This window comes from Ictidomys tridecemlineatus, chromosome 5 (genome assembly GCF_052094955.1).
Source record: "Ictidomys tridecemlineatus isolate mIctTri1 chromosome 5, mIctTri1.hap1, whole genome shotgun sequence".
Classification (NCBI taxonomy): domain Eukaryota; kingdom Metazoa; phylum Chordata; class Mammalia; order Rodentia; family Sciuridae; genus Ictidomys; species Ictidomys tridecemlineatus.
Window position 1 is genome coordinate 47,979,177 of NC_135481.1, and position 144,179 is coordinate 48,123,355.

General features: G+C 36.1%; 8 protein-coding genes and 2 non-coding genes across 16 annotated transcripts; 4 read left to right on the forward strand and 6 right to left on the reverse strand.

Moving 5' to 3' along the window:
• Positions 1-200: 200 nt before the first annotated feature.
• On the reverse strand, positions 201-10,148 carry Parp2 (poly(ADP-ribose) polymerase 2). Its single transcript, XM_005341401.5, has 16 exons — positions 9,999-10,148; positions 8,764-8,913; positions 8,388-8,458; positions 7,741-7,791; positions 6,110-6,206; positions 5,602-5,677; positions 4,859-4,961; positions 3,832-3,994; positions 3,284-3,422; positions 2,289-2,352; positions 2,074-2,208; positions 1,687-1,814; positions 1,433-1,532; positions 961-1,059; positions 590-714; positions 201-474 (listed from the first exon to the last, which is right to left on the reverse strand). The coding sequence occupies exons 1-16, from the start codon at positions 10,036-10,038 to the stop codon at positions 315-317; spliced, it is 1,701 nt and encodes a 566-aa protein (XP_005341458.2). The 5' UTR covers positions 10,039-10,148; the 3' UTR covers positions 201-314.
• Positions 10,149-14,078: 3,930 nt separating this feature from the next.
• Positions 14,079-43,308, forward strand: LOC110597155 (E3 ubiquitin-protein ligase CCNB1IP1). 3 transcript variants are annotated; one of them, XM_078049910.1, is made up of 7 exons: positions 14,079-14,154; positions 18,064-18,221; positions 20,931-21,008; positions 22,035-22,135; positions 36,968-37,292; positions 39,813-40,146; positions 42,260-43,308. In XM_078049910.1, the coding sequence occupies exons 4-7, from the start codon at positions 22,113-22,115 to the stop codon at positions 42,460-42,462; spliced, it is 885 nt and encodes a 294-aa protein (XP_077906036.1). In that variant the 5' UTR covers positions 14,079-14,154; positions 18,064-18,221; positions 20,931-21,008; positions 22,035-22,112; the 3' UTR covers positions 42,463-43,308. The 3 variants fall into 3 exon arrangements, with proteins under 3 accessions (XP_077906036.1, XP_077906037.1, XP_077906035.1); XM_078049911.1 differs by having other exon boundaries at positions 18,064-18,217; XM_078049909.1 differs by lacking the exons at positions 14,079-14,154; positions 18,064-18,221; positions 20,931-21,008; positions 22,035-22,135 and adding an exon at positions 30,377-35,620.
• Positions 21,174-21,250, forward strand: LOC120887085 (small nucleolar RNA SNORD126). Its single transcript, XR_005730253.1, has one exon. It is a non-coding gene; the product is annotated as a small nucleolar RNA SNORD126 (small nucleolar RNA).
• LOC120887074 (small nucleolar RNA SNORA79) lies at positions 23,299-23,446 on the forward strand. Its single transcript, XR_005730242.1, has one exon. It is a non-coding gene; the product is annotated as a small nucleolar RNA SNORA79 (small nucleolar RNA).
• A 1,824-nt stretch (positions 43,309-45,132) lies between the features above and the next one.
• On the forward strand, positions 45,133-66,133 carry Ttc5 (tetratricopeptide repeat domain 5). 4 transcript variants are annotated; one of them, XM_005341400.5, is made up of 10 exons: positions 45,133-45,247; positions 48,167-48,299; positions 50,133-50,344; positions 50,733-50,883; positions 51,858-51,949; positions 53,468-53,524; positions 54,034-54,180; positions 54,351-54,565; positions 58,391-58,535; positions 60,367-66,133. In XM_005341400.5, the coding sequence occupies exons 1-10, from the start codon at positions 45,197-45,199 to the stop codon at positions 60,484-60,486; spliced, it is 1,323 nt and encodes a 440-aa protein (XP_005341457.3). In that variant the 5' UTR covers positions 45,133-45,196; the 3' UTR covers positions 60,487-66,133. The 4 variants fall into 4 exon arrangements, with proteins under 4 accessions (XP_005341457.3, XP_077906032.1, XP_077906033.1 ...); XM_078049906.1 differs by lacking the exon at positions 54,034-54,180; XM_078049907.1 differs by lacking the exon at positions 48,167-48,299 and having other exon boundaries at positions 45,173-45,247.
• A 27,112-nt stretch (positions 66,134-93,245) lies between these two features.
• LOC101959982 (olfactory receptor 11H4) lies at positions 93,246-97,957 on the reverse strand. Of its 2 annotated transcripts, XM_021720877.2 has the most exons (2): positions 97,933-97,957; positions 93,246-94,177 (listed from the first exon to the last, which is right to left on the reverse strand). In XM_021720877.2, exons 1-2 carry the CDS (start codon positions 97,955-97,957, stop codon positions 93,246-93,248), a joined length of 957 nt encoding a protein of 318 aa, XP_021576552.2. The 2 variants fall into 2 exon arrangements, with proteins under 2 accessions (XP_021576552.2, XP_005341456.2); XM_005341399.3 differs by lacking the exon at positions 97,933-97,957 and having other exon boundaries at positions 93,246-94,220.
• Positions 97,958-101,856: 3,899 nt separating this feature from the next.
• LOC101959688 (olfactory receptor 11H7) lies at positions 101,857-102,801 on the reverse strand. The gene has a single exon (XM_005341398.3). The coding sequence runs from the start codon at positions 102,799-102,801 to the stop codon at positions 101,857-101,859; it is 945 nt and encodes a 314-aa protein (XP_005341455.2).
• A 5,242-nt stretch (positions 102,802-108,043) lies between these two features.
• Positions 108,044-109,645, reverse strand: LOC101968989 (olfactory receptor 11H6). The gene is made up of 2 exons (XM_078049036.1): positions 109,598-109,645; positions 108,044-109,027 (listed from the first exon to the last, which is right to left on the reverse strand). Exons 1-2 carry the CDS (start codon positions 109,643-109,645, stop codon positions 108,044-108,046), a joined length of 1,032 nt encoding a protein of 343 aa, XP_077905162.1.
• A 13,670-nt stretch (positions 109,646-123,315) lies between these two features.
• On the reverse strand, positions 123,316-124,242 carry LOC101959408 (olfactory receptor 11H4). Its single transcript, XM_005341397.2, has one exon. The coding sequence runs from the start codon at positions 124,240-124,242 to the stop codon at positions 123,316-123,318; it is 927 nt and encodes a 308-aa protein (XP_005341454.2).
• An 11,588-nt stretch (positions 124,243-135,830) lies between these two features.
• LOC101968705 (olfactory receptor 11G2) lies at positions 135,831-136,778 on the reverse strand. Its single transcript, XM_013365738.3, has one exon. It carries the CDS (start codon positions 136,764-136,766, stop codon positions 135,831-135,833), a length of 936 nt encoding a protein of 311 aa, XP_013221192.2. The 5' UTR covers positions 136,767-136,778.
• Positions 136,779-144,179: the final 7,401 nt, after the last annotated feature.

The following is a 144,179-nucleotide window of genomic DNA, read 5'->3' on the forward strand; positions in this document are numbered from 1 at the left end:
AATTCAATAGAGAAAAGCATCTGCTCCCATTAGTGTCCTTCAGGGTACATGAGCTGTTACACTGTGAAGTAACAAGAACCTGAGTAATCTGCAACTAGCTGTGGGAGACACAGAGCAATGGGTATTTTCTACCCTGGAAATAAAGATATACTAATATCAGGATAAGTGCTTAGAGAAGTCAAGTCCACAGAAGCCAGCAGTGGATTTATGCTCATTTTATTACACAAAATATTAAAAAGTTCAAAAGTACAATGTCACTTATTGTCTTGCCTAAAGGTTATTTATATCTTCTCTGGTTTACCTAATATCACCATTCACCATAGCTGCAGGAAATTAAATTGAACCTTTAAAAGGTATCGCATACGAACCTGGTTGGGGTTATAGACAATAAACTCATTGTAATTGAGGGTATAACCCTCTGGATTCACAATTCCTGTATCGCTTGGTGGTCCTAAGGGCACTGTACTCCCATTCCTGCCAAATGGAAGAAAATGTCAACATCAGCCTTGGTTCAGAAATTGGAATGCAGAAAATAGAGTCTTATTTGTTTATAAGAAGTCTTCTAGCCCTCTTGGCTTTGAATACTTACAGGGTGACAAAGTGGGCAGGACTGGGAGCCATCTTGCCCAGCCCTTTTGTGCTGTGTTTGTCCTGAAGTAATCCCTCTGCCTCAGGATTGGCTTCTAGTAGCTCATTACACTGACCTAGAGCTACCTGCAAAGCAAAAGATCTCTGAATGCCTACATTCTACTAAGAATTAGGTGGCTCTTAAGCCAACCAGATAATCCCATTTGTATTTTCTTCCTTTACTCTAGTAAAGGAATCTAATGCAATGAAAATTTCAGGTGGTTCTTCTCAAGTCATCCCAGGTAAGTATCTTTGTTCTTGGGTCAAACTTGTCACTAGAAAAACACAGGAATTAATAACAAACTAGACATCACAGATTTGTTCCTGCCTTACCTCTGATAAAAGTAGCAGTCCTGTGTTCTTTAGGCGAGAGGCAAAGCAGTAATTGGCACTCTTGGAAGACATGTCAGCAAAGTAGATTCCTTTTCCAAACTGAAATACATAAACAAAACCAAGGTCAGCTGCTTATTAACTCATTACATTAGAAGGATGGCTCATACCACTGACTGTTTTCCATTCTCTTAAACACAATACAGACCCTTCTCTATTACCCTTCACAATTCTGTTACAGAGAGGATAGAAAGATTTGTAAATCTCTATTTTATGGAGAACAGGAAATCTATTTTTTGAAGTTTAAAGAAATAGGGATAAAGTAAGAGATAACAGGATTATCAGTGAGCTTTGGTTTAATTCTTGGGAAGAAGTACCACCTAAACCCAATCTAGAAAAACAAACAAAAAAGGACTACTGTATCCTAGTATGCTTTTCCCCTTACGTTCCATTCCAGAGTTTAATTTCTACTTACCATGTAACCTGTGATGGGAGCCTCAGGTGGGGCAATTCGAAGCCCATGGCTCAGAATTCCTACCCAGTTACTTAGCCTGGAACCATGCCATAGCAGCATCCTAAGAAAAAGCCATTATTATATTCTGGAGCTCTTCTGTAAACATAGGTCATAAATGTAAAAAAAAGCCAAGAGCTGCCTCTGCCACCCCTTGAAGTTCCTTAATTGTTATTTCAGAAAAGGAAATGTCTTCTGAAGCCCAAAGCTGGACTCACCTGTTATGAAGGTCCTCTCTGAAGGCTTCTCTTTCACCTTCCTTCTCTACTTCAAAAACATCCAGCAAGGTCATGGTATAGTCATTGTGTGTGGGAGCATGGGTAGACTGTAGGTATTGGGAAATCACCTGTGGAAAAGTGGGAAATATGGCTGCTGTGGACTCTTGAAGAGACCGGGCTGAACTGAAGAACTGGTGGTGGCTTCTGGTATAACTTGGCAGAACGTTTTGCTCCTAAATGGTCTATAAGGCAGTTAGAAAGAGCTCTAACTTCACAAATTCCTTGTAAAGAGAAATCCTGCCTTCTTTGACAGTTTGCTTTTTATCAGAAGTAGAGAATAATAGATGAAGCAAGGCTGGTCTTTGCAAATAAAACCATTTTTCTTACTTTGAACTCATAACTTTCATGGTCTAGAGGGTGCAAGGCACAGTGCAGGTTTCTGTAGTGTTGGTCTAATGGGTGTTCTGGGCTTTGCAGTTCTGTCTTCACCAGTTTAATGGCAATTTCAATGTCTCTCAAAGCCTAAGAAGAAAAGATATAGAATCAATGCAAGGAAACCTGGAATAAGAGATTTAATATTTCCCAATCCATATATACCTCACCTCTAGCAGCTGTATTTTGTCTGACAGTTCCTTCTCTGTCTGGATTAATGGAGGAGTGCGGAGTCTAAGGACAAAGATACAATCAATAATGAGCTATCTTATTTGTGGCTAAAAGGAACATGACTGAAAATAGCAGGCTAAAAATCAATCCTTTACAAAACAGATCTTAGGAACTGGGATTTCCCACTTGAAAGAGACCTATAAAGAGGTCCAGATATATAAAGAGATATTAAATATATACTCTGAGTAGAACAAAGGAAACTACATAGATTTTCACATTTGCGACTGCAGTTGAATTTCTTTTTTATGGGATCCTTTTAAAAATAAGCTCTGGTCCGGCACAATGATATAGGCTTATAACTCCAGTGACTTAGGATGCTGAGGCAACGTCAGTTTCAGCAATTTAGTGAGACCCTTTCTCAAAGTAAAAAAAACAAAACAAACAAACAAACAAAAAACCCCCAAAAAACACAAAAGATAAACATGTATTTTATGTATCTAGTATCATTTGAGTCACAGAAATGTTAGTGTAGTTATAGTCACCTTAAAGAAAAGGGGTGATATGTCTTGATAGTGTTTTACTTGGTTGGATAATAGCTAAACCCATTCTCTCTTGAGTTGGTAACTTCTGCTTGGTCAGAGATTATGGTTGTAGTCAGGCCAGGAGATTCCATCCCATATATTTTTTTTTACTTTTATTTTATTTATTTATTTTTTAATTTTTTTATTTGTTTTAATTAGTTACACATGACAGTACAATGACCTTGACATATCATACATTTGAATCAGATGGGATATAACTTCTCATTATTCTGGGTGTACAGGTTGCAGAATCATAAAACTGATTAAATATGTGATCTATAAATCATTTTGGCACTATTTAAGATGATAATTTCCTTAGGAATAAAAGATTAAAGGATTATAGCTACTGCTGATTTGATTCAGGGAGTATGGATAGGGAGAAGAATGAAGTAAATGAATAGCACAGTCCTTACCCAAAGTCATGTGGGATCCTGGTATAGAATTCATTACATGCTTCCAGGAGAGCTCGTCCGCACCGGCCAGCCCGAATACAATCCTCAATCTTTTTGAGAGACTGGTAACCTGCCTTGATTTGTGCTACTGTCAGCTTCCCTGTAGGCCCAATCACAGACAAGACTCTGAATTAGGTCTCATTCTGTAAACAATACTTACATCCGTGCCCAGCAAAGGTTCTCACCTTTCAACTTTGAAAATAGTTCCTCCCCTCACCTCACAACCTTTTATCTCAAATTTTGTTTTCTCCATTCAATACTATCAGCAAGCTTTAAATCATCATAGTAATGAAATATTCCATTAAAGAAGCTAGGATGGGGCTGGTGTTGTAGCTCAGTGGTAGAGTGCTTGCCTCGTATGCGTGAGGCCCTGGGTTCAGTCCCGAGCACCACATAAAAAATAAACAAATAAAAATAAAGATATTGTGTCCATCTACAACAAAAACAACAACAACAAAAGGAGCTAAGATGTATGAAGAGTGAATGTATGACAGAATGTGAAATCCTACCAAGCGGGGCTTTCTTTGTATCATACTTCATTTCAATCATCATCTCTTCCATGGTCTGGACATTACAGATTAACTTTACCAGCTCCTGTACACGAAGATCTAGCTGTGACTTTGGCTTCAAGGGGGCTTTAATAGATTCCTCTTGTTTTGTTTCATTTTCATCCTACAGAAAAACAAACAAAATCCACAAAATTTGAAAGGCTCTATTGTAAGACCCTGAAAGAAGTGTTCTACAGAGTGATCTTCAATCGGTCTCTGCTTGAACACAGGAACATTCCATTCTTAACCCAACTGGAATACCCACTGTAGTTAGTTACCTGCTAACTACCATAGCCTCCCACAGTTAATAAGGCCTTCTTGGTGGTCATTAAGCATATAAAGATATTACTATATATTAAATCTTCTGATTCCCTCCCCCGCCCCGCCCCCCATTTGAACCCAAGGCCTCATGCCTGCTAGGTAAGCACTCTATCACTGAATATGTCCAACCCTTTTTTGAGATAGGATCGTGGTAACCTGCTCAGGCTGGTCTCAACTATCCCAACCTTCTGCCTCAGCATCCAGAGGAGCTGGTATTATATGTGTGTGTGCCACAAGGCCTGGCTTTCTAAAATTTCTGTTTTTCATATATGTGATAGTTTTCAGTTTTTCTACTGCATCTCAGTTTGTGAATTTCTTTACAGTGGTACAGAACTAAAAATGAAGACAATTTTAAATGTAGTTCTTTCAGTTTGGTTATATATTATTACTTTCTTGGTCCATAACATTAGAATTCTGGACACAGGGCTTCAGATTTTTAAATAATTTTAGTAAATAATAGAGCAAAGATTTTAAAAGGCACATTCTAGCCTCAGTCTTTCTGCCCCTTTGAGATTATAGAGACAAGTGACAGTTACCCCTGAGGTGGGAAACAGTAATGACTCACGATATTCTGGCCTGATTGGTCTTGGACTTATATAAATCTTCCTATTAGACTTTACCCTGAGTAAGAGGAGACAGCTTTCCCCCCAAAGTAGTCAGCACTTACCTGAGTACTGGTGGAATAGTCCATCTGTAGCATATCATATTTTCCAGGCACCTTCTCAAACTTCTCACGATCCTCCCAATTATTTTTGGTTTTGTCAAGGAATCTGTAGAGTGCAAGGTAGTAAGAAGACCTTACAAATAAAAGTTTAGGAATGGATTTACAACTACTTCCTTAGGCAAAAGTCTCCAAAAATTTATTAACCCTCTCCCTCAGCTCCTTTATATCTCAGCTTTCCAAAAATATGAATCAAAGAGAAAAAAAAAACTCTGAAACAAAGGACTTAAATAAAATGAAACAAAATAAGTGGTGGTAGGGGTGAGGAGAGAATCCCTAGGCATCCCAAAGGTCCCCAAACACCACAGAAACTATGAGATTTAAAGTAAAAGATATCTATTCAATACCAATGAAACATATTCCCAGAGAATCCTAAAAGTTCTACTTTCATATGATAGGGAAAGTTCTCAAAATTCTCGCTTGATTTTCCCCACCCAAATGATGATCTCTACTTTCCCCAAATTACTTTTGTTTATTGTCAATTTAATATATTAGATTCTTCTAGTTTTAGTTAATTTCAAGGCTCTACATTAATTTAGTCACTAAGAATGCAATTTAGTCTTCTAATCACAGATTGTTAAAGTGGGAAAAATTCACATTCAGGCCAAATCACATTCATTATAAAATTTTTTTGAAGAAGAAGATCAATCTAAGAAGGGTATTTTTTGTACTCATTTTCTACTACTCACTTTTTCTGAAAGATTTCCTTGGCCTTATGGAGGTTGCTTGAACAAGCCACCAAACTGTGCTGCCCAGTTTTCCCAACTGCAAAGTAAATGGCACATATAATAATATGTTTTGTTCTGTACTTCAAGAAGAGTTTCCTAACAATAACAAACAAGTTATCAGTCTTCTCTGTTTATTATCTGGCAAATGAGCAGGAAAAGAAGAGAAAGATGAAAGCACTAGGGAACTAATTGTGTTGACACAAGTTACCTGCTAACTACCAGAGCCTATGAGCAGTACTAGCTGTCTAATCACAGGAGAGTTTTCAGCCTCACAGAATGCTTATTCTATCCAAAGGGAACTTCCTCATAAAGATGCCAGCCATTATCCAACTTCAAGAAGCCTAATTTGATTCCTAAGCCTCTTCGAAACTTCAGACCCTCTACTTTTCCAATTTAAACCCAGCTACTCACTATATGGCCTCTGGCTTTCTGAATGACAATGCATAAAATCTATAATAAAGGTCATTACCTCGGCCCCATCTCATCCAAACACTGAAGTTTCTCTGGGCATCATCTTCTAACAACTGAATAAGATAGTACTTGTTGTTGTTGAACTGAAGATTGGTCTATGATGAGTGAGAGAATAGAGAACATAAAAAAAGAAAGTTTTTCAAATGTAAGTCACATTAACCAATGATTCTTGGTCACAGGTGCTAGTAATTTCCATAAAGAAAAGGACAGCATGGGGCAAAAAATTAGATTCCTATAAGAATAAGGGTATAAAGGAAGAATAAGGTTTATATATTAAACTTTGGATTTTCAGCAATTAAAGTGGGGGCCTGGAAGCTTCCTAAAACCCTCCACCTAACCTCAATATCTTACATTATTGGCTGCTCCTGCTTCAGTTGACCTATGAACAGTACTGTGTTTTCCAAATCCTAATCCATTCCTTATAATTATTTCCCAAATGAAAACATTTTCTTTTCTTTTTTCCTTTTTTTTTGGTATTGGGGATTGAACTTAGGAAAACTTAACCACTGAGCTATAACCCCAGTCCTTTCTACTTTTTATTTTGAGACAAGGTCTCACTAAGTTGCTCAGGGCCTCAATAAGTTGCTAAGACTTGTCTCAAACTTCCGATTCTCCTGCATCACCCTCCTAAGTCTCTGGGATTACAAATGTGCACCACTGTACCTAGCCCAAATGAAAACAATTTTGATGCTCCATAGGTGTACAATCACTATGCTTGTTTGTTTAGATTACTTCTTACTCTGATAGTTCTTAGAGCTTTGGTTTGTCAGGGGCAGAAATTTGGCAGTGAACCTCAGAGTAGGACAATGTTGCAAGGGGACAAAGGATATCCACTGTCACATCTGTCTTATTCCTAACCTGATTTGCCTTGGAGACATTTAAAGAGGATATGAGTAGTATCTAAAAAGAGGTATTTGTAAGTTAGCAGTACAGTACTCGAAGACTGAACCCTGGTTATCAAACACTGCCCTTTCCTATCTCTACCTCCTGCCTGTTGACATAAAATCTTGAGAGCAGAAAGGGATATTAAGATATTTTCTGTTTGTTCATAATACTCAACATGGAAGAAACAGTAACAAAGGAATACTAGTCAGCTGCTAAAAATTAATGTTGAATCAATAAATTCAAACATGAAGTGGTAACTAGGAAATATAGTAACCAAGCAAATATATCATCTATTCAAAACCACAAAAATGAGTAAATAGAAAAGTTTATACATCTTCAATATAGGCCAAAGTGTATATACCACAAGGAAAATCAAAAGGCAAATGACAAACTTGGAAAACATGAGCAATTTATATTACAAATAAAAAACTATTCTCCACATATGTACAAGTATTCCCTAAAGCCAGTTAAAAAACAATATGAAACAAAAACCCAACCAACAACTCAGTAGATAACACACGAGAAAATATGAAGAGTTTATAGGTTCAATAAAAGATCTAAAGTTTGCAAAACAATCTCATAGAGGACTTCACTCTCTGGCAGAGTGTGTTAGGGCTGAGTACTCAGGAATCTAACCACAAGTAGCTAAAAGAAGGGACTTCAGAATTAAAGATCTGGGTATTGGGATGCTATCATTAATAATTATCAAGAAGAAATTCCCATAAATAGAATGGATGCTCTTACTTGATTTAGCATGACATCATAGACATCATTTCCTTCACAATACACATGAGCCTAGAGAGATGAAAAAAAAAATGACATTGGTATATTCTCAGCTCTGAGATCCAAAGTGAGGCTCTAAATTTTCTTATGCCTCAAGGCTCATTCCCCAGTACTATCACCATCTATCTTTCAGGCAAAGAAATGCAAATGCATTTTCTATACATTGCCTGCCATTTCTATAATGAAAACATGCTGTCTTTTTCTAATTACAGAAACACAACAGATTACAACTCAAAAGAAATGGCTCCAAAAGCAGCCTTTCTTCTATATTTTTCAAATCCTTTTCTATTCAACATTCACCCATGCCATTCCAGGGAAGTGTCTCATTAGACCAAGACAGTTTGCCTTTAATAATCATAGCATTTCCTGATTCCAAGAGAATAAAGTATAGAAGGGTGATGGTGACCCAAAAGGTAACCATGAGAACATCTTAAACATTAATCCCAAAGCTTACTACTCCTCTCATCCTTGGAGAAAATAAATCATTAGTGAAATTTTAGAGATAGTTTCTAAAAATGAATATTGGCAACATCCCAAACAGGAATCCTAATAACAAAAGAACATTGCTTTCAGACAAATTATGGAATGACCGTTCCACAGTCTCTCACCTTTCCCACCTTGGCTGTACACTCTGGGTCCACAGGGGCTTTCCCCTTTAACAACAAGGCTTTCACGGTTTCTAAGGAAAGAGAAACATGTACTACCATTACTTATATGGGAATCAAAAGTAGCTGTCATAATTAGAAATTAATTATAACTAATTTGCCATTTACAAGTAATCCTGGTCTTCTGTCTAGGTCTCAATCTACCTCAAATACAAGAAAATGAAGAATCAACAAAGTAGATCAATAATGTGGTATGCTCAAAGGATAGAGAAATCAATTATACCGTCAAGGAAGGAAGAAATGAATTGAAAGAACAACATATTACCCTCGCCCCTCCCACAGACTATCTAGCTGGCCCATGTCCTCCTTGGCCCACTACCTTGCCTGTCTTCTGTCCTGTTCTTAGCTTCTTCTCCAGCTGCATGATCCTTTTTCACTCCTTTTCTCTCACATGTTCGAGCTTTCTTGACAAGAGGAGAGTCTTCTGTTGTTGAGTTGCCATTGTTAACTTTCTTGGTTTCATTTGATGCTAAAAAAGTCAAGGGCAAGAACAATGAGAAAATAAGGAGGAATGAATACACAGTGAATTTGATCCTTTGTTGGAAAAAGTTAAAAAAAAAAAACTAATATGATTTGGGCCAGCTGTAGTAGTGTCTGCCTATAATCCCACTGATTCCAGGCAGGAGGATCAAAAGTTTCAGGCCAGCCTCAACACTTAGTGAAATGCTCAACAACTTGTGACACTGTCTCAAAATAAAAAATAAAGGCCTGGGACTGTGGCTCAGCGGTAGTGCACTTGCTTGGCATGTGTGGGGCACTGGGTTCCAATCTCAGCACCATGTATAAATAAATAAAATAAAGATCTATCAGCAACTAAGAAAAAAATAAATAAAAAGGACTGGGAATGTAGCTCAGAGGTAAAGTGCTCCTGGGTTCAAACCCCAGTACCAAGAAAAGAATTTTTGTAAGAGATGGTTTGGAAACTTACAAAGAAACAATAACAACTGCTACACCATCATTCTTAAAAAGGTCTTATCTTTGCTAAATTGCTATTGTAACCAAATAACATAAAAAAAAAGTGGAATCACAGGGCTCTTCTAAATTCATTGCTGGAGGCATGAGTGTCCAAGCTTGCTTTAATCTTATGCCCTAAAGCACTTCCCTGAAAATACCTACTCTTAAACCAGAAAATAGTATCTAATTTATAGAAAGGACCATTTAGAGAACATACTACACATACTTGGAGTTTCACTCTGAAAACTGTGACACTTCTTACCATAATAAATATCGAATCAAGATTTAATTGAAGCACTTATCCTTACTTAGTGATTCATGAAATAATGCTGCACCTCACAATTGTATGGCATTCGGTTTTAACAGTACTGGCACTACGTTAGCTGTTAGGTCCGCAAGCTTTTTGGACTTAAGAGCTGTAATATGAAAACAACAATTTAAAAAGGTTAGTACTAAAACTAGTTTTGGGAGTCAATTGCTGGTCAAGGGGAAGAGGAGTAGTGAAGAATCAGGGCAACACGTTCCCTTTCCAACTGCGGGGACTCAAGCATTCCACGCCCTAGGACAAAGCACCCGCGACCCAGACAACGCGCTCCGAACCTCGCCGTCGGCGGCCGCTAGTACCCCGTCGCCGCGCCATGGAGGTTAGACACTGATGTCATCAGCCAGCTTCCAGGAATCGCAGGGTCTCTGACACAGTTCCGCCCCACGCAGCGCGCCGGCGCCGAGACGACCAGGCGCGCGCGGGAAGACACTCTCTGCTATATTTGCATATCGCTGTGTGTTGTGGGTAGTTACCATGACCGAGAAATGGCTGTACAGATGGGAGCCTTATAAACTCTGCTTGTGCGGAGTCCCTTTCATAGGGCGGAGGGAAGCTCATCAGTGGGGCTACGAACTGAGTGCGTTGCGTCACTCTACCCCATGTCCCTTGGGAAGGTCTGAGACTAGGGCCAAATAGCGGCCCTAACAGGGCCCTCCCTGAACCGCGGGGAGGTGAGTTCCCAGAGAACGGGGCTCCGCGCGAGGGCAGACTGGGCAGGAGATGCCGAGGACCTCACCCTCGGGGTGGGGCCCGGCGGATGCCTCCTTAGCCGGAGCTTGGAACAGACTCACGGCCAGCCAAGTGAGTTCAATGGCTGAGGTGAGGTACCCCCGCAAACGGGGACCTCATAACCTAATTCAGACTACTCTCCCCCGTCCTCTTTTCTTTTAAAGGGGGGGGGGGGGGAAAACATGTGTTGGTAACTTTTTGGTCACGGGTTCCCAAACGGAATAAAAGGTGTGTCTGCATGGTTTTCCAGGCTTCATCTGAGTCAAACACAAGTGGGGAGCCAGGGCGTTAGGTATTATGCTAAAATGGTCCCCAGTAAGAAGAAATGAGAACTTCATATATATAAGCATACACACATACATACAGGAATGCTAGATAAAATTTTAGCAAGTCAAATTCAACAGTATATTAAAATGATGTAACTCAAGTGCATTTTACACCAGGACAAAAAGATGGTTCACATTGAGGCAGTTCATTCTTTCAACAAATATTTATTGGATACCTTGGTGGATTCTTGGGATAAAAAAGCCTTGCCAAAAGAGACATAGTTCATGTCTTCATAGAACTTGTAGTTGATACCGATATTAATCAAGTAATTGCACAAGCAAATGTGAAAGTATAACTGCAACATGTACAGTACTAAGGGAAATACTAATGGGGAGCAGACTGGGGAACTCGTCACTAAGGAAACGACATGAGTTGAATAGTACGAAAAGAATCATTGAGGGAGGAGGGAAGAGTTCCATGGCTAGAGAAATGAGAACCACGGAAAAAAGTGGTTCTCATTTAGTAAGACTCTGGAGTGAAACTGGAGAGGAAGTCAGTGCCCACAGCAAGCCAGGCTTTCCCTATCAAAGTCAGAAAGTTGTGCCTTGGTTTTTTTTTTGTGTGTGTGTGTATGTGTGTGTGTGTGTGTGTGTGTGTATTAACAAATGGACTAAATGCTAATATTCAAAAATAAAACAAAACATGAAAACTCTTAAACAGAAAATGGACATATCTTTTAAACCTGGAGATCGGTAATAGCTTCTTAAGACATAAGTCATTGAATATAAGACAAAATATTGGCGAATTTGATTATTGATATTAAGAATTATTGATATTGTTGGGCATGGTGGCAAGCTCCTGTAAACTCAACGATTTGGGAGCTTGAGGCAGGAGGATAACATAACCAGCCTCAGCAATTTATTGAGGCCCTTACAATTTAGCAAGACCCTGTCTCAAAAAAAAAAAAAAAAAAGATTTGGGAATGTAGCTCAGTGGTAAAGCACCCCTGGGCTCAATCCCAAATATTAAAAATAAACAAACAAACAAATAAATAAAACCTAGACATTTGATTATATTAATAATTTTTTGGGGCTGGGGTTGTGGCTCAGCAGTATAACACTCACCTCACATGTGCGAGGCCCTGGGTTGGATCCTCAGCACCACATAAAAATAGGTAAATAAAATAAAGATAATAAGTAAATAAAGTTATAGTTGTGTTCAACTACAACTAAAAAATAAATTTTAAAAAAGAATTTTTGCTCATCAAAAGATGTAAATTTTGTTCTGGGTCAGTGGTGCACACCTATAATCCTAGCTACTTAGGAGGCTGTGGCAGGAAGAGCCCAAATTTGCTGCCAGATTGGGCAATTTAGTAAGACTCTGCCTCAAAATAAAATTTGAAAAGGTCTTGTTGCTAAGTGGTAGGTGCTTGCTCAGCTTGGGCGAGGCCTTGGGCTAAATCCCCATTGTGTGTGGTGTTGGGGAGAACTTAAAGTTTAGGAAGAAAAAAATTCTGATTATTTGTATGTGGTGTTATTATGATTATTTAGAAAAATCCAGAAGAGACTACAGGGTAGTTTCAATATGAAAGCTTAATAGGAAACTTAATATGAAAGCTTAGCAAGGCTGATAAAAAATAACATGTAAAAATAAACTGTATATTTATAAAAGAACTTGAAGCAACTAGAAACAAAATTTCAAAAAAGCTACCATTTATGGCAACATCAAAGCATATCAAATACTTGAAAATAAATCTGAAAAAATTTAGTTACTCAATATATATACTGGATTGGGTTGGTTAACTTGATTCCATAGCAGGTCAAAAGCACCTGACAATTATGATCCAAATAAAGTAGAGAACATATAAAAGGCAATAATTTAAAAATATGAAAAATGTAATAAATATTGATAATAGCTAGTAGAATTTTCTTTGTGTAGTAGACCCTGAGCTTTAACATTCATAATCTCATTTAATGTGCATAATGAAAATAGAATATGTTTAGTCCTTAATATGATATGAGCTTTACATATATATTTTTTACAATTATGCCTGTGAGGCAGGTTGCTCTCTCCATTTTACAGCTGAGGAAATCAAACTGATATGAATAATTTCCTTAAACTCTGTAGCTATGTTACCTTTTCTGTAAATAGTTGTAACAAAAGTGTTTACATTCTTTGATTATTCTGGAGATTAAATAAAGTAACAAATATGAAGTGCTTATTACCATTTCCAGTTTAAAGTAAACATTTGATAAATGTAATAATTTTGACTCTCTGAATTACAATTAAATGTATAAATTATGAATCAACAAACTAGCATTTGATGCTGAATATTGGAATATTTGGAACATTCAAACTGAAGTGGATTGAAATGGATAGTAATTTCTAGTAAGACTGGTTAGGATGAAATTATTAAAAAGGAGGAATTACTATGAGTTAGAGTTGTATCTTTTCCTTTTATAATTCAATATAAAATATTAATCTTCATACTTCTAATATACACACATATTTATATATATTCTGTAGTATTTTTTAAGAATTATGATGAAAGTTGTGCTTTGAGTCCTCTAATTATGGCTTAAGAGGCAGTCCTAATAGAAGAAGGACATACAGTTTAACTGGAGGGGACTGTGAACAGTCAAAACAACCTCTTAATCAATTATGACCTTAGGGATTTATAACTCATACACCCATCGCATACACACATCGCCCTCTGATTGTTTATAGTCTACTTGGGGAGATAAATCTAAGGAGAAATTATGTAATAACAATAATAATAGCTAACATTGTTGAGTCCCTTGCAGCAAGCATTGTACTGGGTACACTATATGAGTTATTTAACATAATCCTCAAAATGGTCCTGGAAGGAAGATGTCATTCTCTTTTTATAGTTGAGGAAACTGAAGCTTAGATGTGTGCAAGTAAATGACCAAAGCTTGGATTCAAAATCAGCTAAGTTTAAAGCCACCCATCTTTTGCACTGAGGCTGTTAGCTTAAAGGTAAACCTGCAAATAACTTTTAACTGGATTGATGAAGACTGTTTATACTGGGACCTGTTATCTTGTGTAAATTAACCATGATGAGATTGCAAAGGATAGGAAGTTATAAAGGTATTATAGTTAGGATCTATTATAGTTAGAATACAATGGGCCCATCTAAATAAGAAGATGTATGAATAGCTCAAAACAGCCTCTTTTGCTTGTGCTAAGTGCATTAATCCAGAAGGACACAGGGTTTAAGAAGTTCAATTTAAAAACAGGTGCAGGAAGCATCAGTGGTCTATAGAGACAAGTGGGTGAAGGAGGGGTTGCATCTTGTCAGTACCTTTTAAGGTAAAGGAGGAGGGAATCCTCCTTGAACTCATTAGCCAATCAGGTTCGGAGGCCACTTCACAAGCCCACTTCCTGTCTCTCCCTCTCCGTTTTGGTGGGCTGGTGAGTATGCACTGAATTTTGCTCTCTAGTTGTTTTGGATTTCTCTTTATTTGAGCCATATAACCAGGTGGCAGGCCTTTATTCCAAGCCAGCACTAGAGTGTGGGAGAGTTGCAAGGCGATTCATTTCGTCTGTAGGGAGGTTGGGGGAAGGCAGTGAAAGGCTCTCCCTGGCTTGTTTCCACGTGGGCCTCTGCAGTACTGGGCTTTCCTGCCTTCCTCAAGACCTGGTGACTCAGAAACAATAGATTCTATTTCATGTGCAAAGTGCATGTATTCTTTGAAAATGTCTACCTTCATTTTGCTTGCAGGGAAGATACTGTTATTATCCCAATGCTGTTTTGTTTTATAGTTCCCTGGGTGAGGGGAGATTTTTGAGAGGTGTTAAGCTCAGTACATTTTAATTCTCTGGTGAATATCTGTAGGGCCCATGCTCTTAACTGGGTCCATGGGCATTTCTGTGGACAGTGACTTTACCCTGATCTTTGCTCAGAGCATTTCTGCTTTCTTGATGAGACCAGGCAGCAAACTCTTAAGGCAGATGATATTAGTGAGCCTAGTGAGCTCCTAGGACACATACTGTGCTGTGCTCCCAAAAGTTTAAGGTATGTTGAAAAAGGGACCCCAGTTTAGTGCAAACCTATATTCAAATTCTAGTGCCACAGTTTACTGGTCCAGTGACCTTGGAAGAGCCATGGAGCCCTCTGGGCTCACCTTGGGAAGATCAAATAAAAATATGTAAAAGCCAGGACCTAGTTGGTGCACAATAAATATTAAGCATCTTCTAGAAGTAAACAATATATATTTACAATAAATATTTTGAATATCTTTTTTCTTGTAAAAAGTTTTGTCTAGTGACCTTGAGTGTAACTTCACCATATTCCTATTTTTCTCTGATACATATATTAGTTTGTATATAAAATATGTGTTGGTTATTCTTATAGGTAGAAAATGAGAAAAAGACATTCTAAACTAGCTAATTGAATATAACAATAGGTGTTTATAGTCCTTCCATAAGCCTAATAATTCTTAAGCCTTGTTGTTAATTTTAGTTTTGGAATAGGTATAACAATAGGATCAAATATGTACCATGGAAAGTCTCTTATTTTTGTCCTAAGCCACCCATTTCCCTTCCTCAGTAACAGTATTAACAGTTACTTGTGCATTCTTCTTAAGATATATTATGTACATATAAGTAAATTTGTGTACTTACCTTTCCCTTCTCCTGTACATATACCATGTATCTTTTTCTACTTAATAACTGTATATGTATAAAGAGCATCCACATCCTTTATAATTGTCACATAATTATTCTCTTAACCTCATGTTCCCACTTTCCTCATCTGTCTGTTCCCTAAAACATACCAAATATTTTTTTTAGCCTTTATTGGTGGACATTTAAGCTTATGATCTTGATATTCCCACCAAATGAATTAGCTTGTATATATGTCATTTGTCACTGTGACACTTTGGATTTTGCTATATAGTTCTTCTTTAAAAGGACTCTAGATATTTAGCAGGCTTCCTGTTATGTATATTTAATTTGTATACATAGTGTTGATTAGAATCCAATTAACATCCAAAATATCTTGACTAGCAGTAAAGGATTTTCTGCCAGAGGCAAAATAATGTTTATGGTCTTTATATGAATATATCTGTCTACTTTGGCATGGGTAGGGGATGGTTTATCTTGTTCTGAGCACATATTTAATATTGGAAAGAAATGACAGGCATGACCTAGAAAAACCATGTGCTCCTTGTTTTCACAAGGGCAGAAGGAGCATGCTTTTAGTGTTTGCTGAGAAAATGTGTGCTGGATAGCTTCCTGAAATTATGGTGTTGATTAAGCTCATATTTTAGCATTAGGTTAGGAAGAGCTGAATGTTTTTTAGAATGTAAGCCTACAAAATAAGACCTTTGAAAATTTCTCTAAAGTTGTTTATTTTAAATCTTAAAAAACTTACTGTGTCTTGTGAGACATCTGGTTTTTTCAGCTAAGAGGTTTTGCTAGTTGGGAAAAAATAGATTCTCCCTAATGGACGCTTCTTTTTGCTCTTAAGAAGGAACTTTACATAGAACACTTTGGGGTCTCGATTATTGAGTAGGGAAGGAGAGGAATAAGAAAGCAAGCTTGTGCCTTTTTTTTCATAGAAGACAGTATCTTGGAGTTAATAGTGTCCTATGAGTGACCTTTCTGGCTTCAGAGTTATTTTGAAAAATGTGAAGTCTGTACACAGACTATCTGCATTTCTAGTCACTAGCTTGTTGTGCTTCAGCAAATTAATAGAAACAATATATTAAACACTTAATTCCATCCCAGCTTCTCTGTTAAGTATATTTATTATCTTACTTAATCTTTAAAGAAGTTCTAAGTGGTAGGTGGTATTTGTTTTCATTTTACAGAGGGAGCAGTTATAATTGAGGTTTAGAGAACTTGCCCAAGGTCACAGCAAATACCTGTTAGAACCAAGATTCAAATCCATATCTGTCTATCTTCAGAATCTGTTATCGGAGCATAAATTAGTACAGCCATTATGGAAAACTGGATGAAAGTTTCTTGAAAAATTATATGATCTACCAATGCCACTTCTGGGTGTTTGTCCACAGGAAATAATATCAGTATGTGGTAGAGGTGTCTTTATTCAAATATTTATTGCAACTTGATTAACAAAGGCCAAGATATAAAATCAACCTAAGTTTCCATTAACAGATAAAGAAAATGTGGTAAACTCAGTGGAATACTTACTACTCAGTCTCAAAACAGAAGGAGGAAATTCTGTGATTGGTGATAACATGGATGACCCTGGAGGACATTTTGCTAAGTGAAATAAGCTAACCATGGAAAGACAGTACTGCGTGATCTACCTTATTTGTGGAATCTTAAGAGAGCTGAACTTGTAGAAGAGGAGAGTAGAATGGTGGCAGCCAGTTACTGGGAGTAGGGAGGGATGGATTTGGGAAGATATGATCAAAGAGTACAAAGTTTTGGTTAGTGGGTAAGACTAGATTATGGAGATGTACAGGATAGCCTGGTGACTACAGTCAAGGATATATTTTGTAAATTTGGAAAGTGTTCTTAACACATATACACACATATGATAAGGGAAGTGATAGATATCTTATGTATACTTATATCAAAACATCATATTGTACACCATGAGTATATATAATTTTGTCAATAAAAATTATTGACCAAAAATTGAGGAAAGGATAAAATCCTCCCCCATCTTAACATTAAGTTTCCTGCCATTGATTTCCTTTGTGTTTTTTGTTGTTGTTGTTGTTTGTTTATTTATTTATTTATTTATTTTGCCAATGGAGATCCAACCTAGGGCCTCTCATATACTAGACAGGCATTCTATCACCTAGCTACATCCCCAGCCCTGCCATTTAGAATCTAAAGATTGCTTGTGTACCTCTACAATAGAGATGACACAGTATACTTGGAAAATGAGGTAATTATGGAAAGTGATTTGTAAATTGTAAGATGGGCAAAATTATGAAATAGATGAAGTAGCAAATTAATAGAGTAGGGAAGGTCTTATTCTTATTGCCTCTTGCATCCTGACTTTAAGTTGTTCTTTACTGCTGTCTTGACCAAAGTTCTCAGACACTATATTTTAATTTTATTTATTTTATCAGCCTTGTGACTGGGATTGAGTAAAATAGTGGGATAAACTTGGGATGAGCTGTTTCTGACTTCACTGATTTTATTTCATATATGCTTGGAGTGGATTTTTCTTACACTTAGAGATTAAAACAATATGTATTCTGGAGCCAAAACAGCTGGCAGTGAGCAGGAAATAAAAAACCTGGAGTCTTTCTGATAGCAGTGCCTTATGGAACTATCTCTAAAGAAAACTGCCATATGATCAGTTAGAATTTATTTCCTGTTTTCCTTTTATTTCAGGTTGAAGATGAAATCTACTGAAGAGGTCTTTAGTACCTTGTGTGCCATCCCAGAAGTGGCCCCTGAAAGCCTTCGTAATATGTATATATTCCCTAAAAATCAAGCGAGCTTGGATTTGGACATTCCTAATAGAAAAGGTTAAAGGCTGATTGAGGCAGGTACTTGACTTTTGACCAAGATATGCTGCCTTAATTCCAATCTCTGCACTATACATGTATCTTTTCTTTAAAAAGACCAAAGGTTGTTAGAGTTACTATTGATTTAGGTTCTTAGTGAGGACTGAGTGAATTGGAGTGGAAATGAGCAAAATTGGGTGGTAATACAATTTTAATATGGAGCAGCTATTGTAAAGCATATGTGACACTTTGGTTTTACTGAAGGTCATTACCCTTTTATAATGTTTTTCCTCTCAAGGTCTGGTTTTGTTTCTTTTTTTTTGTAATACTCTTCTCTTTGCGAGTGCTTGCCCTGCTAATGGGTCTGGTTTCTCTGTCTACATGTGGCTTTAGGTCACTCTCTGAAGTTGGGTTTAGGGTGACCTGGGCCAGAATCACGGTTTTGGGGACAGACAGTGCTGGTGGTTCTGCTTTTACATGTGCCCATTTATTGGCAGATGCATTGCCCTTTGTAAAACAAACAAAAAATGTATCATCCTTGGATTTAATATTATCAGTTTGTAGTTTGTATCAAGCTTTTATTAAGCACTTGTTTATACATTTAAAATATACTTGTTTTGGTCATGAAAGCAGTACTTTGAAGCACTTACTGCCCACAATCAACAAAATGAGTGGGTCATTGTTTATTTATGGAGTATTTATAAAATACTTATAATACTTATAAAATATTTTATAAAATAAACATTTATAAAATATTCATATTTACAAAATATTTATATTATATTAATATTTATAAAATATTTTATAAAATAAAATATAATACTTATAATACTTATAAAATATTTTATAATTTATAAAATACCTATTAAGAATTATTCAAGTACAGGATAAGGAAGAAGTAAAAATAACCCTTCAATTATATCTTTCTGAGGTACTTAAAACCACCTCATTTATTTCATTTATCTCCTAAGCCACTGAACCAGCAGGTCATTCTCATTAAATTTTTTTTTTTTTTTTTGGTATTGGGGATTGAGCCCAGGGATGTTCTACCACTGAGCTACATCCTCAGTTCTTTTTCATTTTTTATTTTGAGACAGGGTCTCCCTAAGTTTCTGAGACTAGCCCCAAACTTGTGATGCTCTTCAGCCTCCTGAGTATCGGGATTATAGAAGTGTGCTACCACTCCCAGTAAACTAAAGGAAGTCAGCCCTTCTTTTCTTTTTCTTGTAGTGCTGAAGTGCTAGGAATGAACCCAGGGTCTCAGTGCCAGCTCTCTATTATTGAGCTGTATCCCCAGTTATCACCCTCACTAAATTCTAAAGGAAACCATCCTCTTTAGCTCTGTTTCTTATTTCATGTAGGAATTACATTGAAGAGTGTGAAGTTTTGACAGAACTGGATTTAAATCCCAGCTCTTATTACTTAGGTGAATTTAGGAAATTTATGTAATTTCTCGGAGGCTCAATTTTCTCTGTAACAATAGGATTTTGAAGTTTGAATGAAAAAATTTCTATAGTGCTGTCAAGATAGTAGGAATTTTTAAGGAATTTCTAAGAATGATGAGTACTGTTTCTGGGGCTGGCGTTGTGGCCCAGCAGTAGAGCGCTCACCTAGCATGTGCAAGGACCTGGGTTTGATCCTCAGCACCACATAATAATAAATAAATAAAATAGAGGTATTGTGTTCAACTACAACTAAAAAGAAAAAAAAATGATGACTACAGTTTCCTTATTTTAGTCATGCTACTCCTTAATGGTACTGATATTTGAGAGAATTTTCTGTAATGATTGAAATATTCTATATTTTTATTGTCTGTCAGGGTCATCTATATTAATTGAGTAATTAAAATGTGACTAGTATGACTGAGCAATTTAGTTTTAATTAAGGGGTCATATGTTGTAAGTGGTTATATGTGTTCTTTTTCCTTTTTCCTTTTTTTTTTTTTTTTAAGCTAATGAGTTTTGTTTTTCCTTTTTCTTTTGTAGTGCTGGGGATAGAACCTAGGATCTCATATATGCCAGGCAAGCATTCTACCACTGAGCTATATCCTCAACCCCTAGCTAATGAGTTTTAAATGATCATTATGTACAATACAGACATTTTTCTAGCTATTAATTAGGTGAAGAATCGAGGAAGGTTGCTTGTAGTAATGAACAGCTCTGTTCTTCCAGTCTTTTTTACCTCAAAGTTCACGTTATACTCCGAATCTATGGAAGAGGAAATTAAAGCCTCTTTCTTATATTGCCATCTTGTGGCAGTCTTGGGTTCCAAATGTTAGTTGAATACACTCCTCTGATAAGGGAAGTTTTTTTTTTTTAATTGTGACAGGATTACTAAGAGTAAAGGTTAAATATAGTCAACATTGGCTCCACTGAAATTAAATTATGCCTTAAAAAATATTACCTTATTTATCTTAATCTCATGAGTTCTTGGCTCCTTCCTTTTGCATACCTGCTGTTATTATGAGGCTGCTGACTTTTATGGACTTTCAGAGTTTGGTTGTGCAGTTTTAAAACTCACTGTGTAGTTTTAGCCAAAGTTTTTAACAAAGTTGAATTTGTGTAGAGATCCTGTCTTAATTTGAATTAGATGTTGGGTGTTTGCTAATATTCTCTAAATATCAATAATTCATATTCCTGGAGATTCAAGGACAGAATGAACATGACTCTATTTTTTCTTGTGACTTGGTGTGGAATATGCTGGTCTGAGTCATTATGTACACATAACCTTTGTTTATTTTTTATTTTCCAGGCTTGATGCTACGTAATTGATAGATCCTAAAAGTCAACTTTATTCCTAGATAGAAGCTGGATTCATCTAATAGCAGAGGTAAGTATAAGAGAAAAATATGAATTTTTATCTTGAAAGTTTTGAGACTCAGTGTTATTAGTGGATGAAATATGGTAGTTGAAAGAGCCCAAGTTCCAACCTTAAGAGGGTTTCCTGGAAGGGATGAGGAGCCAGTGATGGTTTGCCCTTCACCAGTTATTTAATAGTTTGCCATGATGAAATGCATGTTAAGTCCGTGTTTCAGCTGATCACTCTGATTAAACACATGCTCTGAGCAGACTAAAGCTAGGGGCAAACGCCTGGAATTGAATTTTGCTTCTTGAGATTATTACTGGGATTTAGCCCAGGATCTCAGGTAATTCTTAAATCTTTGAATTATGAATTTGATATTTTGTTGTGTTTCAGTCTTTTGTGATAATCTTTTTGAGATAGAATTAGGGTCAGGAATCTTACTCTAAAAATTCAAACACTATAGAAAAAGCCCTGATAATGGGTATAATTATATCATGTAAGCTGTGAGTTTTAAACTAATCAATATTTTATTAGTCTATATATAAGGTTCAGGGAATCCTTGAGTTGGAGAAATCAATTTTGTGAATTATATAATGTAACACTCCACATTCACTTTAAAATTATGATGTAGGTTTATGTTTATTTAAATGCCAGGGTTTTTATGACACATTAAGTTAAAAACAATATATTGAGCAATGTATTTCTGTTTAAACATTTTGTATGCATATGTTTGCTTGAGAAATCTTCTGAAAGGAGATACACACATACACACACACACACAAATACACTCAAATACTAGGGATTATTGTTTCTAATATTGGGTTCTATGGTGACCTTATTATTTTTGTAAACCTGTTTTCTAACTTTATTATGTTTACATATTATATAATTTAAGGTTATTTTAAGCAACATAGACAGGATAGGCTTGCTTTCTTGTGCCTGCATTTTCAGTAAAGATGCAGTAGGCGTCAGGGTAAAATACAAGAAATATAAATAATTCAAACTAACATTAGCATTTGAAATAACTTTTTAGTTTTTGGTTATCTTTTGCAGAACAGACCAGAACCAGATATGAGTCTTACATTCCCACTGTGGATCTCTTCAGTGCTGTAAATCGTGGATGTACAATAGATGATGATTCTATTTTTTTTGTGGTAAGGCTTGAGGTTGAGAAGCTTTGACATACATGTGAATTTTTAAAAATTCTGCCTTATAACTTCATGTCTAGCTGGTAAAGTTCTATGAATTTTATTTTTTGAAAATAATGTTTTTAGCTGGGCATGGTGACACATGTTTATAATCCCAGTGACTTGAGAGGCTGAGGCCAGAGAATTGCAAGTTCAAGGCCAGTCTCAGCAGCTTAGTAAGACCATGTCTCAAAGTAAAAATAAAAAGAGTTGAGAATGTAACTTTGTGATACTAGAACCCCTGGGTTCTTAGTACCCCTCCCCCCCCAAAAAAAAAAGAAAATAATTTTTTTTCTGGTGCTATATACATTTTATTTTTTTTAAAAGTCAATTAAAGATGTTGAGAGGTAGCATACTAGTTATATATGGGTTCTTTTAAAAATTTTTTTAGTTGTAGAGGACATGATACTTTTATTTATTTATGTTTTTATGTAATGCTGAGGATCAAACCCAGTGCCTCATACAGACTAGGCCAACACTCTACCACTGAGCAACAACCTCAGCCCCTACATATGCGTTCTGGAGTTAGATTAGGTTTAAATTAATGCTCTGTCACCTAACCAATTATGTAACCTTGGCAAATTTGCTAACTTATCAGTATCTTGATTTCTTTATATAAGATGATAATAATAGTATCTGACTCAAAGGATGGTTACTCTGAAGATTAAATTAGATAAATGTGTGGGCTTAGAACATTGGAAAGAATATTAGCAATTTTGTCATCAAAGTCCATGTGTATATTTATCTTATATTTTGTACTGTGTGGCAATTTCTGATATTTGCATAATAGATTATCAGAAATTCTTTGCTTTAATTGCTTATGTATTTTACTGCCAATTGGTACCTCATTAGTACCCAATTGGTGCCTCATTAGTACCCAAAGACTAATTTAGTTCTAAAATTGGGCATAGTAGGGAAATGGTACTGTAGTGTATATCCTTATGTAATTGTTGCAATAATATTTTCTTTAGTTGATTTTAGTTTTGGCACTAATTTATTCATCATTTTGTCTAGCTAAATCAGTTAATTCTCAATGGTTTCTTCTTATTTAGATGTAATAACTTCTGAGTCTCTTGATGTCTTTATTTTTTATTAATGTTTCTTAAAATAATGTGGTTAGAGATAAACTTTGATGGCTGTTCCTCTCCCTGCCTGGAGCCTTTGGCAGTGGGATTTTGGTCCATCATATATCAAAGCTGGCTTATCTTCACTCAGGGCACTATGAGGATAGGTTGGCTGTCCATTAGTGCCTTCTGATTTTTGCGGAGTCAAACAATTACAAAGTGGGTGGTGATTTTAGATTTTAAAAATGTACCTGATTAAAAAAAGAGAGGAGATGTAATTTTGAATATAGCGATGTGGTTTATAGAAAACTCTTTGGATGTGATAGTATTTGAATAGCTCTGATCTAAGGCTATGAAAGAAAGAGCTGTAGTCAACTTATTCTGGGAGTTATGGGATCATTACACACTCAAGTTATTCATGTTTAAATTTTAAGTGATTCACTCGATTTTTTTTTTTTTTAAATATAAGATAGAACTTTTTTTTTTTTGAGAGAGAGAGGGGAGAGAGAGAGAGAGAGAGAGAGAGAGAGAGAGAGAGAGAGAGAGAGAGAGAGAGAATTTTTAATATTTTATTTTTTAGTTCTCGGTGGACACAACATCTTTGTTGGTATGTGGTGCTGAGGATCGAACCCGGGCTGCACGCATGCCAGGCGAGCGCGCTACCGCTTGAGCCATATCCCCAGCCCCAATTCACTCGATTTTCTAAAGTAGATGTTCACACATTTCAAGGCAGTTAAAAAAAATACCTTTATAGCATGAAGCAGATGATTCTTAAAAATTAAAGATGAAAGCTGACTCCTCACCAGAAAATTTTCTAGAATCAACTTGCTAAAACATAAGCAGTAGCACAGCAAAGAGTAAAATAGTCTTTTCTTTTTTCTTTCTTTCTTTTCATTTTTTTTTTGGTACCAGGAATTGAACCCAGGGGCGCTTAACCACTGAGCCACATCTATAGCCCTTTATTTTTGTATTTTATTTAGAGACAGGGTCTTGCTGAGTTGCTTAGGACCTCGTTAAATTGCTAAGGCTGGCATTGGATTTGTGATCTTCTTACCTCAGCCTTCCAAGATGCTGGGATTACAGGAGTTATTTTATTTTCTTATATCATTCTTATATCTTTTACTAGATTGTTAGTTTCATGAAAGCCTGGATCCCCTGGATCTGGCTCAGAGTAGATAAACTGAGTACCCATGATTCTACTTAAAATTCTTAATATATATGGTAGGCATATGGTGGTACATGCCTGTAATCCCAGTGATTTAGGAGACTGAGGAAAGGAAGATTGTAAGTTTGAGGCCAGTCTCAACAAGTTAGGCCCCAGTATTTAATAGGAAATCTCTTATTATAAATATTTTATATATAGCCTTACTGGATAATTATCATTGACTGAAATTTTACATACCATTAAGGGTTGGTTAAAAAGTCATTATTTCTGCATATATTTAATATTGAAAATAAACTCAGTTGTTTTGGCTAAATTATACTCTTCTATGCTGTGTTACATCTATGAGCATATATTTAACATGCAAGGGATACAAAAATAACACATCTAAATGTGGAAGTCTGGTATGCTTAGTGAACACAGTGTGTTTTTGAAATCAGACTTAGTACTCATGCTTATACTAGAACAACAGACGGTATGCAACTATAATAACTTCTGTTGACTAGAATATGAAAGAAACCTGTTCTTTACATTAAGATTCTTCTATTAAAACAAATACACAAGTGTCATGGGTTTTAGAGTAAATGATGTTAATAGTTTGAGATTCAAAGATATAGGAAAGAAAATTAGTACCTTTGAGGCTGTTAGAGATATATGGTATATAAATACTCATAATATAAGCTGATAGGTACTTAGAATATCTATACCAGATTAAAAAAAATATTCTTCATTGTAAAAAATACTTTATTTTTGTCGTGGTGGTGGGGATTGAACTCATAGTCTTGCACATGCTATGCAAGTATTCTACCACTGAGTATATACCCAGCCCCCAAAATATCTTTTTTTGTTGTTGTTGTTAGTGGGTATTGAACTTGGGGGTGCTTTATCACTGAGTACATCCCTAGCTCTTTTTATTTTGAAACAGGATCTTGCTGTTTTTTTTTTTTTTTTTTTTAAAGAGAGAGTGAGAGAGGAGAGAGAGAGATAGAGAGAGAGAGAATTTTTAATATTTATTGTTTAGTTCTCGGCAGACACAACATCTTTGTTGGTATGTGGTGCTGAGGATCGAACCCGGGCCGCACGCAGGCCAGGCGAGCATGCTACTGCTTGAGCCACATCCCCAGCCAGGATCTTGCTGTTTTTGAGATTGGCTTTGAACTTGTGATCCTTTTGCCTCAGCCTCCCAAGTTGCTGGGATTATAGGCATGAGCTACTGCACCCAGCAAAATAACATTTAAAAAAATTTTTATTCTAACTTGATATATACATGGTAGTATGCATTATAGTTCATAGTACACATATAGAGCACATTTTTTCATATCTCTGGTTTTATACACGGTATAATCACAATATTTGTGTTTTCATACATGTACTTAAGATAATGATGTCCATCTCATTCCACTGTCTTTTCTACCCCCAATGCCCTCTCCCTTCCCTTCCCACCCCCTTGTCATATCTAGTATTCCTCTAATTCTCCCTTGCTCCCTCTCCCAACCCCACTATGAATCAGCCTCCTTATATCAGAGAAAACTTTTCAGCATTTGGTTTTTTGGGATTGGCTAACTTCACTTAACATTATGTTCTCCAACTCCATCCATTTACCTGCAAATGCCATGATTTTAATCTCTTTTGTTGCTGAGTAATATTCCATTGTGTATATATACCACATTTTCTTTATCCATTCATCTACTGAAGGGCATCTAGTTTAGTCCCAAAGTTTAGCTATTGTGAATTATGCTGTTATAAACATTGATGTGGTTGTGTTCCTGTAGTATGCTGTTTTTAAGTCCTTTAAGGATACACTGAGGAGCGGGATAGCTGGGTCAAAAGGTGCTTCCATTCCTAGTTTTCCAAGGAGTCTCCAAACTGCTTTCCATATTGGCTGTACCATTTTGCAGTCCTATCAGCAATGTATAAGTGTGCCTTTTCTCCCACATCTTCGCCAGCTCTTACTGTTGCTTGTGTTCTTAATAGCTGCCATTCTGACTAGAGTGAGATGAATCTTAGAGTAGTTTTGATTTGCATTTTTCTAATTGCTAGAGATGATGAACATTTTCATATATTTGTTGATTGTATATACTCTTCTGAGAGTGTCTGTTCTGTTCTTTGGCCCATTTTTTTGATTGGGTTATTTGTTTTTTTGGTGTTAAGATTTTTGAGTTCTTTATGTATCCCAGAGATTACTGCTCTATCTGATGTGCAAGTGTTAAAAATTTGCTCCCAATCTGTAGGCTCTCTATTCACCTCACTGATTATTTCTTTTGCTGAGAAGAAGCTTATTTGTTTGGATCCATCCCATTTATTAATTCTTGATTTTAATTCCTGTGCTTATAGGAGCCTTATTAAGGAAGCTGGGGCCTAGTCCGATGTGATGGAGGTTTGGGACTACTTTTTCTTCTGTTAGATGCAGGGTCTCAGGGTCTTAATTCCTAGGTTCTTGATCCACTTTGAGTTGAGTTTTGTGCATGGTAAGAGATAGGGGTTTAATTTTCAATTTGTTGTATATGAATTTTCAGTTTTCCCTGCACCATTTGTTGAAGAGGCTATCTTTTCTCCAATATATGTTTTTGGTACCTTTGTCTAATATAAGATAACTGTAATTATATAGGTTAGTCACTGTGTCCTCTATTCTGTACATTGGTCTACCAGTCTATTTTGGTGCCCATATCAGGCTGTTTTTGTTACTATTGTTTTGTTTAAGGTCTGATATAATGATTCCACCTGCTTCACTCGTCTTGCTAAGGATTGCTTTAGCTACTGTGGGTCTCTTATTTTTCCAGATGAATTTCATGACTGCTTTTTCTGTTTCTATGAAGAATGTCATTGGGATTTTGATTGGAACTGCATTAAATCTGTATAATGCTTTTGGTAGTGTGGTCATTTTGACAATATTAATTCTGCCTATCCAGAACAAGGTAGATCTTTCCATCTTCGAAGGTCTTCTTTAATTTCTGTCTTTAGCATTCTGTAATTTTCATTGTAGAGGTCTTTCACCTCTTTTGTTAGATTGATTCCCAAGTATTATATTTTTTTGAGGCTATTATAAATGGAGTAGTTTTCCTCATTTCCCTTTCAGGGGAATTGTCACTGATATACAGAAATGCCTTTGATTTATGGGTGTTGATTTTATATCCTGCTACTTTGCTGAATTCATTTACTAGTTCTAGAAGTTTTCTGGTGGAATTTTTTGGGTCTTCTAGGTATAGAATTATATCATCAGCACATAGAGGTAATATGAGTTCTTCTTTACCTGTCCATATCCTTTTAATTTCTTTCCTCTAATTACTCTGTCCAGTGTTTCAAGAATTATGTTAAATAGAAGTGGTGAAAGAGGTCATCCCTGTCTTGTTCCAGTTTTTAGAGTGAATGCTTTCAATTTTTCTCCATTTAGAATGATGTTGGCCTGGGGCTTAGCATAGATAGCCTTTACGATGTTGAGATATGTTCCTGTTATCCCTAGTTTTTCTAGTGTTTTGAACATGAAGGGGTGCTGTATTTTGTTGAATGCTTTTTCTGCATCTATTGAGATGATCATATGATTCTTATCTTTATGTCTATTGATGTGATGAACTATATTTATTGATTTCTGTATGTTGAACCAACCTTACATCCCTGGAATGAACCCCACTTGATCATGGTACACTATCTTTTTGATATGATTTGTATTTGATTTGCAATTTTATTGAGAATTTTTGATCTATGTTCATTAGAGACATTGGTCTGAAGGTTTCTTTCTTTGACGTGTTTTTGCCTGGTTTTGGAATCAGGGTGATATTGGCCTCATAGAATGAGTTTAGGAGTGTTCTCTCTTTTTCTGTTTCCTGAAATAAATTGAAGAGTATTGGTATCAATTCTTCTTTAAAGGTCTTATAGAACTTAGCTGTGTATCTATCTGGTCCTGGGCTTTTCTTGGTTGGTAGGCTTCTGATGGTATCTTCTATTGCATCATTTGAAATTGACCTGTTTAAATTGTGTATATCATCCTGATTCAATTTGGGCAAATCATATGACTCCAGAAAATTTTCAATGCCTTTGATATTTTCTATTTTATTGGAGTATAAGTTTTCAAATAATTTCTGATTATATTCTGTAGTGTCTGTTGTGATATTTCCTTTGTCATCACATATGTTAGTAATATGAGCTTTCTCTTTCCCTTCGATAGCATTGCTAAGTGTCTGTCAATTTTATTTTTTCAAAGAACCAACTTTTGTTTTGTCAATTTTTTTTAACTGTTTCTTTTGTTTCAGTTTCATTGATTTCAGCTCCGATTTTAATTATTTCCTGTATTCTACTGCTTTTGGTGTTGATTTATTCTTTTTCTAGGGATTTTATTTGTTGACTTTTTCTTCTTTTGAGGAATGAACTCCATGGCATGAACTTTTCTCTTAGTAAGGCTTTCATAGTGTCCTAGAGATTTCGATATGTTGTATCTGTGTTCTTATTTACCTCTAAGAAATTTTAAATCTCCTCCTTGATGTCTTTTGCAGCCCACTGTTCATTTAGTAGCATATTAGTTAGTCTCCAGGTGTTGATGAAGCTTTTATTTTTTTATTTTACATGATTTCTAATTTCATTACATTATGATCTGATAGAATGCAGGGTAGTATCTCTACTTTTTTGTATTTGCTAAAAGTTGCTTTGTGGAATAATATATGGTCCATTTTAGAGAAGGATCCATGTGCTGCTGAGAAGAAAGTGAATTTGTTCATTAAAGGATGAAATATTCTGTATATGTCAGTTAAGGCTAAGTTATGATTGTATTAATGAGTTCTAAATTTCTTTGTTTAGCTTTTGTTTGGACAATCTATCTCGTGGTGAATGAGATGTGTTAAAATCTCCCAGAATTATTGTGTTATGGTCTATTTGACACTTGAACTTCAGAAGAGTTTGGTGAATGTAGATGCTCTATTGTTTGGGGCATATAAATTTATTATTGTTATGTCTTGTTAATGAATAGTTCCCCTAAGCAGTATGAAATATCCTTCTTTAGCCCTTTTGATTAGCTTTGGCTTGAAGTCTACTTTATTTGATATGAGGATGGAAACCCCTACTTGCTTCTGCAGTCCATGTGAGTGGTGTGATTTTTCCCAACATTTTACCTTAGTCTGTGGATGTCTTTTCTTATGAGTCTTTTGGAGATAGCATATTGTTGGGTATATTTTTTTTTTGATCCAATCTGCCAGTTTATGTCTTTTGATTAGTAAGTTTAGGCCATTAACATTCAAGGTTATTATTGGAGACATGATTTGTAATCCCAGCCATTTTTGTTTATTTTTGGTATTTAACTGGACTTGGTTTCATCCTTTGATTAATTTTTCCTTTAGTGTAATACCTCCCTTTGCTGATTTTCATTGTTGTTTTTCAATTCCTCTTCATGGACTATTTTGCCAAGGATGTTCTGTAGTGTAGGCTTTCTAGTTGTAAATTCTTTTAATTTTTGTCTATCATGGAAGGTTTTTATTTCATCATTAAATCTAAAGCTTAATTTTGCTGGATATAAGATTCTTGATTGTCATCCATTTTCTTTCAGAGCTTGATATATGTTGTTCCAGGATCTTCTAGCTTTCTGGGTCTGGGTTGAAAAATCTGCACATATCTATTTGCTTTTCCCCTATATGTAATCTGATTACTTTCTCTCGTGGCTTTTAATATTCTCTCCTTATTCTGCATGTTGGGCATTTCATTATAATGTGCCTTGGTGTGGGTCTGTTGTGATTTTGTACATTTGGCATCATGTAAGCCTCCTGAATTTGATTTTCCAATTCATTCTTCATGTTTGGAAAATTTTCTGATATTATTTCATTGAATAGATTGCTCATTCTTTTTGTTTGGAACTCTGTGCCTTCCTCTATCCTAATAACTCTTAAATTTGGTCTTTTCATACTATCCCATATTTCTTTAATGTTCTACTCATGGTTTCTTACCATTTTCATTGCGTGGTCTACATTCTTTTCAAGATTATATATTTTGTTTTCATTGTCTGAGGTCCTGTCTTCTAAGTGGTCTCATCTTTTGGTGATGCTTTCAATTGAACTTTTAATTTGGTTTATTGTTTCTTTCATTTCAAGGATTTCTATATATTTTTTTAAGAACCTCTGTCTCCCTATTGAAGTAATCTTTTGCTTCCTGTATTTGTTTATGTAGCTTGCTGCCTGTATTTGCTCTCTTATATCATCCTTTAATTTGCAGAACATTTTAATTATGTACATCCTGAACTCCTCTTCATTTCTTCTGTTGTGCTGGCCATGGATTCTAATGTGGTATCTCAATTTGTTTGGGGGTACTTTCTTCACTTGTCTTTTCATATTGCTTGTGTGTCTTCCCTTCTAGCACTGTGGATCTGAGGCATTACCATTTTTACCATATAGGCTTATAGTGCTCCTATAGGGATCCAATACCTCCTTTGAGGTGAAGGACAATGTTAACAGTTCCCAATATAAATAATATATACCTAAAAATAAATATTTGCTATTAAGATGTTTACAGTTTGGTCACAATGTACAGAAATGGTGAATTCAACTATTATCTACATTATATTCAGTAGGTTTGTAAAAGGGTTTACAGTTTCTGATGGTGGACAAAGAATTTGGGTGAGGAGTAGAATGATATGCTGAGGAGGTAGGAGGTGAGTTATTATCTTAGGAAGTGTGAAAGAGAAATCTAAAGAAGAAGATTAGTAGCAGGAGAAGGGAGAGGAAGTAATTTCCCACTTACGTGTCCAATTTTGGGTAGACACATAAGTAGGAAGATGGTAGAGTACATAAAACAAACATACATACATATTAAGAAAAATAAAAAAAAATGTTAAAATAGTAGAAATTGGTGGGAAAAAAAGAAAAAAAATGTATAATACAACTGTAATAGAGTATTCAGACATCCCAGTTCTCAAAATCCTAATTCATGCAAAGTACTTGATTATACATATGTTGGTGATGTGAGGTCAGGAGAATACAGAAGGAAAGGGAAAAAAAATCTTGAAGAAGAAACAGATATTGTTTTGGTTGGAGATCATTATCTTTTCTGCTTCTAATAGGTAGGGTCATCTGTTGTTAGCTGGTATCTTTGACTTCAGGATGGTAAAGATAACCAGGATGTCACTGTGCTGGGGGTTTTGGCTGCTGGGGAGAAGGGGGCGGTTAGAAACTGGGTACCTGGCCAGCTGGAGTTCCAAACTGGGAGTTGTCCCCACTGATGAAGGTGGCCCAAGATGGAGGTGCCTGCTTTCAATGATAGGGTGTCTGATCGGGTGGGGGCAGCTATGTGATGGCGTTGGGATGTGAGTTCAGACACGAGCTCTGTGGCTGCAGTGTGAGGCTGTTGGCTGACTTCAGAGCTTGGGTAAGGTTCTCGGGTGTAGGCACCCGAGAACTGCACTCTGCTATTGCAGAATCCCAAGATGGTGGCGACTGGGTAGCCTTATATTAGTAGATGGGGATCCACCCAGGGGCGACAGCTGGAGTTCCTATTCTTGCTGCCAGTGTCCTGCATGGGAGTGGCGTCTGTGATTTCTGCTCAGGCGGGTCGCCGAAAGTTCTTCAGGGGTGCTCCTGCTACGGATGATCTCGCTGGGGTACCTGGTAGTTCTGCATGGACTAGTAGTTGGAGACCTACTCTGACACGGAGACCTGGAGCTCTGGACCAGTACAATGATTCCTGCACAGGAGCAGGAATATCGATAGCAGAGAAGCAGTATTGTCACTATTTGAATCCCAGGTCATGGAGCAACACAGAATGCTGCCTCCCTCTGGCTTCCATCGGGGATCCTAAGTTTATTTTCACATCAATTAATTTCCAAAATAACATTTTTGAAAGGTGAAAATTAACAGGCGATTAAATTATGTAAATGATGTGTAAGCACAAATTGTGCTGTCAGAGCTTAGAAATCAATGTTCTTCATGAATAATATATGACTCATGAACACTTACTAGTTTATATAAAAACAGAAAACAGTTGACTTAAATCACTAAAGAGAGAAATAAAAGAAAAAGCTGGATGTGGTGGTGCTACATCCTAGTTACTTTGGGAGGTCAAGGCAGGAGGATCATTTGAGCCCAGGAGTTCAAGGCCAGCGTCAACAACATAGTGAGACCCTGTCTCAAAAGCAAAAACCAGCCAACAAGTAAAGAACCAAACCCAAACAAAACTACTCCCCCCACCAAAAACAAAACAAAACAAACAAACAAACAAAAACCCACCAAGAAGCATGTTTTCAAGGTGTTCAAACTTTTCTGTTGAAATTCTAAGGTTTTGGCTATAAAAAAAGTATCAAAATAATCATTTACTTCTCTGATCAAGTTGAGCACAGCTACCACTTGAAACCTATTGTTTTTTTCCTTCTTAGTAGTATCTCTAGATTGCTTTGGTAAATAGAGTCTCACACAAATTTTTTCTTACCTATAATTTTATTATGAGTAGTTCGTGCGTGCGAGCACACATGCACTGGGGATTGGACCCAGAACTTTTGCATGCTAAATATGTACTACCACTAGAATACATCTCCTGCTTTATTCTGAGTTGGTTTTGTTTTGTGTAGTCAGTATTAACTATGAAATCTCATTCTAAAAGCAGATGAAATACATCATTTCCAATATTTTGTTGTGTATTGTATCACTTGCATGTTAAAAATAACCTTGAAATTTAACTAAGCTACCATTTCTATGAAAGACCAAGGTTGGAATGTTTGTTTTCTTGAATGATGTGGCCACTTTTCCTTTTACAACTCTTACTGTTATTCAGACTTCCTGTGTTAGAAAGTATGTATTAAAGATGTATATATGAAAAGTAAAACCTTAAAACTATTTTTTTTTTAATATTTTATTTTTTTTAGTTTTCGGTGGACACAACATCTTTGTTTGTATGTGGTGCTGAAGATCGAACCCGGGCCGCACGCATGCCAGGCGAGCGCGCTACCTCTTGAGCCACATCCCCAGCCCCAAAACCTTAAAACTATTGAAAACATTGAATATTTATGGTAGGAAGGATGAATTAAAGATTTGCACATGAAAAACAAGACAACTACTGAAAGTATAGAATAAGACAAACATAAAAGGAAAAGTTGATAAATTTATGTACACTAAAATTCAAACATATTTGCATGCCACATAACTGTCTTAATATAAATCAAGAAAAATATTGGGCTGGGGTTGTGGCTCAGTGGCAGAGCGCTTGCCTTACACATGAGGCACTGGGTTTGATCCTCAGCATCACATAAAATAAATAAAATAAAGATATTAAAAATATTTTAAAAATTATCAAAGAATATGAACATGAAATTTACAGATGAGGATCTTTATGTAGTCACTTATATGAAAATATGTTCAACCTCATAAGTAATCAAAGAATCGCTCATTAAAACAACATTTAATTACTATTTTCCTGGTATCAGATGGACAAACATGAAAAGACAACAAAACAAGAAAGAATCCTGATAATTCTGTATGTTGCTGATTCTGGAGCAGTGGGTTCTTATATATTTTGCTGGTGGCAGTGAAATCTATATTATTGCTTTGGACAGTGATTTGGTAACATCTGATTTATTCAAAGATGCTTATATGTTAACCTAGTCCCTGGGTATTATATTCTATAAAATTTTTTGGCATGTGTACTCAAGGAGAAATGTTCAGAAGGTTCAGTGTAGTGCTGGTTTTAATTGTAACCTGGAATGAATGTCCATTAGAAGAATATATAAATTGGTATATTTGTAGTATATGACTATTAAAATGAATTAACACAAAGTATGTATTAATTGGGATACATACGCAGGAAGAGATTATATTATGAAGGTAACTTGTTTAGGATCACAAAGTTAGTCACTGGTTGAAATCTCAATGCTTTGTCTTTTTGAACTTCAAATGGAATCATGTACCATTTTTGTACTTTAATCATTCTGCATTTGGTACAGTTAAAACTTAAAAAAGCACAAACTGCTTAATTAGCAAAAAATTAAGGAATACATGGTTTACACATGAACTCCCAATTTTCTCTGACTCCAATTTGTGCCAGTAACATTAAATTCCTAGCAGAAAGTTGCTTACTTAGGACAGGTTTTTGTTTGAAGGAGAGGTTCAGTATTATGGATTTGCAAGTCAGAAAGGGGTTTGCAGAGTTTTGTGTCCATTGTGTGGTGCACTATATCTAATTACTAATTCATAATTAGGTCATGTAATCTGAAAAGGTGGCTACAAAAGACAGCATTAGAGTTTGCATCTTGAGCACCCTTCTAGCCCTTTTCTTCAATCCAATTTTATTTTTATTTTTTGGCTAATGGGGATTGAACTCAGGAGCACTGGGCCACTGAGCCACATCCGCAGCTGTATTTTGTATTTTATTTAGAGACAGGGTCTCACTGAGTTGCTAAGCAGCCTTGCTTTTGCTGAGGTTGGCTTTGAACTTGGAATCCTCTTGTCTCAGCCTCCAGTCTAATTTTAAATCTCAATTGTAACTGGCTCATGTAGATTAAGCAGAAAATTACATTGTTATAAAAAAGCCAAGAAAATTGACAGGTGAGAGAGACATTAAAGTAAAAACAGATACCAGCAGTTCCAGGAGTGCATATCAGATTACCTCAAAGTTCATGACACTGCCAGTCCTATCACTTAATTTTAAGCACTATATAAATGATTGTAATGTAGACTCAAGGAAAAAAATTATGATTTCTTTAAAAAAAGTATATATTTGCACACACACATACACACACATACATACATACATACACACACATATAGATAGATACATAACAGCTGGGAAAATTTATATTTGAAGAAGGACAACAAAAATAAAATGGCAGAATCTTCTGCATAAAAGTGATAGTGGTCCAATTACGGGCATGGGCAAAACAATCTTTGGGAATTCCACAAACATACTTTGTGCTGCTTGCCCGCAACTCCCATCATTATCTAGGACAGACAACTCCTTGTACCAGAGACAGGGGCTCCAACTGGCTCTTCTACCCGCCCACTTTAGCTTCAGGACACTTTCCCCTCAATAGGAGTTGCACCAAGTGTTGACAGCCACCTGTTTTGGAAGTGGGAAACCTATGGGGTTGGTTGGACTTGAGCTCTTGCGCACTTCCCCTGGCGTTGGACTGGTAGGTAGGGCCCGTGGATCCCATGATCCTGAGCGGCCCCATCTCCAAGCCCGCCACCCAGCAGGCCTCGGGGCGACTACGCGCATGCGCACTCTACAGCGGAGACGGTGCGAATCCTCGCCTCAGCTGCAGCTGAACAGGTGGTGTTTTTTTTCCCGCTCTTTTTCATTGCCTCTCAGGTTGTATTTGTGTTCTCTTTGTTGTTTTTATTATCATTACTGTTTTCTCTGTCGAGTGCAGAGAGGAGGCTGAAAATTCCAGAGTGAAATTTCCATAGGTTTAATTCTCAGAAATTTGGCCCTCAACTTGTACAGCCCATAGTAATAGCTCTCTACTCCCCTTCTTGGGGAAAATTTGGAATTAGCTGCATCTCTGGCTTTGCCTGGAAAGGGTCTCAGCTTCAAAACTTCCCATATATTCTGCTTCCCCTTTGCTGGTTACCCAGGTGGAGGGTAAAATAGTCCTTATTGGCTGCTAAGTGACATCATTGTCCTCATTGAGGACATTTGGGATGGAAGTGTTGGAATGTCTCTGACCAAGGAAACGTTCTTTGCAGAATTGTCAGTTGATAACGTGTATACTTTTCCTAGGTGTAATTGATGTGCCAGAGTTATTTTATGTAATATGGGATTTGTTTTGGTGTGCTTAAAATATTGGTGTCCATTTTTGGGTTAGTCAAATTCCAGAGAGAATTTTACTTTATTGAAAAGTAAATTAATCTAGAGAATTGATTTATTCTTACAAATGTTTTAAATCAAAGCATAGCATTGAACAGTTTTTTCATTAATAGATGGATTATTTAACTGATAAAAAGTTCACTCAAAAGCAGCTTTAGTATAAATTTTCAGGCTTTATAAGGGTCAATTATTAGGTTAGTTTCTATTTTATGCAAACAGGTAGCTAGTGTTTTTTTTTTTTTTTTCCTTTTCCAGTTAGTGTTTGTAATCAAAGTAACACAGGTAAGGAATCTGATTAAGAAATCAGCATGTATGAAAAAACCTAAAAATGTAGCTTCAAATACTTTGCACTGCAAAATATCTGAAATTGTGCCTGGATTTTTAGGTTTGCGAAGTGTGGGATGTGGTACTAACATATTTTGCCAAAGTATGAGTAGATAATAAATTTGAATTTTGGTTTAGGTATTGAAGAATGACAAAAAGCACTGATGTAAATTTTACTTGTTTGTACTTTGGCTATGTTTCTAAAGTTTTTTCCATATACATATTATTTTTGATCTTAGTAAGATTTAGTATCACTTGTGCATTTAATTTTTCTTTACATTTTTTTTCATGGCCTTTGTACAAAGAAGGAGCACAGTATTATTGGGAGACTCAAGTCAATATATCATATCGATTATAATAAATAAAAACCAATAACATGTACATTTTATCAAAACAAAGTCGAACAATGTATTTATCTTTTACTTGTTATTAAGTAATTAAACAATTTTATTTTCATTGTGCCTTATTTACCTTTTCATTTATCAGGACTTCAACATCTGGAGATCTCATTAACATGTCTTTGTGTGAAGACATGTTGCTTTGTAATTATCGAAAGTGTCGCATCAAACTCTCCGGTTATGCCTGGGTCACTGCCTGTTCTCATATCTTCTGTGATCAGCATGGCAGTGGTGAATTTAGTCGTTCACCAGCTATCTGCCCTGCCTGCAACAGTACCCTTTCTGGAAAGCTGGATATTGTCCGCACTGAACTCAGTCCTTCAGAAGAATATAAAGCTATGGTGTTGGCAGGGCTGCGACCAGAGATTGTGTTAGACATTAGCTCCCGAGCACTGGCTTTCTGGACATATCAGGTTAGTACTTAGAATAGTACCTGAGGCACGTATGGGAGTTTCTGAAGTTTTTCTTCACTGTTTTGTATTTATTTTTTATTTTATTTTTAATGAAAGTATAGAAAACATTCTTTTTAATAATAAATTTTCAGTTTTCAAAAATAATGCTTATTGTTGAAAATCTTAAAGGAGAAAAATAAAAAACCCCATAATTCCATTACTCAGAGATTTCATTATTAATAGTTTTGTTTGTGTGTAAGTATATGTTGTATACATACATTTTTTTCTATATAAAAATAGAATAAAACCACACATACTGGTTTTATGGCCAATTAAAGTTGACAGGGCTAGGGATATTGCTCAGTAGAGTGTTTGTCTAGTATGTGTGAGGTCCTGGGTTTGATCTCTAGTACCACAAAAATATAAAAAGTAAACATAAATAAACAAGGTGGACAATATGTTATGTCTGTTATGAATATTTTGTTAAATATTTTTCAGTTTAGTATTCTATAATTATAATTCTGAAGATTGTATTCTATTATGGTTTGTTTCCAAGTTATTAATAAAATGCTGTGGGGAGCATTCTTATCAAATTCATATACATTATTATATGCTAGGATCAAATTCTTGAAAGTGGCTATATATATTTTGAAGGTTTTATTTATTTATTTATTTGTAGTGTGTGGGATTAAACCAGGGCCTTGCACATATTATATATAAACACTCTACCACAGAGCCACATCCCCAGGTTTGAAGATTTTTAAAAATTATGTCTTTCAGTATGGTATATCCATTCATTTGCTCTCAAGAAATGTATGTGAGTGCTTAGTTTTCCACGTCTTCTACTCCCAAGTTAGATACAGGTGAAATAGAACCTCAATGCTCATTAAATATGCATTTCTTGGATAACTTTTAGATGAACATATTTTCTTGAATTTTTTCATTTTTTTTTAACATATTGCCCATTTCAGTTTGGTTGTTTGAATTGCTCCGACTGATTTGTTAGAATTCTCTGTAGTTCTCTAACTCAATACTATAACATTTATTTATTTATTTATTTATCTATTTATTTTTAAAAAATATTTATTTTCTAGTATTCTTATAACTTACACAATATCTTTTATTTTTATTTTTTTTACATTATAGATGGACACAGTACCTTTATTTTGTTTGTGTATTGTTTTATGTGGTGCTGAGGATCAAACCCAGTGCCTCAGGCATGCTAGGCAAGCACTCTACCACTGAGCTACAACTCCAGCCCCTATAAAACTTATCATTTGTTTTATTGATATTTTACATAGACCCTGAAATATTTTGTATTTGATGTAATCATAATTTTAATGATTGCATTGTATAATTTGTTTCCAAATTATAAAATAGGCTGTGATAAGCATTCTTGTCATCAAATTCATGTATTTAACTCTTTCTGTTTGTGATTTTGGCCTTTGCTGCCTTCTTAGAGACTTTCCTCTGGAGAACTTTTAATTATATTCTTGAATATATTATTATATCTTACACATTTATTTATTGATATTATTATTAGAGCTTTATAATTATACATAGTAGCTGGGTTCATCCTGACAAACTTATACATACCTGGAAATTGATTTCAGCTCATCATCCTTCTCTTTCCCTTCCCATCACCCCTCTCCTCTTCCATTCTCCTTCCTCTACTGTATTAGACTTTTTTTACTTGTCTATTAATTTATATTTGATTGATTCTTTATTTTATCTTCCCTCCCCTTTTTCTTTATTTTACTCCAGCTTCCCTATGTGAGAGAAAACATTTGAACTTTGAGTTTTGGAGTTTGGCGTATTTCACTTAAGCATGATTTTTTCCATTTCCATCCATTTATTGACAAATGCCAAAATTTCATTCTTTTTCATGGCTGAATAGTACTCTATTGTGTGTATATATTTTCCACAATTTATTAATCCATCATTTATTTACAGGCATCTGGGTTGATTCCATAATTTAACTAGTTACTTATTTTGTTTTTTATTTTGAGACGGTTTTGCTCAATTGCTTAGGACCTTGATAAGTTGCTGAGGCTGGCTTTGAACTTGATCCCTCCTGCCTTACCCTCCAGAGCTGCTGGGATTACAAGTGTGCATCACCATGCTCAACTAATTGGTTTTTCTTTGTGATAATGGGAATGAAACCCAGAGCCTCGTGTGTGCTAGGCAAACACTCTTACCACTGAGCTATATCCTGTATCCCTAATTTCTTTTTGTTTTGTTATGGGGCATTGAACTTAGGAACACTGTATCACTGAGCTATATCTTTATCCTTTTTATATTTTATTTTGCTTCAGGTTTCACTAAATTGTCCAGGTTGGTCTCAAATTGGATATTCTCCTGTCTCAGCCTCCTGAGTTGCTGGGATTACAAGTATGAGCTACTATGCCTGGCTCCTCAGTTAATATGGTTCTAAATGTTGAAGTTATAACATCCTTGTGTTTTCTTTTTGTGTTTGTATGAAGTTTTACATTATATAACTTTGTGTTCCTTACTTTAAAAATATTTTCTTTCTTGGGACAGGTACATCAGGAACGTCTCTATCAAGAATATAATTTTAGCAAGGCTGAGGGTCATCTGAAACAGATGGAGAAAATATATACTCAGCAAATACAAAGCAAAGATGTAGAATTGACCTCTATGAAAGGGGAGGTCACCTCTATGAAGAAAGTGCTAGAAGAATACAAGAAAAAGTTCAGTGACATCTCAGAGAAACTTATGGAGCGCAATCGTCAGTATCAAAAGCTCCAAGGTCTCTATGATAGCCTTAGGCTACGGAATATCACTATTGCTAACCAAGAAAGTACTCTTGAACCATCTTTGGTAGCACAGTCTGGTGTTTTTAGCTTCCCATTAGGTAAGAAAAGACATGCTATATGTATATGTATGTGTGTGTGTGTGTGTGTGTGTGTGTGTGTGTGTATATATACATATATACATATATATGTATTTGTAGTACTGGGGATTGAACCTATGGCCTCACATGCTAGGCAAGTTTCTAAGTTACTACCACTGAGCTACATCTATTTTATTTTGAGAGATGGTTTTACTAAATTGCCCAGGCTGGCCTTGAATTTGTGGTTCTTCTGCCTCAGCCTCCCAAGTAGCTGGGATTACAGGCATATGCCTGTCACTGTCCACATGTATTTTGATTTCTTTCATATTTATCTGTTCTTTCTGTTCTTCTCATTGTACGTACTTACCCTTTTACTCTTTCTTATTTAGCTTTTTACATACGGTCAGCATTTTCCTCTTTATAATCTAAGAAAACTATCCAATATCTGTTTTTCAAATCAAGGATTTTTCTCACTGTACTCTGTGTAGTTCCATGCTGTGAGTGAAGGCTCCAAGGGTCTAGAGCCATGATAGGTTATGAATCTTTCATCTGTATCTCAACCTCACATCATTTTTTTACCATATTTGCTTACGTTCATAGTATGCCTTTAATATATTTTAAGATATAAGTTTGCAGATTACAATGTAAATTAAAAATTACTTACAGTAATAAATAATAGCTGCCACTTATTGATTTCTTACTAAGTGCTAAGTACCGTTTTAAGTGTCTTACATGTATTCATATAATTTAGAAACCTATGTGAAATAAATACTGTTTTTTATCCCTGGTTTGTAAGTGAGAAAGGAGAAAGCTGAGGAACAGAAAGTTAATTAACTTGGTCAAGATCACATAGCCTATACTCTTAACTGTTTGCATCCTCCAGGAAGACCTTGTTTTAGTTTCTTTCACATGTCAATACTGGTCACACAGTTCTCAAATTATTGTCTGTTGTTTGGTTCTTTTTTAAATTTACCTTTTTATCTGCTCATCAAATGTTTATCCAGTGTTTCATGTGTCATTGTGTTATGCATCTTTATATCTCTCTAAACAATGAGATATAAAGATTGTCCAGATAGTAATACTGCCTTCACAATCTAGGATGATACCAACTTTTTGTTAGGTACCCTGCCTAACAAGTACCTAACTTTCACTTACTTATATTGTAATTTAGTCAACCAAAGTATTTCTGTAAGTGGATATTGTAGGTATTATTTTCCTGTCACTGTCCACATATATTTTGATTTCTTTCATATTTATCTGTTCTTTCTGTTCTTCTCATTGAATGTACTTACCTTTTTACCTCTTTCTTTTTTAGCTTTTTACATACAGTCAGCATTTTCCTTTTTATAGTCTAAGAAAACTAAAAATCTAAGGAAGTGCCCAGCAGAAGTAGTTAAATGTTCATTTGATTACATCTATTACCTGATTTTCCATAAAGTTATGCTTATTGTTATTGAGTCATGGGTATATGGCAATATTTCATGGTTGTTGTATATTTCTGGAGTGTGTATTACCAAAAAAAAAAATTCCTTCTGGTATGGTGACACACACCTGTAATCCCAGGTACGATGGAGACCAAGGCAGGAATATTCCATGTTTGAGGCCATCCTGGGCAACATAATGAGACCCTGACTCAAAATAAAAAAAACATAAAATAAAATAAAATAGGGCTGGGGATATAGCTCAGTGGTGGAGTGCTTGACTAGTATGTATGAAGCCCTGGGTTCAATCCCCAGTTCTAAATAGAAAAAAAAAATTATTGAAAAACATGGCACAAAGGATCATGTGCATATATGTATTTTTGATGATTCCTCTGAAATGGATAACAAATTAATAAAATTATGATGTTGTGAATTCTATTACTACTAAAAATGTTTCATTGTGTCAGATAACTTTGGCAATGAAATTATGGCTATCAATGGAAACTGCATCACAGAAGGTATTGTAGATAACTTTAGTCATGGGGAGGGAGAGGTGGGGACATTAGGGTCCTTTTTTAAATCTAGTATTATGTTTGTATTTTATCCATCTTGGGTGAGTTTTGTTACAGTATTTATTGAATGGATTTTGATTTTTTGTTGCTAAGGATCTATGAGGAAATAGATGCTTATTATCTCCCTAATTTTTTTTCTAGGTAACAGCTCCAAGTTTCCTTTGGACAATACACCAGTTCGAAATCAGGGTGGTGGAGATGGAGATTTTCAGTTTAGACCATTTTTTGTGGGTTCTCCTACAGCACCTGAAGCTAGCAACAGCTTTTTTAGTTTTGCCTCTCAAGGCCATGAATTAGAGCAGCAACAAGTCTCTAGCAGGGCCTTCAAAGTAAAAAGAATTTAGTTGATTTTATAGGATGTTTGTTTGCATTCAGTGATTTCATTTATCATAGAATCTTTATTCTACGTAAGAGTTGTCAACTTCCCTGTGCTGTTAAGTCTTTAAAGTTCACTTCACATTTCAACTTATAAAAAATTCAGTGGCAGTAGGGGATTGGCATTAATGTCTTGATTTTTTTGTGTGTGTTCCTTTGTTTTTAATATTTAAAGTGTGAAAATTTCATTAATCTCAATTTCTTTGTATACTGTTGAGTTTTCATTCCTGGTGAAAAGGCCACAACATTATTATATGTTCTGTAGATCACTCTGACTTTCTGACTGAGCTGTGTGTTTATGCATTGTATGTATATAAGCACCAGTGTTATATGTTTACATGTTACTTTGGGTCTTGGTATTTATGCATATATATGTATGTAATTATGTCCATTGATATTTTGCTGTATTTGTCAATATATTTAATGAATATTTTGGTTTTGGATAATGGTGGGTGATCTGTGGCTTGTTATTTGGGTGTGTGTATTTATTTGTATGTATTTATGTATTTGTACACATATTAACTTGTTTAGAGAAGTATGTTAATGTTAATGAAAGAATAATTTGATGTATGTATTTCCAGTCCTTCCTTATATTTAAAAATTGATAAATTTATAAAGTTGATTTTTTAGGATTTGTTTAAAAATAAAGCTTTTTTATTAACTATAGCCTGTTAACTATTTTAAGAATGCACTTCTGGGACTGGGGTTGTGGCTCAGGGGTAGAGTGTTTGTCTAGCACATGGAAGGCACTGGGTTCAGCACCACATAAAAATAAATAAATAAAGGTGTTGTGTCCAACTATAACTAAAAGAAAATATTAAAAAGAATCTACTTCTGATGCAGAGAAATTACTAATGTTATTGGTAGTAAGAGATTATGTTAATTAAAATAATTTTAAGGGCCGGGGATGTGGCTTAAGCGGTAGCGCGCTCGCCTGGCATGCGTGCGGCCCGGGTTCGATCCTCAGCACCATATACAAACAAAGATTTTGTGTCTGCCAAAAACTAAAAAATAAATATTAAAAAATTCTTAAAAAAATAATTTTAAGATTTATTCCTTGTTTCCCTTTATTAAATCATGAACATTTCAGTTTACTGTTAAGAAATTCAATGATGTTTAATTATTGTATTTAATTATTTAAAACAGAGCCAAGAAGGACAATCTTAGTAACTTTATGTCCTGTTAGAGGCAAGTCTCCAGAGCATTCTTGTTGAAGGGGCAGAACATTGGGGTTCAATGATGGTTCTTTCCACATATATGTTGTACAAGATTAAGTTAACATTTTTAGGCTTTAGTTTCTATATCTGTAGAATGAAGGTTTGAATTACATTATCTTTAAATTGATTTTTACTGGTTTAGGATGAATTACACTGAGCTTATACTAATGCCAAATAACCATTTTTCTTTAGATAATAAGAGTCATGCTGAAATAATTTGAATTTTTTTGGGTTTGGTCATTATAGGGAATGCATATAAATACTCTTCTTTACATAATTGAATACTAAGCAAGTAATATTTTCTTCATTGGGCGTACAGAATATAATTTTTTTTCAATTTTTTTTTACTATACTCCAGAATTAAGATGGTATCTGAAGGAATATCTTGACTTAAAAGTTTTAAAATGTGCCTATTTTGTAGGTAATAAGATTTAATAGATTACAATGTATTTTTGTTCCCTGTATAATTTTAAATTTTGTTGGAAAGTGTTTTGAGGAAATGATTTTATTTATGTAGCTTCATGGTTTTTGCTGAGAATACTTAGCTTCATTCTTTGTTAGGCTCACAGAATCAATTTGATTCTGAAATCAAGTAAGCTATAATTCAAAAGGGTAAAGAGAAACTGTTAGAAATACTACACATTACTTTAAAAAATTTTATTCAAGAGTTTAATACATTCACATGGTACAAATTAAAAAGGTACCCCCAAAAAAGCAGAGCGAAATTCTCCCTTCTACCTCTGTCTCCCCGCCACTCTGTTTCTCTGTTTGGAAGCAAGTTACTGTTGGCAGTGTCTTCTCTTTTCAGAGAAAGTCTATGTGGAAGCATTTTTTAATTAAAAAATTATTTAGTTTTGAATAAGTACATTTATGTGGCAAAAAAATTCAAAAAGTACACAGTGAAAAGAATTCTCTGCCCAGTCGCCGTTCACTTTCTGGAGACATTGTTTCTTGAGTATCCTTCTGGAAATAGATGAATATGTAAACATTATCAGTGTACAGCATGATAGTTTTATAACGCCATACCAAGTGTAGTAGATTTATTAAGATAGTGCATTCCAAATGATGAAATTACTCATATGTTTGAAAATTTGCAAAGTTTGTAAAAGAGTCAGACGTTCCCATTGTTCTACATTATCTTCAAAATTTCAAAGGGCACAGGCATTCCACTGTCTTAAACTGTCTTCTTTTATAGGAGTATTATAATCTTGATATAAATAAGTAGGAAGATATCAAACAAAAATGCACATGTGATTAATTTTAGGACATTTTGTTACTCAGAATTTGGGAAAGAAATTTTGATTTCAAAGGTGATTAAAGAGGTCTTCAGCTATTTTAGGCGTTAGTTCAAGTCGGTTTGGATCAATGCCCTTTATGTGCAGGTTAGCCTCCAGAGCCCTAGATGTCGCTGTGGCTCCGCGATGGGCGTGTGTGTGCGTCTCTGTGATTACAAACTGAGGGCAGAGAAGCCGAGTGCGGCTGGGGAATGATGGCTGAGGAAGAGGAAGAAGCTAAGCACATCTTGCAGAAATTACAGGTGAGGCCACAGATTCAAATCTGTGTGTGCTTTTGTTACTCGGGAAGAAGCAGGGAGCCCATTTTATGCAGTGCTTGCCAATTCCCTGGCTCATACTCGGTGCTGCACGCGTCTGTGCGGTTACTATAACAACTCCCGAGGTGCAGCTGGCAGCGGCCAGAAGCTTCCCGTCCAGGAGAGGAACGCAGCCCGTGTGCTAGCACCCGGTGCTGCCGCTGTGAATGCGGAAGGGGAATTGTTGCTCCTTACTGTACTCCTGTACATTCTTAGAGAGGAACTCCCCCGCCCCTCTAGATTCCTCCGTGAAAGCGTATTTATGTGTGTGGCTGGTCTGCATGAACCATTATCATGTGTTGTTTTATCCCTAGAAAGGCCATTTCTTTTAATACCTTTCTGCTTTGAGATTGTCAGCAATCACAGTAATGGCCTGCACTGCAAATATCCTGGTTCCTTTCCTTAGGACTTCACGGTTTGGATATTTTTTTTGACCGCTGTTGTCCCAGTTTGGAATTCATTGCAGACGGGTTCAGGCTTTACCTAGTCCACAGGTACTTGTTCTTTTGACTATTGTACTTGGTAGGTAGGAGTTATGTAGTTTCTTGATTCTACCTTTTATTTAATGACCTAAGAATTTGTTTAAACCTCAGAAACAGACTGAAATGTGAACATTAAGAATTTATGACAGGCTTGTAACTTGCTTCAAGGCGTCAAACCCAAAAGTTTTAAGCATTGATGAGATTTGTTTTCTGAGCAGGTAACATAATAGCACTTTTAGAGTGTGGATTTAAGTCACTTCCAGCTGATTTGGATTAACTTCATTTTATTCCCTCTTGTGATGCCTGAAGTCAGAAATTCCCAATCCTGGCTCCATATTAGAAACATCATATATATGTATTTCTGAAAAAGTATGCTAAACACAGATTATCCCTGAGGCTATCTGAGGCTATTTGGAGCGATTATAAGTTTTTTACCTTCTGTTTTTGCATACACCTATTTGAATTTTAACAAATTATAGGTATTGATATTGCCATGAGAGAAAAACGTTCAGTCCAGCAAAACAAAACTAAACAAGTTCTTGCATGTTTGTTTTAGCAACTGAAAATAAATAGAAAGACCTTGTTTTAAACTCCCAATTTGCAGCTAATCCATGCTTTTTATTTTGGGTAGGATTTTAAATTAAATATAACACATGTATTTGTTAGAAACAGGTATGATATATCAATTTAGTCAACATACCTAATGAGAGTCTACCATGATCCAATCCGTGTTCTAATGCTCTGGTGTAACTCAAAGCAAAGTCCTTTGCATTATGGAGCTTATATTCCTATGGTAGAGACAGAAAATGGACAATGAATAGGTCACATAATTTCAAATGATAGGTACTATAAAGAAAAGTAAAAGAATGATTTAATAGTGTGGGAGATTAGTTTGATTTTGATAGTTAGGGAAAGTTCTAAGAAGCTGATGTTTGAACTGAACTCTAAGTAATGATGAGGAATGACTCATGCAGAGTTCTGAGGAAAGAGTGCCTAGGCATAGGGAAAAGCATATATAAAGATCTCAAGGTGGGATCAAGTTGATGGCTTTGAGAACTGAATGATGGCTAATATGACTTGAGTGTTATAGGAGGGAGGGTGGTAGGAAGTGGAATTTTTGGCTGGTTGGGTTGTGGGAGGTCAGATCATCCAATGTTGCAACCCATGGTAAGGAGTTGGATTTTATTCTATCTGCAGCTGGAAACTTAGGGTTTGTGATATGATATATATTTTTATTAGGTCACTCTGACTACACTATAGAGAATGGAAGAGAGTAGAATCATAGTGATTAGTAAGAAGCTATTACAGTAGTACAGGCAAGTGCTGAAACTGTTTTAGTCTGGGATGGGCATAGCATGATGGAGACAGGTGGACAAATTTAGGATGTCTTGTGGCAGGAGTTGATAAAATTCGATTGGGTTGGTCTGTATGTTTCTGCTGCTATTCAGTTTCAGGAAAAAAAATAGTGAAAAAGTTTCACAGGAAGATTCAGAGACATTTCAAGGAGGAAAGAGAACATTTACTTGCAGATAATGTCAGATAGCCAGAAGATGACTTGACAAAAAACAAAGAAATGGGAAACAAACAAACCACAATAATCATTTAAAGAAACAAAACCTTAGGGCTGCAGATGTAGCTCAGTGGTAGAGCTGCTTGCTTACAATGAGCGAGACCCAGATCCCCAGTGCTGCAAAAGAAACAAAACACTACAAAAATACCAAGGTTACCAAGTTCACATTGGACTGTTTGTGGTGGAAAACAATGCCCTTCTCACATGTTTATCATATTCAGAAAGGTCATTTGTTTTCACATACCAGCATAGGAAAAATTGGGGATAAAGTGTTTTTTGTTAGGAAGTCTAGATTTTAAAATATATATATATATATATTTTTTTTTTTTTGGCTTTGCTGGGGATCAGATATAGGGCCTTTTCCTTGCTAGGCAAGTACTCTGTCACTAAGCTTAGGAAGTCCAGCTTTAAGGGTATATTTGAAAGTTTTAATCTTTGGGGGCCAGAACCAGACAAAATAATCTTGTTAACTTTGGTTTTTCTTAAGTTGCAAAGTGTTTGCCTCCTCCTGACTATGGTATGGGAAGTGCTTAGATATTGGAAGCCCTATTGGAGCTGAGAGAGAGAATTGTCTTTATAGTACAGAGACTGACATGGGACAAGTTGGGACCTTGAAAGTGGGCCCTGGATACTGGCTGCTTTCCTCATGATTTGTGGTGTTTCAGTAGACCTGTCCATCTGCCTATTGTGCCATTCTAGGTGAGAGAAGAGAATCGGTATTTCTAGGCCAAGAGCTAGTATGATTAGTCCTTTTCAAATTTCCTTGTAAGATGCTCTCTCCCCACTTAATGGTACTATTCTTCTGCCTTCTAGGAACTGGTGGATCAGCTCTATTCATTTCGAGATAGCTATTTTGAGACACATAGTGTTGAAGATGCTGGGCGGAAGCAACAGGATGTGCGGGAGGAGATGGAGAAGACCCTGCAGCAGATGGAGGAAGTATTGGGTATGAGCTTGCAGCCCCTTGCTTGTCATTGAAATGTGATAGAGTTTTGTCTCTTTATTTAGCCTGGTCTCTTGTTGGTGGCATTTATGGGTTGGTAGAACAGATTGTTTCTTCTAAGGACCCTTGTGCAGTATATTAAGCTTTCAGTCCCTAAGCTGTTTTCCTAAGGTTTGATTATAGCAAACTTGTTGCTTGAAGTATTGTGGTAATCTCCTTAATTGATCTTTCTGTCTTTAATTCATTTACTTCCAGATCAACTTATATACTGACCTTGGCCATAGTTATCTTTCTAACTCATTACTTCATTTATTTAATGGCATTTAATCTTATTCTTTTGGCTGGCTTTTTCCCCCCACTAGTACTAGGAATTGAGCCAGGTGCACTGTACCACTGAGCTATGACCCCTGACTCTTTTTGTTTCTTTAAATTTTGAGATGCTAAGTTGCCCAGGCCTTGAACTTGTGATGCTCCTGCTTTAGCCTCTTAAGTAGTTGGGATTATAGGTGCGCACCACCATATTGGCCCCCTCTTATCTGTCTTTTTGCTCAAGTATCTAAAGATTCCTGCTATTGACTGTCTGAAGTCTAACCCCCTTAACCTCATAAAGTGTCCATCATCTCACTCTTTTTTCTAACTTTAATTCTGACTACTTGTTTATCAAGGAACTTTTTGTTTCATCCAGTTGGAATACTCATGCTTGCATGAACATACCACATGAATTTTTGTTTATATGATTTTCTAACAGGAAGAATCTTTTTTTTTAAATTTATTGGTTCTTTTATATATGACAGTAGAATCTATTTTGACATAATTATAAAAACATGGAATATATTTTGTTCAAATTCAGTCTCCAATACCTCCCTCGCCATCCAATTCCCTTCCTGTAAAGCAGAAAAGGGGTGTGTGAGAGATCAGGAACCACAGAACAAGAATCAGGCACCAAAAGAAAGTTTATAAGGTGGGGGCGCTCCTCGGGAGGTTCACTGGTCAGTGAAAGCGTGAGGGCCGGGGAAGTCACCGTGGGAAAGACAAGAACAATGTTAATAAGGGAATCTGGAGGTAGGAGGGCCTAGGCCATCTAAATTGCAGCTACTGACAGCAGATTGGCCGAACTGAGTTTAGGGGGGTTATGTCTATCACAGGCTGGTCAGGGCTGATGTGAGATGACAGGGCAATTTCTTCAGCTGGGGAACCATGGTGGTTGGGGTCCGTTGCCATGTCAGCTTCTGATTGGCCATTTCAGGTCTCCTCAGCCAGGTAGAAAGTCCCTACCCCCAGCCACTATGAAAGGGGAGGAGGAAGGGAAGCCTGCAGACCTAATACTTCCCTTTACTGATCTTTCTGCCATTTACCTATATTAATTTTAAAAATTAATTTCTTGTGGATGTACATGATGGTGAGATTCACTGTAGTATATTCAAATATGTACATAGGCAAGTTATATCAGATTTATTTGATGCTATTCTTTTCACACTCCCCCTCCCTTCCCTTCATTTTATCTTCTTTTCTCTTTACTTTTTAAAGCCCATTCATTGAGTGAGTACCCTGTGCTGCTTTTCATTCTTATTTTAATTTTCCATGTGTTAAGTTTTGTTTCTTTCACCAGATTGTGAAAGCCTTCTAGGGTAGAAATACTGCTTGCTTTGTTACTCAATACCTAACATAGCATTCTCCATATAATAGGCTTTCAGTAAATGGATCACTGTTAAAAATTTTCCTCAACTCCTTCCATTCCTAGAGCTAGCATGCTGTTATTTCTTGAGAGACAGTACCCTGGTCTTTCCACTTCTCAGGTTTTTCAACTTTCCTTTATCCTTTTTCTTTTCTTCCTAGGTTCTGTCCAGGGCAAGGCACAGGCTCTGATGCTAACAGGGAAGGCACTGAATGTGACTCCTGACTATAGCCCTAAGGCTGAGGAGCTTCTGTCAAAGGCTGTGAAGCTGGAACCTGAGCTGGTGGAAGCCTGGAACCAGCTGGGTGAGGTCTACTGGAAGAAAGGGGATGTTGCAGCTGCCCACACCTGCTTCTCAGGAGCCCTCACCCATGTGAGCTGCCCACCATCCCCTCAGAAAACACAGATGGGAAGGATGGAATTCCTTTGGTTCTGTGAATTTCTCTAGGACTCTAATAATAAATCAGAGCTAAGTTTGAACTAGGAGAACATAATCAGAAGGGTAAAGGAGCCACCTGGATGAGGAAATCAGGGACGGGGAACTGAGAAAGGAAAAAGGTGATGGGATCAAATTCAGGGGTAGATAAGAAGTGAAGAAAAGTGAGCAACCAGGCTAATCCTTGTTGTTGGCATCCCAGATGCAGATGGCAGCAAGAATTAAGATGAAAAATTAGATTTAGGAGAAGATTGAAGTCAGAATAGATCTAGAAAGAGAAGGTAGAATCAGGAAGGTTGAGTGTTATGTTTTTTTTAATTTGCAGTGCAAGAACAAAGTCTCCCTGCAAAACTTGTCAATGGTGCTTCGCCAGTTGCGGACTGACACAGGAGATGAACATTCTAACCATGTCATGGACAGTGTTCGACAAGCTAAGTTGGCTGTGCAGATGGATGTCCTTGATGGCCGCTCCTGGTGTGAGTGCTCTCAAGAGATCTTCTAGGTTTCTAGAGTTGTGGTTCTCAGTCGTGGCTACATACCTAAGTCACCTGGAACCTATCTTGAATCTTGACTGTAAGGTAAACTAGGGCATCTTGTTTTAAAGAAGCCCAAAAGGTATTTTGATGAACCACTATTCTTTGATTTCTTCTTTTTCTTTTTTTTGTATGGTGCTGGTGCTGGGGATTGAACCCAGGACCTCGTGCATAGTAGGCATTTGCTCTACCACTGAACCCCTCACCTGTACTCTTGGATCTTTTGATTCAATGGAGGAGACAAATGCTTCCACATAAGCAAGTAGGGCTTTTGTAAAGTTTATTCAAGTTTCTCTTCAAGGGGATGTGGGGTAGGGTGTTCATGTTTATCTGTCCTGCAAGAATTTTGGTCATACTAAATATAGTGTCATCCTGGTTTGGTCCTAGGAATTGAACTTTCTTTTTGGTCCTAGGAACCACTGAGCCAAATCCTCATTCTGTTCTTTTCTTTTTTTAAAAAAATTAATTAACTAATTAATTCTAATTAGGTATATATAACAGCAGAATGCATTTTATTCATTGTACACAATTGCAGCACAAATTTTCATTTCTCTGGTTGTTCACAATGTAGCGTTGCACCATATGTGCAGTCATACATGTACCTAGGGTAATGATGTCGTGTCATTCTACCGTCTTTCCTGTCCCCATTTTCCCCTCCCTCCCCTTTGCCCAATCACAGTTCCTCCAAATTCTCAGTTGTTTTTATTTAGAGACAGGGTCTGTCTAAGTTTCTTAGGGCCTTAATAAGTTGCTGAGATTGGGTTTGGATTTGTGACTCCCTTGCCTCAGCCTCCGGAGCCACTGGGATTACAGGCATGTGCCACTGTGTCTAGCTGAAATAGACTTTTAGGGGTTAACAGAATAGGTCATATCCCGGATTTGGGCTCTGAGATGATCCATTGCTGTTTTTCTTTCAGATATTCTGGGGAATGCATACCTTTCTCTATACTTCAATACTGGCCAGAACCCTAAGATCTCCCAACAAGCCCTCAGTGCCTATGCCCAAGCAGTAAGTACTTGTGGTCACTTAGGTCAAGTAAATAGAGACAATCACAGAAGGAAGAGCATCATTCAGTCTTATGGTCCTTTGGCAAGCTGCATGTGAAGTATTATCTGATTTCTTATGTTTGTAAAACTGTGTTTGCACAAATAACTTATTTCTTCTTATAATGTGAGTGTTAGGAGTTACTTGCAGCGTGATGCTTTAGTGCTAGATAGTTCCTGGAGCTATTTAGATATTGTAGAGGCATGTATAACCAAATTACAGAAGATGTCTCAATCTGTTTATATTTTTTAATGGGAAAAAAAGACTATTAAAATAATGCTTATTAATTGTATACATTTATTTTAAAGAAAGAAGCAAACTCTTTAATGCTTAAATACTACCCCCACATTAACTAGTAGACAGTGTGGCTCTGGATTTCCTGTGGGCTAAAAGAGAAAATAGAATATAGTCTATTCTCATCATTACCTAGAATTAATTCACTGGAGCTCATTCTTTGCCTAGTCTTCTAGGCCATTTTTACATGGGTCTTTCCTTCAGGCTTTGGATACCTGATTACTCATTTTTAGGAGATTCACATTGGCTTTCTGAGCACTTCTTATTTGACTCTCATGTTCATCTTTCTTCTTTGCTTTCATGAATTCTTTGATATAGAGAACTGCTTTTTAACCTATCATTACTTGTTTTGATCTTTGTGGCAAAACAAAGAAAATATTTCCCTTATATTCATGTTTGTGTTCAAGGACTGTCCGTTTATCAGTGCGGAAACTTAGAGATTTATATTTTACTCTAATTTCTTAATTTTGTGAATGTTTGCATTTTAAAGAATAATATGACATTTTTATATTTGACTTCTGCCAATTGCTCTTAACTCTTTAATTTCTTCTCCTAAATCTACATTTTGAAACATATCTAAACTAATCATTTAAACAATTTTAATTCATGTTGTTTGTGCTTTTGTAGTATGACAGGCAATTAATGCAATTAACAAATGAACAGATCAGTTTCTTCACAGCGCATTTGCACTGTCCTTTGGTTTCTGGCGATGTATTTTAGAGAATCAGAATTTGACTTTCCATTTGTGCTTTAAGGGGGTTTAGATGTAAGAACATGATTCTGCGTGGGTCTGGAGCCAGGCTTATGGGCAGAAGAAATGCATTAAGTCAATATCATATCATATTGTGCTAGGCTTTCCTCATTTATCCAGCATATTACTAATAAAAATTATTTTTATCAGAATGTATTCACGTATTTCTTTATATTCTGTCTTTATAGTACTGTGTGGATTAACTAAAACCATATTTGAAAGTTTTACGTATATAAACACTGTTACATCCCTCAGGTTTGAGAGATTGAGAGACTGAGGAACATATATAAGGAACAATTGTATAGTAGTGTGGGTATAGGTAATATTTTGGCAAGAAACTAAATTTTTTCTAGGGACAAGAGGTCTAGGATGTCATATGTATGGCTATCCTTAAGATTGAGGCAGGATCCACCGATGATCTTTTTATCCCATTACAGGAGAAGGTTGACGGGAAAGCTTCTAGCAATCCTGACCTTCATCTGAACAGGGCAACGGTAAGACCGTGAGACAGTAGTCATAGGAAGGTTAAATAAAAAGACATATAGGTCTTGGCCTGTGAGGATAACTGAGAATACATATGGACAAAGTTCAGTATGAACTGTGAGAGGAAAGCCAAATTATTTCTAGAACTAGTTAGCTCAATTTGACTTTAGTATCCCATCGAATCACTAAAGAGAGAGAGGGGCTGGGAGGTAGGCGAGTACATAGAAAATGGGGAGATGGTTTAGAAGACTTTGAAGTATTAAGAATAAGTGTAAAAGTAGAGTGACCCAATATATGCCACTTTTTATTTAGAGTTTGTAAATTAGTGTCTTTGAAGTAATTTCATCTTTGTCATTGCTATCACCTTGGCCAAGAAGGATGATATTCATGGTAGGACAGGAAAATAATTGGGAAGTAAAACAGTTTATTTCTCCAGGCTCCTAACTCATTGTGGCATTATTCTCTCTGCATAGTTTGGACATATTTATAATTGGGAAGTTTTGGACTACTTTTTGTACAGTTACATAAATATGAAGAGAGTTATGGGGAGGCCCTGGAGGGCTTTTCTCGGGCTGCAGCACTAGACCCTGCCTGGCCAGAGCCCCAGCAACGAGAGCAACAACTCCTGGAATTCCTTAATAGATTAACCATCCTCCTGGAAAGCAAGGTAAAGATGTATAATAAGGGCTGAAGCCTACTCTTTTTTTCTGCTAGGGATCAAAAAATAAGAAAAGAATAGACTTAGGTGGTAGTGACCCCATTGAAATAGGTGGGTGAGAGGGAAGGACTGAACTCAAGAATAATTTTCACTTTTTCCTATTTCTCCTTCCTTTGCAGGGAAAGATGAAGGTGAAAAAGCTACAGAGCATGCTGGGAAACTTGCGTCCTGCCCACCTAGGCCCCTGTGGTGATGGTCGCTATCAATCAGCCTCTGGGCAGAAGGTGACCCTGCAGCTCAAGCCTCTGAGTGAGCTGAAGCCTGGTGTAAATAGTGGTGCTGTGGTCCTGGGAAAGGTGGTGTTTAGCCTAACCACAGAGGAGAAAGTCCCCTTGTGAGTGTCTTTTGCCTTTTCTCTTTTTCTCCCTTTTGAACTAATTGCTCTCACTTCTTGTCCTTTCCCTGACAGTTTGAGGGCATTGTTAATGGTTACAAATTACTGACTCCTCATTCCCTTCTGTTCTACAAGCAAAAATTGTGTAGGTGATATCTAACAATTCTTGGCAGAAGCCTTTATAGTTTCTGTATGCCTGTTTCTCCCCCTGAGTTTGGTGCTTTGTGAATTCCTATATTTATAACAAATTTAACAGGACATTTTTTAAATAAAATATAGAAATCTTAAAATTCTGCCTCCTTTGAGTTTTGATGATTATAGAGTTGAAGGAGGACAAATTCTGTTCTGTTTAGACTTAGATTTTCTTAGGTAGTTCCAGAAGGTGAACTTTGAGTTGGAACTTAAGGCCAGATTATAGGGAGATTTTCCCAGATTTGTCATTCAACAAATATTTATTGAGCATATACTATATTTGTTATGAGGAGTGAGAAAAAAATTTATAAAGGACTTAGGCTAATGATAGCAAAGGAATGAATTAAGAATATGCATTTAGAAAAATTTAAATCTTGAAAACTTAGGGTTTAGTGAGTGCCATCACTCCTTTGTCCTTCACTCACTTCCTATTCCTTTCTTGACTATCTCTCTTTTGTTTCTACTGAAATGGTTTATTTTCTGGAATCACCAGAGTCTTTCTAAGCACATGATTCATTGGCTTCACTACATGATTTTATAACATTTGACTTATCTTTCACTGTCGTCTTTCCCATCCTTTCTGTTCCATCCAAGCTGAAAAACAGTTCCCATTACATTCCTGAGCATTCTCCATTGGCATTTTCTAGAAGTATGTGTATTTGATGAATTGAAGAGCAAGAAGATTGTTGAGGAAAGTTTAGTTAATGAGAGCACACCTTAGAGCTGAAAGGAATGAAAAAGATATAGACAAAGGGTAAGTTTTAAGGAAACTTTGAGAATATATAAATGTTTTGCCACTTTTTGGTTTCTCTCTTTGCCCAACTTCTAAATGTTAGTTTCTTTAGGACTCCCATGCCATGGGATGTTTGCCTACATTGATTGGTGATTGTCTGACGTAGTCTATAGAAAGACTCTGAGGCTTTGGCTGGATTCATCAGGAGAGTACTATGCTTGATTGCAGTGTTCCCTGTGAATTCAAGCATGCTATGTACTGGCATGAGCACTGATTTGTCAGCATCTTATCTATAGTTTACCTTGCTTGGTGATGTCATATGAACCCAAGCCTATGGCTATTTCCTCCATGCTCACAGGTATATCTTCAGCAAGGCCTAATTTTTGGGTTTTGCATCCCTTTATCTGACTGCTTCTGGGCTTCATTTAAAATTTCTAACTCAGTGTGTTCAAAATTTCTCATCTGACTGGTCATGGTGGCACACACCTATAATCCCAGTGGCTCAGGATGCAGAGGCAGGAGGATTGCAAGTTCAAAGCCAGCCTCAGCAAAAGTGAGGTGCTAAGCAACTTAGTGGGACCCTGTCTCTAAAGAAAATACAAAATAGGGCTGGTGATGTGGTTCAGTGGTCAAGTGCCCTGAGTTCAATCCCCAATACCCCGCCACCAAAATTCTTATTCTTTCTTTTTTTTAAAAAAAAAATTAATTAATTTATTTATTCTAATTAGGTATATATGACAGCAGAATGCATTTTGATTCATTGTACACAAATGTGGCATAAATTTTCTTTTCTCTGGTTGTACATGATGTAGCACCACACCACATGTGCAGTCGTACATGTATCTAGGGTAATGATGTTCATCTCATTCTACCATCTTTCCTCCCCTCCTTCCTTTGCCCAATCACAGTTTCTAATCATTATTTCTAAACTTGCTCCTCTTCCTTGAATTCTCTGTTGGTGAATGGTACCATGTCTTTACTCAGTCACAAAATTAACACTTCTAAAAGTAATTTTTAGATTTTTCCATTCTGTTTGAAGTAGTCACCAGGTCTTATGCATTTGCTGGTTTTGTTCCTACTTCTCTCTTTCTACTACCTTAATTCAGCCTGTTCTCCAAACACATTTCCGTGACTCTACTTTTTCTCCAGTGTTCCATAGAGTTGTCAGAAAATCCAGATGAAAATCTGAACATTGCCACTTTCTATTAAATTTTTTTTTACTGGTGTTCTGTAGCTTTCAGAATAAAGTTTGAACTCTCTAGCTTAGTTTAGGATTTACTCTTACTTTTTTCATAATCTTTGTCACTTTCCCACATGTACCTTTCATTCTAACTGCAGCACTATTTTGTAAGTTTAAGAACAGCTATTTTCATACCTCTGTGCCTTACACACAATTATACTTCTGAATAATCCTACAGCTTCTTCTTCATATAGCTAAATTTCCTCCTAACATTTCCTTCTAAAAATTTTCAAACATACAGCAAAGTTGAAAGAAATTTACAGTAAGCATCTATGTATCCAACTACCTATGTTGTACCATTAATGTTTTGCTATTAGTTTATGACGTCTGTCTATTTATCCATTTATCCATTTTACTTTTGGTGCATTTCAGAGTAAATTCCAGGAATCAGTATACTTTTCTCTAAATACTTTAGCATACAATCTTTAACTGAGGTCAGTATTTGTTTGCATTATTTTCTGTTTATGTGAAATAGATCTGCAATGAAATGTACAAATCTAAATGCACATTTGCTGAGTTTTGACAAAGCTTGCATCTTTATAACCCAAGATGGAGATCATGACAACTACCCAAGGAAGTTCCCTCATTCTCCTTCTAAGTCAGTCTTACTCCCATCTCCCAGAAAGTTTTATTTCTATTGAAGATTAATTTTCCTGTTTTTTTTTTCTTTTTTTTTGTCTTTTCTAACTGGAGATTGAATCCAGAGATGCTTTACCACTGAGCTGCATGCCCAGTCCTTTTGATTTTTTTAATTTTTGAGACAGGGTCTGACTAAGTTGCTTAGGACTTTATTAAGTTGCTGAGGCTGGTCTAGAACTTGTGATCCTTCTGCTTCAGCCTCCTGAATGTCTAGAATTACAGGTACTACCGTACCCTGCTATTTTTCTGTTTTAACCCAGCTAATTTTTTTATCCTGTGAGAGTAATCATTTTCCTGAAGAAAGTCTTCCTTGCTTTCCAGTTTTGGTTTATAGGCCCACAGCCCAACCTGTGCTTTCACTGAATTTACCACAAGGAAAAAAGCTGAGTATTCATCACACTGTGCTTTAGTGTTTTTTTTTTTTTTTTTTTTTTTGTTGCAGCGTGGGGAATGGAACCCAGGGCCTTGTACATATTAAGCAAACAGTCTACCACTCAGCTACACCTCAGGCCAAGAAATGGTTTTGTTGTTTGACTTCTGGTAGTTTATAGTTCATTAATAGATGGATTGGTATCTTACGGCCAGATACAATGCTTGAAACATGTATAACATTTAGTGAAAGTTTGTGGAATTAAAGTAGATCGACAGCGGTAGTTAGGGGTTTTGGCTAAGAGTGTGATAATTAAATTGATAGGCTAGGAATAATGCTTCAGTTGCAGTGTTTGGGGCTAGTTCATCATTGATATTTGTTGGATGACCTCATAGTGTCTGTGTCCTAAGTTCTTAGCAAAGTGATGGATTTTTGAGTCTTATGTGCATTTTGTAGCTATATAATATCTAAGATAAAGGGGACTCAGAAGTACATAGTGGGTGATGGTTAGTGAGATGATGAATAGTGAGCAAGTTAGTGAGAAAGCATTTGTTTATTTTGCTAGTATTTTAAAACCACTGTTTCTTCTCTTTCCTGCCCACATACCTTTTTTTTTTTTTTTTTCCCTTTTCTCCTATCTTAACCTGGCAGTACATTTGGCCTAGTAGATTCAGATGGACCTTGCTATGCGGTGATGGTGTATAATATGGTGCAGAGCTGGGGAGTGCTCATTGGGGACTCCGTAGCCATCCCTGAGCCTAACTTGCGGCTTCACCAAATTCAGCACAAAGGAAAGGTGAGTAGTGACTTGGATTCTCTTGCAATTCATAGACTCTGAAAATGGAACAAAGCTTATCTCTTTTTAAAAAATACACATAAAAGTGTGAAAATGTGTGGGTATGGTAAATATTTGTGTGGGTATGGTAAATATTTGCGTGGGTATGCTCTGTTCCCTTTTTTTTTTTTATAGAAAAGGGAAACTATGGTAAACAAAAAGAAACTAAAAATTGACTGAAATATTGTCATGGAGATTTACTACTGTCAATAGTTTGATGTACCTAGCTCCAGTTCTTTTCCTTTTCAGAAATATATGCACACATTTTACTTTTAAATTATGTATGGGATATTACATGCCAATGTTTGTGAACATTTTCCTTGTTTTTACATATTCCACTACATTGTTTTGAATTGAGTCATAGGAGTAGTGATGATGATGGTAGCTAACATTTATTGAACAATTAACTGAGTGCTAGACACTGCTAGGAGTTTTATTGCCTATGTTGCCTGATCTGATTCTTTACAAAAACCTTATAAGAGTAGGCATGTAACCATGTTTTCATCATTTAGGCAGCAAACTATGTTATGCTGACCAAATCTGGTTCACCACCTATTGTTGTCTGGCCTGTGAGCTAAGAATAGTTTCTATATTATTAAATGTTAAAAAGGAAAAAAGTATATTTTGTGATACATGAAAATTACAGGAAATTCAAGGGTTAGTGTCCATTAAGCTTTATTAGAACACAGCCACACTCACTTGTTTGCATCTGAATGCCAGAGGTGAATTGTTCTGCAACAGACCCCATAACCCAGCAAGCCTGACATTTTTACTATCTACCTCTTTAACAGAGTTTGATTACCCCAGATCTAGATTATTTTAAATTTTTCCAAACATAAAAATAATGAACATTTTAATATCTTTGTCTATATCTATGATTATTTCCTTATGTGAATTTTTAATGTAGATTTTGGGTGTAAAGGGGTATAGAATTCAAAGGTTTTTGACACACATTGCCAAATTATTCTTTGGAAGGTTGTACTAGTTAGTTGTTAACTACCAACAGTGGATATAGGTGTTCTGTGTAGTTTCTTCCCAATACTGGGTACTGTTTTAATTGGTTTATTGATTACTTGTGAATTTGAATATTTTATTATATGTTTCTTGAGTTATTTATGTTTCTTCTATAAATTGTCTTTTTTGTTGTTGCTTGCACATATTCTTGTTAGGATTTTTTAAAAATTTGATTTATGAGAACTCTTGTAAATTACAAGAGTTGATTTCACACTATCAGTGGAATAATGTTTTTTGGATGAGGATCTTTTAGCAACATGTTTTACAACTTAAAATACATTTGAACAGGGAAAGTGAGCTGATATCTTTTCTGTTATTAAGACAAAGGTGACATTCTATTTCTTGGTCTATTCCTTCCTCTTGATATAAAAGGGAGGAGTCACTTTAATTTTTTCTTGGCACATTAGTTTAGGGCCTTACAAACACTTGGGCTAACAGTTAAGAGTTTCCAGTGGCTCTGGTTTGCTACTGTATGTATCTGGTTACCTGTCAGAAGATGCTGGTGAAGGACCAACTCTGAGCTGATAGCATTTTTTTGTTAGGCAGAGCAAGGAATTTGATATTCTTGGAGTTACACTCCCTGCCCAGATTTTCCTTCTGATGATTGGAACTTTGGAAAAATTATGTCTACTTTGTTAGCTGTTTTTTTTTCTAGTGAAAGATTTGGGTAAGGGGTGTATACATAGGACCAGTGAGAGAGTAAGTTGCCCATGGTGTTGCCCAGTGATGGAGTGTTTTCTGCCTTAGGATCTGTAATGAACCTCTGTCTGTCTTCTAGGACTATTCCTTTTCCAGTATTCGTGTGGAGACTCCCCTCCTGCTGGTGGTGAATGGAAAGCCTCAGGGTTCCAGCAGTCAGGCTGCTGCCACAGTGGCCTCTCGACCACAGTGTGAATGACCTCTCCTGACTTGCATGCTGAAGAGGGAGTGGAGGCGAGGATATACGCTGAAGGCACTCAGCCACTGGACCAGCCACATCCAATGACTCTGAGGGGTTTGGGGAGGGAGTATTTTAAATGAAGACTTTCCCTTTTCCTGCCCAATAAGATATTTTGTGTCTCCTTTTTTTGTTTTCCTCCCATCATGTTCCAGCTCTTTTCAGAGCCACATGGTCTCATGATATATCTCTCCTGCCTTTTTTAACTTTTTGACTGCTGTTTTAAGCAAAGAGCTTAGAATTGGTAGAAGCGTTAGAATCTTGCCATGGGACAGGGTCCCCAAGGTTCCTGGTTTTTGTCTCCGTCCTGAGTCTAATATGTATATATCAGTTCAGTATTTATTGCTAAGGGGAGGGGTGCTTAACTTTTTAATGGCTTGATTTTTGAGCATTTTTTAAGATTTAAGTTCTTCCCCTTATTTGGGGCTGGAACAAAATTAAACTTGTTTCAAAGAAAAAAATACCATGTAGTTTGGTTTGCTTTTTTCTCTCCAGGCTTGGATTCTTGCATTTAAGATCTATTGAAATAATACTGTCTATTTGGTTTTTATATAAAATAGTTTATTTCTCTCCCAGTTAAAAAATTTTGGCAATAGACAGCCCAGGAATGAAAGCTCCAGAAGGTTGCTGGAGAAACAGTTTCATTTCATATTCTTATTTTATCATCCTTAGATGTGGTCCTCATTATGGTCCAAAGTGGCAGAGCAATATTATTCTAATAGTGTTTCCTAGGCTGAAAGACCAGAAAAAGCCATATATTTCATTTCTTCAGGTTCTAGTGATATATTTTATAAGTTTCTCTCAATATTTTCATGGAAAAATAAGGAAACATGAATGAGAATTAATAACCAATTGAACAGCTGTAAGATATTAATAATTACAGATGTATTTGGAAGACTTCTAGTGATATAGCTCAGGTCTTTCTCCTTGGTACAGTCCTGTTCAACTCTTGTTCAGTGACTTGAGTATCATTGAAATTTTGTAAAGAATGTAAAATACTTCTCAGTGAATTGATTACAGTGTTCAAGCCTATCTAAAGAAGTTATATCTATCTTCTATAGGTATAGAAGATAGAAGTTATCTTCCATCTGTCTAAAGAAGTTATAAAAGTTGAATGTAACAAGATAAATTTTTTTATTGGTACATTTTAATGGAATTCATTATGCTATAGTCATACATGTGCATAATGTAATTTGATCAATCTTATTGCCTAATACCTCTCCTTCTCCTTCCCTTCTCCACCTGATCCCCCCTTGATCTAATGGTCTCCCTTCTGTTATTATTTTTAATTAGTGCATTATAATTTCATACAATAGTGGGATTCTAGTGGTATGTTTGTACATGGATATAGCATAATTGGTAGATTTCATTCCCCAGTACTTCCCCATGCCTTTTTCTCTTCCCTCCTTCTTGATCCCCTTTCTATACTTTATTGGTCCCCTTTGTGAGATTCCCATTTTTTCCTCTCTAACTGCCACCTCAGAGAAAATACTAGTCCCTTGTCATTCTGAGTCTGGATTATTTCACTTAGTACAATATTCTCTAGTTCTATCCATTTATAAGCAGATGACACAATTTCATTCTTCTCAGGCTGAGTAAACCTCCACTGTGTATATATACCATATTTCCTTTGTTGATAGATACCTAGGCTGGTTCCATAACTTAGTTATTGTGGATTGTGTTGCTCTAAACATTGGTATGTATGTATTCCTATTGAATGCTGATATTAGTTTATCCTTCAAGGAGAAGGATAAATGTATTGTATGGTGGTTCCATTCCTAGCCTTTAGAGAAATGTTCATACTATTTACAAAATGATTGTATTAATTTTCAGTTCTATCAACAATATATAAGTGTACATTTTCCCACATCCTCTCTAGCATTTAATATTGTTTTCTTGATGCTTGCCATTCTCACTGGAGTGAGATAAAATCTCAGTGTAGTTTTGATTTGCATTTCCCTGATTGCTAAAGATGTTGAACATTTTTTCATATATTTGTTGGCCATTTGTATGTCCTCGTTTGAGAAATGTCTGTATAAGTTATTTGCCTACTGACTGGGTTATTTGTTTTTCTGGTGTTACTTTTTTTTTAGTTCTTTATATATCTGGATATTAATCCCTTATTGGAAGAGTAACTAGCAAAGCTTTTCTCCCATTCTGTAGGTTCTTTCTTCATGCTCTTAATTATTTTCTTTGCTGTGCAGAAGCTTTTTAATTTGATGCCATCCTACTTATTGATTCTTATTTTATTTCCCAAGCATCAGGAGTCTTATTAATTCAATTCCTGTATTTTGGAGTATTGACACTATGTTTTCTTCTAGCAGTTTCAGTGTTTCTGGTCTAATTTCTAAACTCACTTTGAATTGAATTTTTATGCAGGGTGAAAGATAGGACTCTAGTTATTCTTCTACATATATTCAACATCATTTGTTGAAAAGGCTATCTTTTATCTAATGTATTTTTTTGGCATCTTTGTTGAGTAACAAATGACTGTATCTTTGTGGATTTGTTTCTGAGTTTTCTATTTCATCCATTGATCTTCATTTCTCTTTTCATGCCAAACAATGCTGTTTTTGCTACTGTAGTTATGTAGTGTAATTTGAGATTAGGTGTTGTGATGCTTTCCAACATTGCTTTTATTGCTCAAAATTGCTTTAGCTATTCTGGCTTTTTTATTCTTCTATAAGATTTTTAGGACTTTTTTTTTCTAGTTCTGTAAAGAATGTCATTGATATATTGATAGGGATTGTATTGGATCTGTAGATCACTTTTGATAATAAAGCCATTTTGACAATTCCAAGAGCATGTTAGGTCTTTCCATTTTCTAAGGTCTACTTCAATTTCTTTCTTTCTTGTTCTGTAATTTTCATTGTAGAGGTTTTTTGCCTCTTCAGTTAGATTTACTCCTGTGTGTGTGTGTGTGTGTGTGTGTGTGTGTGTGTGTGTGTGTGTGTGAGAGAGAGAGAGAGAGAGAGAGAGAGAGAGAGAGAGAGAGAGAGAGAGGTTATTGTGAATGAAATTGTTTTCATGGTTTCTTTCTCAACAGATTCATTATTAGAATAAAGGAAAGCTATGGATTTTGTATGTTGATGTTATATCTCACTACTTTGCTGATTTTTTTTAATTAGCTTAGATATCTAGTAGAATTTTGGGGATTTTTAAAATGGATCATGTCATTAGCAAATAGAGACAAGTTGTCTTCTTTTTCTTGCCTAATTTCCCTGACTAGAGTTTCAGGTATTATATTGAATAGGAATGATGAGAGTGGACATCCTTAATAAGGTCTTTTGATTCATAAGGCTAAGTTTCTGAGGTGAATCTTCAGAAAGAAGATAATCATGTATAAAAATCACTAGGTATTTTCATAGATAAGGCCCAGTCAGTATGAGTAATCAGTATCATAGAGTTGCTAAAGGACTCTCTGACTATACCAAGATATTTGTGATAGAGTTTTTAATAGAGTGTTTGCCTCTCAGAACACATGGAATCTTGAATTTAGTTTCTGCTGTCAATTTTGAGGTCTCTAGTCAACAAGAGTGATTAGGAGCTTGTAGGGTTATAAAATTGTCTTGAGTAATAGCTGAAAGCAGCTAGGGAGTATAGGTTGGTAAACATTAGAGATAGGAGAAATGAGACCTGCTATGGTTAATTGTGATATGTTCCCTAAAAGCTCATATGTGAGAGAGTGCAAGAAAGTTTAGATGTAGAATGCTTGGGTTATGAGACCCTTAACCTAATTAGTGCATTAATCTCCTGATAGGGGTTAACTGGGTGGTAAATTGGCAGGTAGGTTGTGGATGGAGGAGGTGGGTCATTAAGGGTGTGCATTTGAGATATACATTTTGTCCTTTTTGAGGGGAGCTCTCTCTGCTTCCTGGTGCCATGTCCTGAGCTGCTGTCCTTTGCCGCATTCACCATAACATCCTGCTTTACCTTGGATCCTGTGAATGGAGTGGTCTACCTGTGAATTGAGACCTCTTAACACAGTGAGCCCTGAAATAAACTTTTCCTCCTCTAATTGTTCTTGTCAGATCTTTTGGTCACAGACAGCAGCAAAAAAGCTATGACTAAAAGAAATTGATGCTGAGAAGTAGGGTTCTTGCTGAGACTAATGTAGTTCAGAAACTTTTGGAGCTTTTTGGGATTTGTGGGAGGAAAGTTTAGCAATGTAAGCTGGAAAAACTTTAGAATGTTATGAGAGGAACTTAATGGCCAATTCTGGTGGGAGCTCAAAAGACCAGAATGCTGATAGGACTATATACAGTAAAGATTGGGTTCAAGAGTTTTCAGAGAAGAAGGACTCATTGGAAATGGGACTAGAGTCCATTTGTATTATGTTCTGGCTAAGAAGTTGTCTTCATTTTGCCCATGTTTTGAGACTTTCTGTGAGGCTAAATTTGAAGGTGATGGATTTCTTAACCTAGCAGAAGAAATTTCTAGGCAGTATAGTATTCAGGATGTAATATTCATGGATATTGCTGGTGGCTTTTATCCAAGTTTTTTGTGATAATCAGGAGCAGAAAGCAAAGCAGAAAGATTTGAAAAACTTGCAGCTTGGCCAGAAAACTGTGAGTAAAAGTGGGGTAAGGAAGGTATGGTTGTTAAAAACAACACATCCACTACAGAAACACTAAATACTTTAACCAGAGACAATAGGAAGGATGGCTTGAAGGCTTCTCAGGAATTGGCAAGACCATACCCATTTCAGGTTCAAGGGCATAAAAATAAAAATTCCTTTGAGAAGGAACAAACCATTGGATTTCCCTGCTTGCAGGGAGAAGATGGTAGGAAGTTGTTACAACATGCTCAGCCACCGAGGTACTCAGAGGCTGCTGCAGCCTTGGTCCCTGGAGGCTTGGCTACTGCTTGAGATGGTGGCAGACCTTGGTGTCAACCATGTGGTGCTGATTCTACAGAAATGCAAGATGCTCCGGTTAAGGGGTCATGGATGCTTACACCAAGATTTCAAAGGAAGGCCTGGGAGGCCAGGCAAAGTGCAGGAGGGTTGGAGTTCCCTTGTGAGGAGGAAGCCGAAGCTGCAGTGGAGACTCCTGAGATTAATCTTAAATCTCCTTTGTGGAGGAGAGCTGCAGGAATCCATCAGAGGCAAGAAGAGAGAGGTCATGTGGGCTGCCATGCGCTTAGGATGCCATGTGCTTCAGATGCTGGACATGGAAATGTAGGACTTGTTTGCCCATCTGGATTTCAGTCTTGTTTTGGTCCCATCCCCTCTTTCTATGCCTCTGTTTCTTCACATGGAAATGCTTACTCTGTGCCTTTATATATTGGATGTATGTAACTTGCTTTTGATATTTACAGCTCATTTTGAGAGTTTGCCTTGAGTCTCAAAGGAGACATTGTACTTGGAATTTTGGGCAATGCTAGAACTGTTAAGAATCAGATTAAATGTTTCTTAACAGTTCTAGCATTTAATCTGATTCCTGGGAATCAGATTAAATGTATTTTTCACTGTGAGATGGACGTGAGTTTTAGGGGGCCAGGGGTGGAGTGTTATGGTTTACCTATGAGGTATGTGCCAAAAGCTTGTGTGAGACAATGCAATAAATTTTAGAGGTGAAATGTGTATGGAAAATGACAAATCCCAAAATAGTGTGGTCTGGGAAGAGGGAGTGAGAAAGAAGGCCAAACATTGATAACATTGATCCTTTCCCAATACCTCCCTTCCCAGTGACAAAGACCGTCCCTGGGAAGGAGATATCCATCAAATCTAAAATGTCAGTGTCTGGGAGGAAGCCAAAGCATTGATCCTTCCCCAAATCAATCCCAGTGACAGTACAACAGGACCCCCAAGGGACAGAGATAAGCATTGAATGCTGACCTCCAGACCCTCCATTCTTCCCCAAGTAAAAACATTGTCCAGTAAAAACAAATTTCAAATTCTCACAACCTGTTTCCTGAGTACCCAAACTGATATGCTTTGTCAATAATTAAGTCACCTCTCAGTGTAGCATATATAAGCACAGATTCCTCCTTTGGCTAGTGACTCATTATCCATTGGGAAAGTATGTCCACCAGATGCATGACTCCACTGCTGAATAAAAGCTTTGCTGATCTGGGAAGTTTGCACTGGGCTTGGTTATGATTTTGGGTTATGAGAATCTTGACCTAATCAGTGCATTAATCCTCTGAGAGGGATTAACTGAATGTGAGGCAGCAGGGTTGGTCATTGGGGGGCATGTCTTAAGGATACATATTTGTGTCCTTGTTGAGGGGAGCTCTCTTTATGCTTTTTGGTGCCATGTCCTGAGCCACTTTCCTCCTTCACACCTTTTCATCATGATGTTCTGCCTCATTTTGGGCTCAAAGCAAAGGAGTCAGCCATCTATGGACTGAGATTTCTGAAACTGAGACCCAATATAAATTTTTGCTCCTCTAATTGTTATTGTCAGGTCTTTAGTCAGCAATGAAATAACTGATTAAAATATGGCCCAATAACTGTTTTCCTTTTACTGAAGTCCTGAGATGATTTGACACACTCATTTTAGGGCCAGAGATAAAAAAATGATCAGTAGGTACTAACCTGAGAGAAGCAGTATGTAAAAAACAGAAAAGTATGCAAAATATGTAAGAATGGATTCAAGAATAATGAGAATACTGTGGAATATTTAACTATTATTCATGGTAATAAGACTGTTGGACATGGGAAAATTTCAGTTCAACATAAGAAAGTTACTGTTGAAACTATCAAAATCTAAACTGCGCTGCTTTAGGAGATGTGAATTCTTTTTGAAATGAAGACTACTGGATATATAATTGAGCACATTGAATGAGATTCCTATATCTGGAAATAGTTGACTTAAGATTACTTTCAGTTCTAATATTTTATGACTTAGTGGATCTTATTTCTGTCCTTTACAACTCTTGACTTGTTGCTCAGACTAGTGAAGACTAGTTGGCTGAGTATTAATCTTCCAGTTAGGTTGAATGTATTTCCAGACTAAACTATGAACAAAGAGACCCTCAGAAACACATTTGGATCTCTGTAAGTCAAGAACTTACTGTTTTCTCCTAAGGCTCTAGACTTTGAGTATCTTATCAACACACTTAGAATTTTGAAATAGAGAACTTTTTATGTGCAAACAAAGAGAGTTTTTGAATTAGGTTATTCTTGGGCTCACAGAGCCTGAATTTTCTTTAGGACAGAGGATCATGCTTATTTACATAACCAGTCCTGTCTTAAGATTAAAGAGAGTTCCAATGATACACCATTCCTTTTTTTTTTCATTCCTTATAAGTCCTTAGATCTGACTCTTCTCTACATTTGAAATTTGTGTGCTAATATGGAATGAATTGAGTAATAGGAGAGCTCTCACTAAGGTTCTATCAAGTTTTGGCTAGGTAGCAACTTCATGTTTCCTATGGCTTAACATTCAGTGTGAGAGAAAAAGATCTTGTGACTAAGCTCAGTGCTCATTGGTATCTCCACTGCTAACTATGTCCGTTCTTCCAGGAAACTCTATACATAATCCTGGGTCTATTCCTTGAGGCCTCTTTGGTCTGGAAAATATTTAGGGAAGGTGACATCAAATCCAACATTTCCTTGATTCTTAGAGAAACTCTTCTTTGCCTAATTTTAAATGTCAAATTACAAGGTAACAGATAATTTATACATCATAAAATTCTTGTGTCATAATTTAAATTGTAGAGTTTTCTATTATAAAGGCCCAAAGGTAATGGTGCTTCTATCTATAGTATCTTAGAATTAAAGAAATACAGAAATTGTATTTTGTGGCAGCTGCTCTGTATCAGGTTCCTTTCTTATTTTTCTTTATATATGATGGTCAACTTTCCATAACAGTTAATATGAATCTACCACATTATCTTAAAATGTCTGCATAGGATTCCAGTTAATGGACATCATCATTTGTTTTATCATTCTACTTGGTCGGTTATTTATGTTTCAAAAGTTGTGAATTACACAACACAGTGAACTTTTGGAAGCATTAATATTAGGTAAATGTTATGAAATGAACTTGTTGATTGGTTAATGTGCTGATTTGTATTCCATAAAAGATGTATCAGTTTATATATCTATCAACTATTATATAAGAGTGCCTATTCATGAATTGGGATATGATTTTTACATCTGTTAGGCAATATGATTCTTTGTTGTTTCAAATTCACATTCTTTTATTTTTGACTTTTTTTATTAGTTGCTGAAGACAATGATCTTGACATATCATACATTTGATTCAAATGGGGTATGAATTCTCATTTTTCCACGTGTGCAGATTGCAGGATCACATTGGTTATACAGCCACGTTTATAATGAATCACTTGTTTGGTACTTAACAAATTTGATGTGAAGTGTAAAAATGGGCATCTGAGTTTGAGAAGATTGTATTAAAAATGTAGGTAATATTTGGGCAATGATGTAGCACTTTGTACATTTTGTATAGCACATTTGATTGTATTATACTTAATTATATGAGTTGAACTCTTTTTTTTCCATAACTTATTGAGGTAAAGTGCACATATTTGAAGTGTGAATTTGATCAATTTTGACATTAATGTAACAAATACAATCAATATAAAAAGTATTTCTATTACTGTTTTATATTTGAAATCATGCAGTCTGTGTTTCCTTCATGATTTATTACATTAGAAATCAATCACCTTAAGATATGTAGAACTTCACCCCCACATGTCAACTATTTAAAAAATAAATTGCGTACTTATAATCTCAGAGGTTAAGGAAGAAAGCCCCAGAAAAGTAAATAAAAAGTGCTTTGAACTAAGTGATATTAAAAGCTTAAAATATCAGGATCTCTGGGTTGAAACAGTACTTGGATGAACATTTATAACTTACAGTACTTGTATCAGAAAGAAGCTAAGATAATAATCAAATTATTTTCAAATTATGTAGTAGAAAGGAAAAAAATAAGAGTAAGAACAGAAATATATGAAATAGAGAAGAAATTTGATATAAAATTAACAAGTTTAATCAAGAAAAAAGCAAGAACACAAAAATTAATATCAATGAAAAGGGAGCTATCAAAATCACCCTCCAGATGCTAAAAATATAATAAGGTAATTTTAACAATTGTATGCCAACATATGTGATAGCTTATATAACATAGTCTATGTTAAAGAAGGATCTGTGTGCTGCTGAGAAGAAAGTGTATTCAGTCATTGGTGGATGAAATATTTTATATATATCTGTTAAGTGTAAATTATCAATTGTATTTTTTACTTCTATAGTTTTTTTTTTTAATTTAGTTTTTGTTTGGAGGATCTATCCAGTGGTAACAAAGGCATGTTACAATTACTCAGTATTATTGTGTTATGGTCTATTTGGTTCTTGAATTTGAGAAGGGTTTGTTTGATTTACATAGGTGCTCCAGTGTTTGGGGCATAAATACTTAGGATTGTATGTCTTGTTGTTGATGTATAATTTCCTTATGCAGTATGAAATAGCCTCTTTGTTCCTTCTGATTAACTTTGGCTTAAAGTTCACTTTACCTGATATGAGGAAAGAACCCTCCCACCCCCCACTTTTTTTTTTTTAATGTGATCCATGTGAGTGGTATGTATTTTCCCATCCTTTCACTTTCAGTGTGTGGATGTCTTTGCTGTGGGGTGAGTCTCTTGGAGACAACATATTGTTTGGCCTTGTTTTTTAATCTAATCTGCCAGTCTGTGTCTTTTGATTGATAAATTTAGGCCATTAATGTTCAAGGTTATTATTGAGATGATTTGCATTCCTGGTCATTTGGGCTTATTTCTGTTTTTGTTTGTTTGTTTATTTGCTTGTTACCAGAGATTGAACTCAGGGGCACTCAACCACTGAGCCACATCCCCAGCCCTATTTTGTATTTTATTTAGAGAGAGGGAGGGTCTCACTAAGTTGTTTAGTCCCTTGCTTTTGCTGAGGCTGGCTTTGAAATCAAGATCCTCCTGCCTCAGCCTCCTGAGCCAGTGAGATTACAGGTGTGCACCATCACACCTGGCTTATTTCTGGCTTTTAATTTGAATTAATTTCTCCTTTGATTGACTATTCCTTTAGTGCAGTTCCTCCCTTTGCTGGTTTTCATTTTTTAAAAAAATTTATCTTCATGGAATATTTTGTTGAGAATGTTCTGTAGTACAGGCTTTCTAGTTGCAAATTCTTTTAAGTTTTGTTTATCATGGAAGGTTTTTATTTTACCTTCAAATCAAAAGCTTAATTTTGTTGGATATAGGATTCTTGATATAGGATATAGGATATAGGATTTTCTTTCAAAGCTTGGAATATATTATTTTGGGACCTCCTATCTTTGAGGGTCTGGATTGAGAAATCATCTGAGATCTGAATTGGTTTGACCCTATATGTAATCTGATATTTTTCTCTGGCAGTCTTTAAAATTCTATACTTATTCTGTGTGCTAGGCATTTTCATTAAAATTTGCCTTAGCGTGAGTCTGTGGTGATTTTGTACATTTGGGGTCCTGTAAGCCTCTTGTATTTGATTTTCTATTTCATTCTTTAGGTTTCAGAAATTTTCTGATATTATTTCATTGAAAAGTTTGTGCATTTCTTTGGTTTCTATCTCCACACCTTCATCTATCCTGATAAATCTTAAATTTGGTCTTTTCATGTTATTCCATAGTTCTTGGAAGTTCTGTTCATAATTCCTTAACATCTTCTCTCCATGGTCAACTTTATTATCAAGATTATATATTTTGTCTTTATTTTCTGAAGTCTGTCTTCCAAGTGGTCTAGTCTGTTGGTGATGCTTTCTATTGAATTTTTAATTTGGTCCAGTATCTCCTTCATTTCAAGAATTTCTTTTTCTTTTTTTTTTTTTCAGAATCTCCACCTCTTTATTGAACTGATCCTTCTCATCCTGCATTTTCTCCCTGATTTCATTTCTTATAGTGTCCTTTACTTCACAGATCAGTTTAACTATGTACATTCCAAACTCCTTCTCTGACATTCTTCCACCGTGGTGTCAGTGGATTCTGTTATTGGAGTATCTTGGTTTGCTTTGGGTGATATATGATGTGATGATTTTGAGGGACGAGGAGTGATGAAGTAAAAAATTAAAGGAAGAGTAAAAGAATAATAGAGGAATCTGAGATCTGAATTGGTTTCTCCCTATATGTAGATGGGGGCTTCTTTCCCCATGCATGGATAATAGAGATTTTTAGAAGAAAAGAGAAGTAAGGAATATAGGAGGAAAAAATATATAAAGTAAAAATTTAAAAAATTAAAAATATAAATAAAAGAACACAAAACAAAACTAAAATATACTAATCAAACATCCTAATTCACAAAAAAATCCATGAAAAATAAATGACTTTAAAAAAGCTAGGAATTGGTCTGGGGATGTGGCTCAAGCCGTAGTGTGCTCGCCTGGCATGTGTGCGGCCCGGGCTCGATCCTCAGCACCACATACAGACAAAGATGTTGTGTCTGCCGAAAACTAAAAAATAAAATATTAAAAATTCTCTCTCTCTCTTTAAAAAAAAAGCTAGGAATTAGGAGAAAAACAAATATGAATTTGTGTAAATGTTCTTGTTCCATTTAAGGTCACAATTAGAGAAAAAGAGTAAAAAAAGATCTTGATGAAAAGTTAAAGAATTATTTCCAATGGAGTTCAAAAGATTCTCAGTTTCTCTTCTCAGCACTTTTAGGTGGGGTCCTCTGAAGCATGATGCTCCTCTCCTCTGGATTGCTGTATTTGGAATTTCAGGAGGCAGGGTTTAGGCTTAGGTGGGCCTAAGCTTTTTACTGAATGCCAATTGGTCTGGAGATTTTAAATCAGGACACCTCCAGCATCCAGTACTTGCTGGTCCATGCTGGAAGACTGTATCCCAGAAAGCTTCCTGGGCTCCAGATGTGTGTTGGGGGATCCAATTCTTGGTCTCCTATGTCATCTTTGGACCCCAGGTTTCCTGGTCCTGGGTTCAGTCTCCAATCTCTCCCACCCTTGCCTTTCTGGATTCCCAACCAGATATGTCTCTCCCAGCTGGTCCTTCAAGCAGTTGGATTGGAGGAGAAGGGGTAGAGCTGAGTGGGCTTCCAAGACCAGTTGTCCCCTGTATAAACTCTCTATATTTGATTTTCACCTGATCACTTAAGCACACTTGTGGGGAGCCATAGTGAATGACCACACTCTTTCAGTCCTGATGCCTCAGATTCTGACCAATCACTGCATTTGCTCTGGCTGGGGAAGGGTCTAGTTTGGATAGTAAGAGATCTTCTTTGTGGGATGTGTCCCCAGGCTTGAGTTACACTCACCTGTCCCTTGTAGCCCTGTCCCTTGTGCCCTTTTTTGGATTGAACTTTATAAGAACAAGAGTCCTCCCGCCCCCCCATAAAAGCTCACTTCTGAGTGTACTTTCTCTCTCGCCATCCTCTCATGACTTTCTCTTGCTCTCCTTCTTGGGGAGGCCAAGAGCAGGGAAGCCATGCTGAAGCTTGTATTAAGGTAAATTGTGTCTGTGTTTTATTTGGTGTCCCTACAAATTCACACGCGCTCTTAAGTTCAGTTGCCCACCTGGTCGGGGGTGGCACACACTCTATGTTGAGCAGTGTGTTTGTTGGACCTGTATTTTGGGCCAAACTCAGGTTTGCCAGGAATTGATCCGCTCAGTGCTGCTCCCAAGCAGTGGCTGTGAAATAGTATCTTCCTTAGACCTCTGCACACTGCTTAGAGAGATAGGGGCTTCTTTCCCCACATATGGATAATGTGCAGCACATCTTTCAGGTTTTCCAGGTAATGTCCTTGATCTGTAAATGCTCTGTTCCCAAACTCACCTTGGGCATCCCCTAAATGTGGGTTTCTTTAATTTCCTTATCCTTCCATGATGCTCACGGAGGGACCACTCTGGCTGGTGTTTCCGGCCCTCCATGGCAGTGACTGTTTCATTGGGGATATCTTCTTTACTTGTTAATTTAGGAGATGGTCATTTCTGAGATTTTCTGGTACCATATCCAAAATCTGGATTATTTTGTTCCTATTGTGGGTATGTAGACAAGGCCAGGTTAACTCTGTCTAGGATGGGGAAGAAAGGTAATCCTGTTTCCTTTGAGATTAAGGATGAGGAGAGATTAGGGAGGAGCAGGGAGAGAGGAAGAGAGGAAGAGAAAGAGATATGTCCATTTAAAAAATAAGCTGCAGGGGCAGAGCAGCAATGGTTATATTCAAAGCATAAAGTGGACCACTGTTACACTTATTATATCCAACCTCCTGAGTCTCCGATCTGTTTTGAATGTCCAGTTTTAAATTCCGGTAAAGTCCTCCCACTTCTCACCTTTCTGAGAAGCTGCGTGTCTGCTTTCTTGGTTTCAGTCCATGGAGCAGCCAGAAACGCAATCTCCTCTATTGTGTCATCTTGAAAACTCCTTCATGAGTTGAACTCTTAAGGATGTAAATTAGTCTGTCCTTTTCTCTGAGTTCTAGACATTGTCATATATATATCTCTGAGTGTTAGACATTGCCTGATTCAACAACAAATGACTGGCTGAATAGATTTTTTTTTGAAAACAGGATATATGAAACTAACAGAGGATGTTGACACCTTGTATTCATAATAATAATGATTTTGAAAGTATTCTTGAAGAGCCTATGGAGTGGGTTTTCTGTTCTGGTAGTTGCCCCTTTTGTTACCCTTTTAAAGGTTATTAGTTGACTACATCTAAATTTATTGAGCACTTATATACTCATCTAGCTCTTATTTTAAAGATGAGAGTCTTCAGAAAGTTCATAGCTTATAGGAGACAGGTGAATAATTAAAATACCACATTATAAGTGCTTTGAAAGTAGAGAGACAAGACATATCAATGTGTACCTTGGTATGTAGACCATAGTGGGTATACTCAGGATGGTTTTACAATAAAGGTAATAATTGGGCTCAATCTCAATGGATAACTAGAAGTAATGCAGAAATTAAGACAGCACATTTCAAGAAAGAATCACTTGTGCAAAAGTACTGAGATGTGAAAGAGCATGGGAATTTCCCAATATTAAAAATGTGATAGAGGAGCCTTGCATTAGAATGATAAGAGGGCTAATGTGATGTAGAGATGAGCAAACCAAAACATCAAGGCTGTGGCCCTTGCAAAGGAGTATCATATTGGAAGTGTAGAATTGCTGAGGGTTTTCAAACAAGGAGTTATCAAATTCACATTTGAGAATGGTGAAGCTGTTGGCAGCAGTGTCCACTTCTGAGACATCAGAAGAGCAGGTTAGTATAATGGGTAAAAGAATAAACTCCAGAGTCAGGCTGCCTGAGTTAAAATTCTAGCTCTCCTCAGTTATAGTCCCAATGTAACCAAGTGTCTTCCCTCTGCTATGTCCTGCAAGATGTGTTGGGCTTGTGTTAGTTCATTTAACAAAACAGTCCTACCAGGTAGGTAGTATTGTCCTTATTTTATAGATGTGGACACTAAATCTTAAGTAGAAGACAGAGATTCTGTTCTTGACCAACCTATAGCCAGGCTCCTTTGAGCTCATTTCACAATTGAACCATAAAGACTTGAATGAAACACTCAAAGCTACATCTCTAGGATAACCCTAGTTCCCTATAAAGTGCCTGCCAGAGAAAACTCAAATCTGTCTAACACATTTACTATTTTATATAGCCAAAACCTGAAGATAGGACTTGCCTTTCAGGCTCTGTGGGAGGATAAGACCTTAATTTTGATAAGGGTCACTAAATAGACTCACTATTTTCACATGCACCAAACTTCTTCATGCTTTTTTTGCTATTTCACCTCCCTGACTATTAAGTGCCCCTTAACTCCAGCTTCATTATCCTTTAAAATGCCCAGCTATCTCTGTATAGATTGAAATCCAGTTCATGCTGGACTCTTTTCCCTATTGCAGTATATATTACTTGTTATAATCTGTTCCTTCTACTTAACCAGTGTCCTGTCTTGTCTTTGACGTAAATACCCACAAGGGCTGGGCTTGGTTAGAAGTAAAGTAAGACTCTGGGTTCAATCCCCAGGATCATAAAACAAAAAATCCAAACTTAAAACATAGTATTTAAGATAGAATAACAAGATTTCAAATCATGGCTCTGCTATTTACTGGTTTATAAGCTTGGTCAATACTATTATTATGAGTATTGTTATTAAAAAATGAAAAGTTAGAGAAGGGAAGATCTCAGGTATAGGGAAGATAAAACGACCAAGAAATGCTAAACTACAAAGCTCAAAATGGAAAGGATATACATGAGATATTTAGGAGACATGGTGAACATATCTGATGGCAGACTGGATATTGGAGTTGGGATAAACTGAGGTGACTTCTAGGTTTCTTGTTTGGAAAACTGAGTATGTAGTGGTAACTGCTAATATGGAAGGCAATAGAGTTGGTTCCTGGAAATAATGAGTTATAGTTTAGGTAGATTTTGATGTTTATGTCATTATACTTTTAGAGCACTTATAACATTGCTTTAAAGTTATTTGCATTTTGTAGACTGTGAACTTTTTGAAAGTTCTCATTTTTGAGATCATAACTCCTAGTTGAGTACCTGACACAAGTACTCAATAAATTTACATGGAACCAATGAATGAACTTTAAAAGAGCATTTGTGCCAGTCAGATAGAAATTTCCTATTTCAAGACCATGGTAATGAGAGCCTTTTGTCAGAACTCCATTAGCACTTCCCTTCTGTGCTTATTTAGCTACCTATATCTATGATTTATAGAGTCAAGGAGTGTCAACATTGAAAGTGAGCTGAGAGGCAATTTGTTTCACTAATCTATCAGTTAATTTTGTTTTACTTGAGATGTATGGAAGTAAGTTTTCCACTGTGTCATCATCCAATTAACAGGGATGGAGGAGAACCTTGGATAAAGGAACAGTATTTACAAAGGATCACTTTTCTTCTTGTGAGAGTCTGCCTGTTTCTGCCAGGCCAAGACATCTACCATAATTATATTCAGGAAAGGATATTTCTCCTCTCTTCCTCTGTCTATGACCTGTCAGCCCTTTTGAGTATTGGGGAACTATAGTGCCTGACAATGATAGGTTTATGATCTTCAGTCTTTTTAGTCTTGATTCTTTATATGTCATAGTGTTAGTTTATTTTTTTGTTTTCTTAAACTATTTGGACAAAGATGCTATTTTTATTTTCCAAATATAAATTATGTTGTTATGATCACTCTATCTATGAGCAAGGATCACTATCTATAAGAGAAAATCACATTGGTTGGTTTTTCAGTATGTTCTTAGCTCCTGGTAGAAATGCATAGACCAGGTTTAACAATATACAAAGCAGAGCTGATGCAGGGCCCTAAACTGTTGCATGGGAATCTCAGTTTCTTTCCCAGGCAACTATGGGAAAGTCTGCCTAGAAAATTGTGCGCGTGTATATGGGTGGGGTGATGGAATGGGGCATAGATGGGAGGATACAGGATAAAGAAAACTGCTTTGGCTTCTACCCTACATGAGAGATGGCATTGTACAATAGGACAGAGAATTAGACTGACTTTCTGTTCCCTAATTGTAACTTTCTTTTTTATTTTATTTCAGGAAGTCATTATATATGATGGTTTAAAATTGAAAAGTTTCAAAAAAGTATGCAGAGAAAAATGTTCATTTCCACCTCTAATTCCTAGTTTCCTCACTGGAGCAATATTTTGTATTCTTCCAGAGATATTTTATTTGTATATAATCACAGTTGTTATTACTTAAAAGCATACAGATAATATTGCCTATGTGAACATTAACTTCTTTCAGTTCTTTAAATCCTTAGGTGGGAATACTAATTCATACCTGGCAAAGCCCACAGCGATTTTGTGAAAATCAATCAAGTAGTATTTGTAAACATGCTTTGAAAATCATCAGGTATTTTACAGCACAGGATGCAGGGGAGGCTAGTTATGGAAGTTTGTGATTCAACACAATGGACAGTGAGTCTCACGTGATGTTTGACAGAGTGCTTCTGAATTGGTGGCAAGGCTGTTGTGTTGGTGGCCCCCTGGCTAACTCTAGAGGGGATAATTGCTTGTCTTGCCCCTCTCATGGTGTGTTGGGGTTTTCTACATGGGTAATCAAGAGATACTACTTGCACCTTAATTATCAGGTGCACATTCACTTGGGATAGGAAGTGGAAGCTTGCCAGAGTGTGGGAGGCCTCTGGTACTCTCCCTCAGCACCTTTGTTCTCTCTTCTATGTTCAGGGAGTTGGTACTGGAACTTGGCTGATGCAACAGTTTGAATCACAGTCCCTTGGTGCTATAGGATCCACTCACTTTTAATTGGCAGTTGCTGGAAATATTTCTCTCTCTCTCACCCTGACTTCCTTCTCTAATTGGCTCTCAGGGGCCTCCAAATCTGGCAGAACTGCTTCAGAGAGCCCCAAACTGGTGCCTAGGGATCCCACGTTCTTTTGCTATTATTCTGCTTCTTTAAGTTTCTTTTCTAATCTATTAAAACAACTTTGTCTTTGGATTCAGCCTGGGAGAGTAGGTTTCCTTTGGGCATTGTTTTCACAGAAACAGCTTGAATGGTGCCAAGTTCTTCCAGACCTTGCCAACTAGTGTATTCTGCCTAAACCATTTTGTTCCTGATAGCAGAGAGAGAAGAAAAAGGTTTCTGGTTAAGATGTCCAAAGTGAGCTTGGTGGATGATAGGAGAAATAAGTGGATGAAAAAGCACATCATTTGAGGAATGTTAGCCTTGATATTATGTTCTACATACTGTTTAAGGCCTTGTGGAAAACTTGCCTTACATACTTCTGTTTTTCATTGCCCCAAGCAAACACCAGTTGTGCAGCTTTATATTTTTGAAATAGACTATTTTTAGATCAGTTTTAGGTTCACAGCAAAATTCAGAGGAAAGTACAAAGTTTCTATATACCCACTTCCCTGTCTTAATGCCCAGCCTCCCTCATTATCAATGTCCCATACCAGAGTGGTGTATTTCTTATATGTGATGAACTTACATTAACATATCATCACCACCCAGAGTTCACAGTTTGCATTAGGACTCATTATTGTTTTTTTTCATTTTTGGTACCAGGAACTGAACCCAGGGGCACTTACCCACTGAGTGACATCCCTCTTTATTTTCTATTTTGAGACAAGGTCTCACTAAGTTGCTGAGGCTGGCTTGGAATGTGATATTCCTGCCTCATCCTCCTGAGTTGCTGGGATTATAGGCATGCACCACTGTACCCAGGAGGGCTCATTCCTTATGCTGTACATTTTATGAGTTTTGACAAATGTATACTGACAGGTATCTACTATTACAGCATCATATCAAATAGTTACACTACCCTAAAAATCCTTTGAACCACAGATCTGTTTACTCCCTTTATTGTTTGGCATTTCACAGAGTACCATAAAGTCACAATCATAGAGTAGCCATTTCAGGTTGACTTCTTGGGTTACATTTTTAAAAGACATTTAAAAATGATTTATAGTATGCTTTTAAAGCTACAGTAGAGACTATCTCTTTATAGCACATCCAAGCTCATTGTGTAACATCTTTTTTGACAAATAGATGTTACTGAAGGAAACTGACCTGGTACCTAGCTCATTGTAGTAGGTTTGTTCTTGACTACATTTTTATTAATGCTTTTTGGCCAGATTATTGTCAAAATACAGGACAGAAAACATTTGAGAGTTGAATTGTGACATGGATAAGAAGGTATTTTTAGCCTACAGAGAAACTTGCTGATAAGCCTTGGTCTTGTGACAAGACCAGGAAGGATGCAGAAAGCTGTCTATATACAGTTTCATCAGTGTTCATTGAGAACTGCATTCTAGATAAGCAACCAAATTATAAATTTTAATTATACAACATATAAATTATTTGTAAATTATAAGTATCTTTTAAGAGACTGGTCCCTTCTAGGTAGGAAATATATCTTTCTAAAATGTGTCTCTAGCATGGTGCCTATTTATAGGGCATAATGCCAAATGAATAAATATTATTCTGTGATTGATTATAATTCTCTGAATACTTTTTTAAATTCTTGCTTACCTTGAATTTAGTCAGATTCTCACATTTTTTGCTATACTTTACATGCTAATATTGATAGAGAACATAGATAAAATGGCTCCGTGGTGGTTCTTATCTTTGTTCAGGGTAGGATGGTTGTAGTAGACATCGAATAGAATCCCATCAGATAAATACAGAGTAGATTCAGAGTCTGAGGTTTTTAGGGGATGGTCCAAATGCATGGAGATGGATGCATGATTGACCAGTTGGAAAAGGATAAGACCATGCTTTCCAGGAGATACAGAATCCTAGACTTTTAACTCTATCTGGTTTTCTTTCTCTGTATTCCTCTTTATCCTGTCAAATTGTTGAGTAATTGGTAACAAGGAATGTACCCTTTGTTTTGTTTACATGCCTGTTGCCATAGCACATTTTGTACATTGGCAGCAAAGAGGAGACCTTCATTTCTTCCTAGAGTCAGTTCCTTGTTTAAATCATAAATGTTGATGGATTACCTTCTCTAGTATTGGACATAGCTGTATGAGAATTTTCAGATGAATGAAAAAAAAAAAGTGGTGAGCTTGGGTTTATATCTAGGTCTCTTGACACCATGTTCAGTGCTTTTGACACTATACCAGGCTGTTTTGGAGGATTATGTCAAAGTAAGAAAGTGAAAGCCATGTGTTTTCTTATTTAAATCCATGAAAAGATAATGCAAAAGGATGGAAATTCCAAGATTAGTGAGTACAGTGCCTAGTTCCTCATGGTGTTTGGATTTAATTTTTAAATGTAGTTTTCATGTTTTTAATGATTGACAAACCTGTTTTATAGAAAAATTCATAATTGAGGATAAAACTGTTAATTGTGCCTTTTAGCAAACCTCTTCTGTTTGGGTATCTAACTGTTCTTAGCACAAGAACATAACCAATTCGATAGTTTATCTTAATATTAATTACCTTTTAAGACCTAAGGAAGAAATAAGCAAAGTCACACTTCAAAATGATGTCTAATATTATTTTAAAAATAAGATACAAATCTTGGGCCTGGGGTTATGGCTCAGTGGTAGAGTGCTTGCCTAGCACGTGTGAGGCACTGGGTTCAATCCTCAGTACCACATAAAAATAAATGAAATAAAGGCATTGTGTCCATCTACAACAATAACAATAATAACAACAAATTTTTAAAAAGGGAAAAATCTTATTACATTGATTTTGAATTGGAGGTTGTAGGAAATATGATTTTAAAAGACAGAGATGCTTGCCCAGGGACAGTATGTTTAAAAAACTGGAGAGAGAGAAGAATCTGAATAAGACTGACAAGTTATATTGGTATAGAATCAACATCCAACACGTTTATTAAGTTTTAAGCTATAAACATATGAATCTTCAAGAACAATTCTAGGAGGAGGAATTAAATTAGATTAACATTATTTCTTCAGGATACCATAGAGAACTATTGATCAAACAATCTTTCTGTCCCTTAAAGCAATGTGTAGAAACATATGCTAATAAAATGATGTTTGTCTGACATAGTGGAATAAACTAGAAGTACTTTGAAGGCATCTCTATAGAAATAAAAAATCATTTTTTATTTGTATAAGAAAAAAATTATATAACAATGTGATTAAAATGTATAGCAAAATTAAAATATATCAAGCTGAATTTATATAAAATTTCTAAATAAAACATTTTCCAAGTTTTCAATATTTCTTTGCATGCAAGTTTTAAATATATATCTTCTCTTTGTATTAATTTTTAAAGTTTGATATGGTCATGCAGTTCCTGATCAAAACTTCAAAGGATCATCTATTCAATTTCTAGATAGTTATTATTAATGAGAAGTTTTTTTGGCTCAAATACTAAAGCTGAATAAACATTATTAGTGGAATAAACATTATTTTCTGGTCACTCTTTAGAAGTTTGTTTTGAATCTACATACATTTTTAGTACATTAATATAATTAATGTGGGACTTAGTATTTTTGAATGAGATTATTCAGTTGGTAGAAAATATCAGGTAAGCTATTTTATAAAAATAGCCTTTTTATTTTGGAATACTTTTAGATTCATAGAAAAGTTTCAAAGTAAAACAGAATTCCCATATACTACTTAATCAATTTCACTCATTGTTGACATCTGACATTTTCTTGGTATATTAACTAGGAAATTAGATAATCAAGGGTTATATTACTAGTAACTAAGTTGCAGACTTTATCAGTTTTCCATTAATGTTCTTTCTTTGTTCTAGGATCTAACCCAGAGTATCACAATTCATTTAGTTGTCATGTGACTCCAGTCCCATCTTGGTTCATGACAGTTTCCAAGTCTAATCCTTGTTTGTCATGACCTTGACAGCCTTGACCAATACTGACTAGGTACCTTGTAGAATGGCCTTCAACTTGGGTTTGATGTTTCCTCTCATAATTAGACTAATTTGGGGTCTTTGGGAGACACCATGCAGATAGAGTATTCTTTTCATCAGATCACATTAGGGGTATATAATATCCACATGACATCATTGGTGTTATTAACCTTCATCTGTTAGTTGATATAGTGTTAGCCAGGTTTCTCTACGTAAAGTTATTATTTCCTTCTTTCCTTATTATTCTTAGGAAGTGAGTCATTATGTCTAGGCCATATTTTAGGAAGGAGGATTAAGCTCTACTACATGTGGGCTTATTTGCATATATTATTTTGAAATCTGTAAGGGAAATTTGTCTCTTCTTGTTTATTTACTTATCTAATTACTTATATCAGTGTGGTCTCATGCATATTTAATTTATACTTGGGTTAATAAACTAGTATTGTGTTATGATCCAAATATAATACTATATTATTTATGTTTTTGCTAAAAGTATTTCAGTTTTGGCTTTCAGAGAACTTTCAGGAAGTCTCTTGTATTTATTTGACATGTTTCTATCCATTTGGTTTTTGAGTCCTTTTTGGAACTACATGATTCCAGGCTCATTTTATATTTTCCATATGCTAGTTCAGGAGTAAGTTATATCTCCAAGGAGAGTTGATACCTTTTATTGAAGAATAGTATTTAGAAACCAACATCTGAGTGTCAGATATGTTCATTACTACCAGAGTGTCATTACTTCTAGCAATTTCAAAATATATAGCTAAATAATATATGTATGTATACTAATTATTATATGACAATAATTATATTATAAATTTATATAATTATGTCTATATTCACCTATATATTTCTTAATTTAAATATGAATTCATACTGACATATTCAATTCTAACCAGTAACAGAGTTCATCCATGACTTGTTTTCTTGCTTAAGTATAACTTCCCTCTTTAACAGTAATTATCTTCCAAAGATGGTCAGATCCCAACCCCTGTAACTTGTAAATATGTTACCTTACATGGGAAAAGTGACTTTGCATATGTTATTAAAGATATTGTAACCCATGAGGTATCCTAAATTATCTGTGTGGGCCAATATAATTACAAGGATCCTTGTAAGAGGGAGGAAATATAGTTAAATACAGAGAAGACAATGTGGTGACTGGAAGTAGGGCAAGAAGGAGATTAAGATCAGAAGATGATACACTGAGAGATTTGAAAATGGATAATGGGGACATTATCCAAGGAACATAGGAATCTCTAGAATCTGGAAAAGTCAAAGGAAATGGCTTCTACAGGGCCTCCAGAGGCAGCCATTTCTGCTAACATCTTTACTTTAGCTTAGTGAAACTGATTCTGAACTTTTGACATACAGAACTGTAAGATAATATATGGACATTGTATTAAGCCACTAAGTTCCTGGTAATTTGTTATAGCAGCAGTAAGGAACTAAAACAGACAGTGAGAAACCTGGCTCCTATCATCCATCGTTCATTTACTTATTTGTTCAAACAATATACATGTGAAGCTATTTCAGAAACAGATTCAAAATTAACCAAACTCAGTTTACCAACTAGAGTGTTTATGTACAGTTATTTTTGAGTTTAGTCATATAATTTCCAGTCAAAACACCATTTTAAAAAGTTTCTCTTTTCTCTTCCCCTTCAGTGTAGTTATGTCACATATCTGTAATATGTGAGATTCATTTGTCACAATCTCCATTCCATTTGGGATTCCTCTATATCTTGGCTGATTCTTTCTTAGTTTGCATACATTAAATTTTACTTTCTGTGTTGGACAATTTTCTGTCCTTTTACCAGAATCTTATATGAATGGAATCATACAATATGTAGTCTTTCAGGCCATTCTTTCACTTCCTAAATTGCATTTAAGATAAATCTATGTTGTTACGTGATTAAATAGCTCACTCCTTTTTATTGATAAATGGTATTTCATTGTATGGATATGCTGCAGTCTATCCATTCTCTTATTGAAAGACATTTTAGTTGTTCCAGTTTTTAGTAACCATGAATAAAATTATATACATTTGTAAAAGGATTTTTTTTGTGTACATGAATTTTCAAATCACTTGTGTAAATCCTTAAGAGTATGTTTGTTGGGTCATTTGTTAAGTTTATATTTAACTTCATAGGAAACTGACTAACCTTAATTAATCTTCCAAAATAGCTGTACAATTTTGCATTTCCACCAGCAATGATTGAGAATTTCTTTTATTTCCCATCCTAGCCAGTATTTGTTATTGTCAGTGTTTTTGATTTTAGTCCTTTTAATATGTGTAATGATAATGCATTTCAGTTTTAGTTTACATTTCTTTAATGACATGTAATGTTGATCTGCTTTTCATGTATTTATTTGCCATTTTTATACCTTCCTCAGTTAAATGCTTATGCAGATCTTTTGCCCATTTTTACTGGATTTTATTTTCTTTCTTTAAAAAAAATCTTTTATTAGTTGTAGGTGGAACAATATCTTTATTTTATTTATTTATATGTGGTGCTAAGTATCGAACCCTGTGCCTCACATGTTCTAGGTGAGTGCTCTACCACTGAGCCACAACTCCAGCCCCAGACTTTGTTTTCTTAATATTGAACTTTGAGAGTTTAAAACATCAGTAACTGATACATCTTCAAAGCCAGAATCATTTCCTCAGTTGTTATGTCATTTCATAAACTCATAACATTTACTCCCTAAAACCCAGTCATCTTAACAGCCTGGAACCCTTGTCTCTACTTTGTCTTCCCAGTGAGATATCTATCTTCTAGACTCCACCTCCCTATATAGTAGCCCACAAAGTATTTCTAGGGAGAAAGTGTGAGTGGATGTACTTATGTACTTCCCCTTTCTAAAGGATTCAGTTCTGCTTTGGTTGCTGTACGATGCCAGCAGACATTTTTTTAATTTTGTTTAAATTTTATAGTTATTTTTTGGTGGGAAAAGAAATCTGATAATGGATATTTCATCATAGCCAAGACAACAATAATCCTTCAGCTTTAAGTTCCAGAAACTCAGGTTCATAAAATCACATAAGTAGTCAGATTCGAGGAGACGAAAATAAGCTTATTAAATTTGTGCAAAGGGTACAAATTACTTCATCCTAGTGAGTGCTACAGAATATTTTCTAACATTATAGTTGCATCATCAGGATATGCTCATATTCCAAATTTAAACTCCAAGACATACTTGTTATATTCAAAGTTATTTAAAGCGGATTGTTTTGTCAGGAGTGAAGCTGAAGAATTCTTCCTTCATATCACCATCATGTTCAGGTTGTACATATTCAAAATAATTGCTATTTTAGCAATAGTGTATTCATCAAGTTGCATGGAAAAATCTGCTAACATTATTCTACAGTATTGTTTTTTAGTACATTGAACTATGACTCATTAAAAAGTAGTGGTTTAGCTATCTCTTGCTGGTCACACACTGTTTTCTAGGAAGTAACTTTAATCTTTCACTAATAACTCATCAAGCACTAATAATGTTCATATGGAATATTTAACATTTCATTTTTCTGACTTTTAAGTCAATAATGATATTTCTTTAAAAATTCTCGTGATTTTAGGGCTGAAAATGTAGCTCAGTAGTAGAGTGCTTGCCTAGAACATGTGAGCCCCTGAGTTCAATTCCCAGCACCACAAAATTTTTCATTTATTTTTAAAATTATTTCTTTATGTTTTGTATGTAGTAGATTTTTCAATGGCTTAGCTATCTCTGTAAAATAACACTGTTCTTGATATTTCAGGTCAATTATAGTTATATAATTAAAAATATGTGATGATTCATACTTCTGAGTAAAACTAGCATAAATAATTCTTCTTCTTCTCCTTCTTCTCCTTCTCCTTCTCCTTTCTTCTTCTTCTTCTTTGGGAACTGGGGATTGAATGCAGGGCTTTGCAAATGTGAAGCAAATGCTTTTCTATTGAGCTATATCCCAGCCCAATTATTTTAGTCTTCAGTTCTTGGGATTCATTTAAGTTATCATCATTTGCTACAATGACCACATTTAGAAAGGATGTATCTTTTTTTGAAAAAAGAAGTCCAATAAAGCTGATTTTGCCATTAATCAGTACTAAAATGTCATAGTTCCAAAATTTAATCTATAATATGCTAAAATTGATCATAAACAAGCTATAAACTACATGTGCATTATTTTTCTCAATTTTTATATAATTTTGTGTTATTGTTTATAAGGCAGCCTTAAAATATCTCCTGCTTTAATGTGGTTCTATTAGGAAGACTAGCATATACAGATGGTACTACAACACGCGCACTCTTTATATCCTGTTCAAGGGATGAGTCCACAGATCAAGTACTTTGATGCTACAACAATGCCAAATTGCTACAAATGCTTCTAACTCTTCCTCTTAATTTCTTTTCTTTTCTCACTGCAGACCATACTTTGAGAAGCACAGTCTAGGCCAGGTCATTTATCTACCTTACTATTGTACCACTTTTATAATTGATCCCCTTCCTTTAATCATGATCGCTTTTCTCTAGAGTGTTCTTTTTCTTATAGTCATAATGATCTTTCAAAAATGTAAATGATCATGTCATTTCTGAGTCAAACCTTTCAAACATTTCCCATTACTCTTAGGATAAAGTCCAAAATACTTGTCTTGATTTACATGACCATAAATGAGCTAGCTTGTTCTTAGCTCTATTTTCTCTGTTTGATGTTTTTCTTTACAAGATGAACTACTTTTAGTTTCTTGAGTATTAACTCACTTACATTTCTGATCCCTTTGTAAATACTCTTCCTTCTTCCACAGTTCTCCTCCATTCCTGCTCACGAATGATTCCCATTCACCCATCAAGCGTAAGGTGAATGTTACATCCTCTTGAAGATTTCCCTGACACCTCCCATAAACCCTTGGACCCTGACTAGGTTATATGCTACTCTCATGTGTTCTGAAAACATCTGTATTCACTTCATTGTAACATTTTGCACACTAAACTAAAATTGATTCTGCACTTAACCTGTTTTCCCACTACACTATAAGTGCAGCCCTAGAAAATTCACTCAGTTCAGCTTTCATAAACTGCAGATTAAGAAGCTGAGGCCAGAGAGGTGAAGTGACTTATATAAGGTCACATATCTTGCTGATGTATAACTGGGGTTGGAATGGATTGCCTGTTCACTGCTTGTTCCAACACATTACACTTTCTCTGAGTTTTTGTGGGGTAAGAAATTAAATAATTTTCAGCATACTCAGGTCTAAAATTGGTAAAATACACTTTCGAAATGTTCTAATATTCAATATCAAACATTTTTGGAGGGTGAGTTTTCAGTCAACTGGAAGATTCGATTAACTAATACACTCTTTTCCCTTTTATTTCTGAGGGTGTTGGGATTTTTTTCTTCTATTCCTAGGCACTACGGAATAGTAGATGACTATTTCTATAGTAATGACCACTAGAGGGCAGAAAAACATACATGGATTAGTAAAGTCATGTTCTGCCTTATAACGAGATTCGTAGATTTAAGATCTATCTATCTATTTATTTATTTTGTTTTCAGATTTCTTTGGAAAAAAATTCATTAATTTTTTAAATTTGGCATGATTGATACAAACATTTAATGTGTACAACTTGGTGATGGAGACAACTATATATCTGTGAAATCATCACAATAATTTACGTCATAAGCTTATCCATCATCTCTTCAAAAGTTTCCTCTCATCCTTATTTGTTATTTTATTATTACTATTTTTGATAGTAATAACATAGATCTATCTATAGTTAACATAGATCTATCTTCAGCATATTTTAAGTGTAAATATGGTTAAGTACAGGTACTATGATTTACAGTATGTCTCTAGGACTTACTCATTTTGTATAACTACAACTTTGTACCCCCTCCACCCCGACTAATGCCTCCTTGTTTTACTCTTCCCCAACAAATGCAACCATCAGCCTATGTAAAGGAACACCTGTGGAAGAATACCTGTGAGGAGGTGCACAAAGAACAGACACAGACACAAAAGTATAAGCAGGCAGGCAGGCAGGATGGAGCGGAGAGAGTGAAGTGAGGTGGTGAAGTGAAGAGGTGAAGTGTCCACTCCTCCTTCCTGCCAACTTTATTAACTCAAAAAAGTTACATATTAACCATCACACCTGACTACACTCCATCCAGTATTCTTTTAACCCTGAGTGTTAGCTAATTGAGATAAGGTCTAGGTTAATACAAACACAGAGCCTCTCATATCCAAGCATGTTATTGTGGAAACCAGATAGTGCACCCTCATAGTTGTCTTAATAGCCTCAGGGGGAAACTGCTGGGCATTCCATTTGTGGGAATCAGGGCTCCATTTACCCCTGCCTCCTGGGAGTTTGATCACCCAGGGAATGCTTCCCTGTCTATTTTCATGGTCAGAATACCTAAAATTCTATTCTCTGCTTCTATGAGTTTAACTATTTTACATTTGTCATACGTGGCTATTTGTCCCCTGCCTGGCTTATTTCACTTGGCATAATGTCTTCCAGATTTATCCATGTGGTTGTAAATGGCTGGACTTTCTTCCTTTTTAGGGTTGAATAATATTCCAGTGAATGTTCATACCACATTTAAAAAAATCTATTTGTCCACTGACGGACATTTGTGTTTCTGTGTCTTAGCTATTGTGAATAATACCACAGGGAACATGGGAGGACAGATATTTCTTCAAGATATTGATTTTAATTCCTTTGGATATACCTTCAGAAGTAAGAATACCGGGTCCTATTGTAGTTCCAGTTTTGAAGAACCACCATTCTGTTTTCCATGGTGACTGTATCAATTTACATTCTTACCAATAATGTACCAGAGTTCCCTTTCTGCCACATTATTGCTAATACTTGTTATCTTTTTGTCTTTTTGATAATAGTCATCCTAATAGGAGTAAAGTGATATATCTATCTCATAGTGGTTTTGATATACATTTCCATGGTGAAAAATTCATCCCTTTAAGTGTACAATCTAGAATTTTTAGTGTAGTCACAGACTGTGCAGCCATCACAATGATCTTTTCTTGAACAATTTCATCACCTCAAAAAGGAACTGGGTACCTGGTAATAGCCATTCCCTTTCCTTCTTTCCTCTAGTTTTTGGAAACAATTATTCTACTCTTTGTCTCTTTGGATTTGTTCATTCTGGACATTTTATGTAATGGAATCATACAATATGTGGCCCTCTCTGCCATGTTTCACTTAGCATAATGTGTTTTTTTTTCATTTGTGTCATTTTATCAAGGCTCGTCTGTGTTGTAGCATGCATCATGCTTAATTCCATTTTTATGGCTGAATAATTTCATTGTTATTTATATAACACATTATGTACTCATCATTTGAGAGATAATAAAGCCGTTTCACTTGGGCTGGGGATGTGGCTCAAGTGGTAGCGCGCTCACCTGGCATCCTCAGCACCATACAAACAAAGATGTTGTGTCCACCAAATACTAAAAAATAAATATTAAAGTTCTCTCTCTCTCTCACTCTCTCTTTTAAAAAAAATAAAGCCATTTCACTCTTTGGCTATTATGAATAATGCTTTGTGTGTGTTTTTACATGTAAACATATTTTAAATTCTTTTGTATATACTTATACATTTTTGGGTCATATGGTAATTCAGTTTTACGTGGGGAACTGCCAAATTGTTTTCTAAAGAGACTGCAGCATTTTACATTTCTGCTAGCAAGGTATGAGGGCTCAGATTTTTTTCACATCCTGGTCAATACTTGGTATTGTCTGTCTTTTTGACTCTAGGTTTGCTAAGTGGGTATGAATAGTGTCTCATTGTGATTTTGATTTTTCTTTTCTTAATGATTAAGGATATTAACTATCTCTTCATGTGCTTATTGGACACTTATATAGTGTTTTTTGGATACATGTCTATCCAAGACCTTTTCCTATTTTAAAAATTGGGTTATTTAAGTTTTATTGTGGAGTTGTAAGAGTTCTTTATGTATTTTGGATGCTAAACTCTTATTAGATACATGATTTACAAATATTTTATTCCATGAGTTGTCTTAGTTTGTTCAGTTTTTATAACAAAATATCATAAACTTGGTAGCTTATAAATATTGGAAATTTAGTTTTCATGGTTCTGGAGTGTGAGAAGTAAGATCAAGGCATCAACAGGTTCAGTATCTCAGAAGTAACTATTTCTTAGTCCACAAACAGCACCTTTCTGTTCTGAGGCAAAAGAGTGTCCTTGAACCTGTTTGATAAGGGCAATAGTTCTGTGCCTGAGGATCTGATATTATGACCTAATCATCTCCCAAAGGGACCCACTTTCCTAAACCCTTACCCTGGGCGTTATGATTTCAACATGTGAACTTTGGTTGAGGGGACACAAACATTCAGACCATCATAGTTGTTATTTCACTTTCTGAATAGTTGTTATTTCCCTTGAAGCACACACACAAAAATTTATTTTGAAATCTAATTCATCTACTTTTTTCTTGTTTGTTTGTACTTTAAATATCATATCTAACAAACCATTGCTTAATCCAACCTTCTGAAGGTTTAAATATGTTTTCTTCTAAGAGTATTATAGTTTTAACTTTTGCATTTAGGTTTTTGATGTATTTTGCATTTTTTTTGGTATATAATGTGAGGTAAACATCCAACTTCATTCTTTTGATAAGGATATTGACTTAACCTAGCACCATTTGTCCCATACCATTTGGGACACCTAATTTAGCAATGCTTCTCATAATTAAAATGCACATTTCCTATGTCCCAGGATTTATTGTTCCAGTTATGAAATGTCAATATGGACATATTCAAGGACATTAATTGAAGTATTATTTTAATTATAAAATCTTAGATAATAATAATAATACAATATAGTCTTATTAATTGAGTAGTGAATATATAAATTATGAAATGGTCACAAAATGGAACACAGTATATTTGTTAAATGAAATGAGGTAAAATTATATAAACTATAATTTTTTCTTTTGGTACTGAGAATTTAACCCAGGGGTGCTATCACTGATTTATATTGCCAATCCTTTTTATTTTTCATTTTGAGACAGTGTCTTGCTAAGTTACCTGGGATGGCTTCAAATTTGTAATCCTCCTGTCTCAGATTTCCATGTCACTGGGATTATAGACATGCACCACCATTCAAAGAATATGAACTGAATTTGAAAGATACCATGATTTTGTTGAGTTAAAAATACTTATCTTTAATCTGATGTTTATTCAGCTCTATCATTTTTCAGTCATAATTCTAAGTGCTTTACAAGAATCAATTCATAACCCAACAACCCTAAGGTGTTGTTATTATCCCATTTTATAGATGAAGTAGCTGAAGTTCATAGTGTTCAAGCAAGTTGTCCAAGATCACATAAGTAGTAAGAAGATGAGTAGGATAATGACTTCAGAGTGTCTACTCTATCCAATTCCTTTATGAATCACCAACAGATTTGTGTGTGTGTGTGTGTGTGTGTGTGCTGGGGGTTGAACCCAGTATCTCTCGAATGATGGGCAAACATTATGCCTCTGAGCTACATCCCCAGCCCTTCAGTCCCCTTATGATGGTCAAATTATATATCTACCAACTTGGTTTATAAACAAGCCATCTTTAAGTATTAAGGTTTCTATGAGTGTAGCAAAATTCTAAAAGATAACTAGCAAACTGTTCATAGTCAGTTTTGAAAGGTAGGAAGCAGAGGAGAAAAAAAAAACCTGTGTGCTCCACACCTCCCAATATGTCTCTTACTGTGCTTTGGTCTTTCCATAAATTATTTCATTTAATACTTACCATTTTTTGAGGTGTGGGGGGGCTAGAGATTGAGCTCAGAGGCGCTTAGGCAGTGAGCCATATCCCCAGCCCTCCTTTTTTCATTTTTGAATTTTTGAGAGAGAGTCTCAGTAAGTTGCTTAGGGCCTATCTTAGTTGCTGAGGCTGGCCTAAAATTGTGATCTTCCTGCGTCAGCCTCCCAATTTGCCAGGATTCCAGGCATGCTCTACCCTGTCTGGCCCTTATGATAATTTTATAAGACATACTTTATACTCATTTTACTGAATAAGAATTTAAGAATATAAGTTTTAATTATTTTTCTCAAGTCGAATGGAATAAGATGACAAGTGGCCCTCCAGGTTGAAAGAACAGTCTAAGAAAGAAGCACAGGTGATAGGGAGTGGAATAAAGTGAATGGCCTGACAAGAGTTAAGAGTTCATACTGGGAAGTAATGGAAAAGAAAGAAACTAGGTTTAGCGGGGCCATATTAAGAAAGGTGTGGAATGTCAGAGGAGGTTAGACACATTGATTCTGAGGAGCGGAGAGAGGATTGGTAGGACTGAGGGTGAAAATGGAAAATCCATCATGTAAATGGATATATGAAACCCGTCATTTTATATACTTCCAAATTGCTTCTATTTGTTACATCCACCATCTATTATTTTGTTAAAAAAAAATTGAGATAAAATAGCCAGTTATAGTTAGAAAGGGGCCAGAAGTTCTGGTGTGCTATTGCACAGTAGGGTAACTATAAGTAAAAGTAATGAAGTGTTCATTTCAAAAAGCTAGAAGAAAGTGTATTAAAATTTTCATCAGAAATAACGAATGTTTTAACAGATATGCTTACCCATTTATGCTGATTTAAAACATGTAATGTATACACATATTGAAACATCACATGTTACTACAACTTTTATTTTTCTGTATCAGTTAAAAAATAAATTTAAATGAAAAGAGATTAAAAAAGCACTTTTAATTTTTTGGGGTGGTGTTGGGGTTTGAACCCAGGACCTCATGCAAGCTAAGCAAGCTATCACTAAACTATATCCCTAGCGTCTCAAAAAATTCTTTTTAAGTCTTACAGTATGCTTTCTATTGTAGTTCTGCTGGTTCCTACCATGCAGAGACTACCAGGAATGCATCTATAGTTGAACCGCATTGTTTTATTGTCTTGTTGCAGGGAAAAATAAGATATACAATGATAAACCATCAGCCATCTTAGTAGGAGAGCATCTCACATTTGTTTCCAACTGGAAACAAATCCTATCATACTTGAAATTATTGTGGTTATAAATCTCAGTATTATTTCTCTATAATCCAACACAACTAGGATTTTATATACCAGTGGTACAATTAGATAGATTTATTTTTATTTGTTCTTGGAGTTTTAACAAGAGCTTTTCAGCTTTTGATTTGTTTTTTTCAATGTTGATTATGAGTCCTCATGCACAAAATCATCCATTTTATCTTATTCAGCAATCCTGTCTGATCTTTCCAATCAGGACAGGCTTGAACAAATTTCATTAGGTGTTGAAGACTGGTGCAGTAAGGTTTAAGTAGTTAGTACCAAAAATATATTTATACTGGGCACAATTCCAGGTGAAATATATGATCTCTGACTACTTAAACTGAGGACCAGGTGGCACTGAAAGAACTAATACACCTCCACCTCGATCTTCATTATAACTTGGGTTATGCATTCTTGACTCATAAGTTTTTACCAATTCTCATTCCAAACAAGACATTTCTTAGGGCAAGTTTCATGTCCTTATTACGAAGACTATAGATCAAAGGATTAAAAAGGGGAGTCATTACTGAATATACTAATGTGACAATCTTCTGCATCAAAGTTGGAATGCCATATGTAGGGCTCACATACATTACCATGACTGTCCCATAGAAAAGAGACACCACAACTAAATGAGAACCACAAGTAGAGAAGGCTTTTCGTCGGCCAGCTGCAGAAGGGACCTGAAAAACAGCTCTGAGCAACAGAGTATAGGATCGAAAAATGTACGTAATAGTAAGAAAGAGGACAAGGGAACTCTGAGCATAAAAAATAGTTTCAGTAATGGTAGCTGGGGCACAGGACAAAGCCATCAATGGATCCATGTCACACAGGAAGTGATCAATGATATTAGAGCCACAGAAAGGGAGTTGGGAGATGAAGAAAATGGGGATTGGATATCCAAGAAATCCAATGAGCCAACATAAAGATACCAGTGTGCTACAGAGCCTTCCAGTCATGATGGTAGGGTAGTGCAGTGGACGGCAGATGGCCAAGTATCGGTCATAAGCCATGACTGCCAGGAAGAGACATTCAGTGGTGCCCAGTGAAAAGAAGAAATAGAACTGGAGGAAGCACCCAGAAAACGAGATGGCCTTGGTCTTGGAGAGAATGTTGGCTAGCATGTTAGGAACAGTGGAAGAAACATACCAGATCTCAAGGAAGGCAAAATTTCCCAGCAGAAAGTACATCGGGGTGTGTAGCCGTGGGTCGCATCTAACTGCACAGATGATGGCGCCATTTCCCAGCAAAGTCAAGATATATATCATCAAAAACAACGAAAAGAGGAAAATTTGTATCTTCCAGCAACCAGGAAATCCCAGGAGAACAAACTCGGTCACAGTATGTGATGCTGATCTGTTCATGGGACCTAAATCTATGAAGAAGAAAGACATGAGTTTAATCCAAATTTCCTTGCTTTCAACCTGTCTCTTGGACTTAAAATCTCTTTACTGAGGAGGAAACTTGAGCATACAGGAAACTATATGAATATTCTGAGACCATCTGGAAACAAATCCTATCATACTTGAAATTATTGTGGTTATAAATCTCAGTATTATTTCTCTATAATCCAACACAACTAGGATTTTATATACCAGTGGTACAGTTAGATAGATTTCTTTTTATTCCCCCTTGGAGTTTTAACAAGAGCTTTTCAGCTTTTGATTTGTTTTTTCAATGTTGATTATGAGTCCTCATGCACACAATATTTTATTTTATCTTAGTCAGCCCAAACTAGACCTTTGGTAACAAGAAATCAGTACACTACCACATGGAAATAAAACTCACAATAGGACATTGGCCTTTCAGAACAGTCTAACCAACTGAATTGTCATAGACATTATTATACCCACCACTGAGAGCTGCTCTTAAATTTTCCTTTAAGGGTTTTGTTTTTAAATTTCACTTTAGCCAGTTGAATAACACCTAAAAAATCCTTATTCTATCAAATATCTTTACTTCAAAGAATAAGTATTATTTTTTCAAATATCTTTACCTATTATATGTTCATTTTAATGTTTTTTTTTCATTTAATCCTCACAACAAGCCTATGAAGAAAGTAATATTCTTATCCTCATTTAACGATGAGAAAACCAAGGCACAGAGAGGTTAAGTGTTTTTTTATACACACTATGCAAAACAAAACCAAAAACAACAAAAAAAGAAAACAAACAAAAAAAAACAAGACTATCTTACTTATCATTTTCAAATCCCACCTAGATGTAACAAAGGAAATTATGTTGTTGATACAAGGGTTTAGTTTATTTAGTAAGCTTTGTGGATGATAAAAATAAAGTTTTTTTTTCCTAAAAGAATCTGAGATCAATGGGGTTTTAGCTACAATTTTATCTGTTGGAATTAATTTTAGCTACAATTTTATCTGTTGGAATTAATTTTACTGAAAGAAAAGGGACATTTTGAAATACTTGGATAGCAAAGGACTTATGTATTTAAGAATTGAACAAGTAAAATTTATAAATACTTATGTTTAAACCAATCTTGTAACTGGTTAGTATTTAAAATGAACCTATTAAGAGTTTTTAAAAATATGGTAGTTTCAATATTGAGCTTTTGTTAATTTCAGATTTCTTGTCTTGTGTATTGGAGGTCAGTAACTTTTCCAGGAATGCAAGAGAAAAGAATTTGAAAGACAATTAAAAAACACAGAACTTGAAGGAAGGCTCATATATGATCCACTTCAATATCACTAGTCCCTTGTTCATAGTTTTAAAGGAAGCACAAAAAGGGAAGTTTTGAGCATCCAAGCTCTAATGTTGTCCAGCTTTCCAATTATTGGTGAATTCAAATACATTTGTTTAACATATTCCTTGACTTAGCTGCTCAACAGGTGATTCATTTTTTCTGCTTGAGGTCAGGGACCAGTCTAGGCTCATAGATTTAAACCGGAAATGAGAATTATGAGGTCTGAGACTCCTGTCATTTGTTCTGAGAAATGGGCTGTGCCTGCTTAATGTGACTAACAGTTCTGGATGCCATCCCTTGTACACTGACAACTTCACATCACATTTCATCTTTTCTACCACCACACCTTGTAAGAGATTTATCAGCAGCAACGTTATTATTCTTTTTCCTCACGTCTCTGGGAAAAGTGTAGCTACTTAATGAAATAATCAAAGAGGAGGAGAGTTTAAAGGAAAAACCAGAGTAATCAATTCCAGAGTTTTCACATTGATTATAATGAACTGAGTCAACAAACTTCTACATAATCCCATACTCTAAAATTACCAAAATTACTTTCTTGGAAACAGTGAGGTTAGTAGACTAAAATCTTCATCATTTTTATGCCATGAACGTAATGTTTCTCATGTTTTTGAGATTCATAAATCATTATCTGGCCTACAATCCTAGGGAAACAGTTTTTTTTAAAAAATTTTCCTCTCCAGTGCAAGAAAACAATGAACTTATCAACACACCAGTCCACCTACTGCAAGTATGGTAGCTTACTTAGATAGCCTCCTTCCAAATGACCCTCAGTATGTTCTCTTCATAGGTAGCCTGAGAGAAGAAACATGTCACTTGATTATTCCTGAAAAATGAGATTGTTTTCTGAAAGATTATCTCTTATAGTCTTAGCTATGAAACCACAGAATTGAAAGAAACTGTATAATGACCCGTTCTAACTCCTCATTTTACAAGTGTGACTCAGCCATGGGGTGTAACTTTTCATTCAATGAGTGTGTGTCCTGTATTCACATATGGAACTTTTATATTACACTATTACATTACCTCCTTTGAACTTCTCCAGACTGATAAAGTAAAAGGCACTCTAATGCACTACAGAAGGAGTTGTAATAGGGACCCTCAGCCTTTTTCTCTCACACATGCAGACGGCTTTCCTGGATCAGCTTGGAGAGAGGGGTGGGTATGGTGGATTTGAACATCACCTCAGCATCAAGCATCTCCTCCCTGGCTCTATGAGAAAAAGTCCAGGTAATACCAGGCATTGTATATGGTTCATTGCACTTAATTTCTGGAAACTCCAGAGACTTGTTTTCCAGGAGTCTGCAGAATCATTTGACATGTGAAGGATATTAAATCCGTTTCATTTCAGGAATTACTGTAAAACACCCCTGGGTACCTCCCCAAGTGATCTCTGAGGCTCTCCTTCTTTCCCTGGAGTGCATTCTATTTCTAACCTTTGGGACTTGCCTTGTTTCTCTCTATATTAACTCTAGTATATAGGCTAGCGTTAAGAAAAGAGAAGATCCAGGGGAAATACCAGATAAATTTTAGGAGGCTTTCTATTGGAAAGAGATTGAATTTCATTAAGGAATCACTTTCGAGGGCATCAATGGTAGTTTTATGTATGACTGCAGTTCTAATACTGAGATGTTTGTGAGAAAACCTTTCCACTCTAGCTTAAAATACTTCAACTTAAACAGAACTCTATATTCTCTTGGTTACTTGAAGATTAAGTCCATTGGCAACAACATCGATAGAACTAGAGATCATTGTATTAAGTGAAATAGGGACAGAAACACAAGTACTGTATGATCTTACTCATGTAGAATCTGAAAATGTTGATCTATCTCATAGAGGTTGAGATTGTATGTGAAATTGATATTCAGTGACACTCTTCACACTACAGAGTTGAGACATGAGAGTCTAATTTTTTGACAAGCTTTTAGGTAATGTTGACTTTGCTAGTTCACCAGGCTATACTAAGTAGCAATGGTCTAGATCAGTGATTTTCAGCCTTGTCTTCTCATCTTAGCACCACTGGGGAAAACTCTTGATATCCAGGATTTATGGTAGACAAATCGGAATCTCTCATGTGAGCCCAGGCTTCATATTTTTTGTACTTCTCCAAGTGACAAGTGGTTCTCCAACTTTAATGTGCATATGAATCACCTGGAGGATTGTGTTATGCTGCAGATTCTTATTCCAAAACTCTGGAGTATTACCTGAGATTTGGAATTTTTGACTAATTTCCAGATGAAGCTCTAGTATTTTAAGTTGCAAGGCTCCACACACAAGACAGAGGATGGACTCCTTTAATGAGTAGTGGGGGATAAGAAAATCAGGTAGCTTATATTAATGACTCATAAAAGTTAAGAGAACTAACTTCCAGAAGGCAGCAGTGGCAAATGTTATGAGACCAGGATTTCATTCCCTTGGATTAGAAAGAATTTCAGATTGGAGAAGAGTAGGAGACCAAATATTTCCAAGGGTGGGTATTCTGATGATATAGAATTCTGAATTAGTTCAATTGGTTCTAATAAAACCATATGTGGTTATGCATTTGCATGCATATATATGCATAATAATTTACATCAGTATTAATTCTGTTATTTGTGGGCAGAGGGATTGTGGAGGGAGGGTGAGTACTTTTGCCTTTAATTTTATACTATCTGTGTTGTTTGAAAATTTTATGATAAGCATGCATTATTTTGCAGTAAAGATTCATATCCATGTGTGGATTTAAAACATATGTTTCATAAGTATTAAAATTCTAAACAGTTAATGATTTTATGACAAATCCATATTTACTTCCTGGGAGGATTGGTTCAAGAACTGGCCCACTGACACAGTTTTCCAAACTGTTCCTTTCCCATGTTATTCTGCGTCAAGCACTTTGCTATTGTTAGGACTGAAAAAACAAGATACTGTCTTTCTTCAAAGGGTTTATAGTCTAGGGAAAGAGACACAGACACATAAGACACGCTTAAGTCTCTTATGACACCTAGATGACACATGGAACAGTTTGGTGATGTGAAAAAGGCTTTCCAGAAGTGATATCTGTGTTGAATATTAATGAAAGAGCAGGTGTTTGCTAGACACAATTACAAACTCAACATCTAGTAAGTTGCAGCAATAGGATACTATGAGTCATTGAGTTTTATAAAAAACATTTTCTATCCCTCTGAGCTAAAGAATTCAGCTGGATCATTGAACTATTAGGGCTGGTTTAAAGAAAAATTGAGATGGGCAGTTCAAGTTTGTCTTTGGCACCATCCTAAGCTGTGGGGTGCCGCCCTGCCCATGAGCTAAGCATCCCCTCTCAGCCTTGAATAAAGGGGATATTGGACTGGCATTTCTACCCACGCGCTGTGCAAAGCAAGTGGCCTTTACCTTCGCTCTCAATGAAGTGCTTCAGTTCAGTACTTGAGCGTTACCCAGTGGGATTGGGCAACACCTTTTGAAACCTTATCTCCTGACTTATTTGGTTAGAATATTATATAAAATGCCTTTTCTCTATAAATAAAAGGGTTCCAGGTGCACTCACTCTCTTGCCTTCCAGTGTGGAAGAGGACTTTGAGGTCACAGAGCAGACCGCAACCTCCGCTTTGTGAAAAATTGCTTCCGTGTCCATGTGGTCTTTTCGCCGCCAACCCAAACCATTCAGAGTGATCCCAATTCCATTGCTAGTGTGGGACATGGACGATACTAAGCAGATTTTCTGATTCTGTTTCCCACCTTTTTTAGGCCCCTCTGCCCATCCTGAAGCTTAGTGTTCTTAATCACCCCGGGGGATTTTCAAGGAGATACCTCTTGATCTGTCAGGTAAGAGCTTTTCTTTTTCTTCTAGGCTATAGCAATGTTTCAACATTTACATCTGTTAACTGTCTTATTGCACAATTTAAACTTAGGGTATAAACTTAAAGGAACTTTATTTTTCTTCCCAACATGTCTATTTTAAACACTTCCTGATGATCTATTTAACTCCACCTATGGCTAATACCTTGGGCCAGTATAATAGCTTTTATGACTTTGTTTAGTATCAATACATCATCTTCTCATCCAGATATTGTAAAGTCCAGTACAGTCTAAAATCAGAATTTTAATTTTTAAATTCAAGTTAAAACTTCTCCAAATTGGGTTTAATCCAAGCTCAGTTTATTTTTGTTCCCTCTGATCTTTTTTTTCTTTCTCCCTATATTATTATGATGCTTTCAGTTACTCTAAGTTCAAGGTTGGGGAGAAGTTGAGAAGTCAAGGCCAAAAGGCTATTCCTTGACTGGTGTAGCTATGGATACACACACACACACACACACACACACACACACACACAAACACACACACATACATGGTGGGAAGGGGGGGGGAGGGGGCTCCCCAATGTTTTTTCACTGACTGGCTACTTACAACTTCTTTCATCCTGTTTTCTGGTGACCTACTTACTCCCTGTGAACTCACTTTTGGGATTGCTTTACTTCTCCGAGTGGTACTTTTGGGTGGAATCCCTTTCAAGATGGCCCAAGTTGTCTTCCATGGGGTCTAATGAGGTCAGATAAGGGCATTCTATATATAGTGGAAATAGAGTTTGCTCTTGCTGTGTGCATCACTCGGGCTCTGCTTTCAGAGCCAACTCTTTCACCATCAGCACTTTTTTTTTTCAGATATGAATCAGGGACAGTCCAGGTGTCTATCAACTCCAGGGGACAAGGCCAAACCCTCTGAGTGGTGTCTGTCACTTCACTGAGAGGAATTTCCTATCCACAACTCTCACTGAAGTTATCCTCACTCATGGATTCAGCCTGATTTCCAGCTTCCCCTAATACACAGTTGATGAGGATTATGAACTAATAATTGTGAAGTTGAAGTCATACTTAGTGAATCCAACAATGATGTGTTGTCAAAAATTCAGGACAGTTGAGTGTGGTGGTGCACATCTGTAATTCCAGTGGTTTGGGAAACAGACACCTCAGCAATTGGGTGAGGCTTTAATCAATTTAGGGGGACCCTGTCTCAAAATAAAAAAGAAAATAAAAGGACTGGGGATGTGACTCAGTGGTAAAGTGCCCCTGGGTTCAATTCCCAGTAACCCCACCCCCCCAAAAAAGAATCCAGGACAACAGGCATGTTGTTATGTGTCTTATTACAGAATCAATAGACAATCTGAAAACAAATAACTGATTTATCTCTTTAAAAAGTTATGTGGACAGACCCTTTTTGGAAGTAGAAATCAAGATTTTTTTTTAAAGAGAGAGTGAGAGACAGAGTGAGAGAGAGAGAGAGAGAATTTTTAAATATTTATTTTTCAGTTTTTCGGCGGACAGAACATCTTTGTTTGTATGTGGTGCTGAGGATCGAACCCGGGCTGCACGCATGCCAGACCAGCGCGCTACCACTTGAGCCATATCCCCAGCCCAAGAAATTAAGATTTTTTAAAAGTTATTTTTTTCTGTAGGTTTGGAGCTCATCTTTTCCCCTGAAACACATTTTTTTTTTTGCTGATGCATTATAATTGCACACAATGGTGGGGTTTGTTGTTTTATGTTTGTACATGTATAAAATATACAATATAATTTGGTCAATATCACTGCCCAGTATTTCCCCTTTACCTCCCTCCCTCCCTCCCCCATACCTTTCCTCTACTCTACTGAACTATCTTCAATTTTCATTAGCCCTTCCACTCTGCTTCACCTTTATTTTCCTTTTTCCTTACTGACTTCCACCTGTAAAACTGTGACTCTTGACCTTCTGAGTTTGGCTTATTTTGCTTAATATAATATTCTCAAATTCCATCCATTGTCCTGCAAGTGACATAATTTTATTTTTATTTATGGCTGAATTAAACTCCATTGTGTATATATACCACATTTTATTTTCCATTCTGTTGATGAACACTTGCATGGTTCCATAGTTTAGCTAGTGTGAATTATGCTTCTATAAACATGGGTGTGCTTGTATCACCATAGTGTGGTGACTTTAATTCTTTAGGATAAATATTGAGGAGTAGCATAGGTGGGTCATATGGTTATTCCATGCCTAGTCTCTTGAGGAACCTCCATACTGATTTCCACAGTGGCTGTACTAATTTATACTGTTGTCCCACCAGTGGTGTAAAAGTGTTCCTTTTTCCCCAGTCCTCTCCAGCATTTCTTATTGTTTGTATTCTTGATGACTGCCATTCTGCCTGGTGTGAGATCCTGGAAACACATTTCTGAAACTGGAAGCTCATCAAAATATGATTAGATAGTGAATTTGATTTACACAAAAGGACTATGATGGCTATAATTAGCCTTCAACTTGTGCAAAGAGTGTCACTGGGTTATTCAAACCCTATCATGAGCTGTGGATAATTCTCATACCACAGATGACATGATGGAGGGCACATTTCATGTCCTTGTTCCGTAGGCTGTAGATGAAAGGGTTTAAGACTGGTGTCCCCACAGAGTATATCAGTGTGATGATCTTATGAATGGCAAATGAGTTGTCAGATGTGGGACTCACATACATCACCATTATAGTTCCATAGAACAGAGACACCACAACCAAGTGAGATCCACAGGTAGAGAAGGCCTTTTGTCGTCCAGCTGAAGAGGGAACCTGCAGCACAGCTCTGAGCACCAGGGTGTAGGATCCAAGGATATATAAAATGGTGAGAATGATGATGAAACAACTCATAGAATGAAATACATGGCCTACAATGGGTGTTGGATCACAGGACAATGCCATCAGCGGTTCCACATCACACAGAAAGTGATCAATGATGTTGGCACCACAGAAAGGAAGTTGAGAAATGAAGAAAATGGGAATAGAATATGCAAGGAAACCAATGAACCAACAAAGTGACACCAAAATACCACAGAGCTGGCCAGTCATGATGGAGGGATAGTGCAGCGGGCGGCAGATGGCCAGATACCGATCATAAGCCATGATGCAGAGGAAGAAGCATTCAGTTGTGCCCAGGGAAAAGAAGAAGTAGAACTGAGTGAAGCAGCCAGAGAAGGATATGGTCTTAGTTTCCCAAAGAAAGTTGACCAGCATGTTGGGTACTGTACAAGTCACATACCAGATTTCCAGGAAGGAGAAGTTGGCTAGGAGTATGTACATAGGAGTATGGAGTCGGTGGTCCCACCACACCGCACAAATGATGGCCAGGTTCCCACTCAGAGTCAACATGTAGACCAAGAAAATCACTGAGAAAAGGGTGATCTGCATTTTCCAGGGACCAGGAAAGCCCAATAGGATAAAATGTGCCACTGTAGCTCTCTCTGACTTATTCATGATTCCCTGACTCTGGAGAGAAAATAGATAATAATGATTTACTTTGCTGCTGAAATGTCTTGAAGCTTTTCTTGAGACAAGGAGTTTGACTCATGCAGGCAAAGATACTGGCTGTTCTAAAACAAGTCTTAAACAAATCCTGCCCTATTCTGAATGTGCCCTTTGGCCTAATTATTTTTTTTCCCATAAATTCTAGGTTGTTTGAATTTGCGGTAGCACTAGACAAAACTCAGTTAAATTTCATCCTCCTTAGCTCAGTGGTAGAGTGCCTACCCTATCATGTTCGAGGCCATGGTTTTCATCTCCAGTGTTGGGGTGGGAAGGAGACAGAAATTTTGAAATAGAGGTAAAAATGATTTGTTTTATATGTAGTTTGTTTTTCAGTGAAAGCTACTCATACACGACAATTATATAGTGCTATTCACTTCAAAATATGAGGACATGTATGCCATCATTTCTTCTTTCTTTCTTTCTTTACTTTTTTTTTTGTTGTTGTTCTAGAGACTGAAACCAAGGGTGATCCACCACTGAGCTACATTTTCCTGCCCTTTTTAAAAATTTCTATTTTGAGACAAGGTCTTGCTCAGTTGCCAGGCTGGCCTTGAACTTGTGATCCTCTTGCCTCAGCTTCCCAAGTTACTGAGATTATAGGTATGTTACTGCATGCAGTGTATGCCATCATTTTCAAAAGATTTGAATTTGAGGCTTACTACAAATTATAGTGGCTTGTGCTTTGACATTATTTCAGATTTTTTCTGGAGCTTTTACCATTAGGAAAATTCATCTTCAATCAGTTTTTTAAAATACTAGAAGAAAACCAATGAGGATATACACATGGAATTTTTAAAATATATTTTGTTTTATCCAATTAAAGAGATTTATATGATGCTGTAGCTCATTTAGAATTAGGTAATTAATCATTTTCTTTTAGCAAAGAAAAGTCATTATTAGTCATTCCTTGATGATTAATTTCACATGGTAATTAATCATAATTCACATACATTTAAAAAGAGGCATTTCATTGGAAGACAAATGTAACGTAGAGGTATTGAAGAAAAAAATTTACAATAACAAAAGAGTTTCTTTTTTAAAGTTTTTTCTATTAATGCTGCCAGAATTTTCCCTTAAAATCCATTATTTGGGAAATTTTGTTTTAGTTCATTTTAAAAAACCCCTCAATATTCAAAGTAACAAAGTACAAGACAAACATGTTGTTTCAAAAATTAATTTCCTCACATTCTAAAAATTTTCCTTGTTTCCTTAGATCATTACCAAAGAAGATATCTATCTATCTATAGATCTACAACAAAGGCATGCTGTCCATTTACAACTACTTCTACTTCTACTAGACACACACACACACACACACACACTCACACACACACACATATTTTTATTTATTTTTTGTGGTGCTGAGGATTGAACCCAGTGCCTCACAAATGCAAGGCAAGCACTCTGCCACTGATCTACAGCCCCAGCCCAAGAAGATATATTTTTATGAATCAAAAACAACTCAGAGAAAAGAGTACAATGGTATTTTTAACATATTGTGATAGCCAAAAAAAAATTTAACAAGAAACTGTTAACATTTTTGATTGATGAGAAGAGTTAGACTTAAACCTTCTTTATATATATATATATGTGTGTGTGTGTGTGTGTGCGTGTGTGTATACACATATCTATATATAAAATTTATAGTACTCATTGAATGTAAATAAAAAACCTCTCCTGTTATTGAAATCACATTAAATAAATAAATATATTTATGATTATGCAGCTGTTGCAGGCTCAATAAATTAGTAATATATTAAGTGAACTATGAAACCCATCTAGAAGCAGCACAACCTCCCTGTTGAGCTGATCATGTTAAAGCAGGCTGTGATCTGGTGGACCAGAAACCGAGATAAGAAGGAAACTGAAAGATGAGGATAAATGACTTTTGATTTTTCAACTAGGATGATTATTAAGAACTAAACAAACCTTCATTGAAGGTCATCTTAGTGAGGTTCCATGAAAGAATGATTCCCCACTATAGGAATTGTACACATTTTCCATCTTTCCAGACAAGAAACTTCTCAACCAGAGGAGAGAGCAGAGAGCAGCTACTTACCATTGAATGTAACAGCATCAGCCAGGATTCTGAACTTAGATTCATAGACTTTGACTCTAAAACTAGATGCACAGGACTTAGTTTATGTGTTCAAGATACAGACTACTTTGGCTGATATTAGAAACAACAAACAAACTTGTAGAAAAACTTTTAGCAGCAGGGAAAGCATGATAAATGAATTTCACAGATAATTTCAATGTACTTGTAAGAGGCATTTCCTAATATATCCATCATTAAACTCTATATGAAATCTTAGCCTTCATACACATGAATTTGACTTTTTCTTTTCTTTTTTAATGTCACTCTTTCCAGGTGCAGATGAGTAATGGAATGGTTAAAGAAGATAGAACTGAGAGTAGACAAAAACAAAACAAAATAAAACAAAACACACCATGTTATTCCAGTCTCAGTGGACAGAACTATTTCCATACCAGTTTGCTCAACTTCTCTACAAAATTAGAAACTTTCTGGGTGCCTAAGCCATTTCCCAAGAGAGGGAAGACCTGGAATGACTTTGTGAACCCTCAGCGCACTGATTTTTAGAGTGCGTGAATTCCATGGTGATCTAAACACTCGGAGGAATTTTATTTTTCCCCTAATACCACAAATCTTTCCGAGATGATCCTGAAGGACATCTGCATGGAGGGCACAGAGATCTCTCCTTTCCTGGCTCTAAGGTGGAGGTCCAGTGTGAGAGCTTCTTGCATGACTAATGTTACTTGCCTTGTACCCTAAGATCCTAGGGGCTTATTTTTCATTGTGTAGAGATTCTGTGCTGGTCCTACTTATGCCTCATGTTTGCCACTGTTGAGAATTCACAGGTCTCTCTTCCAGTGAGCCTGTAATTTTCCATGTTGTCCATAGGGACTTTCTTCTTTGTTGCCTGGGGGTTTCATTGATATTCTTCAATAACTTGATCTATGGGGATTATTAAAAATAGCATGCTACATCAACTTGGGGAGAGACCCTGTGGTCTCCTTAAGCTCATGTTTCTCAAACAGGGGATAGATTATTTTGCCACAGGATACACAGAGTCCCTAATGAAATATCTTTCTGAAGGGCTAATTTTACTCAGAAAAATAATTTTATATATTAGGGATTAGAAAGTACAATTTGCGATTTTTTTTAAAGATAAAACTTTGGATTTCAAAGAAATGTCACAGCCAAATGCTCCATGTCCTCTGACCACTGTTGCCAAACTTGCTTTGGTAGAAATACACTAAGCCTCTTAGCACTGGTGGCCCAGTTTCCTTGCATTTCTCATTTCATTGTGAAATGGTCATAACTAAAACAGTGAACTCTCATTTTAGAGGAGTGGTCCTTCGCTGATGACCTTCCTGTCTCAGGATAGGTTTGGGGTATAAATATGAAATTCATTAATTTTCTCTGAATACTTTTATGACCAAGACTTTGCCCTGTAGCCTCCTGAGATGAACACATTACCTATACTGTACAAATAAAAATATATTGAGGGTATTGTTATTCCATATTACACAAGATATGAAGGTTATCACATTGACTTTGGAGGAAACAATATGAATAGAGATTCCAGGTGAGAGTAAATGTGTTTGAGGTAAAATGAGAGGGCTGATTATCACAAAGTATAAGGCTCACACTGTGGGTCAGTAGGAGAGAAGAGTGAATGGGGCTTTGGGTTACAGAAAGAAATTTTTCACTTATTCCTAAGTGATAGAGGCATGAAGCATAGAACGGTGATGAATACTGTAAGTTTGGTGTGAAAGACAGCTTCAAACTAGGGAAGATGTCCATTCCTAGTGTTTTTTTTTTTTTTTTTTTTTTTTTTTTTTTTTTTTAGTGGCTTCTCAATCTGTTATCTTTAAGAATATTTATTTAATGAATTTAAAAGATTACACTCTTTTCCAAGGCTTCAGATACACATGCAATTAATTTCTTACATCAGCTAAGGTTAAGACCAGCAAATAAAATATACATAATAGAAAAAGGATGTATGTATGTAAACATGCATACAAACACATGTATTGTTGATTATATATATATATATATACATATATATATATATGAACAAAATGTAATTACTCAGTGAGGCCATGTATGTTAATGTATGTTAAAAATATTTTATGGAGCATTTATCACCAATGAGCTGAAACAGAACTGCTAAGGGATTGGAAAAGATAAGTTTTTCCTTCTCCTTATAAGTATGAATCAGAACACATTTACTGAAGCCATTCTCTACTATTATTATAAGTAACTAAGGTCAAAAATGATACACTTAGGGGCTGGGGATGTGGCTCAAGTGGTAACGCACTCCCCTGGCATGTGCAGGGCTCTGGGTTCGATCCTCAGAACCACATAAAAAAAATAAAAGATGTGTCCACTGAAAACTGAAAAATAAATTTTAAAAAACTCTCTCTCTCTCTCTCTCTCTCTCTCTCTCTCCTCTCTCTCTCTTCTCTCTCTCTCTCTCCTCTCTCTCTCTCCTCTCTCTCTCTTAAAAAAATGACACACTTAGAATGTAAATTACCACAGCTTCTATGGAAAAAAAAGCATGGAGTTTCCTCAGAACTCTAAAAAGAGAACATTTGTATGATCTAGCAATCTCATTCCCTAGTATATAACCAAAGAAAATGAAGTCAGGATACAAGAGAGATATCTGCATATTGGTATTTATTGTGGCACTATTCAAGATAGTTAAGATATGCAATCAGCCTAGGTGCTCATCAATAGATGAATGGATAAAGAATATATGGTGTGTGTGTATATACATGGTATGTGTATATATGTATGCATATATATGTATGTATACACACACAAACACATATGAAATACTGTCATTTGCAGCAAAATGTATGGAACTAGATGACATCGTTTTGTTCAGCAAAATAAGCCAAATATAGAAAGTGCAGTATTGCTTGTTCTCTTTCATATGTATGAGACCCTGGATTCAATCCCCAGGACCATAGCAGAAAAGAAGTTGACCTGAAAGAAGAAGAGGGATTGCTAGGGACAGGGAAGTATGGGGGAGGGGGAACAAAGGTAGAAGGTGGATGAACATGACCAGTAAATCCCATTGTTCTGAACCATAAAAATAATTCTGTAACCTCTTAAAAGAAAAGTGGCCTATGCAACATTTATTTCAAAGTGGTCTCAGCTTTAACTAGTTATTAATCCCAGGACTTTTTTAAGGGCATTTTTCATGTCTTTGTTTCTGAGACTGTAGATAAGCGGATTTAGGAATGGAGTCCCTGCTGAGTAAACCAAAGTGACGATCTTTTGCATTCCTGCTGGGTTCCCTGATGTAGGGCTCACATACATCACCATAAGGGTTCCATAGAATAGAGACACCACCATTAGATGGGACCCACATGTAGAGAAAGCTTTAGTTCGACCAGCACCAGAGGGAACACGAAGCACAGCTCTGAGTACCATAGTATAAGATCCTAGGATGGAGAGGAAGGGCCCAAAGATAATCATTGAGTTGAAGGTGTAACAGATAAGCTCAGTGGAAGGAGCAGAGACACAGGCCAGGGCCAACAATGGGCCTGGGTCACACACGATGTGGTCAATGATGTTAGGTCCACAAAAGGGAAGTTGGGAGATGAGGACGATGGGGACTGGATAGCAGAGGAATCCACTCACCCAGCACACGCAGATCAGGGTTACACAGAACTTCCTAGTCATGATGGATGGGTAGTGTAATGGACGGCAGATGGCCAGGTACCGATCATAAGCCATAACTGATAAAAAGAAACACTCTGTTGTACCCAGTGAAAAAAAGAAATAGAATTGGAGGAAGCAACCAGAGAAGGAGATAGTCTTAGTCTCAGAGAGGATATTGACTAGCATGTTTGGGACAGTGGAGGAAGCATACCAAATTTCTAAAAAGGCAAAATTTCCCAGGAGGATATACATTGGTGTGTGGAGTCTCCTGTCCCATTTCACTGCGTACACAATAGCTCCGTTCCCCAGCAAGGTCAGGAGATAGAGAACCAGAATTAATGAGAAGAAGAAACTTTGCATCTTCCTTTGACCATGGAAACCCAGGAGGATGAACTCAGTCACAAAATGCACTGTTCTGTTCTGGGATCCTAAAGCTGTTAGAAAAACAGAAGTAACCAAGAAGTGAACAATGAGGTACTTTTGAAGGTTTTGCTCATACAGTACTGGAAAATGTACTAAGTATTTTTACACCATCTCATTTAGTTTTCCTAAGGAGCCTTTGAGGTCCACTTTATCCTCCTCTTTCATAGATAAGAAAATTGATATTCAGAGAGATTTAAGGGTTTCACTTAGATATGTGCACTCAGTAAATCCTAGAAATACTAGTATATTTGGGGATGGATTTGGAATAGACCTCAATGAATTTCAAATGTTCCTATAACACCAAGTCCTAGTAATGTTTCATCTTTAATGGTAAAAATCATTGCCCCTTGTATATTCTATGTATGAATATAAACTTTGATCTCATCCTTTCACTTCGCTGAAAAATTTAGTGTAAATATGAAAAACAACTGCCAAATGATACCTCCAATAAAAAACAAGTAAGATTGGAACTGTGGTATCAGAGTCTTGAGCCCACTTACATTTGTTACTTTTAGGGAGGTGCTGCAGAACACCTCAGAATCTGTAAAATGTTGTGAGAACTACCTACCTAGTTCTTTCTAGATCAGACTCTTCCCAAGTAGTGTCTGGATTTGGTGAACAGACCAGCTCATTCCTCTCCTGAGGAACTCTGGTGGTCTCTGAGTAGTTCATGTTGAGCAAAATTGGTTTCCTTATATTAATTTTACACATTGATTTTGGCACTCCCCAGGTAAATTTAAACTCTCCTGAACCTATACAAAGGAAGTCTAATTTCCCTTTCATGATGGTGGTGGTGGGGTCTTAAGTAATTGAAGTCAGGTGTTATATCACTTGTACATGATTTCTTTTGTGGACCATGGTTTCCCCTGGCTTCATCTCACCCCCACTTCCCAAACTGCACTCTTCTACATTGTGGCTTGGTTTGTGAGACACCTTGCTGCTGGGTAAGTCTGTTTCTCTAGTATGTAAAACCATGTGCCTTCATTTTTGCTAGAGTTAAGCCCTAAACTCTATAATAGATCTCTTGATCATCTTACTTTTATTTTAAGTATGAATTAAATAATTAATAGAAGGGTCTCTTTAGGATGTGCAGAGACCAGAAAGATCTTTCTGATATTGGTTGCATCAAGAGTTGAGACCAGACTAAAGAAGTGGATATTTTGCTAACAACTTTCTTAAAACTATTGGTTCAGGCTTATTTCTATGACCTAAAATTTCTTGGTTAAAGTATGATATTTGACTGAGTAAGCCAACATCAGTATTTTAGATTTAACAATCTATTGTCTTTAAAAGTAGGATAATTGATGACATTATTTATTAATGTCACTGTGAAGATACTCACAAAATTCCATACTTATGCCATTTATACAATCTGCAGAGATCAAGAGGTTTGCTTCTTCATACTTGATCAAACCTGGACAAATTCAGAATGATAAATGTCTTATTGCCAATATATTTAAATTTACAATATTTTTAGATATTTAAATTTACAATATTTTTAGAATAATGAAAACATTTATCTAATGAACATGATTTAAATGAAAATGTACATTTTCTCCAAATGATTTAGTTCAATGGATTATAATTATGATGACCACATGTACCAAAATTTCCAGAAGAATTTTAATTTCAAATATACTTTCCATAATAATACTTACATTTACCAGACTACATGCTATCATTCTGAGTTTGAAAATAGCTTGAAATAAAAAGGTTAGGTGCTGAATTTAAATTGTAATACTTTATTTTTTTATTTAGGCACTTGACAAATACTTATTTATTGTTAACTATTTTCCTATCATTGTGGGGGTACAGTAGTGAACACAAAGAATAAAATTCTTCCCCCATTACAAATTTATTTTGCCAAAGCAATCAAGAATGCTGCTACAGGGCTGGGGTTGTAGCTCAGTGGTAGAGCACTTGCCTAGCATGTTTGAGGCACTGGGTATGATTTTCAGCACTGCATTAAAAATAAATGAATAAAATAAAGTTCCATTGACAACTAAAAAAATATTACAAAAAATTCTGCTATATCATCAGTCCCATGCATAGATAATTTCTTGAGCTGTGTGTTTTGCAGTGTGCCCATCTGTATACTGTGGGTCATAAAAGATATTTATTCCAGTTAGGAATACTTAAATAAATCTATAGTGCAGATGGCATGACAACTTTTATTTAGTATCAAAACAGATATTGAGGCTTTTTAAGATACTACGCAATAACATGAGACACAAATTAACTTACCCTACTCATAGACCAGGAAATTCTTGGTACCTTCCAATGCATTGTGTGTGACTGGGAACCAAAACTTGAGTCTTGACTTCTACTTTGGTAATTATTTGATTTCATGCTAGCCAAGATCTTATTGACATGTTTTTCTGCCAGAGTGAAATTTTAGCTATATAGGATCAGAGAAAGATAAACTACACAGATGATTCAAAATCTCACTGCATCAATTCTATAACCTACACCTCTAAATTACATCTATTAGCAGATCACAGGGCAAATTTAAATTCACCTCTTTTGTCTTTCTGTTCATCTCAAAAGATAGTACAAATGCACAGTTGGAGAGAAGAGGACAAACAACCATGAAATTCATTTTGTATAACTGAGAAGGGAGCCAGACCTTCCTCTACAGCTCTAACCACATATGGGAATTTAAATCCACTGGCCCTGAAATAAGTTCTTTTTAAATTATAAGTACATGGATTCATCTTCTTTTAAAAATGTTTTTGAGATTAATGTATAGGCAAATCCAAAGGAAAAGAGAGTCCACTGACTTGTTTCTTTCTTTCTTTGTACTTACAACAACTCTAAAAAAATAACAACCTGCTTTAATTGCTCCTGTTGGAAGATAATTTGTCCATTGACTAATTTACAAAGTGGTACAAGGTCATGCATATTTTAACTGAAAGGAATTTAGTGATTCCTCAAAAATATCTAAAACATTTGAACACCACTTTCCCTGAGTTGTAGTGTGAGCCCTTAGCGTGTTTGTGTCACTCCAGGCTCCCTTAGGGCTACGGTGGGAGAAGTGGAGAACCTAACCTGTTCTGACAAAGAACAAAGCAACAAAGAATTTAAGGATTTGCAGAAGAACCGCCTGCTCTTGTCATCTGACCGCAGTGAATGATGCAGGCTGACTTCCTTACATACCTGATAGCATTTCTGACTTGGAGAGAAAGATGTGAGAGAAACTCAGCCATAAGAATCTTCTCCTTTATGTAGTAAAAAAGTTGACTCATGGATGGAAAATATTATTTGCAACTTGAGAGACCTAACATCTTTTAATACTCTGAGCCAAATGAGCTGTGTTTTATAAGTCAGTGATTATTAAGAGTTTACAAATCTCTCCAGAATAGGATCCACAGTTCCCCCTTGTGTCTGCTGGGAGCTTCCCAGTTTTTCCCTGTGGCTGTATTTCTGTGTATGCAATACATTCTACCAGAATCTGTTTATATTTTCCCCAGGGGTTTGACAGTGAGACAAAGAGGCAAGGAAAACTTTCCTTTTTTTTGTGGAGATATTCTCTCTGTAAAGAACAGATATTTCTGAACGGTGGGGTAGGGGTTGTGGGTAGCAAGGGAGAGGTTAATGGAGGAGGAGAGAGAATGTATGTGTAGCCAAGTGTGCATGTGTGCAAGTGGGATGTTTTCAAAACATACTCTTAAAAATAGAATTGCTTTATTCTTTTAAAAAAGCCATGTAATTGACAAACATTTATTAGGTACCTACTGTGTGTCAGACTCTGGGTTAAATACTGAGTACCCATAGATGATGAGAACAAACAAGGCCAAAATTTCAAGGAGCTTACATGCTTGTTTTGGATTCAAATATAAAGATATGAATAAATACTTACATGTGATAAAACCCATTTATAATAACCCAGAAGCTAATATACTGAGTGGGGAAAGCTGAAAGCTTTATTTCTAAGATTTGGAACTAGACAAGGATGCCCACTTTCACCACTTTTATTTAACATAGTACTGTAAGACCTAGCCAGAGCCATTAAGTCCAGAGAAGGAAATTAATGCATCCAAATTGGAAAAGAAGAAGTCAAACTGTGTCTGTTTGCAGATGGCATAGTCTTAAATATAGAAAACCTCAAAGACTCCACCCAAAACAAAACAAAACAAAACAAAAAACAATTAGAACAAATGATTTCAATAAAACTGCAGGATTAAAAAATATACAAAAGTAAGTCATTTTACTATTCCAATTATGAACTATCTGAAACAAAAATAAAGAAAGAAATCCATTTATAATAGCTACAAAATAGCTAGGAATAAATTTAACCAAAGAAGTGAAAGATGTCTATAATGAAGATTACAAAACATTTATGAGTTTCTTAAGAGAACACAAAAAAGTGAAAAGACATACTGTGTTTATGGATTAGAATAATCCAATGCACTGTTGATGGGAATATGAATTAGTACAGCCATTATGGAAAAGAGTTCATTTCCTCACAAAATGAAAACCAGAACTACTTTATGGTCCTGCAATTCCACTCCTGGAATTTTCCAAAGGAAATGAAATCAGTATGTCAAGGAGATACCTGTACTGCTATGTTCCTTACAGCACTATGGATAATAGCCAAGAATGGAAACAGCCTAATCTTTTCTTGTAGTTCATATATAAATATTTGAATGTTTTCACCATTAAGAAATGATAAATGTTCAAGGAGATAAGTATATTTACCAGGACTGAATCATTTTACATGTATACATTCATCAAAATATCACATAGTACCCTGGAAATGTGTAGAATTTTATGTATCAATTTAAATAATTTAAAAAATTCTAATGTCATTTTTTTTAGAAATAGAGAAAGCAATTCTAAAATTCAGGTAGAACCCTTGACTATTCACAAAAACTTTGAAGAGTCAAAGCAGTAATAAACAAAAAGAACAAAGCTGCAGGCATCACACAACCTGATTTCAAGCTATACTATAAATGATAGTCACTGAGACAGCAATGTACTAGCATAAAAATAAACTCAACCATCAAAGGAATAGAGTAGGGAGCTCAGAGAGGAACCCATGCACTTACATGAGTAAATGCACATGGTCCATAAAGGTGCTAAGTGCACACACTGAGAAAAGGACAATCTCTTCAATAAATGTGCTGGAAAACTGGATATCTCTATGCAACGGAATGATACTTGACCTTTATCTCACTCCATGTACAACAATCAATGCAAGGGGCTGATTGTGGATCAGTGGTTGAGTACTTGTCTTGCATGCGTAAAGCACTGGGTTCAATCCTAAGCACAACATAAAAAAATGAATAAGTGGAATAAAGATATTGTGTCCATCTACATTAAAAATATTTTTAAAAATAAATGCAAAATGAATTAAAGACTTAAATATAAGACCCCAAACAGTAAAATGACTACAAGAAAAATATAGGTGGAAAACTACTCAACACTGGTCTGGGCAATGATTTTTAAAATGCAACTTCATGGGCTGGGGATATAGCTCAGTTGGGTATAGTGCCTACCTCGTATGCACAAGGCTCTGAGTTCAATCCGCAGCACAACACACACACACACACACACACACACACACACACACACACACACACACACGAGTAACTATAACCTCCAAAGCTCAGAAAAAAACAAAAATAGACAATTACATATAATTCAGCTCCAACAAAGAATGATTTAATTTGTTCAAATAAGAGGATATTTCTTTAAAAGTAATAACCCTCTTTTTTCCACATTTAGGTTTTTTTTTTTAATTATCACTTTTCCTTTTGGATATTTAAAAAAAATGTTTCCTTTCAGGCCAGAAAAACCTGATTATTTGGATTTTGATTTTAGCTCTTTAAACATGCACTAAATTTAGGGAAAAAAGAAAAGAAAAGAATTTGATGGTATTACATAACAATAAAAATCTTTTTCACAGTGAAGGAAATAATCAACAGAATGAAGATTTAACCTATGAAGAGAAAATATTCACAATCCATACATCTAATAAGGTTAATATCCAAAAATATAAGGAACTCAAGCAACTAAGTGAAAGAAAACAAACAATTCAATTAAAAGATGAACAAGGTATCTGAGGAGACTTTTCTCTAAAGAAAACATATACATTACCAACAAATATATGGAAAAATACTCAACATCTATAATTATTAGAACCACAGTGATATTTCACCTTATATCTGTAAGAATGTCTATTATCAAAGTTCAAAACCCAATTGAGTCAAATGTATGAAAGATGATATGTCATGAGCTCTGTAATGTTTTGAACAATCAATAAAAAAATAAAGACAATTGCCTACTTAAAAAAAAGACATAAGATAAGCATTGGCAAATATATCAAGAAAATGGAATCCTTGCTTATTGGGTGTTGAATTAACACAACCTTTGTGGAAAAATGTATGGAAGTTCCTCAGAAAACCAAAATTAGAGTTACTGTATGATCCAGCAGTCTCATTTCTGGGTACATACACAAAAGATTATAATAAGTATGTTGAAGATACATTCCCAAATCCATTGCAGCATAATTTGTAGTAGTCTTTTTATAGAATCAACTTAGATGTCTGTCAACAGATGAATGGATAAACAAAATGTGTGAAATGTACACAAAGGATTACCATGCAGTCCTTTTTTTTAAAAAAATTTATTGTTGGTTGTTCAAAACATTACATAGTTCTTGATATATTATACTTCACACTTTGATTCAAGTGGGTTATGAACTCCCATTTTTACCCCATATACAGATTGCAGAATCACATCGGTTACACATCCATTGATTTACATATTGCCATACTAGTGTCTGTTGTATTCTGCTGCCTTTCCTATCCTCTACTATCCCCCCTCCCCTCCCCTCCCCTCCCCTCCCCTCTTCTCTCTCTACCCCCTCTACTGTAATTCATTTCTCCCCCTTGTATTTTTTTTCCTTTCTCCTCACTTCCTCTTTTATGTAATTTTGTATAACCCTGAGGGTCTCCTTCCATTTCCATGCAATTTCCCTTCTCTCTCCCTTTCCCTCCCACCTCTCATCCCTGTTTAATGTTAATCTTCTTCTCATGCTCTTCGTCCCTACTCTGTTCTTAGTTACTCTCCTTATATCAAAGAAGACATTTGGCATTTGTTTTTTAGGGATTGGCTAGCTTCACTTAGCATAATCTGCTCTAATGCCATCCATTTCCCTGCAAATTCTATGATTTTGTCATTTTTTAATGCAGAGTAATACTCCATTGTGTATAAATGCTACATTTTTTTTATCCATTCGTCTATTGAAGGGCATCTGGGTTGGTTCCACAGTCTTGCTATGGTGAATTGTGCTGCTATGAACATCGATGTAGCAGTGTCCCTGTAGTATGCTCTTTTAAGGTCTTTAGGGAATAGACCGAGAAGGGGAATAGCTGGGTCAAATGGTGGTTCCATTCCCAGCTTTCCAAGAAATCTCCATAGTGCTTTCCAAATTGGCCACACCAATTTGCAGTCCCACCAGCAATGTACAAGTGTACCCTTTTCCCCACATCCTTGCCAGCACTTGTTGTTTGACTTCCTAATCGCTGCCAATCTTACAGGAGTGAGATGGTATCTTAGGGTGGTTTTGATTTGCATTTCTCTGACTGCTAGAGATGGTGAGCATTTTTTCATGTACTTGTTGATTGATTGTATGTCCTCCTCTGAGAAGTGTCTGTTAAGGTCCTTGGCCCATTTGTTGATTGGGTTATTTGTTATCTTATTGTCTACTTTTTTGAGTTCTTTGTATACTCTGGATATTAGGGTTCTATCTGAAGTGTGAGGAGTAAGTAAAGATTTGTTCCCAGGATGTAGGCTCCCTATTTACCTCTCTTATTGTTTCTTTTGCTGAGAAAAAACTTTTTAGTTTGAGTAAGACCCATTTGTTTATTCTTGTTATTAACTCTTGGGCTATGGGTGTCCTATTGAGGAATTTGGAGCCCGACCCCACAGTATGTAGATCGTAGCCAACTTTTTCTTCTATTAGATGCCATGTCTCTGATTTGATATCAAGCTCCTTGATCCATTTTGAGTTAACTTTTGTGCATGGTGAGAGAAAGGGATTCAGTTTCATTTTGTTGCATATGGATTTCCAGTTTTCTCAGCACCATTTGTTGAAGATGCTATCCTTCCTCCATTGCATGCTTTTAGCCCCTTTATCAAATATAAGATAGTTGTAGTTTTGTGGATTGGTTTCTGTGTCCTCTATTCTGTACCATTGGTCCACTTGCCTGTTTTGGTACCAGTACCATGCTGTTTTTGTTACTATTGCTCTGTAGTATAGTTTGAAGTCTGGTATTGCTATATTGCCTGATTCACACTTTCTGCTTAGCATTGTTTTTGCTATTCTGGGTCTTTTATTTTTCCATATGAATTTCATGATTGCTTTATCTATTTCTACAAGAAAATAGATTGGGATTTTGATTGGCATTGCATTAAACCTATAGAGAACTTTTGGTAATATCGCCATTTTGATAATGTTAGTTCTGCCTATCCATGAACAGGGTATATTTTTCCATCTTCTACGATCTTCTTCTATTTCTCTCTTTAGGGTTTTGTAGTTTTCATTGTATAAGTCTTTCACCTCTTTTGTTAGGTTGATTCCCAAGTATTCTATTTTTTTTGAGGATATTGTGAATGGAGTGTTTGTCCTCATTTCCATTTCAGAGGATTTTTCACTGATATACAGGAAAGCCTTTGATTTATGCGTGTTGATTTTATATCCTGCCACTTTGCTGAATTCATTTATTAGCTCTAATAGTTTCTTTGTAGACCCTTTTGGGTTTGCTAGGTATAGAATCATGTCACCTGCAAATAGTGATAATTTAAGTTCTTCTTTTCCTATTTTTATGCCTTTAATTTCTTTCATCTGTCTAATTGCTCTGGCCAGTGTTTCGAGAACTATGTTGAACCGAAGTGGTGAGAGAGGACATCCCTGTCTTGTTCCAGATTTTAGAGGGAATGCCTTCAATTTTTCTCCATTCAGAATGATGCTAGCCTGAGGCTTAGCATAGATTGCTTTTACAATATTGAGGCATGTTCCTGTTATTCCTAGTTTTTCTAGAGTTTTGAACATAAAGGGATGCTGTACTTTGTCGAATGCTTTTTCTGCATCTATTGAGATGATCATATGGTTCTTATTTTTAAGTCTATTGATGTGGTGAATAACATTTATTGATTTCTGTATATTGAACCATCCTTGCATCCCAGGGATGAATCCTACTTGATCATGGTGCACAATTTTTTTTGATATGTTTTTGTATCCGATTCGCCAGAATTTTATTGAGGATTTTTGCATCTAGGTTCATTAGAGATATTGGTCTGTAGTTTTCTTTCTTTGAAGTGTCTTTGTCAGGTTTAGGAATCAGGGTGATGTTGGCCTCGTAGAATGAATTTGGAAGTTCTCCTTCTTTTTCTATTTCCTGAAGTAGCTTGAAAAGTATTGGTATTAGTTCCTCTTTAAAGGTTTTGTAGAACTCTGCTGTATACCCATCTTGTCCTGGGCTTTTCTTAGTCTTTTGATGGTTTCTTCTATTTCCTCAATTGATGTTGGTCTGTTTAGGTTGTCTATATCCTCCTGACTCAATCTGGGAAGATCATATGACTTAAAAAATTTATCGATGCCTTCACTATCTTCTATTTTATTGGAGTATAAGGATTCAAAATAATTTCTGATTATCTTCTATATTTCTGAAGTGTCTGTTGTGATATTGCCTTTTTCATCCCGTATGCTAGTAATTTGAGTTCTCTCTCTTCTTCTCTTCATTAGTATGGCTAAGAGTCTGTCGATTTTATTTATTTTTTCAAAGAACCAACTTTTGGTTTTGTCAATTTTTTCAATTGTTTCTTTTGTTTCAATTTCATTAATTTCAGTTCTGATTTTAATTATTTCTTGCCTTCTACTTGTTTTGCTCTTCTTTTTCTAGGATTTTGAGATGAAGTATGAGATCACTTATTTGTTGGTTTTTTCTTTTTTTAAGGAATGAACTCCAAGCAATGAATTTTCCTCTTAGAACTGCTTTCAATGTGCCCATAGATTCTGATATGTTGTGTCTGTGTTTTCATTTATCTCTAAGAATTTTTTAATTTCCTCCTTGATGTCTTCTATAACCCATTGATCATTCAGTAACCTATTGTTCATTCTTTAAGTGATGCATGATTTTTCCTTCCTTCTTTTATTGTTGATTTTCAGTTTCATTCCATTATGGTGAGATAAGATGCATGGTATTATCTCTAATCCTTTATATTGTCCAAGAGTTGCCCTGTGACATAATATATGATCTATTTTTGAGAAGGATCCATGTGCTGCTGAGAAAAAAGTGTAACTGCTTGATGTTGGGTGGTATATTCTATATATGTCAATTAAGTCTAGGTTATTAATTGTGCTATTGAGTTCTATAGTTTTCTTATTCAATTTTTGTTTGGAAGATCTGTCCAGTGGTGAGAGACGTGTATTGAAGTCTCCCATGATTATTGTATGGTGATCTATTAGACTCTTGAACTTGAGAAGAGTTTGTTTGATGAACATAGCTGCACCATTGTTTGGGGCATATATATTTATGATTGCTATGTCTTGTTGGTGTATGGTTCCCTTGAGCAGTATGTAGTGTCCCTCTTTATCTCTTTTGATTAACTTTGGCTTGAAATCTATTTTATTTGACACTCCTGCTTGTTTCTGAAGTCCATATGAGTGGTATGATTTTTTCCCAACCTTTCACCTTCAGTCTATGTATGTCTTTTCCTATCAAATACGTCTCCTGTAGGCAGCATATTGTTGGGTCTTGTTTTGTGATCCATTCTACTAGCCTGTGTCTCTTAATTGGTGAGTTTAAGCCATTAACATTTAGGGTTATTATTGAGATATGGGTTGTTCTTCCAGCCATATTTGTTTATTTGTGTTACTAAACATGGTTTGTTTTCCTCTTTGATTATTATTCCCCCCTTTACTATACTACCTCCCACTGTTGGTTTTTATTGTTATTTTCCATTTCCTCTTCCTGTAATGTTTTGCCAAGGATGTTTTGAAGAGATGGTTTTCTAGCTGCAAAGTCTTTTAACTTTTGTTTATCGTGGAAGGTTTTAATTTCATCTTCCATCCTGAATCTTAATTTCACTGGATACACGATTCTTGGTTGTAACTCATTTTCTTTCAGTGTTTGAAATATGTTATTTCAGGATCTTCTAACTTTCAGAGTCTGTGTTGAAAGATCAGCTGTTATCCTGATTGGTTTAGCCCTAAATGTAATCTGCTTCCTTTCTCTTGTAGCTTTTAAAATTCTCTCCTTATTCTGTATGTTGGGCATCTTCATTATAATGTGTCTAGGTGTGGATCTCTTATGATTTTGCACATTCGGCGTCCTGTAGGCTTCTAGGATTTGGGATTCTGTCTAATTCTTCAAGTCTGGGAAGTTTTCTCATATTATTTCATTGAATAGATTGCTCATTCCTTTGGTTTGGACCTTTATACCTTCCTGTATCCCAATGACTCTTAAGTTTGGTCTCTTTATGTTATCCCATATTTCTTGGATGTTCTGCTCATGGTTTCTTACAGTCTTGCTGAGCTGTCTATGTTCTTTTCAAGTTGAAATACTTTGTCTTCATTGTCTGATGTTCTATTTTCTAAGTGTTCTACTCTGCTGGTAGTATTCTCAATTGAGTTTTTAAGTTGGTTTATTGCTTCCTGCATTTCTAGGATTTCTGTTTGTTTGTTTTTTATAACCTCTATCTCCCTGTATAGTTGATCTTTTGCTTCTTGGATTTGTTTATGTAATTCATTGTCGAAGTGATCTTTCATTGTCTGATTTTGCTGTCTAATGTCTTCCTTGAGACTCCAGATCATCTGAAGCATGTATATCCTGAATTCTTTATCTGACATTCCATCTGCTGCAGCTATTACCTCTTCTAAAGTTGAGTTGATCTGCATTGCTTGTGGTACTTTCTTTCCTTGTCTTTTCATACTGCTCACGTTTCTTTCTGCTTGGTGAAACTGTTGTGTTATTGAATTTTCCCCCTATATATTTATATTGCTCTTATATAGTTGAAAAGTCTCCCTTGCAGGGGGGGGGCAGTGGCTGTGCTCCTCCTCCAATTGGGGCGATCTGTATACCACACTGGCCTGCCGTTGGGCCTGTTCCGCCGGTCGGTCACAGGTCTGCCTACCTTGCAGGCGCCGGCGGCGGCTCTGCTCTGCCCCTCCTCTAATTGGTGTGACGTGTCTACCACTCCTGCGGTCCACTGGGCCAGTTCTGGACACAGGTGGCGGCTCTGGTCTGCCCCTATTCCAATTCGGGTGACGTGACTACCACGCTGGCAGGCCGCTGGGCCTGTTCTGCCGGTCGGTCGCTGGTCTGCCTACCTTGCGGGCACCGGCGGTGGCTCTGCTCTGCCCCTACTCCAATTGGGGTGACATGACTACCACACCGGCAGGTTGCTGGGCCTGCTCCGGGTGCAGGAGGTGGCTCTGCTCTGCCCCTCCTCTAATTGGTGTGACGTGTCTACCACACCGGCAGGTTGCTGGGCCTGCTCCGGGCGCAGGAGGTGGCTCTGCTCTGCCCCTACTCCAGTTGGGGTGACGTGACTACCACGCCGGCAGGCCACTGGGCCTGTTCCGCTTCCCATGCAGTCTTAAAATGCAGTAGTTTCTTTTTTATTTATGATAATATGGGAGGAACTGAAAAACATGCTGGGTCCAATAAAGCACAGAACAAATACTGCATATTCTCACCTCTGTGTGGAATCTAAAATATTGAAACTCAAAGAAGCAGAGAGTACAATGGTAGTTATCAAGGACTAAGAGGATGGAGAAGGAATGGGCAGATGATGGTCAAAGGGTACAGAGCCTTAATCAGATAGGAGCAAGAAGTGTTTTCTTTTTTGAGACATACTGCAGTGTAGTGAGTATAGTAATAATGTACCAAACATTTCAAAATTGCTAAAAGGAGAATTTTTTTCTTTATTTTTATTTTTTGGGTACTGGGGATTAAACTCAGGGGCACTCAAACACTGAGCCACATCCCCAGCCCTATTTTGTATTTCACTTAGAGTAAGAGGATAAATTTCAAATGCTCTCACCACAAAAATAAGTATTTAAAATGATGGATATTTTAATTAGCTCAATTTAAATATTCAACATTGTATTCATGAATCATAGCATCAGTTTGTATCCCATAAATATATACAACAATAATTGAAAAAAGTTCTTACTATGATTCAAAAAGTCCTACAAAACTTGACCACCTGTCCACTTTGTAACTTCTGTTCCAATACACCTCCTTTTAATCTTTCTACTTGAACAAACCAACTTCCTTTCTGAGGCCTAAACAAAATCCCGCCTCAGGATCTTAAGGGACACTTGCTTCCCTCTGCTTGGCATGCTGTCTCTTCAGCTTTCTACATGGCTCTCTCTATGGTGTCTTTTATCCTTTTGCTTAAATGTTATCTTCTCAGGGTACCCTTTCCTGATCATTCTATTCAGCATTTCTGCTCTTTCTCCCACATTTCCTGTTCTCTTTCCCCTTTCTGCAAAGCACTTAGAACTCTCTGACATGCTATATATTTTACTTACATTTTTATTAGCCATCTATCCTTTAGTAGAATGTAAACTCCATTAGGTATATTTTTTTTGACCATTTGTTTTCATAACATATCTTTAGTCTCTCTAGAAAAACACTTAGAACATAGTAGGTACTCAATTATTATTTATTGAATCACCATTACACATAAAGCCACTTTCAAAAGCATGAAACTTTCAGCCTTTCCTAGACTGGAAGCCTATCTACCATTAAGAGACAAGGGACAAGAAAATTGTTAAATCCTTTAGCTCTGCATCTATTAGGCACTCAATTTTGATTCCTTATTTACTTTTTTTTTTGTACCAGAGATTGAACCCAGTGGCACTTACCCACTGAGCCACATCTCTAGCCCCCTCCTCCTTTTTTATGTTTTATTCTGAGATAGGGTCTCGCTAAGTTGTTTAGAAGGTATTGGCTGTCTTAAGATATGCCATAAGTATACCAATGATGATTCAGCTAGGACTACTGCCCTCTACCTTTTGCCAAAAACCCCTAATAATCAAAACTAAAACAATATAAGAAAGATGGATAAAATGTCCTCATATATCATCTGCTGCAGTTACCCAACTTGAAAATGTGGTTGTTACATCTGGAATGTAATAAGACTCCAATGTGGTTTAGCTCTGTCAGGTTAGTTGTGGAGTAAAACAATGAGGGACTCTTCTGAGAAGACATCTTCTTTAAAGTGTGTATTGAGAAATGGTTGCAGAAAATCAAGTCTTCTTAACTGATCTTTTGTGTCTGGTCAGTGGTTTGCTTGGCCTCACATAGATTGATTTTGCTTTATGCTTATTGTATCCTCAGGACTTTCTTCAGTGCAGCCTTCATCTCTTTGTTTCGTAAACTGTAAATCAGAGGGTTTAAGAAGGGAGTCACCACCGAGTAAAACAAAGTCATGATCTTCTGCATTGCAGCTGGGTTATCGGCTGTGGGGCTCACATACATTGCCAGGAGGGCTCCAAAAAATAAACACACCACCGTCAGATGTGATCCGCAGGTAGAAAAGGCTTTCCGCCGGCCAGCTGCTGACGGGACTTTTAACACAGTTATCAGTAAAAGAGTGTAGGAGCCCAGGATGTACAGAAGGGTGAGGATGATAATGAGGGAGCTCAGGGTATAGAGGAGAATCTCAGTGATAGGAGCTGGAGCACAAGACAGAGCTATCAGAGGGTCCATGTCACACAAAAAGTGATCAATGATGTTGGATCCACAGAAAGACAATTGAGAGAGTTGCACAGTGGAGACAGAGTAACTGAGGAACCCGAACACCCAGCACAGAGAAATCAAAATGTAGCACAGGCGTGGGGTCATGATGGTTGGGTAGTGCAGTGGACGGCAAATAGCCAGGTAGCGATCATATGCCATGATGCAGAGGAAGTATGTTTCGGTTGTACCCAGGGAAGTAAAAAAATAGAACTGGAGGAAACAGCCAACAGAAGAGATGGATTTTGTCTCTGAGAGGAAATTGACCAACATTTTGGGCACAGTGGAAGTGATGTAGCAGATTTCAAGGAAAGCAAAGTTCGCTAGCAGAATGTACATTGGGGTATGGAGCCGTCTGTCCAGGCTCACTGCGTAGACGATGGTCCCATTTCCCATTATGGTAAATACATAGACCCCAAAGAACAGCGAAAAGAGGAAACTCTGCATCTCCTGGCATCCAGGGAAGCCGAGGAGGACAAATGTGGTCTCAGTGCTTGTCTTTGAATTATTCATGAATCCAAGAGCTGCAGAGAAGATCAAAAACACCATTATACCATCTTGGAGGAAACCTATTATCAAGGTACATCTGTTGGCTATTTGGCAATTACTTTGGAATAATGCCTCCATTGTTTCCTAGCTCTTATTTACAAGCAACCAATTAATTAACTTTCCCAATGAACCCAAATTTCAGTAAGTCTATATTCATAACAATAGAATCTTTATATTATTTGGGGTTTTGTTTTCAATGAATAAGATCTAAAAGGATCCCTTCTTCCTTCTGAAATTTTGAAAACTCAGAAGTATATGAAAGGCTGAAGAGTGCTTCCAGTTTGCGAGCCCCCTTGGTTAATTTCCAATTAATTGTAGATGGACACACAATATATTTGTTTATTAATTTATTTTTTATGTGATGCTGAAGTTTGAACCTCACACTTGCAAGGCAAGCACTACCACTGAGCTACATCCCAGCCCCAACACATTTATTTTTATAAACAGCAGTGGATTGGAATAACTACTTTTTTGGGGGACATCTCTCTTCATGTGGAAGGTACTTAGTATAATTCTTAGGAACTCTAGGGCTGTGAATGTCCATTACAATCTCTGAGTTGTTCATATCAGAATAATTTTCTTCCACCGTATATTAATAATCTGTAAGTCTCAACACAGAAACTAGGCAGAATGTCAGAACAATATTCTGCTGGAGAGCATGGAGTTACTAGTTACCTTAGAATATGCCTTCATACTTTTATTTTAAGCTAATTTATCAATAGAATCTCTATTACCTTTAAATAAATAACAGCATTTTATATCATTTTACCATGAATGTTTCATTGAGATAAATGACTGGTTTCAAAATAATATCGTTCCACTGCAAAGATTCAATCCTATGATATCTACATATTACAGATGACAGTTCTGTCATTTGACTGCTATTCCAACTGTTGCAGAAAATTTGGAATCGGTATAAATTTGTAAGGTCAGTTATTAGAAGTCCAATGGACAAATAAGCAGACATAACAGAGCTCTAAATGTTGTTGAACAGAAATGATATTTTGTTTCACTTTGATGTTATACTATATATATATATATATATTTAATAGACATATAAAATATTCAATAAACCTCAATAAACAAGGACATTTATTAACATCACATTATTCAGCACATTTCAAATAATTTAAAATGCTACCTATGTTTTGTTATTTACATGTATTAATATTACAATGTTAAAAATTACTTAAAATAAAATTTTATAATTAATATTAAAATATATATAAAAATAAAAAAATAAAATAATCCCATTTCTCAAAGAAAATACATTTTAACTCTACTGCATTCATCTTTTCTTTGAAAATTAAAATGGTTTTTCAAAATGCATTGCTTTATAACTGACTTTTAAACATATTATAATATTTTAGTTTTTTATATTTTGAAAATCTCTATATGATCAATTCAATAGCTGCATTGCCTTCTAGACTACAGATTTAATCCACACCTGATAATGTTACTGATGTTTTCTGTCACAATCACCACTATAAGAAGCATTCTTCCATATACATCATAGTACATTTGACTCATAAAGTGAGCTTATAGTGATTTAAAAAAATTAGTAATTAGAGCAATGAATATAGAGTGCTTTCATTTTTAGAGATAAATATTTTGGCAATTTTTTGATGTCTACCATATATTGAAGTAATCAAGGCAAAACCAGATTACATATAAGAGAAACTCCATTTAATAATTCCATAGCATATTATGTATTTATTTACTGGTACATATATGCTATAATGATCAAATCATGGGTTTATGTGTTTCCATTTGGATTTAAAACTTCCATAATTTATAAGTAATGTACTTACTTTGATATTCTCAGATGACTCAGTTTTTGGTGCACAGTAGGTACTTGAATGCATTAATGGTTGAAGAAATTACAAATTTGTTAATCCTCTAACAAAACACTCATTTATTCAATTTATGAATGTCACTGAGTCCCCAATCTAAACATCACTAGGCAGAGTCTTGTGTGACTCTGACCAAATTTACAAATTTGGCTATATTTAGCATTATTTTTGGCTTATTTATTATTATATTTGGCTTATTTCTCATTAATCTCAACTTGTCTTGTATCCCTCTCTAGTCATGTATCCTCTTAGGTTTTCAAACCTATAATCACGATTTTGCTCTGTTCTGTCTTTTCTTTGTAAGATCTCCTCCTTCTTTATATTAGATTCTTGGTGAATGGTTACACTTTCCTTCACCAATCCATTTAGCATTGCTAAAGCCAGAGACATGAAAGTCATTCAAGGTACCTTCTTAATTCTGTCATCTCTCATATATAATCAGTCACCAAATCCTGTTGATTTTTCCTCTCAAAATATTTCAAATCAGACCAGGAAAGGTGGCACTTGCCTATAATCATAGTGGCTCAGGAGACTGAGGCAGGTGGATTACAAGTTCAAAGCCAGCCTCAGTAACTTAGTGAGGCCCTAAGCAACTCAACAAGAACTTATTTCAAAATAAAAAGTCTGAGAATGTGATTCAATGGTTAAGCACCCTGAGTTTCATCTCTAGTACAAAAAAAAAAAAAAGAGAGAGAGAAAAAAAAAGAAATGAAAAAGATTTTGAATCTGATCTGAGCACATAGGAGATCTTTGTGAATGCTGGAGATTGTAATGTAAATATTTGATAGTCCAATCATGGAATGGAATAGCTACAAATATGACCCAAAAAGAAAAATGGATTTCTCCTAAGGAAGGACTAGAAATGTTGCTTTAGAAGAAAAGGATACAGCTGATGAGAAAGGAAGAGTTACAATGTATCACACACCAAAGCTACAGGCAGTACTCTTGAGTGACTCAGATTTATCTTACTGACTTTCTTGAATACTCTGAAACTTGGAAACTGTGTGTTTCTAAGTTTGGTCTGATACAAAGGGGAAATATATAAAAACATAATAATGTTAGTAATGTAAGATGCAGAAAACAAACAATTAAAGAAAGGGTGTTACATTACCTGGGATGTGCATAAGAGTCATGAGAATAAGTTATATTTTATAATTGGGGAATTATAGAAAGTGAATTATTAAGCACACCATCAAACAATCTTCTAATACCAAATTATGTAATTTATCTAAACAATAAAGCATTCTCTTGTGAATCATTAGTCTAGAAAATTAAAGAAGTGTTTAATTGAGGGAGATCTGAGTAGTTGGGCATTAGAGTCAAAGGTTCATTATAACATAATTTATTACGATGATATTGAAGATGTTGAGGATGAAGTCACATAGCCAGAAGCCCACAAAAGTTTGCAAAATATGTTAATAATAAAAAGGGATTCACTGGAGTTAGCATAAACATTAGGGATGTTTAGACAGGGAGAAAAGTTACTTACCTTTCAAGACAGGTCTAAATGGGGATAGATCGGAGAATAAACACCAAATCTGTTTCTTCCCAAGGATGCCTCTTTTTCCTTTGCATGGAATCCAGCCAGACCCAGGTCTGACTTCAAGAGTCCTTGGATACACAAAGTTAACTGTCAAAACTCCTTTTCTCTTTTCTGAAGTTCTCAAAAGAAACGGTGACAACTACTTCTGTTGGGCCATAAAAACATCCCAGGGAAGGAGCACAGTTTTACAATCAGCCCTTGAGTTTGTGGACAATAATTGATTTATATTTTTATCAAGGTCTATACAGGTGGACCTTCATTTACAATGATACCACTTACAATTTTCTACTTCATGATGGCACAAAAGTGGTAAGCATACAGTAGAAACTGTACTTTGAATTTTTTCTTTTCTTGGGCTAGTGATAGACAGCAGGATACACTCTTAAGATGCTGGGTAGTGGCAGGTGAGTGATCATAATGGGAAACAACCCATGCTCCACAGTGAACTGTGTTGCTATGATCTTTGGTAGGTTAGGTGCATTTAATGCATTTTTGACATGATATTTTCAGCTTACAATGTTTTATTAGTAAATAACCCCACAGTAATTTGAGGAGCATCTGTCTAAGAGACCTCAATCACCTCCAGCTACCCAGACCTTCACTTGTTTTATGCAGCCAGAAAAGTTTAACAGGTGAATTTTATACATTAGTTACTCTTGCTGCAAGGTGGCTGAAATCAGGGTGGTTATAAACTTCATGAAGTGATTTCAGAAAGGGGGTACAGCCAAGTGAAGGAAAAGGGAGTTGTTGGGACTCTCAAGGGTGCAATTAAGGTTTTTATCTTAGATGTTATTTTGATGTCTTCTGCCTTCCCTGGGGCTGGCTTATGATACCCTCAAGAGTGCTTGGTGCAGTCGCCTTTCTTCCCTCCACAGTGTTCATACAGTTTAGGGTAAATTGGACCCCAGAGCAAAGGCAGGAAGAATGTTCTAAAAGGCAATGATGAGACATCTGAATTCTAGAGAACTGTTTATTTTCAGGAAAATCTTTTCATTATGAAATGTAGAGTTCATAGTGTCCATTGTTTATACTCTTTCCACACATTTAAACATCTGTAAATTTTTTGCTTTCAATTTTTATTTTTAAACTATTTGTGTTTTATTTGTCTTACCTGTTCTTTGGTCTTATTCCTTCTTTTTTTGTCTGTTTTATATGTATTTTTTAGCTGTAGGTGGACACAATATCTTTATTTTATTTTTATGTGGTGCTGAGGATCAAATCCAGTAGCCCATATGTGCTAGATGAGTGCTCCATCATTAGCCACAAACCCAGACCCCCTTGTCTTTTTTTGTATTATTCAAATATTTTCATTATTGTGTTTTCCCCTATTAGCTCTTTTGTTGATTCTAATCTTTTTTGTTTTGGTAAAGTATAACTACAATATAATATATAGTAATATAAAAATACCACTTTAACCATTTCTGAGTGTGCCGTTCAGTAACATTAAGTATATTTACATTGTTATGCAACCATCACCACTGTCTATCTCTGGAAAATTTTCATGATTCCAAATTGAAATTCTTTACTCATTAAACAATAACTCCCAGTTACAGTCTCTTCCAGTTCCTGGCAATCACCCATCATTCTACTTTGTGTCTCCATAAGTTGCTTTCATAAGTAGAATCACACATTATTTGTCCTGGCTTATTTAATTTAGCATAATGTCTTCAAGGTTCAAGCTCACAGCATGTGTAACATTTTTTATTGAAAAGTAATAGCCATGCAAATGGCTGTGAGGTGGAATCTAATTGTGATTCTGGTTTGCATTTCCTAAATGATTAGTAATATTATGCATGTTGGCATGTGCTTATTAAGAATTCGTATATCTTTTTTTAGGCATGCCTGTTTAAGTTCTTTGCTCATTAAAAAAAGTATGTCATTGTTGAGTTGGAGGAGTTCTTCATATGTTTGGGATATTAATCCCTTATCAGATCTGTGGTTTGTAATTATTTTCTCTTCTTCCATGGGTTGATTTTTCTTTTTGTTTATAGTGTTATTTGGTATATAAAAGTTCTTAATCCTGATATCCAAGTTACCTATTTTTTTTCTTTGGTTCCCAGGCCTTTTGTGCCATATCCAAAAAATTATTGCCAAAATCAATATCATAAAACTTTCCACCTATGCTTTCTTCTCAGAGTTCTGTTAGTCTTATGTTTAAGTCTTATGAGTCATGAGCTAAGTTTTATATGTAACTTTAGTGTAAACTCCAGCTTCATTATTTATCATGTAGATATTCAGCACCATTAAATTAGAAGACTGCCCTCCCCATCATTTGGATTTTTTAAAGTTCGAAGTCTCCTGAGACTCAAGGCAAATGCTCAGCATGAGCCCTTGTAAAAATCAAAAGCAAGTTTATATATATTCAATATATAATAGCACAGAATAAACATTTCCGTTCCACAAGGGAGAAGTAGAAACAGAAAGAATGGATGGGACCAAAGCAAGACTGAAATCCTACTTGGCAAACAAGTTCTGTAACTCCACATTCAGCATCTGGGAATATGGCATCCTGATGTTCTCTCCAAAGGGCTTTTGTAGCTCCTCCTGGATAGTCTTTCTGGTTGCAGCCCACATAGCTTGTTTCTGCTTAATTCCTGCAACTTTCCTTGGCTGATACCTCAAATATTGGCATCTCTTTATCCCGTGGGTCTTTACTGCAGCTTCAGTTTCCTCCACACATCTTCATGTATCACACTCTCAGGGGTAGCCCACGGGGACTCTGACCCTGTGGCATTTTGCTTGGCCTCCCAGACATTCCTTTGAAATCTTAGTGGAAGCCTCAGTGATCACCTCACTCCAGCATCCTGCAATCCTGTAGAACAGCATCACGGGGTTGATACCAAAGACTCCCATCAGTTTTTAGAAGTAGCCAAGCCTCCAGGAACTAATGCTGCAGTAGCCTCTGAGTGCCTGGGTGGCTAAGCATGGTGAAGCAACTTCCTAGGCACCCTTCTGTGCAAACAGTGTGCCCCACTGTTTTGTTCTCAAAGGAATTTTTACTTTTACATCTTGAAACTGAGATGGGTATGATCTTGCCAATTGCTGAGGTGCTCTCAAACTGTCTTTCCTATTGTTTCTGGGTAAAGTACTTAGCATTTCTTTAGTGGCTATAATCTCTTTAACAACCACAATTTCCTTAGCTCTAGTTTTACTTGCAATTTTCTGGCCAAATTTCAAAATTTTCAAATCTTTTTGCTCTGTTTTCTACTCCCTATTTTCAAAATTAACTTGGCTAAAAGCTGCTGGCAATACCCATGACATCCCCTGAATGTTGTGCTGCCTTGAAATTTCCTCCATTAGATAATTAGTCCATTACCTTTAAATTCCACCTCACAGAAAGTCTAAGGACATGGGCAAAATGTAGACAACTTCTTTGTCACAACATAACATGAATAGCTTCTAGTTCAGTTTCCAATAGAATTCTTCTCCTCTGAAACTTCTGCAGTCCTATTGGCATTCTGGTCTGCTGAGCTCCCACCAGAATCTCCCATTAAGCTCTGCTTATGGCCTTGTAAATTTTTCAGTTTGTGTCTCTAAACCTTTCAAGAGGTCTCTTATTCATCTTATTCATCTCCAGTAAAACAGCTCTAAAGGCTTCAGACCATGATCAGGTTAGTCATAGCAATGACCCCACTTCTTGGTACCAATTTCTGTTTTAGTTAGCTTATGCATTGCTGTGACCACAAGACCTGACAAGAACAACATAGAGCAGGAAAGTTTATTTTAGCTCATGATTTCAAATGTTTAGTTCGTGATGGGCTGACTTCATAACTCTGGGGCCAAGTTCAGGTTGAATATCATGGCAGAAGGACTTGGCACAGGAAAGCATCTGAGGACATAGTAACAAAGAAGCAGAGCTCTTCCTTTTTTTCTTTTGTTGTTCTTTTTAGTTATACATGGAAACAGAATGTATTTTGATATATCATACATATATGGAGTATAAATTCCCATTCTTGTAGTTGTACATGATGTGAAGTTACACTGGTTGTGTATTCATATATGAACATAGAAAATTTATGATCTATTCATTCTGCTGTCTTTCTCATTCCCATCCCTTCTTCCTTTTCCCCATCCTCCCTGTCCAATCTGTAGAACCTCCACTCTTCCCTCCCCCCTGCCTATTGTTAGTCAGCATCTACATATCAGAGAGAACATTCAGCCTTTGTTTATTTTGGGATTGACTTTTTTTTTACTTAGTGTGATAGTCTCTAGTCCTATCCATTTACTGGAAAATGCCATAATTTCATTCTTCTTTAAGGTTGAGTAATATTCCATTGTTATATGTACCACATTTTCTTTATCAATTCCTCTATTGAAGGGCACCTAGGTCGGTTCCATAGCTTAGCTATTGTGAATTGAGCTTCTGTGGACATTGATGTGTCTGAGTCACTATATCATGCTCATTTTAAGTTCTTTGGGTATAAGCAGAAAAGTGGGATAACTGGGTCAGATGGTGGTTCCATTCCAATTTTCTGAGGAATTTCCATACTGCTTTCCAGAGTGGTTGCACCAGTTTGCAGTCCCACTAGCAAAGTATGAGTGTACCTTTTCCCCCACATCCTTGTCGACATTTATTATTACTCATATTATTGATATTTGCCATTCTGTCTAGAATGAGATGAAATCTCAGTGTAGTTTTAATGTAGCATTTCTCTAATAGCTAGTGATGTTGAACACTGTTTTATATATTTGTTGTCTATTTGTATTTCTTCTTCTGTGAAGTGTCTGTTTAGTACCTTTGCCCATTTATTGATTGGTTATTTTATTTTTTTGATGTTAAGTTTTTTGTGTTCTTTATATGTCCTGGAGATTAGTGCTATATCTGAGGTGCAAGTAGTAAAGATTTTCTCCCATTCTGTAGGCTGTATCTTTACTTTCCTGATTGTTTCCTTTGTTGTGAAGAAGATTTTTAGTTTGAATCCATCTCATCTAGTGATTCTTGATTTTACTTATTGTGCTTTAGGAGTCTTGTTGAGGAATTTGGTTCCTAAGCCAACATGATGGAGTTTTGGGCCTAGTTTTTCTCCTAGTAGGTGCTGGGTCTCTGGTCTAATGCTCAGGTACTTGATTCACTTAGAATTGAGTTTTGTGCAGGGTGAGAGATGTGGGCCTAATTTTATTTTATTACATATGGATTTTCAGTTTTCCTAGCAGCATTTGTTGAACAGGCTATCTTTTCTCCAATGTATATTTTTGATTCCTTGATCTAGTATGAGATAATTGTATTTATGTGGGTTTGTTTTTGTGCCTACTGTTCCATTAGTCTTCATATCTGTTTTGGTGCCAATACCATGCTGTTTTTTTCACTATAGCTCTGTGGTATAATTTAAGGTCTGGTATTGTGATGCCTCTTGCTTCACTTTTTTTTTTTTCCAAGGATTGCTTTTGCTATTCTGGACCTCTTATTTTTCCAAATGAATTTCATGACTGCTTTTTCTATTTCCTTGAAGAACATCATCAGAACCTTAATCAGAATTGAGTTAAATTTGCATAGTGCTTTTGTCTCTCTTGTTCTTTAAATACCAAATTCTCCTTGCCTAAAGTAACCCAAGTTATCAATTCTTTTGGTCTCCATCTCCTTGGATATCAAACATGTTTAGGTGACAGGTAGCTGCAATATACTACTGCTTCCTTTGCTTTTTTCACTTAATATATCTTGGAGATATTACAAATGGATCTGCTTTATATTTTATAAAATTGAAGATATGGTATTCCATTGTATGAGTGATCATAACTTATTTAACTAGTCATATTTTAATGGGAACTGAAGCTTTGTCAACATTTTACTGTTACAACAATGCTACAACAAATATTCATGTTCTTTTATCATTTTTCATATGGATGAGAATATCAACAGGCTAAATATCCAAGAAATTGAATTGCTGGGTTAAATTTACTTAGTCAATCCTAGAGTTTGTAAAACTTACACTTCTTCTGCTAAGTGTGAGAGAACCCATTTCAGTATAATCAACCATACAGTGCATTATCAAACTTTTTGATCTTTGTCAGTCTGATAGGTTGAAATAAGACAACATTACAAGCTTTTTTGCTTTTCTCTTTTTATGAGTGAGTGCTCAGTCCATATGTTTAAGAATATTTTTTTTGATACTGTTTATATATTTTTTGTTAATTTTCTTATTCAAATGTTCTTTATGTGCATTAAGGAAGCAAAATTATTGTGATATGACTGGTGAATGAGTGAGAAGTACTAATGATAGAAATATAAAATTAGTACTAAGCTAAAGCAACTAAGGCTATTGAAAAGAGTGGTGGCCAGGTGACACACCAGCAGTCTTTTTATTTATGTGTCAATTTTTTTCTATCCATTCAAGTTATTATACCACTATCACCAGGAAGAGTATCTGGCACATAATAGGTCAACATATAAATATGTGAAAAGAACTAATAAAAAAGAGTGCTAGAAAGGTAATTTTAATTTTTATAATTAAAATTATTATCCTTGGAAAATCAATTCATGATTCCTAATTTTCATTTTCTTCATCTGAAAAATAGGTATTAAAAGGTGAAGGCATTTCACTTGAGGTCTAGGAGGAAGTTTAGGGAGAACCTGTTCAAATTTCCAGTATAAATCCCAAGTAAATGTTTGTACTGTTCCATTATTGTCAGGTGCCTCTCATTAAAACAAATGGCCTAGATATGCTTCTGTGGTCCTGGTTTTACCTCCCAAGTTATGGTGAGCAACCTTTCCCCTTTTGCTTGCAGGGGAGGAGTCCTCAGGGATTTAGAGTTGGTTACAATGAAACTGAAAGCAGGTCCACAGCCCAGACAGGGTTAGGCCACCTACATCTGTCCATCTATCTCTGATTTGTGGTTTTTGCACTTACTACAAGTAAGTGCATTTGAGAGTGAGTGAAGAAGTAAGAATTGTGGAATTTAGATATAAAAGACTTTCTGGTTATATTCATGACTGAGCAGCATGTATTAAACCAAAAGTAGTTGCCATCAAAAATAACTGTAAAATCTGGTCAAAATATATAATCAAGACTTCAGGGTCTAGAATTCCAAGGCAAACAGAAAAACAAGTGGGTGAGTTCCACATTTGCCACGTGTTTCCTCTTGAGGATATGTGACAGTTTTTTGAGGGGAAGATAGCCAGAGTCTCATTGGAGGGTTCTTCTGCCCAGAGGAATTTGAGCCACCTTAAAGAGCCACTCTAAATCTTAATATTACAAATAATTAAGCCACCTTAAGTCTTAATATCTCAAATAATTAATAAATAATAAAACGTAAACACTCAGAAATATATTTACAAAAGTGAATCCCCTGATAGATCTAGTCCACATGTGTTCTTGAACTAGACAAAGACAAAATGGCTCTGGTGGTTTATTTAAGTGGCTACATCAAAGGCAGGGGTAAGGTTTCAAAGCAGAGGAGTCCTGCTTTGTGATGTCATGTGGTCAGCAGATTGATTGACATCTTGGCAGGTTATGGGAGAGAGCAATAATTTCTCTAAAACCAAAAGATCCAGAGAATTGAATTTGGAATGTGTAGCTGTTAAAGTAGTTGGGGCTTGAGATAGAAATCCTAGAGAGATTTGCAGAGAAGTAAGGCCAAAAACATGATATAATCTTCCTTCAAGGGCTTTTTGGATTTCTATGTTGTTTATATACAAAATGAGATTTCAAGAAATTTGGTAGAAGCTAGAGGTAAGAGTCTAAACAGCCAAGCAGTTTTGGGAGTCAGAGAGTTCAAGGAGTACAGAAATTGTGGTCAAAACCTGCTAAGTTTGCATCTGTATATACAGTCCAGGCTTGTAGCTGAAACCCAGAAAAGCTATGTTCCTAGAGTAAGGGGAATAATTTAGGCATAAGACCTCAACTAGTTCATTTTATGAACACCTAAGAAGAATCCTTAAATGGGATCCAAACAATATGCTTCTACTCTATTTGTTATAAGGATTGGAATTACTATGTTCATTGCCTTAGTAATGTTTAAAATACAAAGTCTAGCATTTGATAAAAAAAAATTAAGGCAGCTAAGCAACAGAATAAATGGTCAAGATTTATGGAACCATGCCATAGGGGTTACAGGTTTTGGTCAATATTAAGATGCATCTGAATAAATACAAATTTTTAAAAAAATCTGTAAAAGTTAAATACAAGTTTATTGCTCAGGGTGTTTTTCATTAATATTTTTTATGTTACTAGAAATTTCTGCAGAGCTTTTTTCATATCTTTGTTCCTAAGACTATATATCACAGGGTTAAGGAGTGGGGTCAGAACAGAATAAAACAGAGTCACAATCTTCTGCATCCCAGCTTCATGCTCAGATGTTGGGCTTCCGTACATGACCAGTACTGAGCCATAGAAGAGTGAGACCACAGCCAGGTGAGACCCACAGGTGGAGAAGGCCTTTCTTTTTCCAGCTGCTGATGGGACCTTCAATACAGCTCTGAGGACAAGAATATAAGACCCCATGATGAAGAGAAAGGGGATAACAAGAGGCAGAGGACTTAAGGAGGAGAAGACAAGTTCTATTAAAAGAGCTCTTTTGCAAGTGAGTGCTAGAAGAGGACCTGGATCACAGAGGAAGTGGTCAATAGTCCTGGATCCACAGAAGGACATTTGGGAAATGATGATGATGGGAATCAAGAACCAGAGAAAACCAAGAATCCAGCAGCTGACCACAAGATTGGTGCAGAGATGTCTCGTCATAATGGCTGGATAGCGTAGGGGCCTGCAGATAGCAAGGTACCGATCAAATGCCATAACTGCTAGAAAGAAGCATTCTGTAGAACCCAAGGAGAAGAAGAAATAGAACTGCAGGAAGCACCCAGTGAAGGAGATGACCTTAGTGTCAGACAGGAAGTTGGCCAACATGTTGGGGACTGTAGAGGTGACATACCAGATCTCTAGGAAGGAGAAGTTGGCCAGCAGGATGTACATGGGGGTGTGTAGTCTCTGATCCCAGTGCACGGCACAGATGATGGAACCATTGCCCATGAGGGTCAGGAGGTAGACAGTGGAGAAGAGCACGAAGAGGAAGATCTGCTTCTCCCTGGGTCCAGGGAAGCCCAAGAGAATGAATCCAGTGATGGTGCTGGAGTTACTGGGGAAGCTGAAGGTTTTCATGTGTCTGTGAGTTGTAAAATCACACACAATTACCAAACAATAGTGCAAAGACAAATTAAAACCCAGATTTTTGTGTGTGTGTGTGTGTGTGTGTGTGCTGGGGATCGAACCCAGGGCCTTGTGCATGCAAGGTAAGACTCTACCGACTGAGCTGTATCCCCAGCCACCCCAAATATGTTTTAAAGTCATCTTCATAATTGCAGTTAACATTTATACAGCAGTAGGTAGATTTTTCCTCTATTCCTGAAATAACGTTCTGTTTGATTATAGATGTTGATCTGTGAAAGACACTAGAAGTCACTGAGTATCAGTGTATAGACACAGAAATTTCTTTGTTAGGAAATGTATGGAACATATGCAGTAAATAAAAATATAGTTTAATGAATTATTATAAACAAAACACCATTGTAACTACCACTGAGGTCAAGAAATAGCATATCACTTACACATGGATTTTCCCTTCATGCTTCATGTCAATCATTATCTCAGCCTCTCTGCTCTAGTTTTTTTAAAAATATATTTTTTTTAAGCTGTAGATGGGCACAATAGCTTTATTTTATTTATTTACTTCATTTTTTTTTGTGGTGGTAGGGATTGAACCCAGGGCCTTGTACATGCAAGGTGAGCACTCTACCAACTGAGCTATATCCCCAGCCTTTATTTATTTATTTTTATGTGGTGCTAAGGATTGAATTCAGTACCTCACACATGCTAGGCAAGACTATTCTTTCCTTATGTTGGTTACTTCCTTGTTTTTCTGTATAATTTATAAACCAAGTATATATTCTTTTTCTTTCTTCTGATGATGTCCTGCTGGGTACCTCTCTTCTTGGAAGTACTTTTTCTTTTTTTTTAGAGTAGATGGTTATATAAAATCTGTTCCATTCATTCATTTCCAAGACAGACTATTTCAGGAGTGATAAAGAAAATTGTCCCTAGGCATGGTTTAGGAGAACACTTGAATACAGGATGTAATTTACAGTTACTCTGGGAAATTCATCTTGATAAGCCCTGTGATCAACCCTGTGATTTAAACCAGGTATTTCCTTGTTGTACCTGCTGCTTTTCTCATATGCTTCTACCAAGAAAGAGTTCTTTGAGTTGGCTCACTCAGGAGCATCTTCCTGAGCAGTAAGAATCAAATAGCACTTTGCCATGGGCTTAATGTCAATTTACTTGGGAAGTTACTCTACTAGAATGATTGGGAATTAACTAAATGTTTGCACCTAGAAAATTCCCAATAAATGTTCATAAAATTAATGAATAACTGTACTCCCTCAATTCCCAGAGAGATACATCTATTTGGGGGCGAAGCTGATTCATATTGTATAGAAGAGGGGATCATATTGGTAGAAGAGGGGATCCTTGGGACAATTTGGAATCCCCCCTCCTTTTTTATGGAGATAGTTAAGTAGCTTGTTGATTCATGCTATTGGTAATGTACCTGACCAATTTCAGGAGTAAAGTTTCAAGTTGATTTTAGGAAGTAGCTGCCTCTCACTTAGGTTAAAACAGTTCTTCAGCTCTTGAGGGTAGGTGCAGCCAGGAGATAGAATCAATCTGAATTTGTTAAAACAGATTTTTGATTTTGTGTGTTGGGAATGTCTGAGTGGTTCTCATTCCATTTATACAGACTGTGGAACCTGTCATTATTGATCTAATGTTAAAGTTTAGCAGGCAACTTGAAGAAAAAAAATGTTCATTTTTTTTAATCCTTCTCCCCACTACTGCTTGGGAGCACAAAACAGAATGACTCTGGGTAATTATACTTCTCATACTTTTACTTGCTTTATATTTTCTAGTTAAAAAACCCAACAACCTTTGTTACATAATCCTGTACTCAGTTCTTGATCTTTATTATTATAATATTTTATAAATAAGACATGCAGTAGAAACATGAAAATATATAATTTTTGGTTTTCTGGAATATAGCATCAATTAATCAATCATAAAGTATCTTGAAAGATAGCATAGTTATCCAAGGAGTCTAACAATAATATATTTTGAATGTTGAAAAACAGTAAGGCTTTCCTGAATAAATGGCACATAGTGATGAGAGAGACGGTTGATTATAGTGTATTTTTTTTGGAAGGGGACTAGCAAAATGATTAATATTTTGGATCTTGTATAATGTTTAAAAAATTGTTCCTCTCCTACCCAGATATAGTTCTAGATTTTATCTGACTTCTATGAGAGTTGGACTCATGTGTTCAATAAAATTTTCTAAGATGCTGCTGGTTCATGTCTTAATTTATATTACTTCAGTCCTTTTAATGCCTGAACTGTGAGAGGAATAGGTCCTGGGCCTTGTACCACCGACTTACATTTTTTAAGTCCTTTTTCAGCTCTGATTTTAAGGACATGTGATCAGGAACTGAAACTAGGTTCTAAATATTCATTTCCTTTGAAGATGAATTTAAACCATACATAAAAATATCTAATGCATTTTGCTGTGGGCTTTTCTGTTTTAGCATGAAAAATTTAAGAATATGTCCATATTTGAAGCAACTGTATAAGATAATGCTACTTTTTTTGAATGGGGATATTAATGAATGTTGGAGCCATGAGAATCTATTAACTGCTAATTAATGGAAGGAGTGATTCATGGGAACATTTACTATAAAAGATGTAGGTGACTTATGGATTTTAAGTTACATAAATTTAAAAAAAATCCATTTTTTAGCTCTATAGGTTTAGTAACACTGAAGGGAAAAAGTCACTGCTTAGTTCTTTGTAAATCAAAAGTTACTAATTACAATTAGGCATTTTTAATTAAGGCATTTTCAGGATGTCTCTAAAAGGTTATATTTTGAAATAATAACTTTGCTTATCATTTCAAATTTTTCCTGTACCAAAAATGATTTTGTTAATGTTCAAGAACTTCTTCCCTCTGATTTTCCAACTGTCATCCTAATGGAAAACAAACCCCTCAAATAAAGAGCTCTAATGTTATAAATATTATTTATTTTATATTTTTAAAATAAAAATTTAATAAAAATTATATTTTTAAATAATAATATTTTTAAAATTTTCCTTTTTTAAAAAAAAATTTGCAGGAGATTGAGCCAGGGCCTTATACATTCTTGGCAAATGCTCTACCACTGAGATGCATTCTCAGTACCAGTGGAGCCTATTATAAGGTTTCTTTTAATTATCCAATTCACTGGCAGGTCTTGCTGCTTCTGTGACCAAAATATGACTCCTACACTTCTCTTTTTGTTTCCAACTGTGATGTCCTAAATTCAGATTATCACTCTTTCCCCCTAATTCCTGCAGTAGCATCCTAGCAGAGATCCCCTTCCTATTTTTGTTCCTCTAAATTTTATGTTCCAAGTAGCAGTAGATTACTCTTTACAAACTGAGAAAACAGTTATGTTAGACCTTTGAATGAAACCCCTTTCTCTCAGAGTAATTCCTTGTCAGAAAATCTAACACCACTGTTCAGAGAACAGGAAAGAGCTGAAAACCATGCTGGGTGGGCCAACACCATTTTATGCTCAACATGGCATATTCAGCCGCATGGCATTGCTCCTCACCTTTTATTACCTATTCTCTCTGTGAAGAAGAAACTATGGTGTTTACCTGCCACGAGTCAGAACAGGAGCTGTCAAAAAAACCAAAAACCAAAAACCAAAAAACAAGAAACAACCAACCAAATCATATAAAACAAAAGTCCATGCTGCAGGTGTTCCTCAGTGGTTAGAGCACTTGCCGAGTATGTGTGATGTCCTGGGTTCCATGCCCAGCACTTCAGAAAAACCAAACAAAACCAAACCCAAAACATGTCTAGCCAATTCACTGTGCATCTGCTACACTGTGAACATGTGTACAATGTTGCATTTATGGATCCAGGTGGCATGGACTGTAGACTAACAGCCACCAGTCACCATTGTCTTTTTTTTAAAGGGGAGAGGATTGTACACTTGCTAAATTAGTCAATCCCAGAAAAGTTGAAATAGACTATGCTGAGTGAGGCAGCTGTGTCATACATGGTGTGTGAGGAGGGCACATCCTGGATATACTAAATTTCTCCCAAGTTTCAGTACAGTAAAAGTCTTGGTACCTGACTCTGTGGATCCCCCATCTACAGTCAGTCCAGAGAAGACTCATGACAATGCAGTTTCCTCCGCTAGCTAGTTTGCAGATTCAGTGAGGGGACGACCACGTCTGTGACTCTGGGCAGCTGATTTCTAGAAAATACCTACAAAAAGGAAGGAACTTTGTCTAGACTGGGACAATAATGGGCAGCTGTGTTTAACAAAAAAACCTGAATTTAGAGACAAGAGCTTTCTTTACCAATCACAAGAAGTTAATGTTTAGTATATTTAGGTATAAAATAGGTGTAATTATGTCCATATGTCACAATGAATCTGTTTACATTTGTGATTATAATGCACCAATTAAGATAATAATATAATAATATGAAGAGAAGGACAATCACTAGAGTAGAACAAGCAGATTGGGGGGAAGGAGGAGAGGGAAAGGGAAGGCATTGGGGAACAAGTCTAATCAAATTGTTATGTGTGTGTGAAATATGGCATGATGAATCCCAATATTATGCACTATTGCATGTACCAATAAAAGAGGGCATAATTATGCCTTTTAAAAAGGGCTAGCATAAAGATTCTGAAAGACAAAATATGTGGGAAAGTATCTTGAGCAGTGCCTGACCAGTAAGGGTTTTAGAAGCTAGGCTCACTGGTACACAACTGTAAGAAGGGCTAAGGCAGAAGGATGGTACATTCAAGATCAGCCTGGGCAACTTAGTGACACCCTATCTCAAAAATATTAAAAAGGGGCTGGGATGTAGCCCAGATGTAGAACACCTCCCAGGTTTAATCGCTAGTAATGACAAAAAAAAAAAAAAAAAAGAAGAAAGAAAAAGAGTTTAAGAAATATTGGTTGTATGTGTATAACCACAGTAAATTCAGAGAACTGTGGGTTAAGAATACTAGATTCTGCAACTATATGATTATTTTTTTACTCTTCTAAATGCGACATCAGGGCTGGGGATGTGGCTCAAGCGGTAGCGCGCTCGCCTGGCATGCGTGCGACCCGGGTTCGATCCTCAGCACCACATACTAACAAAGATGTTGTGTCCGCCGAGAACTGAAAAATAAATATTAAAAGTTCTCTCTCTCTCTCTCTCTCTCTCTCCTCTCTCACTCTCTTTAAAAAAAAAATGCGACATCATTTTGTTACCTGTATCAGCAGAGGGAATCCCAAACTGAAGCCTCTTAGAAGTTTTCTTTGAGAGCAATGATGGTGTTTTTAGGCATAACCAGGAGGAGAGACAAGGTGGTGATTGTGATATGTATCCTTGATTTTGTTGACCAAAGGGTGGAGGGTTAATAAACAGAGCTTGTCAGGCAGTAAGTTAGCTTGTTTCTCCTGATCCTTGAGGATACATTTAATGGTTCTCAAAGGAGAAGAGTATCAAGAGACACCTCTGTGCTTATTCTTATTATTTTCTTCCCTTGGGGCATGTCTTAATTTCCTTTCTTTAAAATTTAGTTTTTCCTATATAAGTTAAAATATAGTATCTTTTGCTTACTTCAAACGTGTCACAGATATAATGAAGTATTGATAAACCAGTCACTTGATTAATTTACTAATCAACCAATGAATAATACTATCTGTAATTCTTCTAAGTGTGTTTATCTTGTGGCCAAAGATAATCTTGTAAATTTGAAGTGGGGAAAAGCAGCCCACCAATCACAGAGAGGCCTTAGAGGTATTTCAGCTGGTTTGAAACTCACAGCTATTCTCTTGTTGGACATAAACAATCTTACAGGATACAGCCTCAGTCAAGGGATCCGATGTATTTGAATTGTCTCTAGCTTTTAGTTATTATAAATAAAAGTGCTAGCAACTTTTGTGTACAAATTTTTGTATGAAGTCTTTTTTTCTTTGCCTTGTATAAATAGCTAGGAGTGAAATAATTATATCAAATGGTGGATGCATGCTTAATTTTTAAAGAAACTTCCAAACTGTTTTCCAAAGTTGTAACATTTGAAATTTCCAGCAGCAGCATATGAGAGTTCCAATTTTTAAATATTGTCACCAACACTTGTGTGGTCAGTCCTTTTAATTTTAGTCATTCTAGAATGTGTAGACTGGTTTCTCATTGTGATTTTAATTTGTATTTCCCTAATGACTACTGATATTGAACATGTTTTTATTTTTATTTATTTGCTATGTGTTTATCTTTCATTGAACATCTGATCAAACCTTTTGCCATTTTAAATTAGGCTACGTGTTGTCTTTTCCCCCTTGTATATATTTAAGGTGTGCAACATGTTTTTAAGTGCTCATACAGAGTTAAATGACAACTACTGTCAAGCAAAGGAACATATCCATCATCTAACAATTACTTTTTTGTGTGTTTGACCACAACACCTAAAATCTATTCTCTTGGAAGTGGTTTCCAATATCAGGTGTATCCACAGGACACTAACTGAAAAAAAAAAAAAGCAAACTGTAAATCAATTGAAGAAGGATCAGTGGAGTGGAGGAAGGGAGGGGATTGAGGGGGAAGCGCTGAGGATGAATCCTAGCAGGTTGGATTCCATGCTTTTGTGATTATGTCTAGGTATGTCTTGGTATTGCATCGTAACTAAAAAAAAAAGTTAAAAAAAGGAAAATTTCCATTATATGATAAAATGTTATTTACTATCCCTCATGCTGTATATGGATCTATGAACTTATTCATCCTTCATAAGTGCAATGCGTACTGTTTGTCTTATATATCCCCATTGCTACACCCCGATTGCCTCTGATAGGCACTGTTATACTGTCCTTTTATGTATTTCATCCGTTTGGATGCCATATATAAGAGAGACCAGGCAGTATTTTACTTTCTGTTTGTGGTTTATTTCACCTATCATAATGTCCTCCAAGTTTAACATGTTGTTGCAAATGGCAAGATCACCTTTTGTGAAGGTAATATTTTTATATAATTGAAACTAAATATATACATGTACTTCACTAGTCATATGCCAATGACAAGGTGCATTTTCTGATTACCCTTTTTGAGCGTTCTTTATATATTCTGGATGCAAGTCCTTCAACAATTTTGGAGCATATTTTTTCCCCTTGTCTGTGACTTGTCTTTTCATTCTCTTAGCAATGCTTTACCATTGGACATAACTTTCCTTTGTTCATATATGAATACACAACCAGTGTAACTCCACATCATGTACAACCACAAGAATGGGAAGTTATACTCCATGTATGTATAATATATCAAAATACATTTTACTTTTATGTATAACTAAACAAACAAATAAAAATAAAAAACAATGTTTTTCCGAGAATAGATGTTTGTAATTTTGATGGAGTTTAGTTTATGAGTTTGTCCTGTTATGGACTGTGCTTTTGTTCTTGTATCTAAGAAATCTTTTCTTAAGCCTG

Coding starts and splice junctions, on each gene's coding strand:
- Parp2 (XM_005341401.5), bottom strand. CDS start 10,038: ATGGCGCGGCGACGGGGTACTAGCGGCCGCCGACGGCGAG. Junction 7,792..8,387: donor GTACAGCCAAGGTGGGAAAG/GTGAGAGACTGT, acceptor TCATCTCTCTAG/GCTCATGTGTATTGTGAAGG. Junction 1,060..1,432: donor CTCCCATCACAGGTTACATG/GTAAGTAGAAAT, acceptor TATGTATTTCAG/TTTGGAAAAGGAATCTACTT.
- LOC110597155 (XM_078049909.1), top strand. CDS start 35,430: ATGGGGTTGGTTGGACTTGAGCTCTTGCGCACTTCCCCTGGCGTTGGA. Junction 37,293..39,812: donor TGGCTTTCTGGACATATCAG/GTTAGTACTTAG, acceptor TTCTTGGGACAG/GTACATCAGGAACGTCTCTA. Junction 40,147..42,259: donor TGTTTTTAGCTTCCCATTAG/GTAAGAAAAGAC, acceptor TTTTTTTTCTAG/GTAACAGCTCCAAGTTTCCT.
- Ttc5 (XM_005341400.5), top strand. CDS start 45,197: ATGATGGCTGAGGAAGAGGAAGAAGCTAAGCACATCTTGCAGAAATTA. Junction 50,884..51,857: donor CCTTGATGGCCGCTCCTGGT/GTGAGTGCTCTC, acceptor TTTTTCTTTCAG/ATATTCTGGGGAATGCATAC. Junction 53,525..54,033: donor TTCATCTGAACAGGGCAACG/GTAAGACCGTGA, acceptor CTTTTTGTACAG/TTACATAAATATGAAGAGAG.
- LOC101959982 (XM_005341399.3), bottom strand. CDS start 94,220: ATGTCTTTCTTCTTCATAGATTTAGGTCCCATGAACAGATCAGCATCA.
- LOC101959688 (XM_005341398.3), bottom strand. CDS start 102,801: ATGAATAAGTCAGAGAGAGCTACAGTGGCACATTTTATCCTATTGGGC.
- LOC101968989 (XM_078049036.1), bottom strand. CDS start 109,645: ATGAACTACTCAGAGACCACCAGAGTTCCTCAGGAGAGGAATGAGCTG. Junction 109,028..109,597: donor CTCAGGAGAGGAATGAGCTG/GTCTGTTCACCA, acceptor AACCTTCAAAAG/TACCTCATTGTTCACTTCTT.
- LOC101959408 (XM_005341397.2), bottom strand. CDS start 124,242: ATGAATAATTCAAAGACAAGCACTGAGACCACATTTGTCCTCCTCGGC.
- LOC101968705 (XM_013365738.3), bottom strand. CDS start 136,766: ATGAAAACCTTCAGCTTCCCCAGTAACTCCAGCACCATCACTGGATTC.